Genomic DNA, 101,068 nt, shown 5'->3' on the forward strand with positions numbered 1-101,068 from the left:
AATTAAAGTTGTAGTCGAATAATCTAGATATTTTATAAGATGTATAAGAAGTTATAAACATCTCTTCAGCTCACCATTTGTAATATAAATTTATAAAGTGTTTCTCATAAGTTCTCTTGTTTTTTTTTTAAATGCTTTTAAGATTTCTCTTGATGTTTTTTTTTTTATATTCTTATTCATACTTTAAAGGTCTTTTATTCCTTTGGAGTTTTTTGGGTATTATGGTTTTACACTAGTTCTAAGCACTATCCAAACTTTTTTAAATGATATCAGTCATTATAATCATGTATTATCAAGATCGGGGTTAAAAGAGAGCTCGAATATGTTTTAAGTGTGGAACCAATGGGTCGTGTTGTTGGATTGCCAATGTAAATATTAAACCAATCTAAGTACCAGTTATGGAAATCATGAATGGAGCCATAGTTGGTGAGTGAGGACTTATGGAATGGCGTTGGCGATAGTGGCACAACATCAAAAAGGGGAGATGATACAACCGCGGAAGCAACCAAGGAGTGGACACAGAAAAATGCTAAAGCGGAGTTTGCTTTGAAGAGTTCCATATCTGCAGGTGTATTGGAGTGTGTCACAAGGCGTAAACTTGCTATTTACATTTCGAAGCATTAGATCAACTTTTGAATAAGAATAATGAGGCTAGGCTACAGCTAGCAGAGAATAAACTCACAAAAGCGAAGCAAAGGGAGTCTTCAATTTCCATAGTTCTTCATCAAGATAAAGAACCTTTACTCTGAGATTAATACTCCTGTTTAGGTGGAATATATTTTGGAAGCACGGTTAAAACAATGTATTATTCGGGATCTACGACATGGATATATTCTTTAAGACTTAACTTCTCTTCGGCAAATAAAACATAGGATCAGTTGGCTACATAAATGTGTTCTACTTTCAAATGAAAAAGTTGGAGGCAAAGATAAAGAAGTGCATTTTTTGTCAGTTACGACCAATAATGGAAAGACTGTACGGGCATGGATCTGGAGAGACATAAGTACATAGTGTCTTGTAAGGTTTATTTGAAAGAGGTTTATAATACTATGGGCTACCTCAAGTCTTGGTTTATGAAGATGGTGTGTGTTCCTCCAAGATTGATGAACATAATATTCATTTTCTAAGTCACATTGAAAGTCTTAAAACATAGACTCAAGGTGAAAGAGTGACACTGACCAAGACAAAAAAAGAGTAACATAATTGTGGTTCTATCACCAATCAACGACCAAAAAGGATGCTCACATGAAAAATCAAATTTGTGATTTGGTTCTGAAACCCAAGAATTTTCATCTCTTGTAAATGTGTGTATCGATTAAAGCGAACCGCTGATGGAAGCATTGATAGTACAAAGTAGGATTGGTTTCTCGAGGGTTATTTCAAAACTATGAAGAAAACTATGATGAGATTTTCAGCCCAGTAACAAAGATTACTATTGTACGCTTACTCATATCTTTAGCTACAAGTTTTAGTTGGAGGTTATGGCAGTTATATGTGAAGAATGATTTTATAAATGGTGAGGTTGATAACAAAATTGTTATGGAGAAATGATTTGGTCTTCAATCACGAGAGTATCTTAACCATATGCAAGCTTAAGAAGGACTTGTATGTTTTAACTTTTAAAGCTTGGTATGGAAAGCTTGCTCAATTTCCGTAGTTTCGCGGTTATATATTATCAAATGTGATCTAGTCCTATTCTTCAATAGAAGTAAAAGAGTTCACGAGGAGATAATAACTTATTATGTTAGTTTTTGAATTAATAATTTAAACTAATAAATATTCATAAGGAAATTATGTCCGCATGTGCGGGCAAAACACCTAGTATACTATTATTTGTGAAGTTTTTTTTTTGTAACAAAACTCTCACGATAAAAGTTAAACTAGTTAATATCGTTCTTACCCTTAATGAATAATTATTATTATATAATTGTGTATCCTAACTAATAAGTAATTGTGGAAGCCCCTTGGTCCAGTGGAATTGAACTCTTTAATTCGTTTGAGACCTTGAAATTTTTGAGCTCATCAACAAAGCGTAACAGTTTCAGCTTTAAACCACAGAAACTTTTAGTACAAAGATAAAAACACGAAATACAATCCATTTTTGGCCATAAGAGAGACTTCAATCTCATATAAGTTTCTAGATTCCTCGTTCTCAAATGTCTTGCTTATATGAAACGGTGTAGGATGCTAAACTAATCTAGGCGAAAAGGGAAAGATCATAATAGATTCGAGAGTGATAGATGGCTTACTTCTTTGTTCATCAACATCGGGCCATCACATACTCCCACTACTATTCGATCCATGGTTAGCTTCACCACCTGATTTCTCCATCCCCACCAACAAATATATTTATAAATTAGTTCCGATTCTCAAGCAGAAATCACAGAGAGAAAACAATAATTAACCTTGAAGTCTGATGCCCATCGTGCAATCAATCAAAGATACCACCCAAAACGACAGCACCGAACGAATCCGCCATAGTAATCTTCGAAGCTCCCACTCCTCGCAGGTCATCTTCCGCATGACCTCGCCTCCCTGACTCGTTCCACTTCTTCTCCGCCGTCTCTTCATTCCTCCACCGCCACAACGGCATGTCAGGACTCTACCTCGCTCGTCTCTTTAACCTCAATGACCTCCCCGTCTCATTAACCTTGCTCTAAATCCAACATCCGACATCGGCGACCTAATCTCACGAAAGAACAAAATTCATCTTATTAAATTGGTATGATCGATTAAAGAGAAAAATATATATATATATATATATATATATATATATATATATATAATCTTTTTATCAAGCTAATTATGTTACGTGACAAGTACATATCAATGACATATATTGTGTAATCTATCTAGTAAATAAAGGATTATTAAGAATAGAACTTGAGAATGACTACACCTTTGCCATAATGGCAAACTTATAAATAAATTAGATTTTTTAACCGCACTACGCGCGGATAATATATTATATGTATTTCTCAATTCTAAAATAATAATGTATAATATTGTATTACATTATTTAAAGAATATAAAATAAGACTACATAACATAAATATATTTTTAAAATTTTCTTTGTGGAAATCATTATGTTGTTTGATCGTTGTACTTGATTCACATATTTGCATAGATATTTGTGATAGATGAATAACTATATTTTTATTATCAGTAAATAATATATATTTATTATATAATATAAGAAAAATGAAATTATTTACTTTTTAAATAAACTTGTCTCATGTTGGGGACTCGGTTATAGACATATCATATTCGAAAGAGACATTTTTACAGTTATCAATCTTCTTAACAGTCAAGAAACAAATCTGAATATCAAAACAATATCTCATACGATCTCTTTGAGGAATGATTGCTCTGAACAAATTGAATTAAGGCATCAAAAAGGACTAGAAATGGATGTGCAGATGTCTTATCTACGTCAGTTTTACAAAGTATTATTCATAGTTTATATATCATTTATGTCTATCCTATTTTTTGTCCATCATTTCTTAAACATCTTGAAATAACTGATGCTAATTAATAATAAACTTTTGGCTGGCAAAAAAAATCAAATTTGTCTAATTATCGCTTAAATATTTTATTAATATTGTGTAAGAAACTTTCAAGTGATATCATAGTTTAATTTTTATTAGTATTTTTTGTTAATTTTTAGAGTTTTTTGTATCTAAGATTTTTTTCCATATTAAGCTTCTATTTCTTTCACATAATTGATATATATATATATCTCTGTCATAAAAATTACCATCAAATCAGTTTTACTTATTTATTATTTTGTTTTTAATGAAAATACACTTTTAAAATAATTTAATTTAAAATAAAATTATATATTATTTTTTTGTATTCTAACAATTCGATTGATTGAATTAATTTGCTTTGGTAGATAACTTAAAATGTTTTCATATGAATCAGGGAAAGCAAACTTATGTTGTTATATTATATTTATTTGTGTATATAGAATCTATATAGAATGCTAGTGTAATAAAGAAAGAACATTATTTTTTTGTAACTTCAAAAAGATACATTATTACAATTTGAAATTAATCAAAATTAAAGAAAATGGTAATTAAATATATGTAAATCTAATTGGTGTTTTATCTTGTTTAGTTGGATTCTCATGAAAAGAAATCGATAGGTTAAACAAATGTTTCAAAATTTCTTGTGTTATTGTTTTGTCTATAAATTAAAAAATTTATTGAATTGATATATTTAATTATTGCACCTTTAAATAATATTTTATTAAGACATTAGAGAACTATGTTTTGAGTTGTTTTGTCAAAATTGTACAAAAATCTATGCTTTTTCATATTTTGTCATAAAAATTTATATTTTAAACTTACTTTTACAAAATTATTAACTTTGTCACGAAAACAAAAATCTATGCTTTTTAATATTTGTCAATGTTCTCACACTTTCAAAGAATATATTAGTTTGTGATTACATACTTAGTGATTCTTGTATATGTGTCCAAGAAAGTTTCAATGGCTTAGTGGTAAATGTCCTATATTTATGTCATACTAACCCGGGTTTGATCATTTCCTTCTCATTATTTTTTCATTTTTTACGAAAATATAAATGAGATGACGTGAAAATTTTGGGCTCTCTGATTGGTTGATTTTCTTATCCTATGTGGACACTATCTCCATGGCTTATATTTGCCTTTTAGTATTGTACTAGATTTTTTATACTTGCGCTACGCGCAATTCTATTTTAATAATTTAATTTAATTTTTTTAATTATTAAAAATTAAAATTATAATTAATTTATACAAATTTATATCTATTAGTATATTTTAGATATTATTTTCTGTTTTCCCTATTTCTATTCTTTTAATTTTTAGAAAAAATACTTCTTAGCTATTTATTTGTATGTATCATTAAACTATAAATGATCATTATTAATGTCTTTATATTTCTTATAAAATATAAAATTATAGTATTATATATTGTTCGATGCATATACAGTGCTATATACTACTATAAATACTTTACTATATATTTGATCTATTTTATTTGAATAAGATAAAAGGCTTACCTATCAGTATAATATTTAACTTTGTTTTGTTTTTTGAATTTTTTTATAATGAATGTGTGATTATATATATGTGTATATATTGTGTGCACAAAAATTCTTGAAAAGATTTTATTTAATTATTTAAATGTATATGAGATAGCAAAAAATAAATATTTTGAATTTAATCATCATTAATATTTTATGAGATTTAAGTAATATTAAATAGTTTTTGTTAGATAATAAAATAATGAAAACCAATATAATGAACTTTAATAAATACTAATTAATATTTTATTTATTAAGATAATAATATAAATAATCTTGCGTATTAGATTTATCTTATACTTGATCTAATTAACTATGTTGTAAAGCACTAAAGTTTATGTTACTGTATAATTGTTTACAATAGATTTGATATAAGAATAAAAATAAAATTTTGGTAAGATAGCTAAAATTTGTTTGATTTGTCATTTACATGACAAATTGTACTATCTTTTCAAAGCTCTTATAACTTAATAATTGTTTTTGTAGTTTTTATTGCCGGCTAATATTTAATAGATTTCATATATAACAAAGTCACTTTAATCTTAACATATTTCCTTAACTGATAGAAATTTATAATACTTTATCGTTTTAGTTTGTTTATCAGCATATTAGATAATATATATAACTATCTTAATAAATTAATATTGTCTATTTCTCATGTTATTTTTGGTGTCATTCATGCTATAATGATAGTCCTTAAATTTTATTGGAATTATAACTAAAATATTTTTGATAGTCATTCATGTTCTTAGACTTTTAATTTTTGATATATATATATATATATCTTATGAATATGTTCCTTTAAATATCTTTATGTGATAGAACTCGTGTGAGATTATCTTTAAGTTTATAGGTTATATATAAACAGAATAATGTTTTTTTGGAAAATCTCTAATTACTTTTATTAATTAAATTTATATTAATTTTCAACCATTTAGTATCTATATTAAGTTAATTCCTTTTTAATGATCTATTTTTATTAGTTTTGAATTGATATGAAATTTTATTTTATACTAAATAAGAATGTCATAAAATTAATTTTTAAAAATAATAAATTAAAATAATATTTTGACATATTTTGATTGATAATTTAAAATCATATTTGATTTTTTAAAAAAAAAAAAATAATAGTCTCAACATATATTTTAAAGTAACAATAGATAGAGCACGTTCTGATTAGCGAAAGTTTGTGGAGAGAAATACCAATTAATCAACTTATCTATCACTTCCGTCTGAAGATATTAACATATGAAATGTTTTCATAAGTCAATAGTAATTGTCATCAAGTAGGAAATTCGATTTTAATATATATCTTAGTATTATAGTTATTTAATTAGCCTTCATATTTGTTATTATACTATTCCATTTGTATTCATATTTGCTTTGGAAAATAAATATTTTTTTTCGTCCAAAGATGCAAATGATTTTTAATGACTTTTCTACTAGTTTTTAATTTGATATTAATTTTTAAATGTGTATAGTTTTGATTCTAAAGGTATGGTATTCTTTTTAAAAAATGTTTGTTAGTTTTATTTTTATATACTATTTTTGGAAAATAGTATATATAGCAAGTTGATTTATTTTAAATTATTTTTTTTTTGTTATTTTATTTTGTATGTGCTATTTAAAAACAATTAAAAGATATCTCACAAGGGTTTTGTTCAAAAGCATTTATCTAATCTTCCTCTTTAATTGAATATAGTTATTGGATACCAATTTTTTTTCTAAAAATGAAATGAATTCTCCGCAACATGTCCTCTCCGGTTTTGATCTTCTTCTTCCCTACTCTCCTCTCGCCCTATCCTGTAATCAGTCCTCAACTCAGCTGCTTTGATCCTGATCTTTGCACTGATGATGAGAATTAGACAGTGATGTTTCTTAATAAGCTTCGCTAACAGTGGCAAAACTTCACGTACCTCTTTCTTCTCTTTTTCAGCTTCTGCTTTCATTATTCTTCTACTAAACGTTTATAGAACAGAAAGTATGCAGCCGAGGTGATGCAGCATCATAGTACCTTCACCGCCAAGCAACTGTTTTTCTATTATGGCTTTTAAAAGATTTCCTTTTCTATCTATGATTTCCTTTTTCTAGATTTTCTATTTTTAAGAGACTTAGGTTATTATAAACCGTCTCTAAAGTCCTATATAAAGGCATTGTAAGTTGGTTTTGATAATTAGTTTTTGAAAGATAATAAACTAGAGTTTCTCTAAAACCTTGCATTGATTCGATTCTTTCGTCAATACGAGAGTCTTGTATCGAATTTGATTAAGTTCTTCGATTCAAGAAGTCAGGTCTCTAAAGATTTAACCTAAATTTTTAGATTTGAGCTGAGTTACCGTTGATACGCTGCGCCACGAGGTCTCCTTTCTTCGCTGATCTGGTTGACGTGGGTATCATCAAAATCTTACCATCGATCACCTGCATGCTGCAAAGAAAAAATAAAATAAAATAAAAAGAGGTTAGAGATGCATGGGACTTTGAGACATACAAATGTGTCTTCTAATTCGGACACGCCTCAGTGAACAATGGAAGGTAGTATTCATGATCAGTCCTGCTCATGATATATTTATGAAATTTTTACCCTCAGAGACATTTTGTGTTTTCAATTTCACTCAGAGACTTTCTTATGCTAGGTTTACTAATATAACCCTCAACTAGAGACATCTTTACTTAGATAGAAATCGCATCCAACAAGACCAACCTAATTAACCAAAACCAAACCGATTCCTTATCTTTTACTTTTTACAAACTTTTTCCTTATTTTTTACTTTTTACAAACCCTTAGTTTACCTTATCTTTTTCCCTTTTCACGGTTCTTGTTAATCTTCTTCAAACCTGATGAACCCTAATCTCTTTCTCCAGCGAACCCATCTTGATCCAAAAAGATAATCTGAAATTGGAACCAATTCATACCCCCCCCCAACCCTTGTCTCTTTGATTTCCTGATTCTCCTCTCTGAATTCACTTCTCTGTTTAACCAAATCATCGTCTCGCCTTCCGTTTCTCGACCCAAAAGTTCTGGAGCTTTGCAGTCCAAATCAAACCTCCCCAGACCTTTGTCTCCTTGATTTTCTGATTCTTCTCGAGGCTCAGTCCCGTGGAAACGATGGCGGTGGCGGTGGAGGGCATGGTGGAAGAACGGTGGATACCACAGTGGAGGCGGTGGTGGTTGTGGAGGCGATGGTGGAAGACGTATGGATACAATGGTGGTGGTTGGTGGAGGTGGCTGCCGAATCTTCATCCACAAAACCTTGAACATAAGAGCCCATCCACAAGATCTTCATCCACAAAACCTTGATTCATGTGTTCACATTTTTCAGTGTTCATAATTTTACCATCCACAATGTGTATGTTCATATCTAACTCATCCAAAACTTTTCGTGTCCACAAACACTTGACATGCAAGGTGCAATTTCTGCTTCAAAATCGAACCATTTTAGCTTTGTTTTGTTTCTAAGGATATATCTCAACTTTCGTCTCTTTGTTCTAAAATTAGCAGAGAAGGGAGAAGAATAGCTTATTCCTTGTCAACTGTTCACCGTAACCACAACCATTGCGTCCATACATATCCATCCATAAGTATCCACGTTTCTTGCGTCCACATTCTTTATGTCCATAAATCTTCTATTGATTATGCTTGATGACTTTTCAGATTTACTTAACTTTTCTACTATATTTATGTACATATAACAAGTAAAAAGATAATTAAACAGATTTTAGTTTGCTTGTCCATAATTCTTGTTTCTACAACTCATTTGTAATTTACGTGTTCACAACTCTTGAATCCACTTTTTTTTTTCTATCCACAATATAGATGTTCATATTTCATTTGTCCACAAATGCTTAATCCAAAAATCTGAGTTTACAACTACTTTTATTCTTTCGCTTCTTTCAATTATTCCAACCAGAAGAGATATCTGGTTTGGTTCTTTAAAGGGAACATCCTCTTCCCATTCACGCTGGTTAACAAGTCTGGAATAACAATGTCCACCACAAAGACACATGTCCCAACAATGTGTGTCATATCCACTATGTGTCTTTGAGCGTAAATGAGTGTAAACGTCTCTATATTTATCTCTGGGCAAGTGTGGAATAACATAAGAATCTCTAAACCCACGTGGTCAGTACCAAATATTCTCTCGCACAGGACAGCTCTTCCACGTCATTCTTTGACGTCCTGGTTATTCGTCCTCAACGGGAATCCCACTTTGGATAGATTACATTCTTGGGGTTATGACATCGGCAAAACTTGCATTCTATGTGGTCTCCATGAAGAGACAATAAATTACTTGTTTTTCGACTGTCATTACTCTCTATATATTTGGAAAGATCTTATGGTGAAGCTAGGGATTTTCAATGCCCCTCATTCGTGGCCAACTCTGATTCAGTGGCTGATCTCAAATTCTGGATCTACCACCTTGAAGGTGGCTATTTTTCAAGCTTATCAAGGAGCAATCCATGTTATATGGGATGGGCGGAACAGCCGTTATCATGACGGGATTACAATGCCTCCTCACAAGACTTTTAATTCCTTGGTTTCTCTGCTAAGAAACAAGGCTACTGCTCTGGTAAATCTTATAGACGTTGTACCGGGGATCCACCCCAGCAATTCTGGTAGGGAGACTAGAGCCCTAAGTAGATTTGGATTTATTCTGCTGCCTCTTTACTTTTCTTTGTTTTTGTACTAACTTGCTGCCTCTTTCATATTTTCTCTTATTAATGAAAGCCTTTTAACATTTTTTATGTTAATCTTCCAAAGATTTTGTTTATATATCAAATTTCTTCGATTTATTAATTTTTCTTTAATTATTTACTAAATTTAATAATTATTTCTATTTTTATTTTGAAAGAAACATATTTTGGGTATTGATTTGACATTTTCTGCTTTGACATTTTTTGCTGTTTTAAAATAATATGTGGATATTTTCAATAATTTATAGCCTCAACTTATATATATTATATGTTATTTGTGAATATTTTCAATAGTATACAGTCTAAATTTTAAAAATCATATATTATAAATTTATATAGCTATAATTGTTTGGAAGTCTTGCATTTTAATTAATTATTATATTTTATAATTATTTTAGGGAAATACCCTAGGATAGCACTAAAAAAGCTTTTATCACAAAAATAGACTCTAATAATCAAAATGACCAAAATGTTTCATTAAAGAGGTAAATATACACTTATACCTCTAGGGTTAACTAATCCAAACCGTAGAGCACCCCCATTAATGAACTTATGGGGGGGGGGGGGGTTCACACAGATTCCAAAAAAAAAAAAATTAAAATAATGAATAGTGATGAACATGTCTCTCTCCACCTCTTTCCAGTGAACCGGGTTCATCACTGTCGCTCGGGCCCCACGGCACGTGGCGGCCCGCGATTGGTCCGATTAATTTTTTTTTTTTTTTTTAAATAAACAAAATCAAACAGAAAAAAAATATAATAAAAAAATACTTTGTGAACCCTTTTCATGGGGTTCACTAATGGGGGTGCCCTTAGGCCATCCGCATTGGAGGTTCAAGACAGAATTTCACACGTTTTTCGAGAAGAAAAAATATTAAAATAATCGGATTTTAATGAACCCGGTTCGTGCAGGTTCGCTGGAGTGAACCCGGGTCGTTACTGTTCAGCGGGCCCCACGCCACGTGGCGGCCCGCTATTGGTCAATTTTTTTTTTAAAAAAAAATAAATAAAAATCAAAATCAAACGAAAAAAAAAAAAAAAAAATTCACATGATGAACCCCAACCGGGGGTTCATTAATGCGGCTGCCCTTAGGGTTTAGAGTTAGGGGATGGGGATTTGGGTTTGAGGTTTAAAATTTTATAAAATAGAAAATAAATATTAAAAAATTGAAAATAAAAATTTTAAAAATAGTTTCAAAAAGTATTTTCAAATTACAAAAAAAATTGAAAAAAAAAATAAAAAAGATTTTCGAAAAAAAAATTCAAAAAAAGTAATAAAAAAGTCGAATTTGAAAACATATAATCGAAAACTATAAAAAAAATTATTTTTTTTAATTTTTTTATATATCTAGGGTATTAGTGTCCTTTTACCTATTAAATTAAATATTTTGGTCATTTTCCTCCTTGTGATCTATTTCTTGTGACCAAAACTTGAAAATAGTCTATTTATGAGAACTGCCCATTATTTTATATTAAATTTCGAAATAATGATATAGATATTAAGTTAACATATTTATAATTTTTTACTTTGTTAGTTTACCTTGTTAGATAGTAATTTCTATTTTATTTTGAAATATTGATATTTTTAGAAATAGCAATCTAAAATGCTGATTTGTAACAACACGATTGGTGGTTTTAAATCCTATGTGGACGCCTTTGATGGCTTATAGCCTCAACTTTTAAATAGTATAGACTAGATTTTTTACTCGCGCTACGCGCGAGTCTGCTTTAATAATTTAATTTAATTTTGCAATATTTTTTAAGAAAAAGATGACTTTCGTAAAAAATATTTTTATTAATATTATTAAAATATTATTTGATTTCCTATTTATTTGTTTGTACTTAGCTATTTATTTGTTTGTATTATAAAAGTAAAATTACTGTTAATAAAGTATTTATAGTTTCTTATAAGTACATAATTTTAATATCACATAGATTTCTCAGTACATATACACTACTATACTATGCTATACACTACTATGAATACTTTATTAATAATTAGTTTTATTTTTTAATAATATTAAGATAATATAATAGAAAATTGTTTTATATACATTTTTCTATGAAATTTATTTAAAGTGTACTTTATTATTTTTCATAGTTAAGTTTTTATACAATTTTACCATTTAAATAACTAATATTTAGATATCAGTTTGTTTGCATACGTAAATGTATAAATGTATTTATAAACATGTGTATATTGTTTCTTAATAAAAAATTAAAAGCGTCATATAGATTGTTCCATACTTATTAACTAATACAACACTGTTATAAATATTTTATTATAATTTTATATGTATTTCTATTTGAATGACATAAAAGATTAATCCTTATGCAATATATCTAACTTTTTTGTATTTACCAAATTTTTAGCATGAATGTATTATTATATACTTATTTTATGCATATTTGTATTTAAAATACTCTTATTTAATTCTTTTAAATGCATATCTAATAGTTTTATATGTATATTTAGGTCTAAATCATAATAAATATTTTGATGAAATTTAAATAATAGTAACTATCTGTTTGTTAGATATAAGAAAAGGAGAAAAAAAATAATATATATATATATATATATAAAAAATTTATGCTAATATTAAGTAATATTTTATTTATTAAAATAAAAAATAAAAACCTAAAAAATTAAATATATCTCCTACTTGATTTAGTTACAATATAAATTAGTGGTGGGATTATGATGTTTTAGCGGTTCACAAAATGTTTTCCCGGATTGAGAAGTTACTTTTCTCAAAAAAGGGTTATCATGTACTTCGATTTATTTTTATTAGTGACCTAATTTAAAAAAAAAAAAATTTTAGATAATAAAAAAATTTAGGTATGTTTCATAAAAACATGTGTGGTTACTTAAATGAATATTTGGATTATGACTTTTTAAAAACAATTGTCTCAAAATTTATTAAAATCTAATTGTTGATGAGTAAATAACTATGTTAATTTATTTAATTGATAAAAGGCAATTCAAAAGCATATAAACAAATTGTTTAATCAACAATATGTGTATTAATTGTGGATTATTCTTACCACATTTTATTTTTAATAGAACTTTGTAAGCTTATTATAAGCCAAAACTGAATTGGCCCGGTAAGAAAAAAACGAAAATTGACCAATGTTTTAAGAACTTTTTATAATCTATTATAAAATTAGATGATTTTGTAGCCAACACCAATATAAAATACTAAAAATTTTTTTTTTACTTATTTGATTAGGTTAATTATTTTAATATTAATTATATATTTTATTTTTATGTATATGCTATTTTATGTTTTGACATACTTTATGAATTTTTTAAATAAATTTTAGTGTTATGTTTTAAGATAGTTAGCATATATATCAAGTTAGTTAATTTTAGTTCATATTTTGAAATTAATTTATAGATTTACTTTAGAAATATTAAGATTTATAAAAATATTAAACAATGATACTGATTTGGAATATTTTTCGTATTTTTATTTATATAATATGTTAACCATATTTACACCGTGACGTGGCAAAAGCCCCACCTCGGTTTTCTAGTTCTATAAGTAATATATAAAATGGTGATTAACATATTTTTCTTGGTGCTTCAAGATAATATATGGATATTCTCAATAATTTACGGCATCAAATTATATATAGTATATGTTATTTGTGAATATTTTCAGTTATTTCTGTTTTTTAAAGCATATAGTCCATATCATATTAAAGGTTACATACATAATTATATTTTTAGTAATAATATGCGATCAATACCAATTCCTATAAGGTACGTGAACAATCTCTTATTATATTAAGTTTTCAATAATTAGCTACAAATATCAATCTAACTTTAAAGATAAGTTTTATAAATTTTAATTTATCTTTTTATAGTTTTGTGCTGATTTTTATTTATTTTTACATACATGATTATTTATAAATATGTTTTTTAAAACTTTGTTTCTTTTTGAATATTTTTATTTTTGTTAATTTTTTTGTTTAATTTCAAATATATAATTATTTTATATATCAAGTTAATTATCTTTAATAATATTTTTATTTACTTTATCAAATTAAGATGCTGACTTTTATATTATTATAATGATATTTTTAAATTCTATGTGAACACTTAAATAATATATATCCTCAATTTTGAAATCATATGTTATTTAGATTCATATGTAATGAAAAAGTGATTTAGATTTACATTGTCTTTATTATTTGAAATTCTTATATTTTTAAGATTATTTTTGTTACTTAATTTTTATGTTGATCTTCCAAACATTTATTTCTTATAATAAACTGATTCTTTTAGTTATTTGGCAATTTTGCTTACAAAATTTATTATTGATATTTTTTTGAAAGAAATAGCTTCCATTTTGAAATCATATTTTGTTAGATTCATATGTAATGAAAAGTGCTTTAAATTCACATTGTTTTTATTATTTTAAAATCTTGTATTCTTTAAGATTTTTTTTGTTAGTTGATTTTATGTTGGTCTTTCAAAGGTTTACTTTATATATCAAATTGATTCCTTTAATAATTTTGCATTTTCACTAAATTGAATAGTAGTTTCCTTTTTATTTTGAAAATCTTGAAATTTTTAAAATAATAATTAAAATGGTAATTTGACATATTTTGGTGCTTTAAAATAATATGTGGATATTCTCAATGATTTATTGCATAAAATTACATATAGTACATATTTTTGTTGAATATTTTCAGCAGTATATAACCTAAATTTTGTAAATCATGTGTTTTAGATTTATATAGTTATAATTGTTTGAAAGTATTGCATTTTTAAATTAACTATTATATTTGTTTGTTATTTTATGTTAATTTTCGAAACTTTATTTTATATAGTATAGATTTGTACATAATGTTTTTAACTTTGTAAGTTTAACTTATTTGATAATTATTTATATTTTATTTTGAAATAAAAAATTTCGTAATATTAACATTTTTAGAAATACCAAATTGAAAAACGATTTGGTATATTTTTGGTGCTTTAAAATAATATGTGAACATTGTCAATGATTTATAATATCAACTTATATATAGTATATGTTAGTTTGAATATTTTCAATAGTATATAACCTAAACTTTGAAAATCATGAGTTTAAATTTAGATTTATATAGTTATACTTGTTTGAAAGTCTTGTATTTTTAAATTAATTATTTTTTTCGTTATTTATTTTTTAATTTTCGAAAAATATTAAACATTATGTTAACTTAATATAGTATTTATATTTTTTGTAAATTTACCTTATTCGATATTGATTTATATTTTAGTTTGAAATAAACATTTTTTTGGTAATATTAACATTTTTAAAAATAGTAAACTTAAATAATAATTTGTCATACTACGATTGGTCGTTTAAATCCTACGTGGACGCTCTCGATGGCTTATAGCCTCAACTTTTATATAGTATAGATTGATTACACAATAAATGTTACTCTCCAAAAATGATTCTCTATTAATAAGAAAAGGATATTATAGTGCTTATAACAGTCTTGCTATTTGTATAACAACGCTTGATTTTTTTTTTAGCGTTTGTCAATTTAAAAACGTTATGTCGGGAAAATAAAGAAATTTAGCTGCTTAATTTGTTACAATAAGGTATGTTCTCGTTCAATCGTTCTTCTTTGTTCTATCTCATTGAGAAAAAAATAACAATTATCTCTTGATCATTCACTCTCTCTCTCTCTCTCTGGCTCCAAAATCAATATCGAAACACTCGGTTGACTCAATGACAATAGCCGGCAGCCGCAACGAGTTGTCGAATCAAATGGAGGTGGGGTTAGATTCGTTTCAGAGACAAGTCGCGGAAAGGTTTATCGATCTAACTGCAGGAGAATGATAATGAGAATCCAAGCACGGCTGCTTCAAGCGCTTAAGCGATGGAATTGGAGAAGCCGAAGGCAAAGCAGAACAAGGAAGGAATTAGTTACATCAACAGCCGCGAAGCCATGGACTCATCAGCTCGTCTCTAGCATCCTTCGCTCCTTACCCAGATTCTTCTTCAATTCCCCACTTTCCATCGGTCGGCAAAAGGGTTTTCGTCACCGGTCACTTTAAAGCAGAGAAACCTCCGTGAAGAATCAGTCCGACAAAGAAAGCTTCACCTTTTTCTTCATGATTATGTTGCACAGTAGCCGAGTATGTCTGATTCTGTTTTTCGTTCTAATGAGGGTAGTGAAATTGAATTGTACATCAAGATTGGTCTGATGAGAATGATGTCAAGACGCTGTATTATAATGTATTGAAGCATCAGGAAAGGAAGTGTCTTCACAAAACAACGAGGAGGTACTTCTGAACTTTAAAAATTGACTTTTTTATTGAGCTCTATTCTCGTTTCTATCACATTTTGACAAGTTGGGATTAGTTTGTTTGAGTTACAGTGCAGTGTCTTATCTATTGTGGTAAAGGATGAATTTTTATTCGGTTTATCTTTTAGCGTAATGCACATTTTATGTATGCAGATTTGCATTCTTCAGTGGTAATGACTGTTATAATGTTCTTGTTATGTGTCGTTTCTGTGACATCTTTGTTTTGTTCCTTTTATCTTTTGCTGAAGGCGAAGACAGCGATGATGTTGAGAAGGAGATTTCTAGGCAAGCTTCCAAAACCAAGTCTGTTAAGGAAGTACGTTTCCCAATCTCACTCGGTTTCTTAGTTTTAGATTCTGCTAAGTAGTTAAAAGGTGTTGTGTTGAATTAGACTGAGGAGCATCATAACAAGGCGAGAGTCGTTGTCTTAGTTTAGATCAGTCCTTGTCAAATGTTCTGAATGACAAATGCTTTTTGTTTCTTATGGTCTTGTTTTCTTTGAGGTCTTGAAGGGTATTGTAAGAAATGGATAACATCAGTGGATTGCCTAATGAACTGTTGGTGAGGGTACTATCGTTAGTTCCAACATTCACTGTTTGTACTTATGGATTTTATCGACAAGAACCTGCCATTACATAGAGCTCCTGTCATAGAAAACTTGTGTCTTTCTTTATGGGAGTCAAGGGTGGGTTCAGATTGCTGTATATCGCTATCTACGTAAGCTGGACGTTTCTTATTCTTTGGTTAAGAAAGAAAACATGGTTCCCAACAGCTTGTTTACTTGCAAAACGCTTGTGATCTTGAAACCTTGAACCAATACATGTCTTTTCATTTGTATAACATAATTCTACTTTCATATATTTTTGTGATCAGATTGTTTTGAATATTGAGTGAGTGATTTGGTTTCGTTGCGGACCGGTTCTAGATTGTCAGTACCTGATTTTTTTTCTATGATATAATATTTGGCAATTAAATATCTGAAATTACCGAAATGTATTCGAAAAGCCAAAAGTATAATTAAAATCCAAAATTTAAAACATATTTATGAAAAACCAAAAGTATAATTAATAACATACTTTACTCTCAAACTGTATACTTTAAAATTTACCATAATTATATAACCTAATCATACTCCAGAATTCTAGTTTTAATTAACAAAAAGAAATTATTTTTCACAGTTATAACCGGTTGTAATTTTTTAAAATTTCATTTTATAAATTTATTTTTTGTTTATTTGTATGTGGTAATTTGTAATTTTTTTTAAATAACAACATCCTAAACCCTAAACCTTAAACCCTAAACATAAATTTTAAAAATTCAATCTTTTCATAATATAACTTCAATCTTAAACTTAAACTCAAAATTTAATCATTTAAAAATTATAATCTCAAATTTAAAAACTTCGAACACTAAATATACACTCTAAATCTAATACCCTAAACCCAAAACCTGAACCCAACGTATAAAGTCTTTAGTCTAATCTAATATTTTTAACATCAAGTCTTAAATTTAAAAGATCCTAATTTTATACTATCCAATGCGTACAAAAGTTAATTTTCAAATTTTAAATCTTAACCTTTTATTATATATATATATATATATATATATATATACCTCAAATCATATATTATCATTACTTTACATTAAACCATATCACATATTTCAAATGCTATATCACAGCCATTAACATTTAAATAAAAACTGAATTTTAATGATGAAACCAAAATATAAAATCATATTTTTGTATTATCTAACATAGAAATTACTATACAAATCTACTAAGAGATAAAACAACATAAAATAGAAATAAAAATTGTCATTGACCTACTGGGATCACATTCTTTACCATTGGATTAGATTTAATTTAACAGACCAAATCTAACAATACTCTCTTTCTTTCTTTTTTCTCCGTGTCGACAGACTTTTTGAGTATCTCTTTGCCTTTATTTTCTTTTTCTTTCTGAAAACTCGTCTCTCTATAGATTCTATCTCAATCTTTAATATCTCTATCAACAAATTCAAAACTTATTTTCTTCTTCCTCAGTCATCTCCTTCAACTTTGTTTCAATCAAAGCAGATTCTTCAAGCCATAGCTGGAGGAAGACATGACAACAACGCTGGATCTGTCTCTCTCTATTAGTTCGAATCTAATTTTATTTGTTTTGTTTTTAGGGTCGATTCAACACATGAGAGGCTGAAGAAGATGATGGTACATCCGCTCGTCACCACCACCATCGCTTCTCAGATCCATCCGTCTTCACCGGGTTCATGTTCTCATAGAAAGTCCTTGTCTTTGCTCGGCCATTCAAAGGAGATATCTTGCCGGAGTCGGAACGAGCCGGAGTCGAAGCGGGAGTCGAGTTGGAGCTGTGTCGGATTATGTATGCGGAGGAAGACGGTGAGATGATGACACGGTAAGGAGAATTGGTGGAGGAGTTTGTGATGATGGAGGATGGAAGAAGACATCAGATGGCGTAGCTGACAGCGTGTTTGAAGTGTCGATGGTGGAGGATCCGGTAAAGGTGGCCGCGGAAGTGAAGCTCTGCGGCAAAGGAGGCGGAGGCGGAGGCGCGAAGAGTTAGGGATTTTTTTTATGTTTTTTTTTGTTTTTTTTTTTACAATTAAAACAAATTTGGTTTAACGTGTAAACTGAATTTATTTGTAAACTGGTTATAATTAATAAATAAATTTTAAATTTTTATTTCTAAATTAGTTTTTAATTTGATTTTAATTAATTATTTTTAATTAATTAATTTTTAATCAATTAATTTAATTAATTTTTAATCAATTTATTTATTTAATTTTTTATTATAGTGTTATATCTATGTCATTTTAACAATTGTATAGAACCAATCGATATCGATGTTTATTTAACTATAGCATCCGAAAGATCCGCTATCAAAAGTGTCAGACCTATGATAACGGGCGCTGTCAAAGCGTTTTAGGAAACATTATTATATCAAACTCATAGCATTTAACGACGCTATTAATATCCACATTTCCTGTAGTGATCCTACTAAAGAGTTATGGTAGTTCTAGTTATTTCTCGACTTCACCTTCTTAAGTAATACCAAGGGTTTGTCGTAAAAAAATAACATATATAATTGAAAATTTTACTCATTGACAATGGAGAAAATGATTTTTTTTTTCTCCTCCTCTTACTCATTTTTCTTTGCTCCTCTTCTCACCTTTCTGCTTTTTTTTCTTTTTTTTTTTTTTTTTTTTGTAACACCTTCTCACCTTTCTGCTTAACGTCGATATGCATGTTTTCTGGTGGAGGTCTTGCCGTTGGGGTTCAAAATCTGCTCCAGGGGGAGATAGATCTGGCTTGCTGAGCTCTTCTTCTTCTAGAGCTTAGACGAGGCGTCGAGGGTTTTGCGGCCGAAGAAGTCAGCTTTTTAGGGCAAGGCTAAGGCGGATATAGTTTTCTCGTTGTAGATCTTTTCAGCGTTCTTAGCGGTGGAGGCACATGAGGTACATGACTGCCTCTCTGCTCTGGTTCATATTTTGTTGGTGTGCGAAGTCAATTATTCGGTGTGGAGTGGAGTGTGTAACATTCTTTGTATCGAGGCTTGGTGTCCTGTCTTGGAAATAGGTCTAGATTAAGCTCAGGGGAGGCAGCAGATGTCTTGTTCTCTGTCGGCGCGTGCTTAGGGTATTGGCAGTTGTGTGATTGTTGTTTCCTTGGGGGTTTAGCGTGTGAAGTTTGAAAGTGTGAAGAAATAAGATTCTGAAACTGAGATTTCTATTTCTTGCTTCTTTCCCCCCCTCCGTTTTACAATAGATTGAGATTGCTTAAATAGAAACAAGTGGAAGCCCTAGTTCCTATTACACATGTTATCATCCTTCTTCTCCAAGAGATCCTAAGGCCGAGAATGAGTTGTACAATCCAGGACCACTTGGTGATATCATGACCTGCTTTCCCTTTCTTTTCTCTTCTCTTGCTCTGTCTTTGTCGCAGAGAGCCGTTGAAGAGGTTTGATGATTTGCTGGAATGGGCTTCAGTTGTTGGGCTTGAGACGGTTGGGCTTGAGATGACTTGCCAATATCCCCTCTCAAACTATGCGTGGGAGGAACGTCAACGCCTAGTTTGAAACGGAGACTGTAGAATGAAGCAGTCGGAAGCGACTTGGTAAAGATATCGGCCAGTTGAAGCTGTGCTGGTATGTGCTTGATGACCAGAGACCCCAAGGCTACCCTTTCACGAACGTAGTGATAATCTGTCTCAAAATGCTTTGTTCTTTTGTGGAATGCCGGATTTGCTGTTAAGTAGATAGAGGAGAGATTGTCTCCAAACAGCTCAGGTGTAACTGGAAGAGATATGCCGAGTTCCCTGAGAAGTATGCTTATCCACGCCATCTCAGATGCTGTTTCAGAGAGCGACCTGTACTCGGCTTCAGTAGAGCTTTTGGAAACAGTCGGCTGTTTCTTAGACGACCAAGAGATGAGGTTCTGACCGAGGAATGTACAGAAACCTCCTGTTGATCTTCTGGTAGCTGGACAACCAGCCCAATCGCTGTCGCTGTAGGCACGGAGAGTGCAGTCAGTATCACGAACCAGTGAGACACCCATTGCAACTGTTCCCTTGACATAGCGCAGAATTCTCTTCAGGTTGTTGAAGTCTGAGAGTGAAGGTGCGTGCATCTTTTGGCACACATAATTTACTGCGAACTAGATATCATGTCTTGTCAAGGTTAAATACTGAAGTTTTCCGGCCAGTTTTCTGAAGAACTGAGGGTTGTAGAAAGGTGTATCTTGATCCGGAACATTGTTGAGTTGCAAAGGCAGAGGCGTGTTGATTGGTGAACAATTTTCCATACCTGCAGCTCCAAGAAGGTCCACAGCATATTGTTCTTGAGACAGAAACATACCTTCATCGTGAAACGTTGCCTGAATCCCCAAGAAGTAATGCAACTTTCCGAGATCTTTCATCCTGAACTCTGAGTTGAGTTGATCAAGCAGCTTAGTTAAGATCTGAGAGCTGTTCCCTGTTATAGCCATATCATCTACGTAGAGTAGAAGCATGATGATGTTACTATCTTTGTTGTAGATGAACAAAGACGGATCTTTCACGCTACACACAAATCCAAACTCAATAAGGAAGTCACTGAATCTGTTAAACCAAGCACGTGGAGACTGTTTCAGTCCATAGAGGGATTTGTGAAGATGACAGACGTGATTTGGTTTGCTCTTATCAACGAATCCCGCTGGCTGCTTCATGTAGACAGTTTCAAGAAGATTGCCGTGTAAGAACGCATTTTTAACATCCATTTGCTTCACTTCCCACTTCATAATTGTTGCAAGATGAAGCACTATACGGACAGTCGCTGTTCTGACTACCGGGCTATATGTCTCGAGATAGTCCACGCCTTCTTCTTGATTGTTACCGTGCACTACAAGACGAGCTCTGTGACTTTGAAGAGTACCGTATGCGTTCAGTTTGTGCCTGTAGATCCACGAGTTTCCTAGTACATGCATCTCTGGCGTTCTTGGGACCAGTGACCATGTCTTTGTAAGGTTACAGTTCTCAATTTCCTCTCCCATGGCGTTGTTCCATCTTGGATCTTTGAGAGCCGCTGTTACAGTTGTCGGAACTGGATCAGTTGATCTATGCGTCAACAGAGCGTACTTAGGATTTGGTTTCACTATTCCAGACTTAGATCTTGTCACCATGGAATGTTGAGACGTTGAAATCGGAACTGTGGAACTGACAGATACAGAGCCAACAGTTCTTTCATCCGGAGCAGATGCAGCACTAACACTTCGTGAGTCGTTTGTTCCACTGGTTGAAGAGACGTTCCTGGTGAGAGGTGGAAAGTCTTCTTCTCTGAACAGGGAACCAGCAGAAGCTACCACAGTTGATGTCTGTGGAATCTGAACGTTTGATTTAACAACAGGAGATGTCTGTGTTGGTTGAGTCTCAACCGTATCAGAGTTATCTACCTGCAGGAAGCTTCTTTGCCAAGCTAACAAGGACGGTGTAGTTGCATGACTGTGAAAGTGACTGTAGACTGATCCAAAAGGGAAGCTTGATTCATCAAAGATCACATGCCTTGAGATGTACACACGTCCCGTTGGTGGATACAGACATCTATACCCTTTATATTTGTCGTTGTAGCCAAGAAAAACGCAGTGAAGAGATCGAGGATCAAACTTCGTTGCTGCGTAATCTCTCAACATAGGATAACATGAACAGCCAAACGATCTGAGAGAAGAGTAGTCTGGTGCTTTGCCGTTTAGTATTTCGAAGGGGCTTCTCTTGTCTTGTAAAGCTGAGGACGGCAAAAGATTACTCAAGAAGTTAGATGTGTAGAAAGCTTCGACCCAATATCTTTGAGGTGTTTTACTCTGAAACATCATTGTGAGTCCCAGTTCTGTAACATGACGATGCTTTCTCTCTGCTAAACCGTTTTGTTGCGGCGTATGAGGACACGAGATGAGCTGTTGTATCCCACTGTCTTTAAGATGAGCCAGAAACCGTTTGCTAATGAACTCACCACCCCCATCACACTGAAAAATTCCAATCTTCTGTGACAACTGATTCTCAACCAGCTTCTGAAACCACACAAATGTATTGAAGAAGTCTGATTTGGCTTTGAGAGGGAGTAACCAACAGAAGCGAGAGAAGTTGTCTATGAATATAACATAAAAACAGAATCCTTGATTAGAGGTAACAGGAGATGGACCCCAGAGATCACAATGGACTCTCTCTAAGGGCCTAGACGCTACAAAAGAAGACGCAACAAACGGTAACCTACAACTCTTCCCTAGTTGACATGAATCACACATCTTCAAGGTACTTTTATTGACTGAAATAAACTTGTTATGACTCAGGTACTTGAGGGTCTGATCTTGTGGATGTCCCAACCTCTTGTGCCACACTTCATCACTCGCTGCTATCTGTCTTGTTGAGTACAAAGCTTGAGGCTTCGGAGAGTTGAGACTGTACAGACCTTCACGGGTGTTGCCTTGTCTCAGAAGGCTTTGCGTTTGCTTGTCCTTTACACACACTTGGTTAGAATCAAACTCAAACGAGCATGGATAGTCATTGGTGAGTTTAGAAACAGACAAGAGTGACTTAGTAATCCCGGGACAAACAAGAACATCTCTAAGAGGAAGAGAGGTACCTGACGTAGAAGCTATGTCCGCAGAGCCAACGTGAGTAATGGGTAAGAAGTTACCATCTCCAACGATAACTGCATCGTTTCCTTTGTAAGGTTGACTGTAGGCTAGATGATGTGGCGAGTTGGTTATGTGAGAAGTGGCTCCTGAATCGGCAAACCATTCTGCCCCAGCATTCTCAGAAACATCGGTGATGCGCATAGCTGCCAAAGCAACTGGCAAGTCCTCCTCTTGATAAGTGTTGTTGAACCTATGCCAGCATCTCAACGCACTGTGTCCATAGCGACCACAGATCTGACACGACGGTCTTTCATCAGACGAGATTGACGATGCAGAGGAACCAGAGTTAGACCTTGGAGAAGACAACTGCTGATGGAAACCTCTTCCCCTTGTGGAGAAGGAACCACGGCCTCTGTTAGCTCTGAAACGTCTATTAAACTGACCTCTTCCTCCTTGGTTGTAGTACCCAGCTTGATAGTTTGTTTTCTGAGTATTAAAAGCCATATGAGGAGAGACGTCTGTGGGAGCATTGTACCTTTGGATGCGAGCATCATAGCTGTGAAGACGCGGAACCAGATCTTCCAAGTTAGGATTTGGCATCATGTCCACAGAACCTTCGATGCTTGTTATGAGAGGTTCATAGTCCTTGCCTAAACCCTGAAGAGCCGCAAAAATTTTCATCCTTTCCGGAACAGGACTTCCAATCGAAGCCAACTGGTCACAAATAAGCTTAACATCAGTGAGATAGTCTGTCATAGATCTATCTAGCTTGGCCACGGTCTGGAGCTTGCGCTGGAGTTCGAACAAACGTGACGACGTGGGACGGTTGTAGTGCTTGGCTAACGCATCCCAGATCTGGTGAGAGGTTGAGCAGGAGACAACAAGGCTCTGTATGTCTTCTGAGAAAGAACCAAGCAACCAAGACTTGATAACCTGATCTGTTTGGAACCAAGTGTGATAGTCAGGGTTTATAACAGGAGTTGTAGATCCATTGATTCCTGGAACGGCGAGAGTCTCAGGTGGTCGAGGCGTAGCTCCGGTAACAAACCCTAAGAGACGTTGACCGTTGAGAAATGCTTCGAACTGATTCTTCCACAACAAGTAGTTTCTTTCTGTGAGCTTAACAGTGACTGAGTTCACTATCTTTAGTGAAGGAGGTGAATAGAGTTCAACAGCTTCCATGGCTCTGATACCATGAAAGTGTGAAGAAATAAGATTCTGAAACTGAGATTTCTATTTCTTGCTTCTTTCCCCCCTCCGTTTTACAATAAATTGAGATTGCTTAAATAGAAACAAGTGGAAGCCCTAGTTCCTATTACACATGTTATCATCCTTCTTCTCCAAGAGATCCTAAGGCCGAGAATGAGTTGTACAATCCAGGACCACTTGGTGATGTCATGACCTGCTTTCCCTTTCTTTTCTCTTCTCTTGCTCTGTCTTTGTCGCAGAGAGCCGTTGAAGAGGTTTGATGATTTGCTGGAATGGGCTTCAGTTGTTGGACTTGAGACGGTTGGGCTTGAGATGACTTGCCAATACAGTTTAGGTACTGTTGTACTGAGTTGTCGTTATGGTAGCTTATGTTTCAATGTCGAGGCTGCTCTCTGTTTTCTTGTTCCTCTCATGTCCTTCCATGTTTGAGAATCAAGATTGCTCTAGCCATTTTGCGAGTGGTTTTGAGTTTCTTTCAGTCATGCTTCATTGGTTTTCACTTCACCTCTCCAGTGTGGCCAGCCCTGAGGCGTAAAGAAGACCGGTTTCAGGTTCTCTGGACCTTAGTAGAGAGCCTTAAATTGTGCTAGTTGGGTTCTGATTTTTGAAGATCTTGATGTTTGATGTTGTCTCTACCGCATCCCATATTTGTTCTGAGGATGGATGGATGGATTTCGTTTGGTGGTTCCGAGATCATCCAGCATATTCAATCTTCACCTGCTGGTTTTCGAGGCCCTATGTATCATCACAGCCTCTCTTCCATTCGGGGTTTGCTCTTAATGTCATGAAGAAAGCGAGCTTGAAGCGATAATCTAAGACTAGCTACTCCGGCAATGACTCCAAAAGAACCGGCATCCGAAGCAATGAGTTAAACCTCACTTTTTAAGTGGTTATCATCGAAGACAGAAAACATTTAATGATACTTTAAGGATTTCAGAGCGCTCTAGCGAAACGTATCGGTATGGTGGGCAAACAAAGCTAGTATTGTAATGTTTGAATTAGAAAATTTTATTCAAATTAATACATGAATTTCTGTTTCTTTATATATATATATATATATATATATATATATACACGATTTTTATTTTTTTTTGGTGTAAGAAAATACGATGTCTTCAATGTTAGAACTTAGAATATTCCAAATTAAAACCAAGAAATTTACTACGGGCTCCAAGTTTATTATACGTCACTGAATAAATAAGGGAAATTTTTTTTTTTTAAAGCAAAAAAATGATAACTATGTCTCTTTAGACTAATATCTATTTTGTGTCATTTTTGCCCATAACACCCTTTAATATTTTTGAAAATAAATTTAATAAATAGTTTTACAAAAAAAAAAAAAATTGGAAAAATAGTAACTTTTGATAAAATACCAATATGAACTTAGTGGTATTTTTTCAGTTCTAAAAATGTTTAAATCATAAATTTCAGATTATATTCTAAATAAAGTATAAATGACATTCTACGAAGTAGAAAACAAAATCCACTTTTTTCATAAATCTACAATGTTTAGAATACGTGATCTACATAAATAAGAGTATTCTAAAACTATTTAGAATACACATTCCGCGCTTAACCTACTGATCTAAAATCTTTAGAAATCAAAATCTACACATTAATATAAATCTACAACACGTAGAAACCGACTTCTAGAGATTTACTGTAAATCTAAAACATGTAGAAATCAAAATCTGCATATTACTATAATTCTAAAAACCTGTAGAAATCGATTTCTACAAATTAGTTGTATTCTACGGATAAAAAATCAGTTCCTAAAAATATGGAAACAAAATATTTGGGAATATTCACTTTCATATTTTGAAAAAAATCGATTTTTTTATAAAAAAACAAAAAAACAAAAAAAAATTACAACTTTAAGGGCAATAAATAATTAGTTAAGTCATAACCTTAAATGGTTGATAGCCTCATAATAAGAATTAAATGTTTAAGCAATTATATATATCAAAAGCAGTTAAGATCCCAATATGGATCGAAACTGCTGCATTTCAAAATACTCATCTCTATCGCATTGACCAAAAATTCGTCCGTACAACTCTTCATAATCATCCACTTCCAAATCCTGCATCCACCCCCTCCTCGGCGAGTCCAATGGAAATTCATTAATCGCCTGAATCTGATCCGGAGACAATCCGACCCGAGAATGTCCCTGACCCGACCCGAGATCTGCTTCAGTAGACGACACGCCCGGTTTAAACAGCAGTGCTGCCTCCTGAGCAGCAGCTTGAATGTGCTCGGAACTTGAGCTTTGCGGCTGAGGAAAACTGTCAGCAAGCTCCGGAAAGTTGACATGTGTCCCACGTCCTCGGAGGTGAATAGCCGCAACGTCGTAAGCAGCTGCGGCCATTTCGGCCGTCTCGTAGCTTCCGAGCCAAATACGGGTTTTCTTACCGGGTTCTCGGATTTCCGACACCCATTTTCCCCACTTCCTCTGGCGAACGCCTCTATAAGACACTTGGTCAACAGAGAATCGTTGTTCTAGTTGACCAACATTTTTGTTTTCCATGTAACTAATACAAACGTGTTTAATACCTATGAGAGGGGTGTGTGTGTGTGTTTTGAAATGTGCTTAATTAGATCGAGGACAGAGTTATAGAGTCCGTGTTTAAGTGGAATCGTATATATAGAGAGTAAAAGAAAAGACATGAAATGATGGGATGGAAGTTTTGTGGAAGACTTTGTTTGGTTTCAGGTGGAGTGAGCTTCCCACGTAGTTACCTGTGGAGTGGGACTATGCTGTCATGCATGCATGTGTCTAATTCTACAGAATCGACGGGTTTCTATAATTTAAAAAGAAGTTCTTTTGACATGAATAAACAAGTGCATTTTTCGAAAGCTGTTTTAAATAAATAAATAAGTGAATAAATAGGTGCATTTTCAGCTATAATCTCTGCTAAACATTATAGGATATTCAAAACAATTTATATTTTCATTGAAAATCAGTATTATTGCCATTTTATACAACTTGATTATATCATCCCAAACCATTTAATATTTAACACAAACATTAAAATAAATTAGAATATGTAACAATAAAAATATATTACAGGTAAAAATCATATTAGCCATTTACATATATATATATTTAACAGAATATACTAAAATATGTTTTTCAAACATTTTTCAAAAATTGTTTGGTTTTCGATGCGGATTGGGTTTGATATTGGTTTTCAGTTATAACACTTGAAAAACCGTTCAAGTATATAGGTCTGGTCTAATAGATTATGGGACTTTGATTTTCAGGTCAATTCTGAGTCAAGTTTTTTAGGTATGAATATTCTTGACTAATTATGTTAGATAACTATTAAGAAAATATAATATGTTACAAAGTTTAAAAATAAATATTAAAAATAAGTTTTGAAATGCATATAGTACAAATGTATAGTTCTGCAACTTGACATATTTAATATAGTTACCAAAAGTTATATTAACTTAGATATGATTCCAGAGAAACACAAATATAAAAATTAAAAGCAAAAAAAAAATATATACTCGCCATTTGAAAGTGCGCATCAGAATCTAGTATTCATATAATTTAGCATTATTTATTTATAGTTATATTTTCAAATATTTATATAATTTGAGATTTATTTTTTAAAAGAAAATCAATAGTTACATATCTTTAATAACAAAATTATACATGAAAAAAAAGAAAAAGAAAAATGCATACATGGTTTTCTCAACAAAAACATACATGATCTTCAAATAGCCGGAAACGACTTCGTAAGGATCTAATTTTACTATCCTTGCTGGCAGTTATACGATTATTGATTATTTTTTCTTAGTCAGTTTAGTAGATTGTGTTTTTTTGGTAAACTTTTTAGACCAAATGCAAAGAAAGTTTATTAATTGGTTCGTACGTCTTTCTTTTTTTTTGACAAAAACTTAATTATACTTCTTTCTTACATTTTAAAATACTTATAAGTTATAACATTGATTTTAAATTAAGGTTTCGATTGGCAATGTTGTACAGCCAATTATGTTAATGCCACCGATTTTTAAAAATAATATAAAACATTTTTTTTTCTTTTATATCTCCCCGCTGCTGTTTATACGGACAACATCGCTGCTTTTTTTTTATATTTAGAAGAATTGTGAGCACATCCTTTATATACTAAAAGATAAACACTGTAATAAATGCGTTCACATTATAATGGACATAAGACAGTTTAATACCGATTTGAGAATTAGTATGTTGATGTATCACGTGTAGAAAGCTTCTTAGCTAAACTCTATATAAATGTGTCAACACTATATACATTATGTTTTTTTAATATAAAACTCACATGTAGGATTCAAATAAAATTTACGTTATCCGGAATTTTCGGTTCGAATCAAAAACCAATTATATATATAATATTATTTTTATTGTTTACGGATTGAGCTGGGCAAAGTATTCATAAATTTTGATTCAATTCGTTATTTGTTTTGATTCGAACCAAAAAATCTGGATATTCGTAACTCTACGAAGCAAAAAAAAAAAAACTAAAATGCAATATTTGTAAAAAAAAAGTAAATCACAAATACTAATATTATTAGGAACGAATATCCAATTCAATCCGCTATATACATATAAATACATATATTTAAAGAATTATATATATAAGTTATATATTATAGTTTATATAAGTTTTACAACATTTGAATTTATTATATTAGGCATTAGAATTTAAAAGGTTAAATAATGTTTTATTTTTGTAGTAAAATATTATTATTTTTAGATTTCTTCATTTATTTTAAAAAAAATTATTTTGCTTACAGATCAAATCGGATATCCTTTAAAATTCTAAAAATTTTCGGATATCCGAGACGCTAAATATCCATGTGGCTAAGGATCAAATCGACGCAAATGCCTCCAAATACCCGGAAATTCGATCCTTGCCCACCCATATTGATGGATAAAATTTGATTTTCTTAATATAAAATTTATTTTACTAATGTCTAGGTATATTTTATTTTTAATTCATTTTCTTTTAAGAATTTTATATGTCATGTATTATTTTGAACAAAAATATCATTTAATATTAATTAACAGAATTTTTATATATTTATCAACCACCTTTATATACTTTTACATACACATACATGTGGACTTTGACGTAAATACCTTATAACTAAATATTCACCACAACTGAATTATCTAATTTTCTTGGAAGTTGAAATATTATTTTTCTTAATGCTTTTGTCACTATCGACCAAATTGTAATGAAATGATTTGTCTTAATAATTTTATTTTCTTTTTCTTTAACTATTATCCGTTTAGAAGCTACAATAAGAAACCATTGGTTTGACATTAAAACTATATAAAATTCAGAACATGAAAGCAAACAAATAATAGTAACTTTTTGTTATCACCGAAAAAACCAAAAACATAAAACATTTCAACTGAATAAACCAAAATAAATATTGATTTAGAATGATTGTTATATTTTAGGAGATTCAATCTAACTTAAAACCAAACCGATATCCAACTTAACCAGATTTACTGTCTCCTTATTAAAAAAATAATGAATTTAATAATCATATTCCACGTAAGACGCAGATTATTACCTAGTATTTATTATTTCTAAATATATGATTTTCTAAAGTTCAGTACTAATCAAGTAATCATACAGAATATTAAATGGTTTTGATAAGAAAAAATAGGTACTTATTATTTAGATAGTCTTATTCTATAAATCTGTTGTCCAATAATTCCTTTTTATTATTTTGATATCACCAAGTAAATGGTTTTAGTAAATGTAATCATTTACTATTTGAAATGCTGATTACAGTAATTGTTCTCTACTTTTCTATGTGTAGGTTTGAACTTTCAAGTACGCGTTGGTTTAATTCGTAGTCTCGAGAATCTTGATTATCCCATAAAACAGCATAACACGATTTTTGAACATATGTCCAAGAGTCAAGATGTAGAAAAAAAGGAGCACGAGACCTGACAGAAGTGTGATGATGACATTTACTCTAAAAGAATATGAAATCTGTATCTACCCATAGACTATCAAGTTGACCAAATTAGTGTAGAGTTCGTTACGAAGGTGCGGAGAAAGAGAAATCTATTAATGTTAACCAAAACACGATTTAAGAGCATCGCGATTTAAGAGCATCGTTGTTGAGAGTTCAACGGAGAGTTTACACAGTTTTTAGAAAACAAAAATATTAAAATAAATAAAAGAAGTGAACTTGTTTCCTACAAGATCAATGCACTGAACCCGGGTCATCATTGTTGCGCGGGTTCCACGGCACGTGACAGCCCGCGATTAATCCGATTAATTAATTTTTTTTCTTAAAATAAAAATCGAACAGAAAAAATAAAATAATAAAAAAATACTTTGTGAACCTCTTCCATGGAGTTCAGTGATGCTAATGCGCTAACAGATGTAAACTACCGAAGACAGACTGTCATCCAAAGTGTTTGACAAAAAAAGAAAAAGAAAAAAAAAGACTGTCATCCAAATAATTTATTGGATTATAGTAAAGCCTCGCGTGTCGAATTTTTCACTAAAAGAAAATAAATGGTTACGTGAGGTCACTACCACCGCCACTAACCACCACACTCGCAATCCGTACGGACCTGGATAATCCGGTGGTCAAAAAGGTCTCCATGTCAATCTCACCGTCCATATTCTCGAGGGACCCTACATATGAATGAATATAACAAAAATAACTTTTCAGTCTATTCCTTTTTTCCAAAGATAAATCAGTCTATTCGGGATCATACCAGCACTAATGTACCGGACCCCATCAGAATTCTGCAGTTAGGCATCTTTGGACGAGAGTAGTATTAGGATGGGTGACCTCCAGGAAAGTCCTCGCGTTGCACCCCTAAAAAAAAGATGTTTCAAAAAAAAAAATCAGCCTATTCACTTGAACTCTCATATATGTCTATTTGTTCAATAATTTACTATATTATGACCGGCTCTTGAAATGACGAGTATATTTTTTGTTTTAATTTTTTTTTGAAAATTTTAATTTTTATATTTGTGTTTTTCTTGTAATCATATTTGTGTTTAATATTAATTTAATATAATTTTTGGTAACTATATTAAATATATCAAATTGCATAACTATATATTTATGCCATATGCATTTCAGAAATTATTTTTAAATTTTATTCATAAAGGTTGCAACATATTATATTTTCTTAGTACCTAACATAATTAGTCAGGAATATTTGTACCTAAAAAAATCGTTTCAGAATCGACTCGAAAATCACAATCTCATACTTTATCAGACCTTACTTATATATTTGAATGGTTCTTAAAGTGTTATATCCGAAAACTAATATCAAACTCGATCCGCACCAAAAAACCCAACAATTTTTCGAAAAATATTTTTAAAAATCTAAATATTCTGATATATATATATATATATATATATATATATATATATATATATATATATATATATGTAAGTAGGTTAATATGGTATTCACTAACTTTAAGTAAAATCACATTTAATAAATATTTTTTAATCGAATAACCTATTTAAAACCCATTAAACTAAATGAGTTTTTATGAATATTTATTTCTATTAAATGTCCACTTAAACCTGGTTAAACCCAATTTTTAACATCATGTGTTTTGTTAATTGATAAACTTAATGTCTTTGTAAAATATTTAAAATTTGAATAAACTAATGTCTAGTTGAATAAATTAATCTAGATTCTGACCTGCCCTTTCAAAAGGCGGGTATATTTTTTGTTTAAACTATTTTTGATAAATTTAATTTTTTAATTTTTGTTTTTTTTTAATATTTCTGTTCCATATTAATTTAATTAATTATTTAAACTTTATTCCTAAAGTCTGTAACATATTGTATTTTCTTAGTAGTTACCTAACATAATTAATGAAGAATATTCCTACCCAAAAAACCAACTTGGAATCGACCCAGAAATCAAAGTCTCATACTCTATTAGACATGGCCTATATACTCGAGCGGTTCTTAAAATGTTATATCCGAAAACCAATATCAAATCCAATCCGCACCGAAAACCGAACAAATTTTTGAAAAATGTTATGTTAAATACATATAGATATATAAATGAGTTAATATGGTCTTCACTAACTTTAAATAAAATCACATTTAACCATGAGTCTTTATGATTTCAAATGAGCTTTGATATTTATAAAATTGTGACAAACATGAAAAAGTATGATTACTTAAATTAAGTTGTAACCATTATATTTATGAGAGTGATCATTGTTGTATGTAGTCTAACAATACTGTGGTATGAGTTTAGCTCGAAAGAATTTTGCAAATCTCTACAATAATAATTTATTTTTATAGAAATCAAAAGTTCGAATTCACAAACTCACTTTCGTATTGCTTTAGAAAAATAACTAAAAAACTAAAGCTTAATCACTTCACACAATTCGTTGGTGATACAACAACATATATAGGACTAGATAATCCTAATCCTATTAGTAATCATTCTTTCAGTATTTCATATTCTCTATTGATAAACATAACAGTTAGATTTAGGATAGCTTGTGGTTCAAGCTAGCTCCCAAGCTTGAACCAACAGTCTCCCCGTTAAGCTTGATTTCATCTTCACATACTACTTGCATTCCAATAAAACTCCTCATATCAGCAAAACGAACTCGGCTAAGGGACTTAGTAAGTATATCAGCTTGTTGCTTATTTACCGGGACGTGTTCCACCTCAACTTGATCGTTTTCAACGCACTCTCGTATGAAGTGAAACCTCCTGTAAATGTGTTTGCTTCGACCATAAAAACGGGGCTCTTAGTGAGTGCAATCACAGACTTATTATCAACCCGTATAACCACCCTTTTGCAACCATCACCCACGACTTCACTTAACAGTTCCTGGAGCCATATAGCTTGCTTCGCAGCTTCCGTGGCGGCCATAAATTCTGCCTCACGGGATGATAACGCCACAATCTCTTGCTTTTGAGAACACCAGGTTACGGGACTGTCTCCAAGATAAAAGATATGTCCCGTTGTACTCTTGTCATCATCATCGTCGACATTGTGAGAACTATCACTGAATCCCACCAATGCTTGCCTTGACGATCGTGTAAACCTCAAACCAAGATTAGTAGTACCTCGCAATTACCTCAGTACTTGTTTCAAAGCCGCACCGTGAGACTCCTTAGGTTGTTGCATATATCTACTAAGCATACCGACACTGAAAGAAAGATCAGGCTGTGTGTGTAATAAATAGCGAAGGCACCCAATGCTTCTTCTATACTCCCTCTCGTCGATGTCTCTTTTCGTGACGACTTAGATAGCTTGACGTTCATGTCCATATGTATATGAGTAAGATTGCAATTGTTCATACCATCTTCTTCGAGGATCTTCTTAGCATATCGATCTTGTGATAGCACAATTCCTTCATCAGTTTGACGGACCTCAATACCTAAATAGTAAGTTAGTCTACCAAGGTCGCTCATCTCAAATCTTCGGGCCATCTCCTTCTTAAACGTAATGATAGACTTCAATGACGAACCTGTCACAAGTAAGTCATCAACATATACGCAAACAACAAGCAAATCCTCCTTCTTCTCCTTTCTATAGAGTGACGGTTCTTTCGAACAACGGGTGAAGCCTAGCTCTTTCAAGATCGTATTGAGTTTGATGTTCCATGCCCTAGGCGCCTGTCTCAAGCCGTAGAGAGCCTTATGTAGTTTATAAAATTATTTGATCGCTTGATAAAATTGTTATCTACTCAGAAACAAACGGTTCTTAATTATATTTTTATTAATACAAATTCATTTATTAGAGTTAAGTGTCACCGAGTATCCGAAACTACCAAGTTCTAGAAGTAGTTGGGTTTGACTGAATTATATCTTATTAATTAGGCTAAGACTCGCACCTTACGCATGATGAATATTATATATAAAAATTATTTTTAGATGATATTATTTATTTTATGTTCATTTACATATTATGAAATAACATATATATATATATATATATATATAAATTACTGGGAAGCGAGTAACAGTTATCTATATAATTAAGTTGGAGTAAAAATATTTAAATAATAAGTTTATTTATTTATATAGTATATAATTATTTAAATGATATTAAAATAGTTATACAGTATATTTTAATATGAATTTTTATTAACTCAGGCTTCCTACTCATATGATTTTATTAACATTTTTATATTTGCCGTAACAAAATTTTAGCCATCAATCTCAAAATTTTCAGTGTGAGATTTTTAATAATTTTAGTAATTTATTATTTTGAGAACAAATTCAATGCAAATTTTGAAATTAAGATATCAAGGTCTCAATACTTTTTCAGAGCAAATTTTAAAATTAACATATTTTTGTATTTTTATGGTATATAGCTTAATTTAAACAATATTAAATTATATATATATATATTTAATCTTAATATCGATTAAATGAGATTTCATATTCATATGATTTTATGATCATTCGTATCTTGCTATAACAAAATAAAATTTAAACCACTGATCACAAAAATTTCAATATGAGAATTTTAACAGTTTTAGTAATTTATAGTCGTTTTAAAAAATTCAAATATATCATATAAGAAAAAAATCTAATTTTTAGTATATGGTTAATGTAATTAGTTAAATTTTTTTAATAATATAAAATTAAACAAAAATGATAGTGAATACAAAAATTGTTATCAAATCTTTATAATTCAAAATTATTAATTATCATATATATATTAATCATATTAGTTAATTTCGTAGTTTTAATTTAAGGAAAATATAGAATATTGTTCGTACACTACTAATCAGTTTGATAGTTAGTTTGATAAAAAATATAATATATGTTTATATGGACAAACCTAAAGATTTTAAGAATTATCCTAATGGTGACACATGACCACTTTGACCACTTTAAATGTTTTAATGCTTCTTAAATTAATATATAAATGATTCTTATTTTAGTTTCTTCAATATCTCACTACAAGAAAACACATGCTTAACGACGAAAATTAACGAGGAAAAACAATCCTCGTAAATTTGCGTCGAGTTTACGACGAATTTACGTGAAAAACTAAAGTCATCGTTATTTCCTCGTAACGTAACGACAAAACTGTTTCGTCGTAAAGTGAATGTAACTTTACGAGTATTTTACGAGGAAAAACTATTTCCTCGTAAATACGACGTAAACTTTGCGTGGTATTTACGAGGGAATAGTTTACGTGTATTTAGCGAGGAAATTTTTGAATCCACCAACTTTATAGGTGTTACACGTTTTTTTTGCCCACCTAATTAATTTTCGTCGTAAATTCATAGCAAAATTACAACTACCAGATTCGAATTTTCCTATAAATATGGATGTTTAAACATCATTTTAAACACACCAACAACAAAAAACGTGAAAGAAAAAAAAATGGCTGGCTCCGGGAATATTTACGAGTTGCGGAAGTGGATGTATATGCATAGAGATGCTAACGGGAGAGTGACGAAAGAATACCTTGCGGGTCTGGAGACATTTATGCATCAAGCAGATTCAACACCGCTCGCCCAAGAAAGTGGTAAGATGTTCTGTCCTTGTCGGAAATGCAACAATTCGAAACTGGCAAACCGTGAAAATGTTTGGAAGCATTTAATAAATAGAGGTTTCACGGCAAATTACTATATCTGGTTTCAACATGGAGAAGGTTTTAATTATGATCAGAATGAAGCTAGTAGTAGTAATAGCAATTTTCAGGAAAAAGAACCGGTTGATCATCATTTGCATAATGAACATAGTTACCAGCAAGAGGAGATGGTAGATTATGATAGGGTTCATGATATGGTAGCTGATGCATTCGTAGCTCATGATGGAGATGAAGAACCTAATATAGATGCAAAAAAGTTTTACGAAATGTTAAACGCGGCGAATCAACCACTTTACAGTGGTTGTAGAGAAGGTCTCTCTAAATTGTCGTTAGCTGCTAGAATGATGAATATTAAAACTGATCACAATCTACCTGAAAGTTGCATGAACGAATGGGCGGACTTGTTTAAAGAGTATTTGCCGGAAGACAATGTGTCTGCTGATTCTTATTATGAGATTCAGAAACTGGTTTATAGTCTTGGGTTACCTTCTGAGATGATAGATGTTTGCATCGACAACTGCATGATCTATTGGGGAGATGATGAGAAGCTAGAAGAATGTCGATTCTGCAAGAAGCCACGATTCAAGCCGCAAGGACGGGGACGTAATAGGGTACCATACCAAAGGATGTGGTACCTACCAATTACAGACAGATTGAAAAGATTGTATCAATCAGAGCAGACTGCTGGAAAGATGAGATGGCATGCCGAGCATACTCAGACGGATGGTGAGATGACTCATCCATCAGATGCAAGAGCCTGGAAACATTTCAACAAAGTACATCCAGATTTCGCTAGCAATATCCGGAATGTGTATCTCGGATTATGCACAGATGGATTTAGTCCGTTCGGAATGTCAGGGAGACAATATTCATTGTGGCCAGTCTTTCTTACTCCATACAACCTGCCACCGGAGATGTGCATGCAACGGGAGTTACTATTCTTGACCATATTAATACCTGGTCCGAACCATCCAAAAAGGTCCCTGGATGTTTTCCTACAACCACTGATAAAAGAGTTGAAGGATTTGTGGTCAACAGGGGTGAGGACGTATGACTGTTCAACGAAGACGAATTTTACGATGCGAGCGATGCTTTTGTGGACCATAAGTGATTTCCCTGCCTATGGGATGTTGTCTGGATGGACTACACATGGGAGATTAGCTTGTCCATATTGTAATGGAACGACAGATGCGTTTCAACTGAAGAATGGTAGGAAGACAAGTTGGTTTGATTGTCACCGTCGATTTCTTCCCATTGGCCATCCTTACCGAAGAAACAAGAATTTGTTTAGGCACAAAAGGGTTGTGAGAGACACTCCTCCTCCATATCTAACTGGAGAACAAATTGAAGCGCAAATCGACTACTACGGAGCTAACGAAACAGTTCGTTGGGGTGGTAATTGGCATGTCCCTCGTAATATGCCAGATTCTTACGGTGTTCATCACAACTGGCACAAGAAGAGTATATTTTGGGAGTTGCCATATTGGAAGGATCTTCTTCTGCGCCACAACCTCGATGTGATGCATATAGAGAAGAATTTCTTTGAGAACATCATGAATACAATATTGAATGTCCCAGGGAAGACAAAAGACAACATAAAATCGAGGTTGGACTTGCCGGATATTTGCTCAAGAAGCGAGTTACATATTAAAAGCAATGGACAAGTTCCCGTTCCGATATTCAGATTATCTTCAGAAAAAAAGTCGGTGTTGTTCAACTGGGTGGCATCAGAAGTGAAGTTCCCCGATGGGTATGTTTCGAATCTCTCTAGATGTGTTGAAAAGGGTCAAAAGTTCTCCGGGATGAAGAGTCATGATTGTCATGTATTTATGCAACGACTACTGCCCTTTGCATTTGCGGAGCTACTTCCAACAAACGTACATGAAGCACTTGCAGGTACGTAGTGTATTATATCACAATAATTTACAAAATAATATATGACTAACAATGTGTTTAATTTTTTTTTGAATATAAAAGGCATTGGAGCATTTTTCAGGGATCTGAGCACACGCACTCTTAAAGAAGAAGTTGTGGAACAGCTTCAGGAGAACATTCCCATCTTATTGTGCAACTTGGAGAAGATATTTCCTCCCGGATTTTTTGACGTCATGGAGCATCTAGCTGTCCACCTCCCATATGAGGCATTGCTTCGTGGACCTGTACATTACGGATGGATGTATCAGTATGAGCGAGCCATGAAATATTTGAAGGGAAAAGCAAAGAACCTCGCCAAAGTTGAAGGTTCTATAATTGCTGGAAGTTTGACGGAAGAAGTTTCTCACTTCACATCGTACTACTTTGCGTCAAAAGTACGTACACGGAGAAGAGCTCCAAGAAGATATGATGATGGTGGTGTTGCGCCAACATATGCAGTTGCTGGTGTTCCAGACATCTTTAGCCAGATTGGGCGACTCGGTGGGAAGTGTAAAGAGGTTTGGTGGTCGAGTGAAGAAGACGCTCATAGTGCACACACCTATATTCTACTCAATTGCGAAGATCCATTGATGCGTTATTTTGAAAGGTAACATATATTGACACTTCGAAACACATATAAGTATAATTAATTGTATAATTGCGAGAGATTCATTCCTATAAAATGTGATTTTACAGCCTATTTGTTTCTCAAGTCGAAGAAACATTTCCTGGTATATCCACAAGTGACGTAGACAAAAGGAAAGATCAACACTTCATTAAGTGGTTGCGGAATCAGGTACTAACTAAAACTTTTTTTCATACATTATCTGTATTTCATTAACATTCTCTTTATTTTTGCAGGTTGATTATGACGACGACGATGCAGATTATCCTAAGTGGTTACACGAAGTAATTCAATCTCCACTTGTAAAGGTCACCACATCACAGATGTATTTCACACGAGGCTATACTTTTCATACATATGACTATGGTAGACAGCGGGCGACCAGTAACTATGGAATATGTGTGAAAGGGGAAACAGATTTCTACGGGATCTTGACGGAGATTATTGAAGTCGAATTTCCAGGGATACTGAAGCTGAAATGCGTCCTCTTCAAATGTGAATGGTTCGACCCCGTCGTCAACAGAGGTGTTCGGTCTAACAAATTCGGTGTAGTTGATGTCAACGGTGGACGAAGGTACAACAAATTCGAGCCTTTCATCTTAGCTTCACAAGCAGACCAAGTTAGCTTCCTTCCATACCCTCGGATGAGAGATTCAGGTATAAATTGGTTAGCAGTGATCAAAGTTACACCTCGAGGACGAATCATCAGTGGAGAAGAACCACCATTGCAAGAAGAACAGATAAATGAAGTCGAGGAACCTGAACAAGAAATTGATGACATCCTTCTCATTGATCCGCATAATCACGAGTACGAAGATCTTACCGATGATGCCACAGACGAAGCTGTTGAAGACGAGTTTAATGAAAATGATGATGTTTCTAGTGATGATGAGAATGTCGATGTATCCGATTGATGTATTTGTTTTATGAATAAGATGAGGGAGTTTGTTTTATGAATAAGATAATGTGGGGTTTGTTTTATGAATAAGGTAATGCTGGGAGTTTGTTTTATGAATAAGCAAATGTGGGATATTGTGGTTTGGAATGGAAATAAAGATGGAGTTTGGAATATATGAAGTAGAAAATAAGGAATATGGGGTTTCGGGTTTTTGGTTTCGGGTTTTGGGTTTTGGGTTTCGGGTTTGGGCTTTCGGGTTTCGGGGTTTGGGGTTCTAGGGATATATGAAGTAGAAAATTAAAGATGGGGGTTTGGAATATATGAAGTAGAAAATTAAAGATGGGGGTTTGGGTTTCGGGTTTCGGGTTTCGGGTTTCGGGTTTGGGGTTTCGGGTTTGGGGTTTCGGGTTTCGGGTTTGGGGTTTCGGGTTTAGGGTATGGGGTTTGGGGGTTGGGGTTTCGGGTTTCGGGTTTCTGATTCTAGGGATTTAAACATAACACTCGTTAATTCCACGTAAGCACAAATCGTCGTAAAGTCCACGCAGGATGAAATCGTCGTAAAGTCCACGCAGGATGAAATCGTCGTAAAGTCCACGTAGGATGAAATCGTCGTAAAGTCCACGCAGGATTAAATCGTCGTAAAGTCCACGTAAGACAACGAGGAAATAACGACGAAACCTAAAATTAAATATGGGGTTTGGGGTTCTAGGGATATATGAAGTAGAAAATTAAAGATGGGGGTTTGGAATATATGAAGTAGAAAATTAAAGATGGGGATTTGGGTTTCGGGTTTCGGGTTTGGGTTTCGGGTTTGGGGTTTCGGGTTCCGGGTTTGGGGTTTCGGGTTTCGGGTTTCGGGTTTCGGGTTTCGGGTTTCGGGGTTGGGGTTTCGGGGTTGGGGTTTCGGGTTTGGGGTTTCGAGTTTCGGGTTTCGGGTTTCGGGTTTGGGGTTTCGGGTTTTGGGTTTCGGGTTTCGGGGTTGGGGTTTCGGGTTTCGGGTTTCGGGTTTCGGGTTTCGGGTTTCGGGTTTGGGGTTTGGAATATATGAAGTAGAAAATTAAAGATGGGGGTTTGGAATATATGAAGTAGAAAATAAGGAATATGGGGTTTGGGGTTTCGGGTTTGGGGTTTCGGGTTTCGGGTTTGGGGTTTCGGGTTTGGGGTTTCGGGTTTCGGGGTTGGGGTTTCGGGTTTCGGGTTTGGGGTTTCGGGTTTAGGGTATGGGGTTTGGGGGTTGGGGTTTCGGGTTTCGGGTTTCTGATTCTAGGGATTTAAACATAACACTCGTTAATTCCACGTAAGCACAAATCGTCGTAAAGTCCACGCAGGATGAAATCGTCGTAAAGTCCACGCAGGATGAAATCGTCGTAAAGTCCACGTAGGATGAAATCGTCGTAAAGTCCACGCAGGATTAAATCGTCGTAAAGTCCACGTAAGACAACGAGGAAATAACGACGAAACCTAAAATTAAATATGGGGTTTGGGGTTCTAGGGATATATGAAGTAGAAAATTAAAGATGGGGGTTTGGAATATATGAAGTAGAAAATTAAAGATGGGGATTTGGGTTTCGGGTTTCGGGTTTGGGGTTTCGGGTTTGGGGTTTCGGGTTCCGGGTTTGGGGTTTCGGGTTTCGGGTTTCGGGTTTCGGGTTTCGGGTTTCGGGGTTGGGGTTTCGGGGTTGGGGTTTCGGGTTTGGGGTTTCGAGTTTCGGGTTTCGGGTTTCGGGTTTGGGGTTTCGGGTTTTGGGTTTCGGGTTTCGGGGTTGGGGTTTCGGGTTTCGGGTTTCGGGTTTCGGGTTTCGGGTTTCGGGTTTGGGGTTTGGAATATATGAAGTAGAAAATTAAAGATGGGGGTTTGGAATATATGAAGTAGAAAATAAGGAATATGGGGTTTGGGGTTTCGGGTTTGGGGTTTCGGGTTTCGGGTTTGGGGTTTCGGGTTTGGGGTTTCGGGTTTCGGGGTTGGGGTTTCGGGTTTCGGGTTTGGGGTTTCGGGTTTAGGGTATGGGGTTTGGGGGTTGGGGTTTCGGGTTTCGGGTTTCTGATTCTAGGGATTTAAACATAACACTCGTTAATTCCACGTAAGCACAAATCGTCGTAAAGTCCACGCAGGATGAAATCGTCGTAAAGTCCACGTAGCATAAAATCGTCGTAAAGTCCACGTAAGACAACGAGGAAATAACGACGAAACCTAAAATTAAATATGGGGTTTGGAATATATGAAGTAGAAAATTAAAGATGGGGGTTTGGAATATATGAAGTAGAAAATAAGGAATATGGGGTTTGGGGTTTCGGGTTTTAGGTTTCGGGTTTGGGGTTCTAGGGATATATGAAGTAGAAAATTAAAGATGGGGGTTTGGAATATATGAAGTAGAAAATTAAAGATGGGGATTTGGGTTTCGGGTTTGGGGTTTCGGGTTCCGGGTTTGGGGTTTCGGGTTTCGGGTTTCGGGTTTCGGGGTTGGGGTTTCGGGTTTGGGGTTTCGAGTTTCGGGTTTCGGGTTTGGGGTTTCGGGTTTTGGGTTTCGGGTTTCGGGGTTGTGGTTTCGGGTTTCGGGTTTCGGGTTTCGGGTTTGGGGTTTGGAATATATGAAGTAGAAAATTAAAGATGGGGGTTTGGAATATATGATGTAGAAAATAAGGAATATGGGGTTTGGGGTTTCGGGTTTCGGGTTTGGGGTTTGGGGTTTCGGGTTTCGGGGTTGGGGTTTCGGGTTTCGGGTTTGGGGTTTCGGGTTTGGGGTTTGGGGTTTGGGGTTTCGGGTTTCGGGTTTCGGGTTTGGGGTTCTAGGGATTTAAACATAACCCTCGTTAATTCCACGTAGGATGAAATCGTCGTAAAGACCACGTAAAAAGATTTAAACATAAATCACGTTAATTCCACGTAAGCAAAATCGTCGTAAAGTACACGTAAAGAAAAACACGGGCCTTTGTGATTCCTCGCCATTTCCTCGTAAAAAAAAACACGGGCCTTTGTAACTGCTCGCTATTTCGTCGTAAATTTACGACGAATTTGCGACGATATGTAATCTTATATATACACCCGACCGCTCACTCTTTCTTTCCTCTCTACTTCCTCTCTACTTCCTCTCCATTTCGTAGCAATGGTAAGCCTCTCTGATTCCTCTCTAATTTGGTTAGTTTAGGATATATTAGGTGGTTAGTACAGGGAATTTAGATAGGTTTGCGGATTTTATGTTATTTAGTGTTGATTAGGTGGATAATGTTGGAAAATATATTGTTGATGTTAATTTTAAAAATTTCATTTTTTTTTTCCAGGTTCGAAAAGGAAGACTTACTGCCCATTACAGAGAGATCTTCGGTGAGCCGGGTAGTCGTTTAGACCCGACCTCTTCTTCCGCTCCCAGTTCTTCGGGCCAGGAGACTGTCCCCGAGACTCAGTACACTCAGAGAGTCTCTGGGTCTACTTCTTCTAGTGCACCATCGGCTCCTCATGTGCCTCCTCCGATGCCTCCTCCTGTGCCTCCTCCGATGGCACCTCCGATGGTCGCTGATATTCATCCTGATCTGATGGTGCCTCCGAGTGCTCCTTACTCGCAGTACACGGTAGAGGACATTCTCAGTCTGCCAGGCAGAGAAGGTTTACCAGTCATCGACCCAGACCGACCGGACGGAACGTTGTGGTATGTTGCATTAATTTTTTTAATTCGTTTAAATATCTTTTATAACATTAAAAAATAATTTATATTTTAAATTTGTATTTTCCAGGTGGGGGGTTGACGGATGTCTTGCATCGGACGTAACCGACACGATCAAGGGTTACTTCTCCATGGCACATCCAAACTGGAGTAAGACGCCTCACTACGTCAGAAAGACGTGGTTCAAAATTTACGCTGTAAGTTTCTATTAATTAATTATATATTTTTTAATTTTTTCATGATTTATATATATACTTTCTAAAAAACTAATTGTTAATTTATTTTTTCCAACAGCAAAAATATAATTGGGCTTTGGGGATCACTGAGAGGGTGAGGAAGAAGTTTAACGCGAAAGCGAAAGTTCGCTTGTTGGACACGGTCTCCAACTGGAAGGGTGACTGGATCGTGAAGGGGTATGAGCGTGGCAAACCCGCTGAGCTCACCACGGACGTGTGGGATGGCCTCATCCGTTATTGGCGCCTTCCTGATTCGATTAGAATCGCCCAGGCTTGCTCTAACTCCCGTAACACGGTCGATGAGCACGGGAACGGGCCGATGCTTCACACTACGGGCCAAAAACCCCACGCCGGTGTCCGTTTGGAAATGGTAATTAAATATTTTATTAAATAATTTTTTTAATAATTATATTAATTTATTCTAACTTTCTTAACTGTTTTTTAGGCCAAAGAGACGGGACATCTCCCGTCTCTTATGGAACTTTACGAGAGGACCCACAAGAACAAGGCGGGCGTATTTGTAGATGGCAAGTCCGAGCAAATCTACAACGACGTAGTTGCTCGGGTTGAAGACCGCCAGACTCAGCTGACCCAGCAGTCTACCGACGGATTACCCGTCACCTTATCCACACTTGAAGTGGATAAGATTTACGAGGAGGTAAATTTTCAAAAAAATTAATTTTTAATTATTCATTTAATTTAACTTTAAATATTTACTTACAATATTTATTTTTTTGTTTTTAAGGTTGTCCCTAAAAAAAAGGGACGGACATTGGGTATTGGTTCCGTCAACGATGTTCCGAGAGCGACATCGTCTTATGGTCAGCGACGGGATGATGAAGTCACGGAGCTGCGTAGAGAGTCCGCTCAGCTGCGTAACGAGTTGACCGCGACAAAATCTCGTATGGGTGGAGTCGAGGGCTTCTTAGACGTTATTGCGGCCACAAATCCGGAATGGGAGTCCATGTTGAGGAACATGCGACAACAACATCCCATTCATGGCGAGTCATCCGGCGACGTACATAACGAGGCGGATGTTACGAGGAGGAGTGATGAATTCTACCGGGCGATGAACGACCCTTAGTTTTTTTTTGTTGTTGTATTATATAAATTCAAAACTTATTTATTTATAAAATATTTTCATATGAATTTATTTTTATTTTGAATTTTAATTTATTATTAAATTAAATAATTTTAATTATTTTTTTATTATATTTTAAAATTCTGTAAAATAATAAAAACGAAGTAAATTCGTAGCTAATGTACGACCTCTTTACGTGGAAATCTTACGAGGAAATGACGAGAAACAGTTTACGAGTATTTTACGAGGAAGTATTTACGAGGAAATAACGAGGAAATGTTTACGACCATTTTACGAGGAAATCATTTCGTGGTTATTACGTGTATTTTGCGAGGAAAATCTTTCAAGGTATTTACGTGTAGATTACGAGGAACTGTTTTCGAGTTATTTACGAGGAATTGTAGCGACGTCCTTACGAGGAATTGTAGCGACGTCTTTACGACGAATCGTTCTACTTCGTCTTTACGACGAAATATATTCCTCGCTAAGTTACGACGAATTAGCGAGGAAATATGTGTTACGACGGACGTGTAACGAGCAAACGCGTTTCCTCGCTAATTCGTCGTAAAGCCTCTTTTACGACGAAATAACGAGGAAAACCGCCCTCGTTAAGATTATGTTTTCTTGTAGTGTCTCATTTTTGTACTCATAACAGAAATATCTTTAAAATGATTAAATATTGAGAACTTAAAATTCTATTTTATTTGTTACAAATACCAATCATTTTTGGAGCAAACTTCAAATGTCACGGTGAATGCAAATACATTGCAAATATATAGTTTTCTTGCCTCTAAAGTAAACAAGGAGAGAGTGGAGCGCCGCAGAGACAGTCGTTGCCGGCGAATGCGCTAACCGGGAACTTTGTTGTTGGAAGCTTTCCGCAAAGATGGTTTTGGCTCAAGTTCAGTCTCTGCAGACTGGCCACAGTTTCTGGCACCATCCCGAATACCAAATTCCTTGACAGATCCAAGGTTTTCAGCGTCTTTGCGAACGTCAAACTCCCCATATCGAATCTAAGTTTGTTTCCCGCTGCTCGAAACTCAAGCAGATACTCTGTCTGGTTAAGGAACCTTTCTAGACTCCCTGAGATCTCGTTTTTCGACAGATCAATATAATGGTAGTATAAGGGTGCCGCTGGCTCCCAATTTTCTATGCTCATCTTGATCCCGCATTTTGCTAGTTTCAACAAGAAGATGCTCGGTAATGAGGTAACCCACTCTGGAATCGTTTTGAGGTGAAACTGGTTGTACGAGAGATCAAGAAACTCGATGGTGTTAACGTTCAAGGAAGGAAATGGGTCATTTAAAAGATTGTGAGAGAGATCAAGATTATTTATATTGGTCAGATTGACCAAACCATTTGGGACGATTCCGGAGAACCGGTTCTTGGAGAGATTCAACTTTTCGAGCTTGTTGAATCTTGATATATATTCTGGAATTGTCCCAGAGAGATTGTTTTTGCTCAGGTCAAGGAGCAGGAGTGTCGGTCCGAGCGATGCAATAGACCGAGGAAGTTTTCCGGAGAATCCATTGCCGGAGAGATCGAGAAATTTGAGCTCCGTCATGGATTCGAAAATATCTGGTATGGTGCCGGAGAGGCGGTTGCCGCCGAGTTTCAGATTCTGCATTAGCTTGAGATTAGCAACCCCTAAGGGTATAGTTCCGGTTAGGAGATTACCGCCACTAAAGAGACCAGATAAACGAGACAGATTTGATATAGAATTCGGTATTGGACCGGTGAACTTATTTCCCTGAAGAAACAAATCTTCCAACTGGCTTAGCATGCTGATGTCGGAAGGAAGGGGACCAAAGAGACTGTTATTCTCGATGTTAACGTATCTAAGCTTCGGTAATTGGAGAAGGAACTGCGGAAAAGATCCAGTGATGTTCCCATGACCTCCTAAGCTAATCACTTCGAGGTGCTGGAGTTTAGCCAGCGAAGGCGAGAGAGTGCCGGAGAGGGAGCGTTCGGGTTTCTTGGGAAATCCGACTAGTGAAAGAATGGTGACACGGTCACCGTTAACGCAAGCGATACCGTACCAGGAGCAGCAAGCAGTACCTTTCTTCCATGAGCTGAGAATGCCAGAAGGATCTCGTGTTATACCCTTTTTGAAAGCTAAAAGACCCGCCTCGTCATCAGGATGACATGTGGCGGCTCCGCTGGGGTTTAAACACTGGAGAAAGATAGTGGCGGCAAATACGAAGAGAGTGAAGGAGCAATAGTTCATGGTGATATCGTGGGATTGAGAGAAGTTATTGTTAGCTATTTGTAGATGGAAGGAGACTCCTTGAGAGCTGGGGATTGAGAGAAGCTATTGTTATCTACTTATAGAGGGAAGGAGACGACTTGAGAGCTGGAAAGTCAAAGTCCACGATTTTGACCTATTCATTTGCATGTGGCAGAAAGTGGTATGTCCGTTTCTCATGTCACGTTGTCTTGTCCTTAGAGAGAAAGGTTGATTTCATTATCCTATGCAGCAACTTGTGCGAAAAGAGGCTGGGCAAATAAACCGAACCCGAAAACCCGAACCGAATCCGATCCGATAAAAATGAATCCGAACCGATCCGAACCCGACGTAAATACCGAATGGGTCATGTTTTGTGGTATTTCGGGTTATGGGTATTATCCGAACCGAACCCGAATCTAAATGGATATCCGATAGAACCCGAAACATTCAAAACCTCGAAAATATCTTGTACCAAACATGATCTCAATTCCTAATATGTATCCAAAATATACTAAGAAATATTGAATATCTAAAATACTTATCTATTACATGAAGGTTGGTGGTTCTATTACATGAAGGTTGATGGTTAAAGATGGCCGTTGAATCTTGAAGTATTTAGATTTAGATTTTGTTTTCGTTAAACAATGTTTCTCATCTCATGAGAATTTGGTTTTCGTTTTATGTTTTTATTTATTTGGTTTTCTTTTTATCAGTAAATATGTGTATTTTTCGTTTAATTTTGAATGATCACGGTTGATGTTCCTTATTTTTGAATCGATTTTACTTAAGTTTTGGTTACAAACTAGGTACAAATCAGGTATTTTAAAACTGAAAAACCGATTTTACTCATGTTTTGGTTATAAAATAAATAAAAATCAAGTACTTTTAAACCGAAAAACCGATTGGGACCCGAACCCGAAAGTATATTGGGTTGTACCGGTTCTTTGAAGATTTACTAACCCCGACCCGAACCCGATAGAACCCGAACCGGTCCCGAACCAAACTTTCATATAATCCGAATGGGGCTGATTTTGATAAACCCGAAAAAACAAAATCCGATTGGAGAAAACCGAAACCCGATTGGGACCCCGAATGCCCAGGCCTAGAAAAGACGATCAGTTGCAAGAAATAAAAAAAAAAACTCATGCGCGAAGCAAATGATACGGGTTATTTTGTTGTATAAGAAGTAGGTTTAGCCATGGCAACCAACATAAATGAATGAAAAAAAGAGAAAACTTGCAAAAATGGTCACTTTTAAGTAGGGGGCGAGAAAACAGAACCGAACCGAACCAAACCAAACCAAAGCATATGTCTAAACCATTTGGTTATAGATTTTATCAACCAAATCGTTCGGTTGGTTTTGTTTAAACCGAACCGAACCAAAAACCGAAATATATTAGTAATTATATTAACTAAATATACTAATAATATTAAGTTTTAAAATATTGAGATATTGGTTCCCATAGCCCTAGATATGATCATAATTAGAGAAGTACCACACATAACTAGAAAATAATTTATATTCCAGTTTTACCCCTATAACCTATAATCTAACTCTTACATAGTGTCTCGAAAATGTCAGTTAAGTGCAGAAAAAGACTTTATCCAGCGAATTAAACTAATCGACATGACCCATCTGTTTCTCTTGAAAATACATGATATTTGGCAAGTAAGCTAACTCAATGATTCAAATTTGATAGCAACTATTTTACTTTTTTGGTAAATAATATTTATATTATTAACTAATTAAAAATATAATATTTTAAATCCTTACTATTAAAACTGTTCGAGGAATTGGTTGATTAAAAAAACTGTTTGAAGCATAATAGTAAAGTTTAATGTGTTACAATTATATATAGCCGATAACTAGTTACCACATACAAATATGATTTATGTTCCAGTGAAAAACAACATGAGAATTATCAGCTAATATATGTTACCGTGTAAAACAAAATATTATATCTATGTTAATATGTGTGTTTCTTTATTATATGTACTACATGATATTTAAGAGCTAATACCCATGTTAATAGCTACTATATCTTTTGAATGATACATCAAATTATTAACAACCTACAATAATGATTATTGCATGCTAACTTTGTTATTTTACTCGTTAATTTAAATTTTAGTAACTAACTTATCTATTACAGGATAAATAATATATCAGATTAATAACTAATGCTAAATTATAAATATTGCTATTATGTTATTGATTTGTTAACGCGCCATAGGTAACGCTTCACTTGCTAATCAAATAAATATCTTAATATATAGTATATAGGGAAAATTGCCAAAACGGAACAAAAATTCAGCATGGTTGTCCTTTTGGTATAAAAAAAATTTTGTCTACTTTTTCTCTCTTCTATCCTTTCCAATTCTAAAACTTAATGAAATAAATAGTTTTATGAATCAAAAAATTATAAAAATAGAAACAATTGATAAAACACCAATATACACAAACTGATTTTTTTTTTGGTTAAAAACATGATAAATTAAATTTTAAAATTACGTTCTACTAAAAATAGAATTAATCTTCTACGAAAAATGGGTCAGTAGAAAGTGAATTCTAGATTATAAAATATTTTCTAAAATTTTGACTTAAAATTATATAAATAAATATATATTTTTAATTAAATTTTTACTTTACTTCGTTTTTAATATTTAAATGCTTTTAGAATGTATCTTTTTATTAATTTGATTAATCATAAGCTAGTTTTGGGATTATGAAAAGATAATACTAAAACGACAACTTAATAAGGTATTATACTAAAAGGACAACCATGTTGAATTTTTATTTTGTTCTGGCAATTTTCCCTACTATATATATTATAAGGTGCCACAAGTATCACTTAACTACATGATAATATTTATGTTCAATTTTAACAAATTTTATATTTTTTGTTTTACATTTGTTAGAGGAAAGAGAAGAAAAATAAGAAGAAGAAGAGTGTAAAAGTAAAAATCATGGGAAGAAATATGAAAGAGAAAAGAGAATGTGAAGGGTAAGTGTAAGAAAAAGTAGAGTGTGAAAATATAAGAAGAAAGATAGTGTAAGAAAAAAAAAGTGTAATAGTGTGTAAGATGAAAGAAAGTGTAATAATGTGTAAAAAGAAAGTGAGTGTAAAGAAGGGTATTTTTGAAAATCCAAAGTAAAAATGGTAGAGCAATCTACACATATATCAAATCATGTGTATATTACTAATTTTGATATCAATTATGTATATTCAGCAAATTCTATAATTGGCTCCCATAGCCCTTGGTGTGATCATAATTAGAGAAGTATCCCTCATAACTAGAAAATAATTTTGATTACAGTTTTACTTATATAACCTATAATCTAACCCTTATATAGTGTCTGGAAACTGTGAGTCAAGTGGAGAGAGAGACCATCAAAACATGACTTTATCCAGAGAATTAAACCAATCAACGGGACTCATCTGTTTCTCTTGAAAATACATGATATAGACGAGTAAACCAACTCAATGATTCAAATTTGATAGCAACTATTTTTCTTTTGTTAAATAATATATATATTATTAACTAATTAAAAATACAATGTTTTAAATCCTTACTATTAAAATTGTTTGAGGCATTCGTTGATAAAAAAAAGAACTGTTAGAGGCATAGTAGTAAAGTTTAACGTGTAACAATGATATATAGCTGATAACTAGTTACCACATACAAATATGATTTATGTTCGAGTAAAAGCAACATGAAAATTATCAGCTAATATATGTTACCTTGTAAAACAAAATATTATATCTATGTTAATATGTATGTTTATTATATGTTCTACATGATATTTAACAGCTAATACATATATTAATAGCTACTATATTTTTAAATGATACATCAATTATTAAAAACTTACCATAACGATTATTGCATGCTAACTTTGTTTTTTACTCGTTAATTTAAACTTTAGTAACTAACTTATCGATTACATGGTAAATAATATATTAGATTACTAACTAATACTAAATTATAAATATTTTTATTATGCTACTGATTTGTTTAACGCGCTACATGTAACAGTTAACTTGCTATTCAAATAAGCATCTTAACATATAATATATATTGTTAACGTGCCACAAATATCACTTAACTTACTTAATTACACAATAATATTTATTTTCAATTTTATCAAATTTTAGATTTCTTTTGTTTTACATATTCGGTTAGAGGAAAGAGAAGGAAATAAGAAGAAGAGTGTAAGATAAAAGTTAAAGTCGTGGGAATAAATATGAAAGAGGAAAAAGGATGTGAAAGTGTTAGAGGAAAGAGAGTGTGAAAATATAAGAGGAAAAATAGTGTAAGAAGAAAGAGAGTGTAAGAATGTAAAAGATGAAAGAGAGTGTAAGACTTTGTAAGAAGAAAAAGAGTTTAAGAAAGAGTATTTTTAAAAATCCAAAGTAAGAATTGTAGAGCAATCTACACATGTTAAATCATGTGTATATTACTAATTTTGACACCAGTTATGTATATTCAGCAAATTCTCTCTAAAATATTTAACTATTTAACCTAAACAACTAAACAGAACTTTATATGCTTTACTTCAAAATGAATAGAAGAAACACAATTGGAAATAAAATAAAATACAAAAATATAAATCTCATACATTAACTTCAAAACCAAAAATTACCTATGATACTACAAAATGAGATGATGTAGACGCCTTCTGAGAGCTTTTTCCTAGGCCTTCCAGGCCCTCGTTTTGGGAGTCCCGATGAGAGACTTGGGACGTCATGTTCAGGCTGTGAGGCAGAGGCAAACCATTTCCTTCCAAGTGTGCCTTCCGGTGCATGAATAAATAGACCAGCTGAAACATGTGGAATTACTTCCTTGTGTGGCCTTCCAGGTCGATTCTTGGGTGATTTTGAGAAAGGATGTTTCTTGCAATACATCTTATTATGTCTTGCTTGGACACAATTCCCACAGTGATGTAAATGAAAAAATAATAATATAAATATCATAAATAACAAGAGAAGAAATACAAACAACAAAACAAGCAAAACAAGAGAAGATACATACTACTTTTGTTCCTCGTTTTGAAATCTTTGGTGGTTCTCTAGGTTCACCTCTATCTCTCTTTCTGTTTTTACCTGGTGGTCTCACTGGAGGTTTCTTAAACGGAGGTGGATTGATCCTCACATTAGTTATTACCTTCCACATGTTCATGCCATTGATTGGTTTTAGAGGATGTGCATAACATATCTCCAGTTTCTCAATGGTGAACCAATTAGATATAAATGTTTTCAGGTCTTGGTCAGCATTTTTCTCTAAACGCATGGCTGAGACAATGTGGCAGCAAGGAATGCCACCGATCTTGTACATCCTACAACTACAAAAAATGTCACCTCTCATCTTCACCAAAAACTTATCATTGAAGTACCTAACTTCATAGTCTCCTAATCCACAACTCAAAGGACTGCAATTCTTTGCAAGTTCAATATGTTCTTCGAGTTTTGCAACTGATTTATAAGTGTAGTTTGCCCTACACTTATCAGCTTCAGCTCTTTTTTGTGATTGCTCACTGGTTTTGTAATCCTTTCTTCTTATATCTTCAAGCATTTCCACAACCGGTTTTGTTCTTGCTATCCTTATAGCTGCATTGAAAGGCTCCCCTAAGTTGTTCTCAATAGCATCAGAAGATGAGTATTCTGTGAAAAATGCCCTTGACCACAAACAATACTGAGAAATCTTCAAATCATCATATGTAGCGACTGAAATCTTCTTCAGTTCTTCCATCTGCCTCTCAAAACGTGCTATGTAGTAAGCATCATCAGCACCCCAGAACAGATCTTTGAACACAGCCCCACCATATTTCTTTTTCCAGTTGGTGTACACATGCCGAGCACACATCCTATGCTCAACATATGGAAACACATCTTGAACCGCTAATATAAGACTTTTTTGTTGGTCACTTGCTAGAGTTAAACCATTACCTATCCCTAAGCCTAGGTCCTCGACCAAATGCTCAAAAAAAACATAACAATTTATCTTTATTTTCAACCTCCATAATGGCCCATGCGATAGGGAAAGTCTTTTCATTAGGATCTCTTCCACAAGCAATTAATAACATTCCATTCATTCTCCCCTTCAGAAATGTACCATCAATGTGGATAATCTTCCTACAAGCACCTTTCCACCCATCTTTAAGCACCTGGAAGCATACATAAAACCTATAGAATCATGTCTGCCTCACCTCACATTCAACTGTAGATCCAGAATTTATGCTTTTCAACTCCTCTACATAGTCAAACAACCTTGCAAATGACTGAGCTTGCTCATCGTCAAACTGCTACAAGCATTTTAGTCTTGTCCTTTCACAAATTGTTTTTGGAACATTAATGTTGCGCCTTTGAAGCTTTTGCTGCAACTGAGTAGTTGAGATATTTGGATTAATTCTGAATTCCTCAATGTAGATATCTACAATCTTACTATTTGTTAGGAAATACACTTTACCCCTGTCATGTGCAATTGTGCTCCTCTTTGTAAGCTCTAACAACAACTCTAGACATTCAAGTGATGCTATTATTAATGGAACATGAGATCCTCCATGGAAATTTCTTTTCTGAACAAATTTCCACAACACGCTTACCATCAAACTTATCAAACTTGATATCCCTCCTCTTCCTCACAGCATATTTCGTTATTGCAGTTTTGAAAACTGTTGCTCCAACATGAATATTGTCGGATTACATCAACGATCGAATCACCACCTTCACTATCACTAACACCAAAAGAATCATCCTGCTCTATCACGCCACCTCTCTCTTCAACCTCAGAATCACTACCATAAGAGTCATTTACCCTATTATCTTCATTAGCACTCTCATTCCCAATATCATTTCATCCTCAGCATAATTTAGTGAGCCTTTCATATTAAGACGCCTACCCATATAAGGATCATGTTTGGTGAGTTGGTTTTCTCGCTGGTTATAATGGATCGGGTGCAGGGTTCGATTTGCGCCGGACGCAATATTTTTAGTTTAATGTTTGATATCAAAACGACATAGTTTTGATTTCTGTTAAATAGTAAACAACTGCCATATCATCAATACATAAGTGGTTTATATTGCGGTTTGACTGGTATTTGGAGGTTTGACATGTGGGTTTATGAGTTTGTGGATTAATTTAAAAAATACACATTGAAGGTTTTTTGCAGAAAATCCTTGATATAAACATTCTAATAGAAATACATGTATATATTTCATGGTTGCAGTTTTTCATACATCTACATTTTCCACCTTTGACAGTGTAAAGTTAAAGTCACTGTTGTTACTTCGAGCAAGCGTCCTATGCACCTGCAACTGAAAAATATAATATTTCACTTAGCTGGCTAAATAACCAACACCCAGAACTATTGTCAAAAATATTATCCATATTGTAAGAAAATATTGTTCGGCTAATTTTTTATTATGTTTGGGGTACCAAATATATTGTCTAATTAATATATATTGTAGCTGGGATACTAAAACTATTGTGCGGATAACATATATTATATTTACACATCAAAATAATAATATCAAATAACAAAATCAATTACCTTATTGAATCATGTCGCTTATTGTCCCCCAACATTTCACATTATGAGGTTTTGTATGATAGATCTCGCTCGTCAATTTGCACAAGGAAGCTACGGAGGATCATTGTAAGCTCGCACTCTTAGAACTTAGGAAGAATCATGCGAGGGCTGGTGAAGTAAACAACCTCATGAATCAAAATATCTACAACATCTGGTTCAACTTTTGAATGTTTCAATGCTGGTTCTGCGTGAATTGACAAGAACTGAATTAATGAGAATAAAAGAGGTGCACAATGCACACAACCGTGTTCATCTTTTTCGCTAATGATCCCACCATCATCTCAGTTAAAATCTTATCGGATATAGAAAGGAAGGAAGAGAATAGATCAAAAGTTTCAATTTTTTTAACATGTGTTTCTCTCTCCATTGTCTATTACTCTCTCTTTTGAACATGCAATAGTCACACACCTTTACATATACCCAATTGTATTTTTCTGCCATTTTATTTTCAGAAGCAAAAATTGTATTTTATCCTCCAATAAAATAAAAAAAATTCCATTAATTCTTAGACTTTTTTATTTCATGTTTAATCTGGAGCATTTTGGTAAAAACAGAGGATCACACATTGAGAAGTTTTAGCATATGAAGACCATTCACATTTGATTGGTTTACTTGAATTCACTAAAAGAATAAAAAAGAAACATAGGAAGAAAAGAGAGAATGGAAAAAAAAATAACAACGGTGAAAAAAAGTTTATTTAGTTTTATGTCGTACACTTGTCGTTTAGAAAATCTTAACCAACAAATCAAACTAAATCTCTAATGCCAGCTACAACGTTGTACGTCACCTATGGCACATAAGACAAATCCTCCATTATACATGGCAATATCGTTATTTTACCAACCTCAATCTCACACGCACCATATGTTTACTGTTTTGGTATTTATTTAATTTCACTGTCTTGCATTGTTTTTTTAAACGAATTAACTATTAACTTTCTTACTCTTCTTAAGATTTTTCATTTAATGGTTGTTTTGTCATTTAACATATTCTTATAGTCAAGTCAAATTATGACACTAAACTACTAACATTATTTTTGGGGTATACATATCTTTGGATTCAACTAAATCCATTTTAAAATATATGGGCAACTCCTAGATCTGATTTAATAACAAAGTAGGTCTGAGACGGATCCAAATATCCGGATCCGGATTCAGATATGCCGGATTCGTGGTTTCTGGATATCCGTCTAAATATAACATTATCTATGGGTATTCGAATCCGGATCCGTAAAAATAATTCAAAAATATTCTTTTAAAATACTAAAATTCTACAAATAATAGACAAGTTAAATATTTATACAAGATTTATAAATATATATAAATATGTGTGTGTTGATAATATTATTAAAAATAATATATAATATTATAAGACTAATTTATGTATAGATATTAATATATCAAATATAAATATTAATATATTTTTAAAATATGGATCCGGATTGGATCTGAACCTAAAAGTTATATTTTCTTTTCGAAGCGAATCCAAAACGTATCTCGGATCAAATCTGAATCCTGGATAATAAGTCTGAGGCCTAAACAAAGGCCATCTCAAAAAAAAAATGAAATTTGGTTCGAGCCATAAGTTTGACACTTTTGTGGAAGTCCCCTTGGTCCAGTAGTTTGACCAAGGATTCATTAATGCTTCTACACCAGCAAGTTTAGGTTTCGATTCCCGGAGAAAGCGGAATTATGCGAATTAATGGAGAAACAACTTACAAGAGATTTGCAGCATGGCACAATGAGTACCGTCAAGGGTGGATCCGATAGGACGGCTCAGGTGATGCAGTCATACGTGAATCTTCATAAGGCAGGTAGAATTGTCGGCAGTACAATCGTCTGTAATATTTTTCCGAGTTTGTAATAGCATAATATATCCGGTGTTAAAAAAAAAATGAAATCGGGTTGGATTACGTAATCAAATTGTGACTAAAACGTGTCATGTCTAGAGAAAAACCTGATTAGAATATCTGTTAAGCTTATCACTATTACCAACGGGCTTGCCTCGAAGTTTAGCCCATTGGCCTACTAAATACTTAATAGGCCCATCTGTTTAGTATGTAATCTACGAGCACCCATCTCCGACCCACGGAGCGTCTTTGTGACATTCATTCGGGTTCTGCTCGTGAGAGAGAAGAAAACCGATCAATCATGAAGCTCTCTTTCTCTCTCCCTTCCAAATCGAAACCCAAAGTCACAGCCGCCGCCGATGACGGTACAAGCAAAGAGTTCGTCACGGAATTCGATCCTTCGAAAACCCTAGCTGATTCCACTCCCAAACACGTCATCCCTCCGATCGAGAACACATGGAGGCCTCACAAGAAGATGAAGAATCTCGATCTCCCGCTCCAATCCGGCAACACCGGTTCGGGTCTCGAATTCGAAGCCGAGGTTCCTTTAACCGATTCCGAGGAGAACATCACGTACGGTTTGAAGCTGCGTCAGAAAGCAAAGGACGACGAAGAAGAAGATCGGAATCTAGCTCCGATAGAGCAGCTTATGATGCAGAGTTTGAGGAAAGATCTGGAGTCGCTTGCTGATGACCCGACCTTAGAGGACTTCGAGAGCGTTCCTGTGGAGGGTTTTGGAGCTGCGTTGATGGCTGGGTATGGGTGGAAGCCTGGCAAGGGGATTGGTAAGAACGCTAAAGAAGATGTCCAGATTAAGGAGTACAAACGGTGGACTGCTAAGGAAGGTTTAGGTTTCGATCTTGATAAGTCTAAGGTTGTTGTTGATACCAACAAGGCTAAAGTTAAAGAAAGTGTGAAACTTGATGTTAATGGTGGGGATCTGTTTTTTGTTGGAAAAGAAGTTCGGATCGTTGCTGGTAGAGATATGGGATTAAAGGGTAAGATTGTGGAGAAGCTTGGCAATGATTTGTTTGCTCTGAAGCTCTCTGGAAGTGAAGATGAAGTGAGAGTTGGTTTGAGTGATGTAGCAGATTTGGGTTCCCGGGAAGAAGAAAGGTGTTTAAAGGAGTTGAAAGACAAGGAGAAAGATAAGAAAGCGAGTAAACGAAGCAGAGGAACAGAGAGAGTGAGTAGAAATGAAGTTAGAGTCAGTGAGAAGCATGATAGAGGTGAGAGGAGAGTTAAGAAGCCCTCGTGGCTCAGGAGTCATATAAAGGTGAGAATAGTGAGCAAGGATTTTAAAAGTGGGAGGCTCTATCTTAAGAAAGGGAAAGTTGTTGATGTTGTCGGACCAACGACCTGCGATATCATGATGGATGAGACGCAAGAGTTGGTTCAAGGGGTTGATCAGGAGCTGCTGGAGACGGCACTGCCTAGGCGTGGAGGACCGGTTTTGATTCTGTTGGGGAAACATAAGGGCGTCTATGGGAATTTGGTTGAGAAAGATTTGGATAAAGAAACTGGTGTGGTTCGTGACTTAGACAACCACAAGATGCTTGATGTTAGACTTGAACAAGTTGCTGAGTACATGGGCGATATGGATGATGTTGAATACTGAAACTATACACTAAAGCTGCTTACTTTCAGGTATTGCAACTACCTCATTTTCTTTCCTTGCAATTCTGCTTATTGGATAGACCAATAGTTTCACATGGCGTTGCTTTTAAACAGAGTAACAATATTGAAATGTTCTTCTCCTATGTGATTCTGCATAAGTTTCTTGAAACCGGGAAGTGTTTTGAATAAGATAGTTATTTTCCATTTTTGATTTGGCAAAGCTGAACTCGGTGTAATTGAGGATTGAATGCCAATAACTCTACCAATATTTTATGTGTGACAGATGAGGTGCAGCTTGCAGATTTACGAGGAACCTCGGTGGAGTTATGCGTTTGTTGAGTTTACAGACAAAATTGACATTGGCTTCAGTGTCTGTCTTCCAGTAATTTGCACTCACTGTACCATTTGTAAGAGTACGTACATGGTATTGCACCATTTTATTCACTACATCTATAAACGTTGGTCTGAATTAAAAGAACTAATCGATGAATTTTACTCGGAAGATGAGCGCAGTTTTAGATCAAGTGTATATAAACAAACATGGTGGTATATTTACGTTAGAATTTGCTAGCTTAAGAATAAGTTTTTACTCACTCTCACCATCGATTCTAAACTTTATATACATTTTATACGCTTTATCGGATGGTAATTGGCCTGAACCTGGAGTGACTTATAATACTTGCTGCTTAGGAAACAAAAGAAACCAGTTCTATTGCATTTTTCTTTTCTCTAATTTGACAAAGTTTCCCCCAAATTGTAAGTTTGTACGAGCTGCAAGTTCGTCTTCTGACATTGTGTATCAGCTATAGATTTAGATTTTCACAAACTATTTAAGTACACGTTATCAAGAATGTGATGACAATCACGGTTCATATTGCTTGCTGCTTCTTATCCGACATATCTATATATATTTAAACGGAATGTTAGAGAAAGTGCTCTTCTCTGCAAACTGTGAGACTTTATATACTTCAACAAGACAGTATTGAAGTTGTATCTCAACAAACTAAACAAGAACTTTATTTGGTTCTCGATGTGTTCACATATTCATATACCTGAAAGGTGATAATATGCATGCATGACTTTGGCCTAGAGTAGACCAACACTGTATTTCTCTCCACAACCGCATTTAGCAATGTAAGAAATCTCCTGCAACAAGTGGAAGGTGTTCATGATCGTCACATAGTTATCAATCAAAATCAAGCTTATAAGTATCAATGTAACCTTCAGTTTCTCAGCCTGACTCTGCAGCGAGTGTAGGTACTCTGCCTCTCCAGATTCATCTGACAAGAGAGCTGTGGATTCCTCTTCTAGAATCTTAATATCCAATGACATTAACTCTGGCTGCATTGTTCACGAGTTGAGGAAATAGTATAGTATCAGGTGCACGAAAAAATCATACATAACTGAATATAAAAAGGCAGAGTAGATTTCTCTTGCTGTGAGCAAAAGATATAAATGATGCACTCATGCAAAATCAAAATGGTAGAAAAGATCCCAGAGAACAATTACCTTGAAATCATTAATCTTGTTCTTCACATTCTCAATTGATAGCTTGATCTGAAATGAAACTTTGTAATTCAGAAAGGTGCTCAAAGATATAAATCATGTAGCATTACCGGACTAGGAAAATAAACTGTAAGTTTATCTCGAGAACCAACAGTAACAAGTTGATAATAACCTTGGAATTTTCCTGGATAACTTCGGATCTCATCTGTTTTGCTTGATCAAGCTTTGCTCTAGCAGAATCTGATAATTCCATCAGGTTTTTCCTTGATTTTTCTTTCTAAAGTATCAAGGACCAACAAAAAAAGTGAGGAGACATCCTTAACTCAGTTACTATGCAAATATTGGAAGTCTATTTTAATGGAATAGGTATGTAAGGATTCATAGGAGAACGAACCTGTCTTTGTTGGCCAGTTTCATTGCTCATATGGGAAACAAACCAGCCCTGGCCAAAATAAGGACGACATAAAGGTTAATGATGTGTTGGTAAACACAATCACAACAAGAGGATGCAAATAAAAAACCTTCTGCTCCTCTAGTTTGGTTTTAGCTTCCTCTGCAGTCTTTATATAGTTAGAACTGCAATTATAAACAATAGAATTGACAGTCGGAAGGTGATTCCAGAACCACAATCCACTTCTAGCGGTAAGGTCTTTTTGAGTTACCGTTTGGATACAAGCTTTGCAGATATACTGTCTCGTTCTTGTAGGATAAGCTCCAGACTCTACGACACAAAATAAACAACAGTTCACTCAGTGCAAGCAGCACACAAAGCGAACAACAGTGTGATAACTTCTAAAGGCATAAGAAGACCTTTTATACTAGTTTCATATTCATGGCTAACGTAAGAGGTCAAGTGTACCTGTGCAAGATTTGCTGAATCAGATTCCATTGACGAAATCTTTCTCTGCTTTCCAAGTATCTGTGAGCACAGTTCGCCTTTAGTCCTCGTCTTCTGATCCGTCTCTTCTTTGAGTCTCTTTGTCTCAGACAATGCTGATATAAAAAGATAAAGAGTATGAATCTGATGAATACAAAGCGCAGATCCAAATTTGAACAAAGGACTGTTACTCTAATTCTCAATAGTTGATCACAACTCAGCCTAATCTGAGCGAAGACATCAATAATAATAAGCTTGAGAAATTCAAAACGAAATTGCTTTCAATTCACCTAAAACTGCTGTGCGATCACATACATTTCAATGGAAACTACTGAATCCGAAAGCGTTGAGAGAGAGAGAGAGACGAACCATGATCGAGATCTTTCTGCAAGGTATCGATTGTGGTAATCTGCATCTGTTCCTCGACGGAGACCTTCGCCGCGTGATCCTCCACATCTATCCTCAGTCGAATCCATGATAAACAAAGTCAAGTCCACAATCGCCACATCAAATTTCAGCTGGAATCAGGAAAATCATAAGCGAAAAGGAAGATTTATACCAGTCATTTGAGACCGGAGAGTCTTCATACACTGCAGATACTCCTCCATCTCTTCCTTCACTTTCCGATCACAATCCAAACCGTTCGCTTGAGGAACAAACGGAATCTGTAGAGCTTTACGCGAGCCGGCGAGATTTCAAACTATCGGATCAACCCGCTTCAATTTTGAACTTGATAAAGTCCCATTAAAAATTATTTTGACCCGTTTGCCTGAACCCGATACTTGCTCCGTTGTCGAGTATTTATTTTCCGCCTCTTATAAATGGGTTCCTTTTCCAAGATGACACTAACCCATGAATCAAGCATACTTATTACTTAGTGAAACATTAGCATATTGCCCCACAATTTAAGAAATATTTTATATAAAAATAGACCCTTAAATTTGCAGAAATTATTTTTACAAAAATCTTTACTATACTGTTTATAACCATCAAAATTTCAAGATCGTCCCTACATTAACTAAAAGAAAAAAAAATTCAATTTGGATAACCAAACTAGCGAGATATTGAATCATGTATAAGTTTGCCAGCCGTTTATTTATGCATTCTTGGTATACGTTGAATTGTAAAGTTAATGAAGAAATCCTTACAACCTTTAAATGTTGTCATGTCTATAGTGAAAATTGATTATTATCTTCACCAATTAATAGCAACCTAAAATAAACATTATTTCTGAAATCTGAAGTGTTCATACATTTCATTGCCCATTTCAACGCTTTGAATTATGCATGTAGCAGTGATACGGTTTGTCGGATGTTCATAGGCATTACAACATGGTTATCTATGTTTCCCTTACTACAAATTCATTCTTGACCTGAATATTGATCTTGTTACCTCCAAACTTCATCAATATAACACCATCTTATACCTCTTGGAGGTTGTTGGCTCCTGCTCTCCGCACCACGATCACTTTGTATGGTCCTTCATATCCAAGATCCAAATTTTCAGTTGATTTATTCGTGGTGTTATCGAGTGACTCAATCCCCTTGCTAGAAGGTTTTGACCTTTTTGTTATATTTGAAGACTATTTATTATTGGCAGCACTAATTTCTTATCTTGGGGACCTCTCTTTGTTCGTCTATTAGATAAAGTTCCAGAGTCATCAACTCTTCATTTTCTTCTTGAGAGAGAGGGCCAGTGGCGGTTGTCGTTACTTGTACCTTACTGAAAGTACTACTTCCATGTTGTAGATCATGGAGTATGATGTTTCACCTGTTGCTATCTTTGTAATATTTGGTACGTGCACATGATTCATGGTAGTTTTTCTACACACTTTCCTTGGCATTCTCCATATGATTTTTGATCATGTTGATTCTCGTTTTGTTGGTGGATTCTGCTTGTCCATTTGATGGAACAGCCCCGAGGGTTTTATCATGAAAAGAGATGAGAATAAGATGTGCTTGTTGAAGAAATCATTGTACGACTTGAAACAATCTCTGAGGCAACGAGATTTGAAATTTGATGGTTTATGTAGAAGAAGAATTTTTAAAGAAGTATGATTCATGTGTCTACGTAGACGGCAATTTACTTTTTACTTTATGTAGACGACATGCTTATAGCTTCTAGAAACAAAAAGGTGAATAAAGCTCTAATAGACAGTCTTAGTGGTGAATTCAAGATGAAAGACTTTCATGATTTTGGGTAAGGACATTATCTGTGACAGAGAAAAAGAGACATTGATACTGTCACATCATAAGTACTTGTAAAAGGTTTTATGAACTATTGGAATGTTTTAGCCAAAGTTAATGATTACTCCCACTGCTTGGCATTTCAAACTGTATAGTCTACATCATAATGAAAGGGCAAAGAGTTTGAGACATGAAGGATATCTCTTTGCAAGTGTCGTTGGTAACTTAATATATGCTTTGGTTGGTCTCGTCTAGATTTAGGATTTGCCGTTGGTTTGATCAGAAAATTCATGTCACATCTTAGTACAGAGCATTGGGAAGCAGCTAAATGGGTTCTAAGATATGTTAAATGAGCTTATGACATTCAGGAAAAATGGTCAGAATTAAGCGTTGAGGGTTTTAGGATTCATATTATGCAACAGACTTGGATAAAGAAGATCAGTTTCAGAAATTGTCTTCAAGGTTGGAGAAAACATCATGTCGTACATAGCTCTAACTTTGGTTGTGAAAGAAGCTATTTGGCTAACGGGTTTCTGCACAACATTAAGATTTGAGCAGAAGCAGTGTAAGGGTACACTGCGATTCTCAAAATGCAGCTGCATTATCCGAAACCACAGTTCATCACGAAAGGACTAAACACATGAACACATAGTTTCATTTCATCTAATACATCATAACTAAAGGATAAGTTACTCTATCTAAAATACATACTTCTAAGAATCATGTAAATTTCTTTACTAAAACATTGCATGCTTCTCAGTTCCAGTTGTGATGTGATAGTCTCAAGTCACAACATTGTGTGAAGAAGAATCCATGTAATTTCATGTTTTTGACCCTCGGATACAAAGTTGAAATTATTGAGTTAGTTTATATGGTTGATATACGGTACATATATAAGTGCATGAAAAGTAATGAAAAGGTGGAGTTATGGGAGAAGATCACAGCGGTCGTGGTAGTGATGCTTCGTGGGTATCAAAAAGGTCAAACTAAGTTTGAGATGGTAAAGAAAGTTTAATCGGTCAAAAATTTACAAGGATCACTAGATCTACTAACTGAGAAACAAGAAATGGTAGATATTGGTTATAGTAACAATGAGCGATAAGTTAAAGGGAAGACATGCATGCAATGAAGAAGGTCAGATTTCAGAATAAAGTTACATGAAGTAGACATGCAGAGATGTGTTGTACAGGTGGAGCTCGCGTTGAGTGGATCCGATAAAGTGAACATGCAAAACAAAACAGAAAAGGTGAGTTTCATTCTCAGATAAAAGAACTCAGACTCGATCTAAGCTCAAAAGGTGAAAACGAAGAGAAAAACTTCACCATAAAGGGAGTTGAGTAGTCACGAGGATGTATAAATGGTGATAGGTGCAGAAGATTGGAGAAGATGGAGATTATGTTGATGTTTATCAATGGAGCTTTGTAGAGAGAAAGGAGAGCAAAGATACATTACATAGATGAAGCTAAAATATCAACATAAATTTTTGTTTTTTATATATTTTTTAAAGGGAAATTGGAGCCTATAACCACAAAAAAAACCGTAATGAATCTTTTAGCTATTTACCCTAACGATTCTATACACGCTGCTACATATATATAAAAATACTGTAATACCCCTAAAACTCAACCGGCACAACCTGCTACGAAAATTAATTAAATATCTTAATTATTCACAGCACAAAAGTCATTCGTGTCTTACCCTTGTTCACATCTTCCTCTTTTCATTTATCTGGTAATTTTGTTGCAGTCGAACAGTTTCCGGCACCGCTTTCCTCCAACGACTCAACATCTTTTCCATCTCCTGCCTCCTCCCTTTTCAATCGTGTTCGGCGTCAGGGTTCTGCGTTACGGTTTCAGCAGCGGTTAGTAACATACCCTTTCAACCCAACTTCACCAACTCGATTTTTTCTCAGATCTCTCAACCTCCCGTAAATTCTCCTTCTTTTTCGTAGATTCTCTCCACCATCTCCTCATCTGTGCTTATTTTCTTTCAAGTTGGGGCTCTTCTCAGAATTAGGGTGTTATACTTTTTAAGTCTGTACCATCGTCCGCGTAAATCCCATCGTTCCCGATACATAATTAGTCTCTTTCACTTTCCAATTTGTTTTAGGGTCTCAAGTTTCCGATACATTACAGATCATTAGGGAAAATACATAGTAAATAGTATAGTAATATAATTTGTTATGTGGAATAACATCTGTAATACAACTTGCCTGCGTGAGATCTCCTACGCCAACTTTATTTGAGATGGAACAGAAAAACTATATGTTCAAACTATTCTATTTGAGATGGAATCTATTGACAATTTATTCTACTTGAGATAGAAACTAATTATTTGTAACGTATGCGCTACCATTTTTCATCAACAATACTGTTTGTAATATAAAAGGTTATTTTCTATATAAAATAGAACGAATTACTCTGTCATAACCATGTTTCCTTCTTACTTTGTTCTTTAGGTTTGGCATGGACGATTTAGGCCTTCCAAGAAGACTGTTTGAGACAGGTTTTGAACCCACTGGAAAGACAGATTAACAACTATTTCAACCTCCGTTGGATTGAGGTGATCAAGAATGCATTAGAGGGTTCAATCTTGTTCGTTGTTGTTTCATGTTCTCTTGATATGAGTTTTGTATCAGTGTATATATATATTTTATATTAGTGTGTATATGATTTTGCATAGATAAATAATATATTGAACTTAAATGGAATAAAATTTATTATGACATCAAATAAAATAAAATACAATGTGATGTTGAATGAGAATGATATTCATATGATGTTGTCTCTTCCACCTATTTTCTTTAATGTCGTCAGTCTTCATTTCCTTCGCTACAATCAATCTGAATTTGGTGTAAGCATTACTTCCTTCCCTGCAATTATAGACACTTCAACATTTGAACAATATGTATTGTGTTATATCGTTTGTCACATTTCTATTCTATATTCTCATGTAGAATTGGAAATGCATCTTACTGGTATTTCGATTTGGGTTTAGTTTATAAAAGATTGGGGTTGACATTGAATTAGAGTTTATATGTGGGTTAAGGTTTAGTGACTAGAGTTTAGGGTTTAGTATTTAGTAGGTGAGGGAGTATGGTTTGGGTCAGCATTAATATTTTTCATGCAATTATAGACATTTCATAATTTCTCCAACATGTGCTATGTCATTTATTTTGTTCCATTCTATTTGGGTTTAGGGTTTATATTTGGGTGAGGATTTAGTGATTAGAGTTTAACGTTTAGTATTTAGAAGGCAAAAATGTATGGTTGGAATCATCATTAACTTTTTTTATGCAATTATAAACATTTTATAATTTCACCAATACAGACTATGTTATTTATTTTGTTCCATTCTATTTGGAATTCATGTTTATATTTGGGTTTATGGTTTATATTAGAGTTTAGGGTTTAGTGATTATAATTTAAGGTTTAGTATTTTGAAAGTGAGAGGGTATATGGTTGGGGACTTGGGGACATCATTAACTTCTTTCATGCAATCATAGATATTTCATAATTTCACCAATATATACTATGTTATTTATTTCGTTATATTCTATTTGGGTTAAAGTTTATATTTGAATTTAGAGTTTATATTTAGGTAAGGGTTTAGTTTCCATGTTATTTGGTTCACCTATTCTATTTCGTAATTATGAGTAGCAATGTTAAGGAATTGGTTTCTCCGTTACGTTCCCATAAGTTGTAATACGTGTACACTTAGTATTACTTCATTTTCCTTCGTAATATCACTATCATACGTGATAATTACAGCTGGCTTCTCCCTGCATATATGTATGTGCGTGTTTATATTTGACACAAAAGCACCACGTCGCCTATTTTAACTATTGTAACTGGTACTTTGTAACTTAAAAGGACATAACCGACTAAAAGGTGAGCAAAAAGACAGACACTGAATTATGTCAAAATCAGTGTTAGTTACCTAATTTGTCTCTGAAAAATGGCTATTACGCTAATAAACCCTTTTTTAAAATACATATAATTAACGCCAAAATAAAATAAAAAAAAGTCTTGTATCATGTATGTGTCTCCACTTGGTTGCAAAGCAACATTTATTAAAGAACTGAAGTTAACAACTTCCTGATTTTAACGCCAACAATAGAATATGCGGACAATTGATGTTTTGTTTTTTATTGTTTTTTCAAACTTTTTTATTTGATTCGTCAGACGATTTACGATTTAGTATATAAAATATGTACTATCTAATTTTTCTCGTAAACAACAATCGATGCTAATTCAATCTTAACAAAAATCAAATAAAATATTGAAGAAGAAACATACACTTGCCCTCTACTAGAAGCTAAGGAAAATTGCCAAAAATATCAAATTCATAATATCACTTTCATGTTTACACTAATCATTGTTACTCTCACTTTTAAAAATACATTTATAACTTTAGGATTAACTAATCTAGACGTAGAGTTTATAGTTGAGGGGTGAGGTAGAATTTTTGGAACGTGAAATATAGGATTCTATTAAATATATAAATAAAAAAATTTAAAAAAATTAATTTTTTTAAAGAAATAGTTTCAAAAATATTTTTGTGATCTTCAAAAAAAAAATTGAAAAACAAAAATTCGAAAGAAAGTTAAAAAAAAATTATAAACAAGTTCAAATTTGAAAAAGTATAATTCGAAAACATAAAAAAATATTTTATTATTTTATATTCATTCATTTATATTTATTTATTTAAATAATTATTTATTATATATATAGAAAACAAAAGTGTAAGAGTTTTTTGCCTCATAATGAAGAAGATGTTATTGAAAATGTGTTTTTGAGAGTCTAACTGGTGTAACCGCATCGGTTGCGGGTGGTTGCCGTTCTAAGCGTTATTAAAAGATTTGTACTACTGGTATAACGGTTAAATATTAATGCGTTTACGGGATTCTTATGATTCACTAACTACCAAATGGGTAAATAATAAATTAACTACCAAATGCACCAATGAGAAGCTTCAACAGATCCCGTCATGGACTGCATTGATCTTTGGCTTAACTTCACATTCCACTTGCCCTCTTTGCCGTCTCACTCTTATCCCGAGCCATTCCCATCAAACCCAAGAAGAAGATCTTCCTGTTCCGAATCTTAGGACCCCTAGTCAACCTGAAACTCATCCAGAAGACCACGGATATGATGGCCAATGTAATCCGAATGCGACTGACTGATTGGGGCATCAAGTGATTGTTGTAATTGTAGACTTAGTTAAAGATAGTGTTCAGTCCTTGATGTACCTGTAAAGTTTGTAACTTGTAACATTAGTGCATTAGAGCTTGATTCATAGAAGCAAAGTGGCATCCTTTTCCAGAGAAACTTGACTTATGATCATCCTCTATGTTTGTTTGCTTGCGAGCTGAAACGGAGTATTATTCAAAAAATGGTTTGATCTTAGCCATGCTGTATTGGCTTTAGATAAAGCAATAACAAAGAGAAGAAAAAACAGAAGGGAGGCTTGAAATCAGATAAGCAATCTCCGATTTACTTTCTTTGGTCTTGAAAGAAAGCAGAGCTTGGATTGCCATTGCTGATGAGGTTTTCAAGAGCTGTAGGGTTCTTGAGTTTCTGGAGAATCTAAGAGATGAGTTAAAGAAAGCATGTAAGAAGAATCCAAGTGGAAGTTTCTTTGGGTGTATCAATTTTAGCAATGTTCAAGACCACCTTCATTAGAGTGTGTTGCTGAGAATAATCATCTCATTTGTCATCACCTTCCATTGGACAAAGCGAAAGCCCCGCTTTTGGGAAGATCCAACAAGAAAGGGAAAGATGATGTGAACACACTAAAGAGGCATTGAGTTAAGAGGAACAACACAAGTCTACTGATACAGGAAACGTTACTGAATATTAGAATGCGTCATGTGCAGCAACGTAGGTTCCAAGTAAAGGACGATCTAGTGGTTCTCAGAGCATTGAAAGGAAGTGGCGGCTTCAAGTGCAGATTGTTCTTGTCATTGATGCAAGCTATTTGCTTAGCTCTACTTGGCGTTCGGTTGGATATTTTGTCAAGGCATTGAGGTTCTTGATTAACAAGCCTCTTCTCCTCTTCCGCAAAACCATCTTCCATATTCAAGTTCTACTTTCACTTTCATATGACATATAGATCTACTCTTTCACGTTCCTTTGTTTTTTATTCTTCTGAAATTCTGTTTTAGAGACTGCATTGTTGATTTTGAGAATAAGGTATGAAGCTCGAGCTTCTACCTTTGTTTGTGCATATATGATATGATGATTGTGTTTGTATGATTTAATGATCCGTGGAAGAAGTTATTGCGTTAGTGTACATAAAGAAACCAATTTGATACAGAGTAAGAGAGACACCTTTGTTCAGTCAATATTATTCACTATTATGCATTATATCAGAACTGTATTCTCTGTTCTGAGCTGTTTCTGATTACTCACTTTCGATTCAGACAACTACACAGATCTAATTTGGTTACAACATACAGAATAGTAAATGCCTCTCAATCAAGATGATGAATAATAAGGGATACATATGATGAAGATACATTGTCACAAGTCATAAGAGAGGATTATATCATATCATAGTGAAATAGTGCAATCACACACATTTCATTTTCCATCCACCGTGGATAGAAAATGAAGGTTTTGTTTTCTTACATAGAATCAGAACCACACGCTTACAAGATAAACAGCAAATACATTAAAGAGTCTGTAGAGTTTGCTTTTTTTTTTGTCTTGAAGAAACAGAGGAAAGAGTAAAAGAGAGATAAGGAGGTGATAAGTACCTCTCACCTGAATCCTAACCATGGTTGGCTGTGAACTGGTTTAGTTGATGTTTAAAGAGAAGAACCTAAAGGGAACCAAAATATCTCCCCAAGAGGCAAAAAAAAAAAAAAATGCAAATGCAATGACCCCACATTCCATCAGTGGAGGTTGGTTGAAACTATGATGAGCAATCTAAATTTTTAAAAATGATCTTAATCAAAAAGTTAGTTTCAAGTGTGGCTATAACTCCAAAGCTAAGCCACCGAGAATATACATGACTGAGTTCACAAACAACATTACTTCCTTTCTCCTCAAAAGGAAGTTTAGGTGTCTTTCTTTTCTGTCCTTGTTCTAGCTACATAGTCCTAGATCTAATCATCCTAAAAGACTACAACATTAAAATTGGATACTGCGTGAAGTAGTGTGCACACCAACACAAACTACTTCAAACACTTCCAGGTGGTGGCAATTCATTTCCCGGGAAATCCTTATTTCCTTTCTTATTGATCAGCCAATCCTAAGGTTTTCTACAAAAAATGCTTTGCCTTTCAGGGGCACTATGCAAGACATGGTAACTCTTACTTAAGTTTATACTTCTTGTACAAGCTGTTCTGAACGAAACCTTTTTGTTCAGAAGCGCGTGATGCAATGCGAAAAGATGAGTAATGTGACTATGGTCCAAGTTAAAACCCCTATGTGAGACTTAACTGGAACTTGCAAAGATGCCCACACTCCAAATGTATGGGCTCTTGCCTAAAGGGAAAAGGGCAACCATGGTTAGGCCACAGGTCTTGTGGAGATGAAACTAGTAAACCATGAGCCTTGGCGGTCAAGCCTGTGGAACTGCAAAGCACACTGCTGAGATCATCAGCACCTCTGGTTTTCAAAATTGTTTACAAACGAAATGAAGACAGATAAAAGATACACAAACCTGATGGAATGACTGGTGAAGGTGCAAGAGACACTGGAGAACCATTGTGGTGTGGGTAGTTTCCCCCAGTGGAATAGTGAAACATGTGGTTGGGGTAGTGGAGAGGAGCATAACCAGTGACGGGTCCATTTCCTTCAGCAAACTGGAGATATGGGTAGTACGCTGCTGCTGCTGCTGCGACACCAGTCATTGGTCCGGTGCTATACATCGGATGCTGAGCAGTTGCCCCTCCATAAACATTGTAGTAGCTCTGTTATAAACAGAAACCCAATAAGTTTTATGAGATACGAGGGAGAGTAGAGAAAATACTCAATACTTATTATAGAATTAGATGGAGAAAAACAAAATATACATACCGTGGGGTAGTTGTAGTCCATTGAGTACGAAGAGAACCTATGAAGTTTAAACAGAGGATTATAAGTCTGTTTAGAGAGATGAGGTAAGAGATTAAAGGTGGAGTACCCATAAGGATTAGTGTAAGGAAGTGTGTAGTGAGAGAATGGAATTGGGGAAGGAAGAGCAGCTGCACTCCCAAAGTGTGTCTTGAAAGGGCTTGTTACCTTCACGCCTCTGCCTCCTCCTACGTGTCCTGCCAAACACACAACACCATGAGAACGTCCTTCTCTTAACATTTGCTTTATGCAAAAACAAAAACATGACATTATTTAACAAAATTTATGCAAAGCATTATGTTTTTAGGGTATAAGGATTTAAGGAGACTGTTACTAGTAAAGGGCATGAAAATGGCTTTTCAATCAACTTAGGGATCATTTTGAAGCATATACCCTCCAGACAATGAAGTAACACATTTATCTTTGTCCTAGAAGTTTTAACATAACATCCAAAATATATATAGCGAGGTGATTCACGACATACAGTTACCGCTTTTCTCTTTAGTAAAGACAAGATCCTATATACTCATAGTATTCTTGTTAGGGTTTTCCAAAGATCAATCAAAACATAAAGAAAGCTATAGATACCGTGAATTGGAGAAGAAGGTTTAGATCTCTGAACACCAAAAGCCGCGAGATTGCAATTTGCTCTCCTCCCGTCAATGACAGGAGCTGGATCTATGCATGCCTTCTGAGCTGCTTCTGGATCACAAAAAGTCACCTTAAAAAAAAAAAAACAGAAACCATGAGCTTTAAAGCCAAGAATCTCCGAGTAAACAACAATACGAGAAGAAACACTTACAAAGCCGTAGCCTTTGGATCTGCCGCTGGACTTATCAGTGATCACGACAGCTTCAACAATGTCCCCAAACTGTTCGAAGTAGTTCCTGAGAGAGACTTTGTTGGTTTCCCATGCTAACCCTCCAACGAACACCTTTGTAAATGTCGTGTCTTCCATTACTCGTTGCGATATCTGAAACAAGAAAATTCAACGATGTTGGCGAAAGAAAGTTGCCGACTTTGGGAACAGAAGCAGAAACGGTTGTTGAGAGGAGAGAGAGAGAGAAAAGAACGGAGGAGGAGGAGGAGGAGGAGGGAAGAGTATTCAAGGAAAAGTCGGGATAATAAAAGTGGAAAAAGGAAAGAGAGTTGGGGGACACACTCATTCAATTATTTATCTTCGCTTTTCGCAAGTATCAATAACATTTTATTTGTACGCTCACTGTGCATGTACACTTTTTGTTTGGTCGGATACACTCTGTAAATAGATTTGCGTTTGCATAAATATTATAATTCACATCCTTTATATATTAATTAAAAAATATTATAACATTGTTTTCTAACCACGTATCACCACGTGAATGAAATTCAAATTTTTTTTAAAAAATATGTTGGTATATCTTAACTTATATATTATATTTTTAATTAAACTAACTACAAAATTGATAAATAGTATACAAAAGAATATTCTCGCATTTTCCATAAATAAAAGTTACATAATTTTCTAATATGATTAACGTATATATGATAATCAATGATTATGAATAATAAATATTTGATAATAAATGTTTTATCTTAGGATTTTTTGGTTTAATCTAATATTATTAAAAGATATTAAAGAATCACATTAACCATATAATAAAAAAATTGTTATGTTATATTTTGAATTTTTAAAACGGCTATGGATTACTAAAAACATTGAATGTCTCACACTGAAAATTTGTGATCAATGGTTTAATTTTTTTGGTAATAACAAAATACAAATGACCATAAATCGTATGAATATGAAGTCTCATTTACTAGGCATTCATATTATATATTAATATAGTTTAAAATTAAACTATCTAACAAAAAAAAAACTTAAATATGATAATTTCTAAATTTGTATTGATCAAGTATTAAGACCTTAATATTTTAATTTTGAAATTTGCATTCAAAAAAATCACACGTTAGAAAAATTTTGTTTTTATCATATGAGTATGAATTCTCAATAATAAATATTTATATTAAAATATACTATATATTTATGTCTATGTCATTGAAATTTAATTATATACCATATAAAATAAATAAAATGATCGTTTTGATTTATTTACCAAAAAAGTATCGTAAATAAAAAAGATGTATTGTTTTGATTTCTGTATTTACTCTAATTTAATTATACACATAATACGTAAATAAATACAAATAAATAATAATAAAAATATATTTTTATATATAATATTCACCCTGCGCAATTGCACGGGTCTTAAGCTAGTGATTTAGTATATCAAAAAATGTGAACAGAGAAAGAAAAATTTCACCAACAAAATGAAAGAGATAAAACTAAAAAAATTCTATTTTTTTGTCATCAACATAAACAGACTCATAAACTCTGCAAACCAAATTGGTGGCTCCGCAGACAAACGACAGTTGTTTTCTTGTACTACTAGCTAGACTTTCCGTCCATGAATTTTGTGTTTGTGGTATATGAATGACTGAGCTATTAAAACTGCCCTTCAGGGTTTTGATGTCCTCCAAGTAACTTGCAAAGACTAGTCATTCTTCTAGTTCTGAAACCATATTCGCCAGTTAAGAACAATATGTTGCAAATATAACATTAAACTGTTTTAAATTCCTTATACATTCAATTCTCCAAATAAGAGCCTCAACTTCCAAGTGAAGTAATGATTGACTAAATCTTGTGTTCCTCGCCCCCATTAAACCATCAAAACATGACAATCTGCTATACCACGTTGTCCCGGGAAAATTTCATGAGCTTTTCATGATCCTTCTATAAAACACCACCTACTAGGGATGGTCAGTAATGTTGCTTCATCTGCCGATCTAATTTGTTCAGCTTCATGTGTGCCTAAAACTTGTGCTTCAACTCAAAGTAATGATTCTGTTTCAGCCAATTTGAGAGTATTTCTAGGATCAACATCCAAATTGCTAAAAAACTTTGGTATTCCTTCATTTCCATATGTACCATAAAATCCATCCATAATTCTCCAAAAATAAATAATCCATGTTTGTGAAGAGAGCTTTAGTGGGGGAAATATCAAAATAAATAATTCATACCTGAACCACCAGTGGACATTAAAAAAATACATGATTTATGGATTCTTCAGGTGCTCCACAACATACGCAACTTGTATCACCTTGATACCAGTTGCCATAAGAAATGTTTCATTTTAGGTGGACATTGTACTTTCTAGCAAAAGACCTTTAGAGATAAGACCGAAAGACCATACTCTGTAAGGGTTCTTTATCTGTCTGGGTACACTTGTTCCACTTGATATCCAGATTTACCTATATATTTCTCATTATTAGTAAAGGGTCATCTGTTCCAATCTGCCATATGAGATCGACTTAACGGAATGCTTTCAGTTATCTTGCATCACGGGAATTGACCAGAGCCTGAATTGCATGTAAGTTTCTTGAAAAGTGTGGGAGAGCCTGAATTGCATGTAAGTTTCTTGAAAAGTGTGGGAAGACAAGCCTTCAACCATTGAATAAAACCTTAGATATGATCATGTAGCCTACATTACACAAACTTATAGGCCTGAGCTCTGTCATCCTTGTGGGCCTCTCTGTTTTAAGAATCAACAAATATTTGTAATGTTTAACCATGTATCCAGTTTCCTTGTGGTCAATAAATTATTGACCATATCCAAAATGTCTTTTTGTTTTTATTTATATGCCAAGAGTGTTGGAAAAAGAGAGCTGTCATTCCATCCGGACCAGATGCATTCTCTGGATGCATCGTAAACAGCGCTCGTCTCATCGTACCTCATCCTCTGTGGCAAACCTTATTAGCCTCTGATCCATCTGTGGAGTGATTTTGGCGTAATCTCATTCAAAAAGCTGTTGAATTCTGAGTGAACAGTGGTACTAAACATGTCATCAAAGTAATCTACTGCAACCTTTTCTACCTCTTTGTTCTCTATTATCCAGTTTTCATCCTCTTCATAGAGACTCACAATCCTATTTCGAGCTCAAAGTTTTTTCGTTAGAGCATAATAAAATTTAGTATTAAGATCCCCTAATGTATACCACATATTCCGACTCTTTTGTCGCTAGAACTCCTCCTCATTCTTATATGCCCTCCTGTAACTTCATGGATACTTCCAGTATATATCTTCCTGAGTTCTGCTATTATATGTTTGTACTTTTTCCAGAGCTTATTGAAGCTCACCAACTTTCTCTTTAGCATATGATGGATTATTCTTGAGTTTTTTACACCTAGAGACACTTTCTCACTTTCCAAGTACAGTATATGACACTTAGTGCTTTAGACACATTTTTTCATGTCAAAAATATTCTTATGACCCTAGACTTTATTCTTTCTCTTATTGCCTTTATGTTTTTAATATAAAAGATGTTTTCTTCTCATCACATGAATCTCTCTCCTCTTTTGTTCCACTTTATATTTTCATTTACTTTTATCTCAAAATCTAAAATGTATTAAATAAAAATAATTTTCATAATAAATTATACATAAAATTTTTTATATTTTAAGATCCATTTTCATATATTGTAAACAAAATTAAGTGTGGACGTGGACACCAAAATGTGGATAGTCGAGTTATATACTAGTTGTGGACATGGACATCTTAACACGAAAGTCGTTGTCTGATACCTTTAAGAGCTTATTTTTCACATAGTCTCTGGCAAGGAAATACCCACATAACCATGTTTCCACCGTTACTCCCACCATCACGGGCACCGCTGAGGCCACCACCACGATCAAGTGGTTCCAAGTCTCTAAAAATCTCATTTTTGGATGCTGAAGATTTACCATGTGACCACATCCAATCCAACGCAACTAGCTAGCTCTCGATCTCGGATAAGACAGCTCTGATCGAGCTCCAATGGATATGACATCTCTGATCGAGATATCATATCGAAGATCGAGAGCTAGTTGTGTTGTATTGGATGTGGTCACGATGAAGTCTCCAGCAGATCGATGTACATCGGATCGAAAGATGAGACCTTTAACGAGTTAGAACCAAAACTGGTGATGGTATCAGCGGTGCCGGTGACGGTGGGAGTAACAGTGGAAACATGGTTATTTGGGTTTCTTCTTACCGAAGACTATAGCGAAGAACAAGCTCTTAAAGGTATAAGCAAATGACCTCTGTGTTAAGGTGTCCATGTCCACAACTAGTGTATAACTCTACTATCCACGCTTTGGAATCTACGTCCACAATTAATTTTGTTTACAAGTTAACATACATATATGAAAATGGATCTTAAAAGATAGAAAATTTTATATATAATTTATTATGACAATTATTTTTATTTAATATATTTTAGATTTTGAGAAAAAAGCAGATTAAATCATGAAGTACAATAACAAAAATAATCAAAAAACTAATATTTTCCTTTCCTTAAGGGTATAGTTGTCCAAAAATCCAATGAACCCCACAAAAAAGTGTGTCACAAGTGGAAAGTGTCTATGAGTGTAAGAGAAACTCAAAATGTGTCCTAAAGAGTAATCAACTCATTATTCTTTCGCCAAAGAGCAATTTAATGGAGATAATTAATAATTTTTGATTCAAGATCAACCTTGTTCCCCTCTGTTGAATGACCCAATCTATCCCAATGGATTCCAACAAACCATCATATCCTATCCATTTTTTATCAAACCGAAATCGTCCCCACTGTCTAGGTACCTTATCCTCAAAATAAGCAACTACTGGCCGATGATCATAGCCTATCATCCCTAAATATTATGTATAAGAACATGTAAAAAGCACGTGTCAGTCCTCATTCGGTCAAGCTCGGTCCAAACGACACCAAATCACTTTTTTCTTCTTCTTATTCCTTGCCAAGACATTTAATTACCTCTAGACGGGAATTCCAAAAGTCCATTATTCCGAATCATATTTTATTGAAGGGTAGGAAAGATCATGCATGTCTCAAAGGGCCACCTTTTTTTTCATAATTTCCAGTGATTTCATTCGAATCCCCAATAATATACCACGGATCTGATCTTGCCAAACCATATCTTGTTAAACGTTTCCATACATGTTCTCTTAACTTTTTAACCTGATCTTCATAATTTCCGGATCTGTGATAATCTCGGTGACATTGATGATTTTAATATTAAATCAAACTCAATAGGAAATAAAAAATGCATCATATTATTTAAAAGGAGAATTTGTGATAAAAGATCTCAGATAGACAAGATATTTTCTAGGCTTATAAATTAAATTAGAACTTGATCTGCGCTCATGCGCGGGTGCTTAATTTAACTTGTGTTCAACGTTAACTCATAAACCATTGGTTTTATAAAAAAATCTCATGTATATTTTTTATGTTTTGTAATTGACATATGTTTTCAACCCGAAAATATTCCATTTTTTCGATTTTTGTATTTATCTTCGAAAATTTCACATTTATCCTCCGAACTTGACATTTATCTTCTCCTGCGTAACTAAACATAAACCGTTATAACGATTGGGCTTGATTTCGCATAAAATCGTAAGTGGGCTCTTTGCCACGTTTTGGGCCCTTTCGGACAATTTTCCGACTTAGGCGTTTTTACGATTTTATAAAATGAGTGCTTTTGAAACAACGTCAATTCCGAAGAACATTCAAATCACTCGTACAGCGTAGGAAATTCTAGGTGTTCAGCTAACCGTTGCTGTTTTATACGATCAATCCGAATGTTATTCGAGAAAACGAGTTCTTGCGGTTTTTAAATCGTAAAGTTTCGACGATGACTCCGATCGAGATGAAAAAGGAGCAGGTTCGATCTAATCTCAAAGGGGAGAGCTATGAGGACGGGATGAATGCAGGCTGATCGATCCAACTCATCGAACGTGCGAGTTGGACTGCACGTTCGGTCCAACTCGCTCGTTCGGCGAGTTGGACGGCTTGCTCGATCTAACTCGCCCGTTCGGCGAATTGGATGGCGTGGTCGGTAATCATGGTGCATCCGGTGGATGTTTTACTGTCTGGGATTTGTTGTCTGAGGCCTTGTGTAATCTTTCTCGAAGACTTATCATGTGAATCCTTTTCGGAATTGTTACGAACTTCGATTTAGGTTCTCACACTTCTCTTTTCTTCTGAATTTTACTTCTTCTTTTCAAAGAGGACATTTCTTCGAAAGTTTCTCATGTTGGTTTCGTCGCGACCAATTTTGACCCAACAGTAAATGCAATGGCTTAATATGTAAATAAAACGAAGTATTTTTTTTTACTATTATCCATGTTTCCAAACAGTACCAAAAGTTATTTCAGTTTTAATAATATAGATATTCTCAAAATGGTATACTTGTATATTAGTCTACATATACCAAAAGAGTGTTAGAGCGTTTTAACATGTATAAAGCAACTCCTCTAAACACCCAATGGTCGTTAGATCACTTAATATTAAAAATGATCAATTCTACCATTTGAGAAAAATGAAGAGATACTTGGTCGAAAAGATGAGCTTTTATGTATCTTTCAAATTTTACTAGAACTGATATGTCATGTGTTATTCATCTGTTGGCAAGATTCAGCTCGTCCCCTACACGTAGATATTGCAGTAGAATTAAACATGTCTTTGATATTTTCAAAGACTATTGATTTAAAATTATTTTATTTTAAAAATACAAAATGTCAAATGGTTGGTTTTGATGACGCATGATATTTATCATATTTCCATAAAGCTTTGTCACAAACATGATATATTTTTCACAATCAAAGGCACAATCATATATTTGCCTTCTCAAAAGCAGAAACTCATGGCTACTTATGTTGAGATGATTGCACTCAACAAAGAAAATATAGAATGTGTATGGATGAGGTCAATAAGCCTAAACATTTTATCAAACAGTGGGCGTAGCGTAAATATGAAACCAAATATCTTGTACGAAGATAATGCGGCATGCATTACTCAAACGAATGAAAGGTATATTGCTAATGTTGTACTGCAAATGGGCAATCATTCCGCCATTTGGTAAACATTCAAACTTAGATGTGTATCTCACTCTTAAACTCATAGCTCTACGAACTATAGTTAACGAGGATCACATTCAACCGCATTAAATTGCTAAGTGATAGCAACTGCCAACTGCTAACAATAACTAAAATAAATTTCAGTAATAATATTTTTTTTATAATTTTAGTTCATTTGAATTATCTATATAATTAAATTTTATGAAAATATGATATTCGATGATTTGTTTAATTTTTTTCCTTTTAAATCATTTGATCAAAAACATATTCATAATAAAACATATTTATCCTTTTAATGAATGTCTAAATTATTTTACTTTTTCAATTTCGTTTTGTGAATTTATGTAATATATATATATATATATATATATATATATATATATATATATAATTTGTAAAATTTTCTAGATATTTTATTTTATTTATGTTTTGGGGATAAATATTAAGAAAATAAATTTGATATTCGTTTGTATATAAAAATCTATATGTTTACCTTTTTAAAAAAAAAATATTTTATTTATTTATGTGTTTAAAATGGAAAAGATAAATTAAATAAAAAAATTAATTTAAATTTATTTGGAAAAAATAAAAAAATTGTCATTAATGGCAGTCAATATAATATTTTTAATTTATTAAATGTAATTAAATAATTAACCGTCGTGAGAATTAACGTGAGTGCAACACATACGAAAGTGATTTCTCTAATAATGGTATAGATATACTTTCAATCCCCTTTTTATTTATTTGAGGAACATTTTTATTTATTAACCTTATCCTCATTTGTGATTTACACAATTGCATTGTTTATGTGTCATCATGAATCATGAGAAGCCTCCTCACACTTTTTTTTTTAAAGCCTTCTCCTTGACTAAATCAATTACATGTAATGTCATTGCATTTTAAAACTAGATAGTGATTATACTATATATTTTTCACATTAAACGTTTCATATCTAGGAGTTTTTACTTCTTATATATATATATGTGTTTGCAGTTTTTTTTCCTTTATATGCATATTTATATATAAAGAGCATTATAACAGATTTGTTAATATCCCAGACGTAGCTACATTTCTTGGATGTACACGAAGATAATGTTATCAAAACCTCGACTTATTCTCATCTTCTCATATGTGTATCTCTGAACATAAAAGTAATCATAACATCTTTGTATTAATCTTTGTAGAAAGACACATTGTTTTTGTTAGTTGGAGTTTTTGTTCAGGACAATGTTGTAATTAAACATATATCATTTGTCTAAATATATATATATATATATAATAAACATATATATAATCTTATTATATATGACAAAACTTATAGATTCAAGTAACTAAATAGGGAATCAACCCTAGAATTTAAATAAATAGGGGACTTGATGGTTTCTTTTAATATCAAATCCAATAATATTGGTTTCCTATATTTACTTGATTCCTTTTACTAATTTTACGTTTGACCGTGATTTATGCAATAGACAAAATATAGAAAACTGATATACTCAATTGACATAATGCAATCTGGTTTCAATTAATATAGGAAAATTACTACTAATTTATACACATCTTTTATGACCAATTAAAAATTATATATGCATGAAATTGTATGAATAATTTTCCCATTAATCTTGTGATTGACTCAATTATTGTGGCCTAAACCCTATCAATTATGACTATATATATCAATTATGACTATATATATCATACCATATTTTCATCTACCGTATATTTCTATTGCCTATGTTTTATCTTATATCCATAATTTATATTATGAAAGCAAGAATTATATTGCTTATGTTTTGTTTTTATCTTAAATTCATAACTAAATTTATATAAGTTTTTGTTTACTTTTATAGATTTACTTCCACAAACTATAATTTGATTACACCTAACCAATAACACATATTTTAAAAATTGAAGCTTACCTTATATAAACATACACAATTTTGTTCAATCTTCTACATTTTTAATATCTATAGATTAAAAGTTCTCTTTTAATCTATTCACTCGTTGTGAATTACCACCTAGATGATAACTATAATACATTTGCGTCTCGAATTCTTCTTTCGAACAACAAGAACAAAAAGTCGGTCTAATCTTCGAAATAGTCCCAAAGTGATTTCTCTAAAACAAACTTTTAAGATAAAATTTTGTATTATGTTCGGCATATTTTAAAAAAAAAGTCTTTGAAAATGAGGCAAGGCAAGCACATATGGGCAAGGTGCATAACTGAAATGGAAACAGAAGAGAAAAAATAGATAGTTAAAGAGAAAAAGAGCAAAGAGGCAGAGCTGTCTCTCCCACGCCTTTAGACCAGAAAAGCTTAACACATTCATCTCCACGTGGTCCACCTCTCCTCATCATTCACCCACAGCCTAGCAATGTTATTTACAGCTCACCATGGGGCCTACTACAAGATCTCAGATTATAATATTGGGTCTTTCAGGCGTATGTGTGTTTGTTCTTTGTGGCTTCTTAGATAAAGCCCGGTTCTATCACACATCAATTGTTTTTTTTTTCTCCTTTGAAAAACGATTTTGCGACTTCTTCTGGTCTACCCATAACAATTTTTGTTCTTTGGTTTTTAGACAGTCTTATAGTGGTAGATTAGAGCGTTTTAACAATGGTGTTGGCTCAGTGAATATCAATGTTCGTGGCTCGGCTTTTATGCATCTTGGTAACCTATGTATTTTCTTATTCATCAAGCTACGTACTTCAGGTTACCTAATAATGTACGTTACTTCAGTGTAAAAAAATTGATATGTTATGGTATAACTTGTTACTCTTTCATTTCTGATTAAATGAGTCAAACAAAAAGGTTTCAGTTTAACTTTTGAGACAGACGAGGATTAATATACCCTGTTGTGATAAGAAGAAAAAATGACAGTCAGTGTTTAGATGAAGAGCATTTCTTCTCAAGCTGAAATTGTGTTAGAAATTGTTATGAACAACATACCATATCCTAATGCTAGATGGATGCTTATTCTTCAGAAGGAACTGATAACTCTTGTTCATTTTCATCACAAATTCCGTTTTAGATACAACTAAAAGAGCTTCCACTACCTTACTAAAAACCAGAGATGCTCAATAACAATGGTATAAAAATTGGTTCACTGGAGTGCTACGAACTTACTAAGGCGTCTGCCAGAATACGAGTACAATTGGTGAAAAAAGAGACTATTGTAGAATTTGCTTCAGGTGAAGAAATCACAGTATCATTGGAATACGAAAAACCACTACTTCTAACTACTCCAAAATTAAAGAGTCAAGGAGATGCACCACCAACTTAACACTTATCTTGGAGAAAGTCGACCAATTACGTTGAGGGACTCTCGGATTCTAGATGATTCTCAACTACAATTCAGCTAAAGAATCTATCGGCATGTCAAAAAGTTTGGCTCATAACCATCATAAAGACATTTCAAAAGGACATTGACAGTGAAGGAAACCTCTCAACATGAACAGATACTTGAACCTCACAAGTCCAGAAAAAGGTATGGAACTCCATAAATGACTCCTTCTCCTACCAATGATCTAGGACCCACTCCCAAGACAATGCTAGAGAATTTAGAAGCAGCCATTTGCAGGAACACTCAAGGAAAAGGTCACTCTCCTATTGACTGCAAACAACATCAGCCAACCTGGTTTGAAAAAAAAAAGAAGAAGATAATACCAGTGAAACCATGAGGTATCCCTAACATCACAATCTTTCCACCAAGAAATTTTTGAGAGAAGCCACGCAAATAAATCAACCTTGCAAATACTTACTAAGAAAGAGATCATGGGAAAATTTCACTAAATTACAATATAGTAAATAAATTCTCATGGCCCATTAAAAATTCGGCATAAAGGAAAAAAATCCTAGAAAGAGAATGCAAAAGACTCATGGCAGAAACGACTGTGAGTACCCTCGCCCATGCCATTAAATCTGGAATCCCTAAGCTCGCTTCGGCCACCAAACTTATGGAATCAAGAGAACAACCCCGCCCCCTCCTGCAGCAAAAATAAAAGAACGACCACCAAACTCAATAAACAACTTGATCGTGAAAGGTAATCAGCTCCTTGGAGAAGGATCAAGAGCAGGATAAAGGAAGAGGAAAGTTCAAACTATACACCCTTAAACTAAGAACCGCATGTCAAAAAGCATTAGTGGCAACGACATCAAGAAATAAAGTTAATTGGAACACTATTGGTAATCGCCCCAAAATATCAAGACCAAACCTTGGTACGACGGACAGACTTACAAATGGGGTGTCCTCGAGCAGACCTAAAGGACCAGGAAATGATACTTCTAGTGAGAAGAAGGAGGATTTCCAAAATTTTCAAGATCCTCTTCCTAATTAAAAAGTGTTGGCTTGGAGTTGTTGTGGTTTGGGGAATCCCACAACAGTTCACCCACTCTGGTAACTTGTTGAAGATATATATCTCGACATCGTCTTTCTCATAGAGACAGAAAACCAATGAGACAGTTCTGAAGAAACTTTTGTGATTAATTTTGAGCACAACTTACTCGGTCCGCCTCACTCACCGGTGGGGATGACTTGCAATGTTTTGTAACAAGGATCTCGATCTTCAAGTACTGGCTCAGAACAACAACTTTCTTGATGTGGTAGTCAGCTACAAGAAGAAAACCTTCAATGTCATGTTTATCTATGAGGACAATTCTTCCATCAGCTTACTGAACTAGGGAATCAGAGGACATGCGCATGGTTGTTGACATGAGATCTTAACAAAATTCTTAATAATGCTGAGAAAAATGAAGGTGATAATTGAGAAGAAGTATCATTCATTAAGTTTATATCTTTCCTATCCAAATTTTTTTTCAATCTTCGTCACACGGGCAACTCCTTATTGTGGTGTCGCATCAGGCACACTCACACAGTGCAATGTCGGCTTAATAAATCACTCTCAAAAACACTTTGGCTGAAGCTTACCCGACAGGTTACTAGTCCTATTTGGATTTTTAAGGCTCGGATTTTCGACTACACTTAACGGTTCTGGAGGATGGTGTCTTCAGGAAACATGGCTTGTTCAGATATGATAGAAGCTAAGCAAGAACAAAGAGGTCAAGAGCTTGATAGCGTCAGTACGGAAGGGAAACCTCTAATCATTGAAAGCGAGAATTACAACATGTAGGACTGCTATCTCATGGAATCGTCTACACCATGAGTACAGCAAACAAATAATCAGAAGCAAAATGGTTAAGTTTAAGGAGGAAATATATGATCAAAATTCATGCGAAAAAGAAATCCTATCCATTAATGCTCGATTGTAAAAATCCTACAAAGAGGAGAAAGGCTACTGGAGGCAACATATCTACACACTCTGGTTCTCTGTGGGAAAAAAAAATTTCACGCGGTAACGAACAACAGAAGAGAAGCCAATAAATTTCCAGTCATGGAAAACAAAGATGGAACAACATTCTTCGAAGGTAGGGGAGATTACTGGAGTTATCACAAAACATTTTCAATCTCTTTACTACAAATGGGAAAGATAGTGCAGTAACAATGAAGGAAGCAATCCAACCAATAATCTCAAGAAAGATTAGCTCTGGTCTAGATGCTATGTCGGCAATCAGAGAAATATAAGACACCTTTCTCTATCCACCCAGATAAGGCTCCGAGTCCTGATGGTTTCTTATCCATCTTCTTACGAGAAAATTGGGCTGCAGTTGGACCAAAAGTAACAGAGGAAATCCAGAAATTCTTCAGATCGGGTCTGCTATCCAAAAACATCAACCATATGCATATAATATTTATTCCGAAGACTTCAGGTTTGAAACTAGTTTCTGACTGCAGACCCATCATGCCCTGCAGTATCTAGTTAAGAACATATCTAAGATCATTTCCAAGAGAATTCAACTCATCCTCTCCAAGATAATTTGAGAAAATCAGGCGGCTTTCTTCAGGGGTTGGGCTGTTACCTATAATGAAATAACCTCAATAAGAGTAAGGATGCGGACAATGACAAAGAATGGTCTATTATAAAATTACTGATGTATGGCCACATAAATTATCAAAGGATGACCAAATAAGATTCTAATGATTAAAATAAACATGGATAAATCATTGGAATGATTTTGACATGAGGATAATCCATTGAGTTGAATGGTCGTAAGAGTGTCAAAGGTTTCATAAAATTCATGAAGCACCTAGTAACCAAAAAGTGAAATGGAAGTTTTTGAGGATGGGAAGTCAAAGTCCAAAGGAAAATAGACTTAGAAATTAGTTATGGTTGGAGTATAGGTTACATTGGTCGAGAAACTGTTTCTTAGATAGATCGGAAATGATTATGAAACGCTGGTATGGAAAGACAAGATAGCATGGGATGGAAAACAAGGTGGTGTAAGAGGTGCTTCAATTTGAAATTTAGTTTTGGAAGAAGTAATGGTACCTGAACATTTTTCGGGAAAATTTAGCGGATTTGAAACCCTCGCATTTGGCTTAGAGCGTTCTAGAATCTCGGAAAATGTATTTAAATTATGATGGTAGGAATGACCTTAGAATTATTGTAGAAGTGTTTTGGTCTGGAAAAGCAATGTCTTGGCCAAGGAAAACCATTTCCGATATAACATTTAGACAACGACACATTTGGAATTGAGCATGACTCGTTTGAACCATGTATGATGTGTTGAATGTGTTTGAAAGCTTCTGAATAATGCAGATGCCTTCTTGTTTCCTTGAAGAAGTTGGACATGTGTATCCTCTTGAATGGACCATTTCCAAGCTGTTGTTGTTTCATTCCTATTGGCTGGTTTCATAGCTGGCAATCTTTATAATATTATTTGATAAATCAATTTTCACATGTCGCACTCACTTTCATTCTCACAAAAGTCAATTACATGAATACCCTTAATGAATTAAAAATTACACTGAATTGACATTACAAGAAAAAATGTTTTCTTTCTTTTTTATTAGTAAATGTTCAATAATATTTTTAATTTAAATTTCTTTTTTATAACCATATAATTAATAAAAAGGAAATTTGTAGAGATTTTGTAAATGTAAAATGATATTTTACTTTATATTTTCCCCCAAACAATATAAATAAAAGAAAATATCTATAATTTCCAAAAATTTGAAAACAATATAAGTTAGATTTTTTATTTTCAAATAATATTTTATAGTTTTTAAATATATAAGTTTATATATATTAAACATAATTTGAAAAACATTTGAAAATTAAAATACTTGAGCTTTTTTTTTTAATAAATTTTTAGTATGATTATATATTTGATCAAATGATTAAAAAGAAAATAATTTTAAACAACATAACTGATTGTCTAATATCACATTTCTCAAATCACATACTAAATTAAGAAAAATATTACAGACTATGTTTATTAATGCAACTCGAACATTATATTTCTATTTTCTATATTTTTAAAACAATATATATCAAATTTTATTAGATTTATAAGATATATTTGAAGTCTTAGAGGATGATCAAACCAAAAGAAGCTAAGAAAATAAAATTCATTTTTAACTAAAAATTGTTGTTTAATTTGAAAAAAAAAAACAATACATGGACATCAATATAACATACCTGAACCAATCCAAATTATTATACATAAAATCACACATCTAATTAAAAGGAGAATATAATGATGCTTAATACAATATTACTTTTATAATATAAATTAAAATAACTTCAAACTTATAAAACCAACATGTAATATTTATATTCATGCATAGGAACATAATATTAAATAATTTTTTTTTATATATCATAAATATAAATCATAAAATTACTAAGTTACAATGGAAGCGAAGATTCAACAACTATTACAATTTTATTATTTTGTAAATATTTAATTCCATGCTAGGATCACCTAGTAAAACTTGTTTTGATTGGACATAATTATAGTTTGGACACCAAGCTCTCTCCTATTTGGTGGTTAAATGGTCAAGCCACCTCGTGCTTGCTACCCACGACCATAACCTCCCGCTTAGATCATTCTCCTCACCTTTACCCCCCCCCCCCCCCCCCCCCCCCCTAGTTCATTCCTCACACCAAAACCTGACCATAGGTATCCTGAGTGAATATTTGATTCTTAAGGTAAACCTTCTAGCATTAGTTTCCCTTTCAATTTAGTTTCAAATTCTTATTTCTATTTAGGTTTATATCTTGGTTCCAAATATGGGAACATTGGGAATCCGTTTGTATTAGAATTCATTCATAGAAGTTTTGAGCCGTACCAACCGCGATATAGAGGTGTAGAGTCAAAATAAGGATATTGGTGCTAAAGCCAAAACACTATATTGTCCGAGTATCGGTTATGGGTTTTGATTGTTGAGTGTGCAGTTAGCGTCTGCAAACAAAATAATTGACTGATGCATTGCTATGCTTCACATCTAGTAATATATTGATCATGATTGATGCTTGTTATATATATTGGCTTATATCGTTCCGGTATCGGCTCTGAAGGTATAACATGTTTGTGATATTGATGTTATGATGCATATACTCGTGTGATTGTGTTATATCGTATGGTCCTTGGCTCGAAGGGTTGAAATGTTTGAGCTTGATATAACGGGGGAAACCCATCAGGCCACAAACTTCCAGGTAGGAATGATATGTGAGGATCTGACACTCGGATAGAGTGTCGTGAGAGTCATTGGTCCCACCTGAGTGATGTGTCTTGTCCGGGCCGTACCAAAATTAGTTTCGGTCATGATGTGAAAATAATGTGATAGGGATATCTACCCTCGACCATATAGTTGCATAACAATGCAGTAATGATATTCTTCGGTCAGACTTTTGAGACTTTGTATCTAGGGTCGATGTGGGTGGTTATGCCTCTTCAGTTGGCTTTCTGAGACATTTTATCTATACCTGATGTTGGCGGAAATGTGTAAGGTGGGGCTAACAAATGGCAAGAGGCAGCCTAGATGATCGGTGATGATCTAACCATCTATGAAGGGTGGATGCTTGAGTTACTTGATCGCTTAGTTCTTATCTTATATAAAGCTTGAGATATTTGTTTATTAATGTTTAATGATTGATGCTTAATGCCATCGATGATGTAATGATTGGGAGTAATTACAATCAATCCATTCATCCAACCAAACCAACCATCTACTCTTCAATGCATCTTCAATTCGAGCTACATCAGATTCATCATGTATATTAGTCCTCCATGTGATAACGGAAGCAAATAACTTTTCCATTTTCTTATATAGATCTAGTGTTCTTCCTCAATGAATCTCTTTGATCATAAAGAATTTGCGATTCCATTTCTCTGAGGTGAAGGCAAGCAGATGCATATAAGGAGTAACCCAAACTTCGAGATCCGCGATTCCCCTATTGAAATAAGATTCACTGAGAAAGATTTGTTTGTTGAGGTACCAAAAACGTCTCAACCGATCCTGATGGAGAGCTTTAGATTCCACAATTACGGTCAATTCATGTTACTATCCAACACAAACATGGAATTCCCATGTGCGATATAAGTTCTATCTCTTATAACCACTTTGTTAAATCCAAGGTTCATATTCTTAATGTTGGTGTGCTGATATATTAGGGAAGTCATGGGTATTAATACCAATTTCAACGAAAAGACATAAAGCACTCAAAGCATCATGGCAATCCTATGAATTAAAAAGTCTGTAACAAATATGCAACATTTATTTACATTTTATTCTTAAAAGATGTGTGCTTTAAAAATATGGACACTGATAATGTTCTAAAGCATCTACTCTGCAAGGAATCAACTGTCTGCTTATTCGACGGGCTAGCCATGTTGTTAGATGTGAAATTGGTTGCTTCCGCTCTTGAATTTAAGGTGGTTGTTGTGACAAAAATCAATCTAAATTAGTGGGAACCTTGGAGATAAAAAAAGTGATAAATAAAGTTTGGAATATGGATATCTAATTTACTAAAATATTAATTCTAAAACAATGTGCCAACTCTTTCTTAATCAACATTCATCACTCATTTTTATATTGACCAGTTGTGTGATGCAAAAAGTAGTTACCACAAAAAGTAAGTCCTCAAACTTTGACTGTACGTAGAAATCTATATGTGTTGACTGTGTCCTCATTCTCTGTATAAAATGTTGTTAGGTTAGGGTGTGTGGCATTGGTGAAGGTTATGTCTCAAAATCAACTAAGTATTGTAGTGTTAAGAAGCTGGTGAGGCTTAACACCTATGTTTTGAATTCAGAACCACAAGTAACACATAATCTGTTGCATATGACGAGTTGTTGTTGAATTATCCGACGACGAGTCACCAATGTTTTTTCCAGCAATATTTTCGGTGGAGTTTTTGAGCGAGTTTCCGTCAAGTTCTCTGGTAAGTTTGACGCCTCCTTATTTCTAGTTTTGGAAAGTTTTGTCTAGAGAAAGTTTCCATTTACAGAAAGCTTTTATTTTATGAAAGATTCTATTTTAGGAAAACTTTTATTTTAGGAAAGTTTATATTTTAGGAAGTTGTTATTTTAGGAAGTTTCTATTTTAGGAAAATTTAAATATTAAGAAAGTCTCCATTTTGTAAACTTTATTTCCGGAACCTCTGAACCTAATTGGTAATTCTCGTGTTACATTTAACTGCATCTTTCCGTTTGTCAATTCCAGTCAGTTGCAAAGGTAATTTTTATTCTTTTCATTTCTTGTACACGGTTTAGGACTTCGAATATATATATATTTTAATTCTAATATGTCCAGTCTTTTTGAATTGTATCTGTTTGGAGTATGTGGGTTAGGTTGTTAGTGTTTGTGCTAAACTTGAAATAGGAGGTTAGAGGATTCAACATTGTTTTTTCATTTAAATACGGTAATTGTATGTGGATATTTAAGCAAGTATACCTTTTAGCTGAATTCTTCTGACTGTATGTGATCGGGCACTCATCCAAATTTAGGGTGGCATTGCACTCTCCAGATTATTGGTGGCCTGGTACTCTCCAAACTATAGGTGAACAAACACTCTCCCGGCAATTGATGGTCTTTCTCCTGATTATTGGTAGTTTGGCACTCTCCATACTATAGGTGACCGTAAAATCCTCAGAGTGTTGATGGCCTAGTAATCTTCAAACTATAGGCGATCGAGCACTCTCCCAGCTATAGGTGACCGGGTACTTTCCTGACTATTGGTGGCCAGGCACTTTCATGATCATAGGTGACAGGAAACTCTCCCGACTTTATGAGCCATCCAATGTGGGGGTGTTGGTGTGTGCGAGTATGTGATTAGAACCATGGTTTTTGTTCTTTGGGTGTTTTAGGTACGTGGCTGATTCATGTTAGATTTAAATTATATATTTAAAGTGATATATCCGAGTCTATGTATTTCGTGATTAGCATTTTATATTTTGTTGCAGTGGCGGAACCATAAAGTTTTTGTATCGGGATCAGGAAAAAAAAATTTCTTCTACTAGAGTTATAATTATTTTGTAACTATAGAAAATGGGGTTAAAACTAATATAAATCTAAAGTTTTTAAAAAGGGGTCAATTTTTTTTTTTAGTGGGGTCAATATAAATTTTACGTAAACAAAACAATTATTTTCACAAAGTAGTGGGGTTAGCTGACCCTCGTCCTTGTTAGCTACTTCCGCCCCTGCTTTGTTGAGTGACTACATGTAAGCCATCCTTCTTTTCCCTCTTTTTGCAGGTGGGAGCCGAGTAGGATATTTGATTGAACGGATGGTGTTTTTAGACGTTTTCTATTTTTGTTTTCAGACTTTTTGTTTTATGATTTCACGTATGATCATTTCAGCTATTTCAATTATTGAATTTTGGAATTATTACATTATTATAATGTGTTTTGAGTTTTGAGGTATAAATTGTTGTTAGGTGAGTCGTGAGACGGGTGTCACCACTGGAAATATTTCTGTTATTGTGATTTGAGCATTAACATTGACTTTGATAAGATGAAGAGAAATCATATATAGCTAACCGGTGGTGGTAGTCCAGTGACGCTTGAGGGAATAAACCCAATACGGCGAACCCACCCTGGTTCGAAACCCGCTGGCCACACGGATATGGCTATTGCTTTCGGCTCATTTGAATGCCCAGGAGAGGGTCTATCCGTAGGCTGTACCTCCACCCGGGGGTTAGGTCTGTGTCTTTAATAGACCCGGGTTTAACCCTTTATTTTTACAAAAAAAATATATAGCTCCGTATGTTCATTATGCTTCATTGAACAGAACATATTTAACGTGTTCCTTGAGTTTGATATACTTTCTTGCAGCTTGGTTCACGAATGTTTTTAAACCTCTACAAAATGGACCGACCCACTTTAACAGACCTACGTATTGGTTTCAATTGGAGAAGTAACTTGATGTTACAGCTTATATATAATACTTGTAATTACTATTTCACAATTACATTAAACTTTAGGAGAGAATTGTTACAGTTTTCACGTAATTCCTTACAAGCATTTACATATGGTGTAACGTCTGTACCACATTCTGTTCAAGAACTTGAGTCATGTCTTGTGAACACAACACACTAAGCGCCTAAGTTGTTGGAATAATGTAGTTGAGACATGCACATTGCATGACAAGACAGAGAGATTGAGAGAGAGAGAGAAGCAAAACATCAACGCCGTTGTCGTTCAGCAACTACATTCTTGGGCTCATTTTATATAAATAACATCTCATGAGCTTTCAGAATTTGTTTCTTAATCCGACAGTTCTACTCTTCAGTCCCTTCGGTGCCTCACAGGCGCTTATAGAGGTATGTTCATGATTCTCAGTCATCGACCTTAAGAGTCTTGAGTTTGTTAAATTGATCGTCTATTGTTTATGAAACCGGAGTCTATATATTCACCTAAGAAGCTGTATAAATTTTTATCTAACCTTTTGAGTTCCTTGATGTATAGCTTTTCGTCCATAATGTTCTCGACTATGACAAAATATGCTAATGGCATGTATCTGATCATATTAGAAATGTAGAGATGGTTTTAGTTAAATATTTCAAGCATTCTCATGAGCATATAACATATGTATACACAAATTTCATGATCATTTCGGCGTGTATGTAAATGCATTGACAAGCATACATCCTCATGATCAGTTTATATGATGTTCTGAAGATTTAGGAATAAAGAGGCGGATTAGAGATGAGGCCTAAAGCTGCTTCAGGGAAAGCCATTATAGTGCTGTGCCTCGCCAGCTTTCTTGCAGGCTCACTGTTCATGAGTCGATCTTTGAGTCGCTCATACGTGTCTGAAGAAGAGGATAAACATCTCGCAAAGCATTTGTCCAAACGTTTAGAAGTTCAAAAGGACTGCGATGAACATAAACGCGTAATAACCCCTTCTGTACTTATCCCTGCTAAACATAATCAACCACTTGCTCATGTATATATATTTACTAATAACAATTTTTTTTCTACTTCTGTTGATTAGAAACTGATAGAAAGCAAATCTAGAGACATAATAGGAGAAGTATCAAAAACCCACCAAGCAGTAAAGTAATAGTCCATTTTTTTTTTTTTTGTTAAAACATGATTAAGACAGACAATGTAACAACACTAAAAGTGTTAATAAAATGTGTAGAGCATTGGAGAGAACAATGTCAACGTTGGAGCTGGAGTTAGCAGCAGGACGTACCAGCCATAGAAACAGTGAGTTCTGGAGTGAAAAGAGCGCGAAAAACCAGAGCCTGCAGAAAGCGTTTGCAGTGATAGGAATCAACACAGCATTCAGCAGCAAGAAAAGACGTGACTCGGTGAGGCAGACATGGATGCCAACAGGAGAAAAGCTGAAGAAAATCGAGAAAGAGAAAGGGATTGTTGTAAGGTTGTGAAGTAAAGCAAGGAAAATACAATAATTATCAAAAAGCGAGTCATCTAAAGTTTGTTGTTGTTGTTGTTGTCAGGTTTGTGATAGGACACAGTGCAACCCCAGGAGGAGTACTAGACAAAGCCATAGATGAAGAAGATTCAGAGCATAAAGATTTCTTGAGACTAAAACACATTGAAGGATATCATCAGCTCTCAACAAAGACAAGACTCTACTTCTCAACAGCAGCAGCAATGTGGGACGCAGAGTTCTACGTGAAGGTAGACGACGATGTTCATGTCAACTTAGGAATGCTCGTTACAACACTAGCAAGATATCAATCAAGACCGAGGGTTTACATTGGATGCATGAAGTCCGGTCCAGTTCTTTCACAAAAGTAAGAATCTTAAATATATAAAATTGACACCTTTGGATGTCTGAAAAGTGTATGAAACCAGGGGAGTGAAGTACCACGAGCCAGAGTTTTGGAAGTTCGGAGAAGAAGGGAACAAGTACTTCAGGCATGCGACAGGGCAGATCTACGCAATCTCTAAGGACTTAGCAGCGTACATCTCTACTAACCAGTGAGTGACAATAATAAGAGTATTATTAATTCATGTTTTCTTGAGCTAGAAGTAATGGTTTGTGTGGACGTAGGGGAATACTGCACAGGTACGCGAACGAGGACGTGTCGTTAGGAGCGTGGATGCTAGGGTTAGAGGTGGAGCATGTGGACGAGAGGTCAATGTGTTGCGGGACGCCACCGGATTGTCAGTGGAAAGCGCAGGCGGGGAACGTGTGTGCTGCGTCGTTCGATTGGTCATGCAGTGGGATTTGTAAGTCGGTTGACCGGATGACACGTGTGCACCGCGCTTGCGCGGAAGGAGACACTCCTCTCTCGAATTTTCGATTCTTCATCTGAGTTGGTTGCTTTGTGGAATGAATAAGGAGACGTTGCAAAACGTAATAAAAATGATCTTTTTGTTGATGTGGAATAATTGGTTATTAGGATAAGACATGCGTAGTAAATCTATATGAAAATTATTTAAAAAATATCGTATAGAAAAATAAAATTTATATTTTGATCGAATTAATATTTTTGATTTTTACACATATTTTTTTTTTAATTTTTAATTACATAATTTGTTTACTAATGAGCTGATCTTATTTTTTAAAATATTTTAGGTCAAAAAAATTACTTATGGCATAAAAACCTAACGTTTAGGGCAACGAATCTCAAGCCTACTATTTGGTTACAATGAAACTACGTCAGTTCGATTTTATATCATGATTTAGAAATTTAAAAATTAATTATGGTTATGAAAAATTTACGTTCACGTGCCAATCTTATCTATCTTCAATATTTTTCTCATTTTTGTGTCGTTTTTTTCATTTTGGTTACTGCTCGATATAAATATTGATTTTTGAGTTTATTCTCATTTCGTTATTTTGTTTTGGCCTGAGATTTATAAAATGTTTAAGATTTAAAATTATGAAAGAGATATATGCTTAGGTTAAGATATGCGCCTTGTGCAGAATAAATATTTTATATTTATTACTTATTTTATGTTTTTTGCATATTATGAAATAATAAAATAATAATTGTATATTAAATAACTAAGAAATTAGTTACTATTATGTAATAAATTGGCGTGCATATATAAAACAAACGACCACTCTTGTTTATTTGCAATCATTTTAGGGTAAATAAATCAAAACAATCAATCTTATCGATCAAATATGATATATAATTAAATTTACATGATATTAACATAGATATATAATATATTTTTAATATAAATATTTATTAAAAGAGGTTTCTATTCATATGATTTTATGATTATTTGCATATTTGTGTAACTAAATTTTACACCAATGATTTTTTTTTCAATGTGAAATACTTAGTGGTTTCAATAATTTATGATCATTTAAAAAAAAACAATGAAGATTTAAAATATTAACTTTTCAATATATGTTCAATGCATATATCAAAATATAAGTATGTGTTTTCACATGATGTATAGTTTAATTCAAACGATATGAAATATATATATATATATATATATATATATATATATATTAACATAACCACCTATTAAAATAAAATTATTTATTTATATGATTTTATAATCATTGTATCTTATTATAGAAAAAAATTTAAACCTTGATCACAAAAGTTTATGTAAAAATTTAACAGTTTTAGTAATTTATACTCGTTTTGAAAAATTCAAAATAAACATATACAAAAAAATCTAAATTTTTATTATATGATTAATGTAATTGTGTAATTTATTTTAATAACAAAAAATTAAATAAAAATGATAGAAAGTATACAGATTGTAAGCAAATCTTTATTATTTAAAATAATTAATTGCCATATATATCTTAATTACATTAGGTAACTCCGTATGTTTTATTTAAGGTAGTAATATATAATAATTTCACTTTGATAAATGAATGATCCATAATGGATACACTATATAATATAAAATTCCCTAGCAATTTAATTTTGAACTAACAAAATTATCAATTGATTCTCAAGCCGCCACGTAAGCAAAATTAGCATTCAAATTACATGACAACTAAGGAGAACACTTTTTTAATTAGTACAAACTACATGTTATAACTTTTTTAATGTTTCTCTATAAATATATAGGGGATGACCATTGACTTTAGGGAAATTGCCACAAATACCACATTCATAATATCACATTTCATATTTCCACTAATCACTTTTACCCTTACTTTTAATGAAAAGTAAAAGACACCTATACCCCTAGGGTTAACTAATTTAGACTTAAGGTTTAGAGTTGAGGGATGGAGTAGAGTTTTTGGAATGTGAAATTTATGATTCTAATAAATATATAAATAAATTTTTATTTTTAAAAAAAATTTAAAAAATTAAAACTTAATTTTTTATTTTCAAAAATAAATATTGAAAAAATAAAATAAAATTATAAAAAAATTCGAATTTAAAAAACTATAATTCGAAAACATAAAAAAAAATTATTATTATTATTTTTTGACAACGAACAGCTATTCTATTACTCAAACTTGAGGTGGTCTGGGTAACCAAACCGGAATAGAACAACCAATAAAATAAAGTTCCCTATGAAAAGACCTAGCAGTCCTAGCTAGAGAGTCTGAAATCTGATTTTGCGTTCGGGGAACATAGGTGATCTTGATGTCCGGAAAGCATATTTGCAGAGTCTCAATCCTTTCTAATTCTGTTGCGAAGCTCGGCCATGCACCGGGCTCCTTACAATCTGTCTCAAAGCTATGACATGTCGAATGTTGAAGCATATTCTCCTTCGCCCATCGCAGTGCTTTTCCTTCTGAATGCAAGGGTGATTCACGTCGAACGTGGTTTCGTGTTCCCATAAGTTGAGCATTTCTAATGTTGTCCATCCATACCCATCCACATCCACTGAACTGATTTGTGGGTGTCTATGACCCATATATCATGCAAATATTGTTCAAGTTTAAGACTTGAGGTTCCTCAGTGTTGTGATCTTGTACAATTGACAGCACCCTCTCATTTGCATTAAACCATGCTTGACATTCACTCTCTGCATAACCAACTAACTCCAATGGATCTCTGTATATTCCCCTAAAGAGCTTGTCATTCATTTTTTATTTATTTAAATAATGATTTATTATATATATATATATATATATAAAACAAAGATATAAGAGTCTTTTGCCACTCAATGAAGAATGTATTTTTGAAAATATCCCTTTAGTGGTGGTAAAGATGAAAAGTGGTACCGTATACATATATTAATTAAGTTTTAGAAATTCAGTTTGATATCATTTTTGTTATAATATTTGGTGTATAGCAAATATGCTTCATTATGTTTCGCAAAATTTAAATGTAGTTTTAGATATAACTTTACTAAATATTATCAAAATATATTGAAGTTAAGAAAAAATAGAGATTAACTTCATTATGAATATAAAAAAATAATGTGATGTTTTGTTTGTACTTATATAAACATTATATATAAATTATTAATTTATGATTTTAGTGGGACTATATATATACATAGAATTTTCTAAAAATTATTATCTTATTATTTTATCAATTTGTGTCATATTTTTAATTGGCCCGATTCACATGACCTTTTTATTAATTTAGTGTGTTTATTAATAGACAATTCTGTCAAATAATTTTTTAAAAAAATTTTGACACAAAAAAAAACTCCTAAAGAGAAAAATCATTAAATGAGATTTCATTAAAGAGGCAAAAGACCCTTCTACCCATTGTTTTTAGATATATAAATATAAATAATATTTAACTAAATAATAGAAAACAATTTTTTAAAAAGTTTTCGAATTATATGTTTTCAAATTCAAACGTTTTGTAAATTTTTTCTTAAAAAAATTATTTTTGAAATTTTAAATATTTTCAAACAAATTTAAACTCCATTCCAAAACTCTATATCTTAGACCACCTCCAATGGAGGTTCTTCCCATTGGAGCTCTTAAAATATACATAATATATATTTTAAGAGCTCTAATGGGAAGAACCCCTATAAGAGATGCTCTTAGAGCATAGCCAGCGATTACATTCTAGGTGGAGTTCTCAACCAATAAAACAGTTAAGGAAAAAAAAAATAGGTAGGAGTTATAAGAAAAAGGTGTCAGGATTTCTCTGCCTAGACTTTTTGAGAACCGATTTTGAACTCCTCTTGCCTGGTCGCATGTTACTGGTTTTCTTTTCCAACAATTATTAAAACTAAATTATATAATCAAGATATATTTAAATAATAATATTTATATACTTAGATATGCATTTTGAGTCTCTCCGAGAGTGGGATGCTCTTAACTATAAATCTTAATTACAGATTAGTTAACAATAGGGGTATTATTATGAATATTATGTGATGTTCCTTATAAATGTATTAGATTTACTTGATTGTCAAGTTTACTTGTTCTCCAAGTTCTACTTCTTCTCCAAGCTATTGTAATCATATATAAAAGATCATTACTCATTGAATAATACACACTAATTTCTCTTCTCTCTTCTCTACTTTATAACACGTTATCAACATGAATTTCTAACAATCTTGAACTAATAGGTATAAATTTTTATTTTATAGTTTATATGTCTTATCGTTCTTCAAATCATGTTTATCATCAATTCTTGGTTTGTATGAGTGGATTCATATACATTATGAGCTTAAGAGTTTTAGTCGACAATACTGATTTGGCCTTCTTTCGAGGAGAGAAAATCACTCGATCTTGTTGACATTGATAAGCTAATGCTCTATCTTTCATGTATAACAATTGCATATTGTTATTAGTATTGTTCCATGTTGTCTAATTTCTATGTTTAAAAGCGTACCTTTTAATTTATTAACATACTAGTGGTTTGCCCGTGCTACGTGCGGAGCGGTTGGTTATTGTGTTTATTAATATTTTGTTTATGTTGTACATTTTTACTATGGAGGTTAGTATTGGTGCTTAGTTTTTCATGAAATTAGCAGCCAACATTTTGCTATACACGATGATGTTAAGTTTTGTTTTAATTGTGCGACTTTATTTTACAATTATGTTTTTTATATATTGTTTTTTTGTAATGTATATGAGATTCAGGGTAAAAATTGTGAATAATGTGTATTAGGTTTAGGAGTGAAGATAATTTCTATTAGGTTTAGTAGTGTGAAGATATATTGGAAGGAAATGGTGAATTGTATGTTATAGCCTCAGCATTTGAAGTTTAAATTTAGACATTTAGCTTTGTTTTACGTTTGAAATGTATTTGCTTTTTTTATATATATTATTGTTATGAAAAAGTAATGGTGGGAATGAAAAATATATATTTTGGAGGATAAATTACTTTAAAATTTTTATTTTGTATTAAAATTTAAACAATTGCAGAAAGAAATACAAAAATTAAACTGAAATTTAAACATAATAAACCCCATATTAATTTTGTGGAATCATGAATCAAAGATTACTTTCCGTACATACCGGTCAACTTATGTTTGTACGAAGTCATTGATTAATGGAAGAAAAGTAGAAATTATGTTCCCATGTTTACATGAGCAAATTTTTGAATGATTCAGGGTTATATTATATATATTGAGATACTAATTAGCTAGCCAAGAAACATAAAGTTCTTTAAAGATCATCTCCAGTCTTCAGCGGTGACACCTTGTAGCATTTATCTCTGCAACCACAAAGGTTAGTTTTGCTAAATTAATACTGAATACGATAAACATGCATAGAACTATAAAAGTATGCAATATATATTCTTTGGTTTTAGTAAAACATTGGTTCAGTTAGATAAACGAATTTACACATGTCATCTAATTTTTGTTTCGAGAACTGTTTGAAAGTTAGTCACTATAAAGATGATAGTAAGAATTAATGAATGTGATGAATTTTTTTTTTTTTTTACAGCAAACATTCACATACTCATGTAAACTCTGTAAACCAAGACGATAACTCGACATCCATATGTACGATGAAAGACGGACGAATAGTATATGAGTATCTTTCATTCATAGTAAAGTTAATGGTAATGTTTAGCTTTGTAATATATAAGATGATATATATATATATATATATTTTAATTACCATTGTATATATATGAGGGTTTAAAGTTTAAGATTTGACCTTACAAGATCCATAAGTCTTGGAGAATAATATAAAGAAAGATATTATCACCTAAAGTGATTACCTAAAGCTCATTTTGTATTTTGCATATAAGGATTACAAGACCTCAAGTCTGTAAATAAAGCCAACTATGTTGAATGTTAAGTTTAAAAGCAAAATTTCTTGAATAATTTTTTTTATGATGCATATATATTAGAAAATATATTTTTCACACAAGTAATATTGTCCAGCAGACACATGATTAAGAAAAGAGATTAAAAAAAAGTTTATACTTGTAATTTGTCTCCTTCAGACTCAGAAAAATAATGAGCTATTGACGTAAGATGATAAATTACGTCTAGTTGATTATGATTCATTCTCCTGAAGAGAATATGACATTTATACCACAAAATAGTGTTGGTCAAGAAAATGAACATAAAAGTGGTTTTAGACGTGAGCGTGGATATAAATGAGGTCAAAATCCAAATAGTTTCCTTATAGAACTCATACTCTCACTTGATATTTAGAAAATAAATATGGTAATAAAGAAGAGAAATGATTCATTCATCTGAAGATGAAAGAAAATTTTTTGTGAGTACAATACAAGGTAGTAAAACCTTATAGAATGTTTAATAAGAGGATACATATGATGCTCCAGAAGAGTACATAGTATTAGTGCACATTAAAATGCAATTTAACATTCCTAAGAATGCAATTTAAAGTTCTTAAGGTATTGTATTCTTATAAGTCTCAAAAGTTAGAAGGATCTAAGAAAAAAACATAACCCATGTAGGGTATGTTGTTGATTCGAAAAATGAGATTCATTCGAGATTGATAAACATGTAGTATTATCATCTCAAGGGGAAGAGTTAAAGAATCTCACATTTTATGATAAGTGAAACATCCAGAAGATTATGTTTTCACTAAAACGAAGATCGATGAATCATCACTACAAGAAAATTGACATATTGTGACAAAATTTTATGACTAAAATTATCCGTAACAAGTTTGTAACTTATCATTGACGATTTTGTGACTAAATTTATACATCACAAATCAGTAACTGGTTTGTCACAATATTGTGACTCATTTAGACGTAACCAATTTTTGTCACGGTTAGTGACATAAGTGTGACAGAAATATATAGCATAATATGCGTAACGTAATTGTGACAATGTTTACTGTGGCAATTGTTACCAATTGTGACTGAAAGTCAAGATTCAGTTTGTGATGATAGAAAGACTAAATGCTAGTTACTGATTGATACGAACTCATGACAAAACAAGTTGCAACTTTAATTTGTAATACATTATTAAAAAATCTATTAATCTTTTCTTCTGAACGGTATACTATTATAAACCAAAGTTTAGTATAACATGGAAGGAGCATTACATAAAGCAGATTTTGCCAAAAGAATCTGCTATCATATTTTTCTTCCCAGGGATGAGTCGTGTGTTTCTTCAATCTATACAGAAAAGGGATCTAATGATATTGTTGTATACTTTTGTTCGTTCAATCTTTGTTCTTATTTATTGAAACATCTTAGTCTCATTGTGATTAAATGTTTCTTACTGGGAGAGATGACTCAGAACCATAAATCTCATTACTCTGGCCTTCAGGGGCTGATGCGGCGGCAATCTTGTAGTACCGCCCCAACTATGTCCGTTGGAGTTTTTGACCGTGAGGTGGTTCCAACTATTCACGGAAGGGGAGTTAAAGTATGGGATGTTCGAGAACACAATCATGAAAATGGTAGTGTCCTCAAACTTTAACGAGAGATATTTCTACTGTTTGTGTAAAAGCTAAGTTAATTACAGAGATCATCAAAGTATAGCCTAGATGTCATATTCTCTTCTTCTCTGTTTCGAATCTGATATCTATTTATGCTACTATCATATCCCAGTTCTTATAGGCAGAAACTGTCTATGAGCACATGTGAGATCACGTTTTCTGTGCTCATAGCAATTTTTGGTATTGTTCTCTTTGTACATCTCATTGGGAATATCCAGGTACGGATTCTTGATTTCTTTCATAAATAAGGTTCAAAATTTTGATATTTGTAAAAGTTTATTCTTAAAAAGGAAGAAAAGTCTCTGCTTTTTTCTTTGTTAGATTGACACAAAGGAATGGATGAGACGTTCGCCAACTTCCTGAAGATTTGAGAAACGTTTGAGGTGATATGAGCAGTATAAGTGTCTTGCAGCACTTGCCGAGCAGTATAAGTGTCTTCCATGAGTTGAAAACACCATGAATGAAAATTCTTGCAGTGCTCTTCTTTTAAAGGTAACTAGATCTTGATCCGCGCGCCCGCGCGGGTGTTCGTTTTCGGCTTGAATTGTTATTGTATTTATTATAGATTATGTAATTGTGATATTAAATATCTTATATTATATGGTGATATAAAAAAAAGTAAATGATGAATTACATTAGTTATTTATATCTAAATGATTGAAACAGACTTTTGTTAATCATATAGTTTGTCTGTGGTAGTTTGTTAATTTTATAGTCAATAAAAAAATAT

General features: G+C 33.6%; 7 protein-coding genes, 1 long non-coding RNA gene and 2 pseudogenes across 11 annotated transcripts; 5 read left to right on the plus strand and 5 right to left on the minus strand.

The window, feature by feature from the left end:
• The first annotated feature begins 15,006 nt into the window (after positions 1-15,006).
• Positions 15,007-17,043, plus strand: LOC106368365. Its single transcript, XR_001274005.3, has 2 exons — positions 15,007-16,044; positions 16,316-17,043. It is a non-coding gene; the product is annotated as an uncharacterized LOC106368365 (long non-coding RNA).
• A 9,125-nt stretch (positions 17,044-26,168) lies between these two features.
• Positions 26,169-28,446, minus strand: LOC106365047 (ethylene-responsive transcription factor ERF022-like). The gene has a single exon (XM_048758735.1). It carries the CDS (start codon positions 26,920-26,922, stop codon positions 26,371-26,373), a length of 552 nt encoding a protein of 183 aa, XP_048614692.1. The 5' UTR covers positions 26,923-28,446; the 3' UTR covers positions 26,169-26,370.
• Positions 28,447-31,120: 2,674 nt separating this feature from the next.
• LOC125588239 lies at positions 31,121-31,239 on the plus strand (annotated as a pseudogene).
• A 13,802-nt stretch (positions 31,240-45,041) lies between these two features.
• On the minus strand, positions 45,042-46,946 carry LOC125587877 (leucine-rich repeat receptor-like protein kinase PXC2). Its single transcript, XM_048759169.1, has one exon. The coding sequence runs from the start codon at positions 46,608-46,610 to the stop codon at positions 45,174-45,176; it is 1,437 nt and encodes a 478-aa protein (XP_048615126.1). The 5' UTR covers positions 46,611-46,946; the 3' UTR covers positions 45,042-45,173.
• Positions 46,947-51,238: 4,292 nt separating this feature from the next.
• LOC111201716 lies at positions 51,239-52,475 on the minus strand. Its single transcript, XM_022694005.1, has 2 exons — positions 51,716-52,475; positions 51,239-51,531 (listed from the first exon to the last, which is right to left on the minus strand). Exons 1-2 carry the CDS (start codon positions 52,473-52,475, stop codon positions 51,239-51,241), a joined length of 1,053 nt encoding a protein of 350 aa, XP_022549726.1.
• A 3,804-nt stretch (positions 52,476-56,279) lies between these two features.
• LOC106368366 (protein MOS2) lies at positions 56,280-58,169 on the plus strand. The gene is made up of 2 exons (XM_013808313.3): positions 56,280-57,697; positions 57,951-58,169. Exon 1 carries the CDS (start codon positions 56,352-56,354, stop codon positions 57,666-57,668), a length of 1,317 nt encoding a protein of 438 aa, XP_013663767.1. The 5' UTR covers positions 56,280-56,351; the 3' UTR covers positions 57,669-57,697; positions 57,951-58,169.
• A 301-nt stretch (positions 58,170-58,470) lies between these two features.
• BNAC05G28250D (nuclear matrix constituent protein 1b) lies at positions 58,471-60,866 on the minus strand. Of its 2 annotated transcripts, XM_013808315.3 has the most exons (11): positions 60,610-60,866; positions 60,420-60,506; positions 60,033-60,166; positions 59,836-59,894; positions 59,695-59,749; positions 59,568-59,615; positions 59,346-59,450; positions 59,177-59,224; positions 58,889-59,008; positions 58,720-58,813; positions 58,471-58,568 (listed from the first exon to the last, which is right to left on the minus strand). In XM_013808315.3, exons 1-10 carry the CDS (start codon positions 60,656-60,658, stop codon positions 58,754-58,756), a joined length of 765 nt encoding a protein of 254 aa, XP_013663769.1. In that variant the 5' UTR covers positions 60,659-60,866; the 3' UTR covers positions 58,471-58,568; positions 58,720-58,753. The 2 variants fall into 2 exon arrangements, with proteins under 2 accessions (XP_013663769.1, XP_013663768.1); XM_013808314.3 differs by having other exon boundaries at positions 58,471-58,813.
• A 2,538-nt stretch (positions 60,867-63,404) lies between these two features.
• LOC111201715 lies at positions 63,405-68,264 on the plus strand (annotated as a pseudogene).
• Positions 68,265-68,721: 457 nt separating this feature from the next.
• LOC125575182 (RNA-binding protein 38-like) lies at positions 68,722-71,498 on the minus strand. Of its 3 annotated transcripts, none has more exons than XM_048756948.1 (6): positions 71,102-71,498; positions 70,888-71,020; positions 70,370-70,496; positions 70,264-70,300; positions 69,908-70,157; positions 68,722-69,831 (listed from the first exon to the last, which is right to left on the minus strand). In XM_048756948.1, exons 1-6 carry the CDS (start codon positions 71,255-71,257, stop codon positions 69,806-69,808), a joined length of 729 nt encoding a protein of 242 aa, XP_048612905.1. In that variant the 5' UTR covers positions 71,258-71,498; the 3' UTR covers positions 68,722-69,805. The 3 variants fall into 3 exon arrangements, with proteins under 3 accessions (XP_048612905.1, XP_048612906.1, XP_048612904.1); XM_048756949.1 differs by having other exon boundaries at positions 68,722-69,819; positions 71,102-71,449; XM_048756947.1 differs by having other exon boundaries at positions 70,264-70,496; positions 71,102-71,456.
• A 19,263-nt stretch (positions 71,499-90,761) lies between these two features.
• On the plus strand, positions 90,762-92,932 carry LOC106374876 (probable beta-1,3-galactosyltransferase 8). Its single transcript, XM_013814803.3, has 7 exons — positions 90,762-90,896; positions 91,255-91,467; positions 91,570-91,634; positions 91,720-91,962; positions 92,042-92,341; positions 92,403-92,528; positions 92,602-92,932. Exons 2-7 carry the CDS (start codon positions 91,282-91,284, stop codon positions 92,864-92,866), a joined length of 1,185 nt encoding a protein of 394 aa, XP_013670257.2. The 5' UTR covers positions 90,762-90,896; positions 91,255-91,281; the 3' UTR covers positions 92,867-92,932.
• The last annotated feature ends 8,136 nt before the right edge of the window (positions 92,933-101,068 follow it).

This window comes from Brassica napus, chromosome C5 (assembly GCF_020379485.1).
Source record: "Brassica napus cultivar Da-Ae chromosome C5, Da-Ae, whole genome shotgun sequence".
In the NCBI taxonomy this organism is placed as follows: domain Eukaryota; kingdom Viridiplantae; phylum Streptophyta; class Magnoliopsida; order Brassicales; family Brassicaceae; genus Brassica; species Brassica napus.

Bases quoted from the DNA above. Each gene is read 5' to 3' on its own strand.
- LOC106365047 (XM_048758735.1), bottom strand. From the start codon at position 26,922: ATGGAAAACAAAAATGTTGGTCAACTAGAACAACGATTCTCTGTTGAC.
- LOC125587877 (XM_048759169.1), bottom strand. From the start codon at position 46,610: ATGAACTATTGCTCCTTCACTCTCTTCGTATTTGCCGCCACTATCTTT.
- LOC111201716 (XM_022694005.1), bottom strand. From the start codon at position 52,475: ATGTGTGCTCGGCATGTGTACACCAACTGGAAAAAGAAATATGGTGGG. The intron at 51,532-51,715 runs GTAAAAACAGAA...ATTGTGTCCAAG, and splicing joins ACCTCCAGTGAGACCACCAG to CAAGACATAATAAGATGTAT.
- LOC106368366 (XM_013808313.3), top strand. From the start codon at position 56,352: ATGAAGCTCTCTTTCTCTCTCCCTTCCAAATCGAAACCCAAAGTCACA.
- BNAC05G28250D (XM_013808315.3), bottom strand. From the start codon at position 60,658: ATGGAGGAGTATCTGCAGTGTATGAAGACTCTCCGGTCTCAAATGACT. The intron at 60,507-60,609 runs GTATAAATCTTC...GACTGAGGATAG, and splicing joins TCTCCGGTCTCAAATGACTG to ATGTGGAGGATCACGCGGCG. The intron at 59,225-59,345 runs GTTATTATCAAC...GTTTCATTTCAG, and splicing joins TTATCCAGGAAAATTCCAAG to ATCAAGCTATCAATTGAGAA.
- LOC125575182 (XM_048756947.1), bottom strand. From the start codon at position 71,257: ATGGAAGACACGACATTTACAAAGGTGTTCGTTGGAGGGTTAGCATGG. The intron at 70,497-70,887 runs GTATCTATAGCT...TGTGTTTGGCAG, and splicing joins ACCTTCTTCTCCAATTCACG to GACACGTAGGAGGAGGCAGA. The intron at 70,158-70,263 runs GTATGTATATTT...TGTTTATAACAG, and splicing joins TGGACTACAACTACCCCACG to AGCTACTACAATGTTTATGG.
- LOC106374876 (XM_013814803.3), top strand. From the start codon at position 91,282: ATGAGGCCTAAAGCTGCTTCAGGGAAAGCCATTATAGTGCTGTGCCTC. The intron at 91,468-91,569 runs GTAATAACCCCT...TCTGTTGATTAG, and splicing joins ACTGCGATGAACATAAACGC to AAACTGATAGAAAGCAAATC. The intron at 91,963-92,041 runs GTTGTGAAGTAA...TGTTGTTGTCAG, and splicing joins GAGAAAGGGATTGTTGTAAG to GTTTGTGATAGGACACAGTG.